A 108485-nucleotide genomic window follows, 5' to 3' on the forward strand; every position below is an offset into this window, starting at 1 on the left:
AGGCTCCCCCCGGGTTCGATCTGTGCAATTTGCCCCTTCTCCCTGTCACGTGCCCGATCTGCACTTGTCTGTTCGAGTTGCCTCAATCCTGTGCTATCAGGGAGATCAGGGGAAATGGATCGAATACTCTTCTGTTTACCCAGCAATTAATTAGTAATAATTATCATCTCCATGATTACTCTTCTCCCACACATCCGATTTAAAGGGTCCCGGGCAGTTGCTGTGAGTCAGTCAGTTGGTAGAACAGAGGGTGCAGTCTGTCCCCCTCCCTCACTCACTCACACAGGGGGAAGGGCAGGGGCTTCTGATAAACACTCACAGGTGCCTAATCCCCCCATTTACCTTTCGGATTTCCTTCTCGCCTGACTCTCTGTCTCTCCTCTACCCGGGCTGGATTCAGCACACAAGCAGTTAATGTGAATATGTCAACGTTAAGTGGAGTCGCCTCCCTGTTACTTTAACTGTCACTGGATCGCATTGCAACTCCCGATCAGCCGCATCGCACGGACGCAGCCGCACAGACATCAATTCCTCCGGCTCATGTAGAACGATTTTCAGCTTTAGCCTCGATGCCACGGCCGTTTGGACCATAAAGTCGTTTTTTTTAAGGACCAGTGGATCATTTATCCTCCTTATAAAGGGGCACGGGAAAGGTAAGGACCCTCGTTTTCTACACTTGCTCTATTTTATTTATTTTATAAAGTGTTTTAGATCATCGGTAGTTGCTCAACTGCTTTTCACATCATCCACAGACATTCGTTGTACAGAAAATAACAGCGAGAAGGATATTGGGCAGCCAATATTATTACTGTCATCGCAAATTGGTCTAAGGACCGATATCGGCAGCTTTATATGCCCGTGTATGGCCACCTTTAGTGGGTACAATTGTCTAAGTAAAGGTGACAGGGATAAGGCCACGGGTGGGAGCAGGACACGGCTGTTCATGTGATTGTGTGTAATTACTATAAAATCCCCGGCCTGATCATCCCTTTAGACTAATCGGCTTTGTTCGGCCGAATCTCTCCAGTCTCGCAGCGTGCCCGACCTGTACAAACGCTACAACTAATCTGCTCCGGGATTATCCTCTGGGAAGACTTTAAAAGGCAGAATAGCTGGATTTGCTAAGGAACTAAAACCTCTCACAAATGGGATTAGAACAAAAAAAAAAGGAAATGCATACTCAAAACAACACTTGACTTTAGTACCGGCTTTGACACAAGTCTCCCACAATTTGTACAGCACGAGAATTTCCTTTTAATATAAACCAGAATTTCCTTGTATTCCCTTGTTATAAACGATTAGAAACGAAAAGAGAATGTCCTGTGCAATACAAAGGACACTGGGATACCATGTGTGTAAAGGGAGTGCAAGTAAGACAAATGGAATATGTGTTGTTATAAATAATGTCCTTTGTCGGGGGAATTGTAAGGAGGTAAAATGAGGCCTCGTGGGATATTAGAACCCAAGTCTCCCTGACATAAACGAGGCTGTCACGCGTGAAAAGGACGTGGCGTGTGAATAGGGGGCAGGTTGGATTGAAGGCAAAAAGATGGAGTATACTTAGAGTATACTTAGTGTTAGTAAAGGAAGTTTCGGATTATGCTGGGCGCCTAAACGGTAGAAAAGTGGGGTCAAAGGGCTGGATTATGTTGGCCTTCCTCTGGGTTAAGGAATTAAGGTTAAAACTCTGGATAAAATCTGGGTTCTTACAAATGCAGGACAGTTGCTCACCTGAGGATACAGGTGGTCTCATATCTAAATGTACTGCCCTTCAAATCAGAGGTTTATCCATATAAAGCCTCCATTAGGTATAACAGTTTTCATCCCGATCTGTACCAAGTTTAGCTATGCAATAAAATAATCAGAATTGTCAGAATACAATTCCTAGAGGCCACTCACTGGAAAGATATATATATATATATATATATATATATATATATATATATATATATATATATATATAAATATAATACACAAAAGCCATGAATATCCTGTAAATTATATCCTTATAAACGGTGAGTAGTGATGTCATCAGTTATAAACGGTGAGTAGTGATGTCATTTCTGTCACATGACTCACTAAAATTTGTGTATTATAATAAATAAAGTACCCCCAGTTGTAAAATATGAGGATATTAGAAGTTACCTCGGAGTTCCATGACCTGTATAAAAACACTCGGCCTTCGGCCTCGTGTTTTTATATGGTCATGAAACTCCTCTGTGACTTATAATATCCTTATATTTTACAAGAGGGGGTACTTTATTCACTATATATATATATATATATATATATATATATATATATATATATATATATATATATATATATATATATATATATATATATATATATATATATATATATTTTTTTTCATAAAGTCCCTTGAGTGCAACAGCTTTCTTTTTACAATTTTATCTGTTGGCACCAGGGCATTATCTCCATTTGAGGTGTGTGCAGCAGCCCTACAATCTGTACATAGACAGACAGACAGACAGACAGATGGATAGATAGATAGAGACTGTTCAGCGCGGTACTGGTACCTTGGACAGTTCCTGGCATTTCCCTCTGCTCCCAGTTACAGACACCTGGTTATTTCCCTCATACATTCTATACATTTCATTTCATGTCCATGTCTGCTTGAACCTGCCAATTACAGGCTAATAAATACAGGTTTAAAGTCGTGCTAACGAGAAAACAAATATTACTTTTCCAGAAGGAATGTTCCACCTAACATGGTATTCCTTTATCCAGCGGAAAATAATACTCTGAGCGCAAGAAAACTTACCCTTTAAAGTACATCAGTGCTAAGATATGAAACAGCCGCTATTTTTTTTACATTAAAAGTATATGAATAATTAAAATAATGGAGTTGTTTACATTGCTCCAAATTCATACCTAACAAAAAATTAAAAGAAAAATGTATATTTATTCTTCTATGGAGTGCGTACTTTATATACATATATAAAAGTGTCGAAATAATAAAGGGTAATTAAAGGGAAAAAAAGCCTACGGAATAGAATCATTTAACGGTTCGGCGCCTGTAAAACATTGTTTTATTAGTAAATATCTATGATTTCTAATGCTAGTTAAGTAGATCCTGAAATGAATTCTCTTCTTGCATTGAGATCAAACACTCCCAGTTATTTACCCTATTTAACTTTAACTCAACATTTAAACAATTGTCCTGATGGACAGAAGCAAAGAGCTGACAATCTACAGAAGAAAGGCTCCTGGGCAGAAGGAAAGGGACACCGGGATCAGATTTAAAGTGGACAAATTAATTCTAGAATTATGGAAGGAGAAATTGTGATTGGTTTCCAGGTCATACAAAAATGAATAAAGAAAAAAGGAAATAACAATAGTTTGTCTCCCTTTTGTCCAGGGATTAGGGGTATGAAGAAAGTGTCCAATTGACAAAGAATTTGCCCCCAGAACTGCAGTTTAAATACCTCGTAAACGGGGCAAAATGAAACCCCAGCGATGAAATCATTGGAATAATTACGGATTGTGTAGATATCAACCGGCTGTTACTGAACAGCTAAAACATTAGACTTCTGTATAATACAGAGTCGGTCCCACCGGCAACCGGTTTCGTTTGGGCTCTAAAATAAGAAGCAGCCCCTCTCCACGGGGGTTTTATTCCTGCAAATGTTCAATATACAAAATGATTAGAGACCACACGAATTACTTGCCCTTTGCGCTTTTATTTCATTTCCTTCGGTGGGTTCTTTGCAGACAATTGCGCCTGATTTGAGGGTTTGATGAAAGTAGCAGGGACAGTATTAATAGTAATTACTAATATTATGTCGAGTTTCCTATTTCCCACCGGCCCAGATGATAACACAACTATATACACGATGTATTGATATCGGCACATTCCTCTAGACAATCAGTTTTATCAGACAATCACATCCAGTTTCAGGCCGATGAAACAAGTGTTTATGGGAGATACATACGATACGGTATCTGTGAGCTCCATGAGGTTTATTGACTGGCAGGGGATTGTGGGAGATGTAGTTCAGACTGATACGGGTTATACTGGAGTATTTTGTTTATTCTCAGCCGATTGTCTCCCCTTCTTGTCTCCCACCCCAGGAGCCAGCATGGAGGGGATCAGCACCGAGAGAGACCCCAGCTCGCCCCCCAGCTCCAAGCAGCAGAGTCCCCAGGAGAATCCGCCCTTCTCCGGCTCCCTGAAGCCTAACCAGGTGGGAGAGACGAGCCTATACGGGGTGCCCATCGTGTCGCTGGTGATAGACGGACAGGAGCGCCTGTGTCTGGCCCAGATCTCTAACACTCTGCTCAAGAGCTACAGCTACAACGAGATCCACAACCGGCGGGTGGCCCTGGGCATCACGTGTGTGCAGTGCACTCCTGTCCAGCTGGAGATCTTGCGCAGGGCCGGGGCAATGCCCATCTCCTCCCGCCGCTGCGGAATGATCACCAAACGGGAGGCCGAGCGGCTCTGCAAGTCTTTCCTGGGGGAGCACCGGCCGCCCAAACTGCCCGAAAACTTCGCTTTCGATGTGATGCACGAGTGCGCCTGGGGCAGCCGAGGAAGCTTCATCCCCGCCCGATACAACAGCTCCCGGGCCAAGTGCATCAAGTGCGCCTACTGCGGCCTCTACTTCTCCCCCAACAAGTTCATCTTCCACTCACACCGCACCCCCGACTCCAAGTACACTCAGCCCGACGCCGCCAACTTCAACAGCTGGAGGCGGCACCTTCAGCTCAACGACACGAGCCCGTCAGATGACTTGTCCCACTCGTGGGAGGACGTGAAAGCCATGTTCAACGGGGGCACCCGCAAGAGAGCCTTCCCCTCCCCCTCCAGCTCTTCTTCCGCGAGGCAACGCCTGGAACTGGCCCCGCCGCCCCCTCCTCCTCCGGCCAAGACACTGCGCGGGGCTTCCGCGGAGGAGGAGCCTGGAGCAGTCGCGGCCAGAAGTTTCCCGTTGATCCCGGTGCCCAGTAAGGGCTTCTCAGGGGTGTTGCACAAAATGGCTCCGCCGCTTTTCCCTCCTCCCCCCTACGGGTTCCCGACCTTCGGCCTGTGCGCCAAGAAAGATGATGGGAGGCTCGGGGATGCGGCCAAAGCAGCGGGGCTGCCGGGGGTCTTCTGGCCGACTGCTCCCGCCTCCAAGGACTCCGTGTACCCGCCCTTCCCGGTGTTCTGGCCGGCGGCTGCCGGGGCCCTACCTGTTCCTCCATACGCGGGTCTGACGCAACAACAGCAGCTCCCAGGCAAGTCGGCCGTAGTGAGAGAACCGGAGGAGGCCGAGCCCAGCGGGGAAAGTGCGGAGGAACCGACCCGGGAGGAGGAGAGGTCGGGGGATGAGGGACGGCAGCCAGGGGAGCCGATCACCCCGAGGAAGCTGCGCTACATCTCCGCCTTCAGGCCGGTGGTAAAGGCCGCGGAGAGTCTGGCCAAGTTGTACGGAAGCCGAGAGTTGTATCACGGGGCAGCGAGACCCACAGGCTACAGTTCCCCCGACCTGCTCAGTGACACCTCCAGCTACAGATCAGCCTCTCCCAGCCCCGACACCGCCGACGAGCCCGACGTAGACGTGGAGTCCGGACGCTTCCCCGAAGAGGAGAACGGGCAGCCGGCAAATTTGGCCCCTGGGGCCCCGTCCAGCATCTCTTCCCCGGGATCAGAACGGAGAGAGCAAAGCCCCGGGGGAAGCCCAGCCAGTGTGGCCGGGTACGAGGTAAGAGACCTGGGGGAGGGTTGGGAGTGTATAGATGGGTCACACCAAGTGTATTTTATAATCAGGGACAAATAACTGATACTCCCACACATTTTATTTGGAAATAGGTATAAACATAATTTCATGTAGGGAATTCTATATGGTCTCAGATCCTTCCACTATAGATTCACTAAGAACTTGCATTTAAATCCCATAGGATTGTATGAGCTTTCTTCTGTTTATTTACTGATATTCCACTTCATTCCATAAAAGTCCAGCCAATCAATGGATATTGAAGGAATCAAACCTTTCCCAGCTGCCCCATCCCGCCAACACCATCTGAAAGTCAATCTTAATTCCTTTATGATCTTCTTATAGAAGTCACAGAGTTCCTGGATCATTCACTGTAATAAAATAACAATAAAACACCTGTCTTTGGAGTTTAAAGGGGACGTAAAGCCAAAATTACAATTAAATGTTGCCTAATGAAAGCAAATATCACTGGAAGCAGCTCTTCAATATACAGTCATTATCAATTGCTGATGGTTTTCAAGTTATTTGCAAGTGAACGCACAATCTTTTTCTCTTCCCTGGCGGTTCCGACTCGAGAACAATGTAGCAGAAGCCAGCCGAATAACATACATGCCTGGCTTGGGGGCACAGTGGCCTTCTGCTACATTGCTTCAAAATTCAGAGACGGGAGTAGAGAAAGGGACATGCAAACATTTTGTAATGAGTGTTGGGAAGCTGCTTTAAATAACATTTTCGTTCATTTGTCATAATTTACTTTATAGTTATTTATTTTTGGTTTACATCCCCTTTGCCTGTTGCCCCCTGTTTTCATACAAGCGATGACTGTGGGGATTCAGATTTCTGTTGCGGGAACCCTTTATTTTCTATTCGTTAGTGGTATCCAGTACATGACCCGTGAGCTCCCAACTAGAAGATTATACATATATATAGCACACAAGACATGAATAGTCTATACAGTATATTCTTATATATATGGTGCATCCTGTGTAATGATGTTAGTAGTTCTAATCCAGGCTTATTGATGTCACTCTTGTCACATGACTCACTGAACCATGTATTCTAAAAAACCAAAACAATGTACCCTTTAATGCAAAATATGAGGATATTAGAAGTCACCTTGGAAGTTCCATAATTTGTGGATAATTCAGCCTACAGCCTTTTGGCTTTTTTATGGCCATGGAAAGTCCTCAGTCACTTGTAATGTTTTACAGTAGAGGTATGCTCTTTCCTATACAGGTATGGGATCCGTTATCCGGAAATCCGTTATCCAGAAATCTCCAAATTATGGAAAGGATGTCTCCCATAGACTTCAATTATTCTAAATAATCCACATTTTTTAAATTGATTGCCTTTTTCTCTGTAATAATAAAACAGTAGCTTGTACTTAACCCAAACTAAGATATAATTAATCCTGATTGGAAGCAGAACCAGCTTATTGGGGTTATTTAATGTTTAATTTATTTTCTAATATATTTAAGATAAGAAGATCCAAATAAGAGAAAGAGACATTATCCGGAAAACCCCAGGTCCCGAGCATTCTGCATAATAGGTCCCATACTGGTATTATTTGGGGGCCATTATAACAGATACTGTATCTACATTATTTATGTCATTTTGTCTCATTATATTAACTCTTCTTTTCACAAGAATTGATACTGATTGAACATGGAATGAGTTGTGAGGCAGGTGGAAGTCCTATTTTTGGTTCCTGTCAGTTTGATCCCATTGGTTCTAAGTAGGGATGTGCTGAATCCAGGATTTGGTTGGGATGGGTCAGCAGAAACAGTCTGGACCTTAGTGTTGAGCCGAACCAAATCCAATACCTGACAGTGACAGTTTTTGTTTTTCTCGGATGACACAATATTTTTAAACACGCAGTCTCTGCTGCCAGGGGTAGTGGGACTGGGATTCAGAAAGGGAATTAAACCATTTTTTCATCATTCTTGCAATTTGGAGGTTTTGGTGCAGATTATCAAAGTGTGAGATTAGAGCTCACCACTGAAAACTCCACTTTCTGTTCATTCCTTTGGGAGTTTTCGAAACGCATTGGCAAACCCTAAGCTTCACCCACTGATAAATGCGCTTCTACAAATCCCATAGGAATGAATACAAAGTGGGTGAGTTTTAAGTAGTGACCTCTAATGTCACACATTGATAAGTCTGCCCCTTAGTGCTGGTTGTGTGGGGAAATTCATGAAAGATATAATTTGAAAATAGTTCCACCCAATGGAAGTGCTGGTGGGTGTGAAACTGTGCCCTTATTGACCAGCAGAAGCATGTTTGTTTTATATTTCATACAGCTGTTATACATTATATTTCATACAGCTGTTATACATTATATTTCATACAGCTGTTATACACAGTTACATTTGTTGCTTGACTGAGCCGCGGTCCAACCATTGGGAACTTACCTCTATTTTCCTTTCTAGGCCTTATACTCATGAACATTTTTATACAGTATGTGAGTGCATTCACCCAGAAAGACCAGAACTGAAGCATAACTAGTCCCACTGGGGGAGTATCCTAGTGTAATATTAAATGGGAGTGTGATGCAGTTGTGTGAAAATCCTACTAAGAATGAGAATGTCCTTTACCTAACATTGCTGGTCAAATACACATTACAAATTATTTTAAAGGGAGAGAGCTGCTCATTATTGTAGGTGTTGTCTTCCCTGCTGGTATCTGGAGGCAGTTTTAGAGGAGGAAAAATCTTGCTAGTCTTATCAGAGGTTTAAGCATCTGTAGAGTGCCCCTCTCCTGCCAACTTAAGGTGGCCGTATAGTGAAACATCCGCTCGTTTGGAGTTATCCAAATGATCAGATCTTGCCCTGATATGCCCTACTCCAGATGGGTGATATTGGTTCACGGTGACAGGTGAATAGACCTTGATCTGCCAATCAAGTTGTATTGGTTGGCTGCTGTAGACTAATATAAGGTGGAAACTAATGGCCTATGTGTGGCAAGTTTAACTAGTATAGATGATCACAGAGATGAACATCATGCAGATATAGAGAAAGCGCTTACCTGAACACAGCATCTTTATTTGTGTCTGGGATGTTGAATACAGTAGTGCAAATAAATGCAGATTTACCCTAAAATGTGAAAGCGCTCTGGGCTTTGCTAGTACAGGTATGGGACCTGTTATTCAGAATGCTTGGAACCTGGGGTTTTCCAGATAATAGATCTCATGTAAACATTAAATAAACCCAATAGGCTGATTTTGCTTCCAATAAGGATTAATTATATCTTAATTTGGATCAAGTACAAGGTACTGTTTTATTATTACATAGATATAGGAGATAATTTAAAAAAAATTGGATTCTTTGGATAAAATGGAGTTTATAGGAGATGACCTTTCCATAATTCGGATCTTTCTGGATAACTGATCCATGCCTGAAGTCACATTACTGAATCTACTTCCCAGCTGTCAAATCATCATCCCCATTTTACTTTGTTTGTAATAGGGCAGCAGTCTTAAAGGAAACCCAAATCCTATGTGGGCAGTATACTGTTAAGAACACTGCAGTAGGGCTCAGCTATGATTAAAGACAGGGCAAGTCTCCAACTGGAGCTCCATGGGTTGGATATGGCCAACAGGCTGCTGAATAGCTCGAGTTGTCATTGTGTTATCATCTGGCTCCTGAACACTTTCTATAGTGAATAATTGTCCCACTATATGGAAACAATTGAATGGCACTGCTCTAGACAGTCTTAGCTCTACAATGCTTACTGCACTCACTTATATGTCTTTATTGATTTGTACCTCTTCATTGGACTTGTCTAATGCCGTCCCCACTCGTGATGTTATGCCAGTGCATGGCCGGTATTTGTATCCGGGAAAATGGGATCTATTCCTTTACTTGCATAGGGCTCTTTTATCTTTGAAGAGATACAGAATTTCTCTGCCTCCATCAGGGCTCATATTGTGTTGGGGTTTATTTGTCTTTCTAAGCGTGGGTAGATTAACCTATCAAACATTGGCAGTGATTTCCCTGGATTTTGCAGGGACTCTGCTGCCTTTGAAAGCAGAACATTTAGAGAGTCCGGGCAGTGGCCTATGGGGAGATTTGTCGCCTGCAATTAATTATACACAACTGGGGCAACAAATCTCCCAAAAACGTGTCTCCATTGGAACTAACTGAAATCGCTGGCGGTAAAACCAACATATTGCGAAGTTGCCCGAAGTTTCCTCCAGAGGCAACTTTGGTTGATTTAGTGATATTTTGGTTTTACTGACCACAATTTCAGTTCTTTCCAACAGAGATGCATTTTTCGGGAGTCCCACAGCCCCTGCTCACAGTCGTGCCTTAATAATCGCGGACGACAAGTCTCCCCATCGGCCACTGCCATTAGAGCAAAGTCTGCAGCTGCTGCAGAACCTCTTTGGCTGAAGAGCCTTCACTTTCTTATAGAAAAACATTCTTCCCAATGCACACAATCTTTTTATATTTGGAGTCCTGTGCAAGAAGTCATTTATATTATTATATCATTAGAAGTCGCACTTAGTGCAGATGGCTCCATATCTCTGTTTATATCTGTCATTTCTAAACTTGTAGAATGCCTTTAGCCAGGCAGAATCCACACACGTGTCTGGACTTGGGCGTATAAAAAGAGGAGACAGCAGTAACTCCATTTAATCAGGGAGATAATAATCTAGTTCTTCAATTTTTATGACCTTATTTCGTTCTGTGCTAAGTGGCAAAGAGCAGTAAATGGAATTATAAATTTAGGACTGGATCATGGTCTTGACATGGAGTTGCTTGGTCTCTTGGATTAAATGACACATGCAGCTAATAGTGCTTGGCGCTTGCAGGTATTTGCTTGAGTAGCTAAAATATGTTATTCCAAGTGATTGCTGAATGAATTGTATATGTTAAAGGGGTCCTGCACCCCCATGAAGAAAATATAATTATACGCAACTATTCAATATACATTGTTATAATTTCCATTGGTTTTAAAGTTGTTTGTTAATGCAATTGCTACTGAAAGCAATGTTAATTTATCCCATTACACTGGGTCTGACTCCTGAAACAGTTTAGGAGCAGTTGGGTTTCCAGGTCTTTTACACTATATTTTAGGAGTCCGAACCAGGAGTGCAGAGAATGTAAACAGTCGGATTCTATTTTGATTAGCAACATAACTTTGAAACCATTGACAATTCCTAGTGAATGTGTGTTGGAAAGTTGCTTTAAATTACATTTTCTTTCCTTGTGCAAAAAAGTGTTTGCATGGGGACCATGAGGCGCAACACAAGACTGCAGTATTTTAGCGGCCGGTCAGCAGGTTTAGGGCCAGGTGTTGGTCTTAGCATCTTCTCACTGAAACAATCAGGCCAGGTCCCCATAATACAGAATCGGTGTGAGTATGGAAGCCGAGCGAGGGTTTGAATGATATCATTTTAAACATGATTTCCTTGTTTACAAAGGATGACAGAACTTAAATATTCCCTGCTGTTTCCAAGGGATAATGTCAAATAAATCTGTTTAATTGAAGAGCATATAATTACAGGTAATAGCATTTACTTTAGTAATAAACCGCCAGCCCCCCCTTCATTTAAACCTTCTTTGTGTTCTCCCTTTTTCTCTCCCTATGTTTGGAACACCTGTAAGGCTTTCTCCATGCACATTTACATTTGCTTAATTACCCCGTCCTTTCATGCTCCAAGGCTGCGGCATACAGGGGGCTGCCCTTTGAAGAGATTGCTCATAATTGCAGTCATTTTCATCAATAATTATGTCGAATGAAACGCTTGTCCTTTTTAAGATCAGAAATGATTGCCCAGATCTTAAGGAAAGGATACGCTAATCATCTCACAAATAGATATCTTGGGAAGATCCATAACCATGCAGTGGATCTCTTTGGGGAAAATACTGTATGATATCATGTTTCCTCTGCTGCTCAGAAAAGGCTTCCCTTCTCAGATATAAACATTATTCTTGATTATGTTTTATTCAATGGGAACCCCCACCATTTATTTAGTATAACCATGACAATTTGCTGCGGGTGAAGGGCCACACTGTATCATCATGTACCTGACTGCTTATAAACTTGTTGTATCTTATGGAGCCTTTTACCTGGAACCTTAGAGCAATTGTTGCTATTCATTTCATGTGTTATCGGAAAGTAAATCAATTTTGCTATGTAAATGGCAACGTTTCGGGCCTCACAGGGCCCTTTATCAAGCCTATCAGCTTGATAAAGGGCCCTGTGAGACCAGAAACGTTGCCATTTTTGTCTACTTGAATTGGAGCCAATAAATTTCACATAGTAAAATTGATTTACTTTGCCAGTGTGCTGCAGTTTTTTGGACTTTGTATATCATTTTCAAAAGTAGTTAGATTAGCCTGCATGCACAGTGCAGGAGAAACCCTTTCTTCGGACATGTGATTACGTTCGTTCCACCTTTAGCAGTTAGAATAAAGTTCCACAGTTTCATGACTTTGGTGTGACTGTGGGAACTCCATCTGACTTAGAACCTTGTGCAATTGGATCTAAAATCCCTTGCAAGTTCAGTAGAGGTCAGACAACAAGAGTATCTTGCTAACAGAAATTACATAAATGTAGGCTTTTCAACTACAATTAAATGGGAAAGATATTTGTGTATGAGGCCTAGGTAACTAGTGATCATGTGATCATGTTCATACAGTCTGCATCAAGGCTATCCAACTTAAGGCTTGAAGCATAGCTACATACCTCATGGAGATATCCATTGCCCCAAAGAGCTTAGTTCAACATTAAAATTGTATTACGCTGCCCTTGAACACATGGTATAATGGATAACTGACCCAGTGTTGGGAAAAGTTGGAAATCGCTGACCTCCATTTAGGTATTAGATAACGTGTTCCTGTATGTAAGCGAGATGGATTGGTAGATCCATATAACTTGCCACTGTATCCCACAGGTTTATGCAAAGCAGATGACAGACCTTCCTCACCTCATGAAGGGCAACAACTCACACCAAGGCGTCTCCTCTTCATATCTGTGCAACATGGATCCAAATGGTAAGAAATGAGATTGGAGCTGGCGCCTGGCTGGGGAGAGCTGCCCTCTCATTATCTTTACATCCGCAGGGAAGCCACTCAGTTATGGAAGAACTTTTATCAACCCTCACAGACACCCCTTTCTCTCCGTAACATCTTATTGTGACTTCTAACTGTTAATTCCTGACCAGTATCATATGGAGCCTGGTCAACTGGCGACTATTTGTTACTTCTCTCTGTGTTAATGCGAGGAGTATTATTCTTTGGGGATATTAATGCGTTAACGATGTGGACATGGGTTCTTATTAACAGTATGCTCATTAAATTATCCTGCAAGGTCACAGTTTCTTTCTCTGGCACGAAAATTAATCACATGGTGATAAGATTCCAGCGCCTGTTAACTCATAGGGTCCATGCTGTGTAATGTTTACATATAACTTAATATTTATCGGCTCAACTTCAACAATGCCTTAGAGGCCAGTTGCCCCCGTCTAACTGTATGTGTATCAGGTGCAAGTTCTGTGCTTCCTTAGAGTTAAAAACTGGTTTATTACTTTTTAAGAGCAAGACTCAGAGGACAGTCATTCAACTGCTGAGGAATTGGACAGCAGGAAAGCATTCCAAGACCAAAGGAGTCATTTATCCCACACAAGCCCCTTACACACTGACAGAGGTAGGTGCTATCTCTGGCCCTATGTAGTATATCATTTTAATGTTTCCACCATCGTGTATGTTTAGCAGATAGAGAATGTTCCTCTCCCACTTGTCTAATAAATGGACAGTTTGTATTCTGCTTCCAGATCCTATAAAATGTGCGCATTACCCCCATCCTCCTGCTTAATGCTCCCATTAATAATACATATTTGGCACTGCTTATTCAGAATCGATAGTAGGAGATTTAAATCAGCAGTAAAAAGGCTTGTCCCCTCAAGCTTTCACCAGATAAATATTTAAATAACCGACTCAATTGTTTAAAGAATGTTCTCTGAATGGAAATGTATCTTTCTGTATTTTTTTTTTTCCATCCCGGAGTTCTTTTTTTAATAATAAAGGTGATACCCTGGGTCCAGATTTGTATATTTCTTGTTTTCTGCATGTGACTGATTGCAAGCATTCTGCATTTTATCTTAAGTAACTGATTGCAAACATTCTGCATTTTATCTTAATTAAAATAATGCACTTACATCTCCTGAATATTATAGTATTCTGCAGCAATTCTACTGGTGCACAGGTATTAGTAAAACCCAATGTACACCATATTGTAGGTTTACAGATACAGATACTTTTCTGCTGTTTTAGACTATTAAGGCAGTGTGGAGGACAAAAGGTGGGGTTCCTTCTTTAAGTTGGCTGGTAGAAAGTAGGTGTAATAAAATAGATGCTACGTTCTAAAAATTCCTGGTACGTTCTAGATCAGAGAATACATTTATAGCCATCTCCCAGCATTTTCAACTAGTCACTGAGTACTCGTGTGAGCTGCAATGCCAACATATTGAATACCTTCCGTAGATGTTTTCGCTTATTCTATCAGTAATTTAAATGGTGGCCTTGGTGTTCAATTAAATAAAAAAAGTAGTACAACTAACTGATTTGAAATCTCTTGAATAGCTTTTGCAATGAGTGTTCCTCCCTTTCTGACATAGGTGGAAATACAACCAATCAACCATTGACTTTGATTGCTTTAAAGCAGATAGAATAGTGTAATCAGACTAGTTGCTGTGCAAGGTTGCAGTCACCTTATTTGACACTAGTGCACCTGCAATAAGGTACCAGTGTAATTCAATGCTGACCTGCTTATAGTCACTGGGAAGATGGGTTTTCTTAAAATTTACCTTTTAGTATGATGTCGACAGTAATATTTTGAGATATCCTCGTCTTTTTTTGTGCATTTTGCATGATTTCTGCGTTCTCCAGTTTGGACTCTCACACCTTATCTGGTAGCTGGGGTCCAATTTACTTTAGCAACCAGGCAGTAGTGTAATTGAGAGACTGGGAGATAAATAGCAGCCTGAATAGAAAAACAAGGAATAAAAAGTACAAACACAGTAAAACTGTAGCCTTACAGAGCATTGGGTTTTGGCTGCCGGGGTCAATGGCCCCATCTGAAAGCTGGAATGAGGAAGAAGGTGAAGGCAAATAATTCAAAAACTATATAAAATAATAATGAAGCCCAAAAAAAAAGTTGCTAAGAATAGGGCATTTTATAATATACTAAAACGTTAACTACCCCTTTAACTCCTTTTATAGTTTGATGTTGAACTGGGTCCAACATCTGCATTACTTGCAGGATAAAGTGAGACATCCCTATGTTATACCTTACACAGGATATAGCTAGGTCTTTCCATAGCTTCTTTGGTGCCCCATATAGAATCCAGCTATATGAGAAACAGAGGAGACTTACCTAGTTCCAGTCATAGCTCCTACACTGTACAGCACAGTTCTTGCCTATGCATAGGGGAATACAGAACATTAAATTGCATACAGAGCCCCTCTCTTTTAGTAAATTAAAGGTGCATTTTGCAGATGAAGCAGATACAGTTGTTTTACTAATGGTGCCACCATGTTCTCAGTATATCTCAGACTATTTTAACGTGACTTAGCTGGCATTGTACACAAAAAGGAATGAATATCAGGATAATATAGAGTCAGTTCTGTAAAACAATACAAACCTCTGTGCAGCAGAGCCTGTAACTGTACCCAAAAGATATTTGATATAGTTTTTTTTCATGTTCTTATTTTCTTATTGTGTTTCGTGTTAGCAACGTTTTCAGTGATTTAAAGCCATTTCACTAGCATTTTTGGATAATGGAGAAGTCATTGTGTTGTAAGGCTGGTATAGTGCCACAAGTAAAGGGAATGTGCCTTCCTTTGGAGTAATACATAGTCTCACTGTACATGCTGTTCGCTCGCAGGAGAGGAAGACAGTCCGATCGATGTCACTGGGACCCAGTTTGTAGAGAAAGACATTGAGAACATGGCAAAAGGTGGGTGGCATTTTCATCTTACACATCTCATATGTGGCTATACCTTCAGGCCAACTTTAAGCATAATGTATGCAGCGGCATACTATTTACTATTATGCAATGTGTACATATCAATACGCAGTGTGTGTTATATCTGCACCTATGGTGTTTGTGTGTTCTCCCTATATGTGCATTTATATATATATATATATATATATATATATATATATATATATATATATATATATATATATATATATATATATATATATATATATATATATACATATATATACATACACACACACACACAAACACACACACTATGTTATTTAACTTGTTACTGATAAAATGAGAGATTAGCTGCACATCCCAGTGCTGTGTATCTTTCATAAGAAGGGTGTTTAACTTTACAAAGGCTGAAAGGCTTTGTACTCCTTATTTCTTGCCTCAGTGAGCTCTCTATTAATTCTCCCATTCCCTCTTGTCAGAGGCTTCTCAAGCAGTCAGAAAACATTTTGGTTGTTATACCAGTAATATATTGCAGCTTTTGCTGTACAGGTACCAAGCACTGAAGGCCTTTGTCCCAGAAACATTTACTCCACTATAATACAGGATAAACAAAACCTGTTTTTGAAGAAGTCTGTGCATATAGAAACCTTGACATTCTTAAAATGGAATTATGTCCATGGCATGTTATTAAGTTCGTACTTCTAGAGTCAAAGAGAGAACTGTTTGTAGACCGCAAATGCTCCATGTCAAATTATATAGCCCAGTATATTTACATTTTTTATGCAAATCTTGTTTTAGACTTTCAATATGCTGTGCTCCTTAAATTTATGTCTCATTTATTTAATATCGAATCTTCGTTTTAATAGCGCTTTTTGAAACTGCGATTAAACACTAATTCTCTAAAATCAGTAATGCTATGAAAGTTATTAAAAGATCCGAATATAAAAAGTACGATAAATAGGCCCTGGCATTTCAAGTACACAGAGGCCCAAACAGCCCGCCACCAGCCCAATTAATAGTGATTGATTATGACATCTTACAGTAGCCCCTCTGGCATTTGCCAAAAACCACAGTTTGCCAGTCCAGGCCTGATAGGGATTAATGTTTCCCCATTTCAAAATATAAAGTCACTGAGTAGTTCTCTGTCCTTCCCAAGGCTACATGTCTCATGTTATTATACTGGTCATGGACCTCTGAGCTGACTCCAAACAGCCGCACATTATACAACAGGGGGTATTTTTTTTGTAAATTATGCACAAGTTTTAGTGAAGCATGTTTTTAATAAGCACAATTTCTGATATATTTCATAGGTAAATTATGGTTTTTGTTTATTACAATGATATATTTTACTAATGATTCAGCCTCCTTGTACCCAGCTGTACCAATTCATATCCTCCAGCTCTTAAAAAAGCTGCAATCTGTTTATATATAAAATGCCCATGGTTGGAGCTCATCCACTATGGACAGTAAAGGCAAGTCTTATGCATGATAGCACCATTGTTTTTCAAAGCAACCCCCAACTTCGTGTTTTAGGGCTGCATTCCTTTAACCCATGCACCTTGACACAGCACTTCCTTACACCAGAAAACCTTTTTCCTGTAATCCAATACCCCCTACAATTCTAAATTAGGGTATCGAAATTCCCTTCAAAGTTCTCTAAAGGTTTATACAGAATATGGGCATTATTAGCTTCAAGCCACCATGATCCTAAGTCTTTCCCTTTTGGCATTGCTGCTATCACCCTGGATGTCAATAACAAGAATGTTTGAAGGCACATACTATTGCATGCCTAACATATATGCAGAATTGTATTTATGTATTTGTGAATGAGCTGGCATATTGGCTTTCTATGCAGGATCTTCTTCTACAGTCAACATGAGCACAAACAACACATAATAATGAGAACCTGTTCAGCTGCAGTCTATAAATAATCCCTTTACTGAGGCATAGCTTTCATTTATTTATTTAAATGGATACCAACACGTGCCACCACATACTACGTGCCACACTCCAGCAACCCTTCTCTGGCATCAGCCCTAAAGGCCCCCATACACGGGCAGATATAAGCTGCTGATAGATTATGTTGGCAGTTTATTGCCAAGTTTATGGGGCCCTCCAACCGGCCTCCCCGATCAATATCTGGCCAAAACTCGTTTGTTGATACGGTCCTCGATCCGACTGCACATCCCTCGGGTTCACGATCAGATCAGCTAAATTTCGCCCATCTGGGCATATTGGGGAGATATCAAGTGGGTGGATCTCCATATTTATGGCTAGCTTAAGTCTGTTACATCCTATCCAGCTGGGGGGGGGGGTAAAGTAAAGGTCTGATAGCAGTGTCAACATTACTTACTTAACATGAGAAGAAGAAGCAACCCTGCACACAAGCTATCCCCTCATACTTTAATGTCTGCTGTTGATATCATACTAACAAACCTCCTTTCACATGATATATTTTATATGTCATGCACTACCTGATGTAGAGAAGGGTCCAAAAGTATCCATTCTGCTAGTTGTGGGATATAACAGTCCACCTGCTGACCGTTTAATAACAGATTTATGGCTGATATATAATAGACACTAAGGGGCAGATTTATCAAAGGTCGAGGTGAATTTTGGAATTGAAAAATTTCGAATTTCAAGCTATTTTTGTGTACTTCGACTAGGGAATAGTCCAAATCCGATTAGAATTTGCAGAAAATTCTCTGTCTCTTTAAAAATTCAACTTTGACCATTCACCATCTAAAACCTGCCGAATTGCAGTTTTTGCCTACGGGGGACCTCCTAGAACCTATTTAGAGTCTATTGGTGGACTATTTGTTTTGGGAAAAACTTTGATTCGAATTCGATCGAATGCTCTATTCCTTCAATTCAAACAATTCGAATTTGGACGAATACGGACCTATTTGATCGAAAACAGACCTATTTGGCCCAACAAAAAAAATTCAACTTAATTTTCGGTTGGTCTTTTTGAATTCGAATTTTCGAAGTTCGACCCTTGATAAATATGCCCCTAAGGCTGTAATGAACAGGATGGTCACAACTAGCATTCTTGTTTTATTTATTAACTTATAAGGAATATCATTGATTGCAAGCCATGCACTGTTATAGATGATAATTGTGCCCAAATGAAGTGCATTTATGTTGGGTGTTACATGGGATTCTCTCCCTCTGGGGTTTGTGAGGATCATAGACTGGTTGTGTGATATGTCCTATGGCAGGGGTCCCCAACCTTTTGAACCCGTGAGCAACATTCAGAAGTAAAAGGAGATTGGGAGCAACACAAGCATAAAAAAATGTTCTCAGGTGCCAAATAAGTGCTGTGATTGGCCATTTGGTAGCCCCTATGTGGATTGTCAACCTACATTGAGGCTCTGTTTGGCAGTGCACCTGGTTTTTATGCAACCAAAACTTGTCTCCAAGCCTGGAATTCAAAAATAAGCACCTGCTTTGAGGCCACTGGGAGCAACATCCAAGGGGTTGGAGAGCAACATGTTGCTCACGAGCTACTGGTTGGGGATCACTGTCCTATGGTATCCACTAGGGACATAGGGACCCTACAGCGAGGGTGAATCCTACAAAGCTGTCCCTCTTGATTCATGATGTGAGCACAGAGGGGAGGGTATGTGTGTTGATGTGTATATGTGTTGATACAGTATGTGGTGTGCTTACATTTCTAATGCATCCTTCTCCTATAGATGAGCTGCAGAAGCTGCTAGTGGAACAGATGGATTTGAGGAAAAAGCTGGAACGGGAATTTCAGAGTCTGAAAGGTATTAACAGCAATTCATACATCTATCAGATTCAGCTGGCTTAGACACAGCTATTATACAGTACAGATTTGTTTGTCTCAGTTAAAGGTTGGCTTATGCTGTTCTGAGCATGCCAGTGACCCAATACATGTGCAGATGGGGGTCAGAAGCACCCGGTTACCAGTCTTACACAATCAGTTGTGATGCAGTGACTTTAAGGAGAGAGACTGCCCACATAATTTTCTTAGGTGCAAACCCATATTCATCATGAGCAGAATTGGTCACATCTTTACAACTAAGGTTGGCACTGTTTTACGCATAGTCCTGTTCTTACAGTGCCAAACATTTAAGGGGTTATTTACTAAACTCCGAATGCAAAAATCACTAAAAATTTGTGATTTTTATAATATAAAATCAGACTTTTAAAAATCACCCAGACGATGGAAAAGTCCGAATCTGAAAATCCGGCATCTCAGACCTGTCGAGGTTGCATATAAGTCAATGGGAGAAGTCCCAATGATTTTTTGATGTGTGCTGGGTTTCGGGCAATACCCCAACGTTTTCGGGTGAAAATTGCGGAAAAAAATCGTGAAAATCGGATGAAAAAAGTCTGAAATTTGTGAAAAACTGTATTTTTTTCCACAAAGCAAAAGCTGAAGTCAGCTCATTGGGGTCAATTTATCAAAGAGTGAAGTTCCGCCACTAGAGTGAAATTCCGCAGCTCTCAATTCATTTCTATGGGATTTTGAAAGGCGTATTTATCAATGGGTGAAAGTGAAAGTTCACCCTTTGATGAATACGCCTATAAAATCCCATAGAAATGAATGGAGAGTGGCGGAACTTCCCTATTAACTTCACTCTTTGATATATATACCCGCAGTGTCAATCAGGTCCTATAGATGTGTTAACATCTATAGGACTGAATTACTGTTTGCATGGCAATAAAGACCATCCCATCTTTTATATTAGTGCAGTATGGCCACATGCACAGACAGACAGCAGCCAAAGTTCATTTATATCTATAAATGAACTTTGGCTGCTGTCTGTCTGTGCATGTGGCCATACTGCACTAATATAAAAGATGGGATGGTCTTTATTGCCATGCAAACAGTAATTCAGTCCTATAGATGTTAACACACTGCCTCTCGTGTAAACTTTAAATGCAGAAAATCAGACCATGCATACCTTGTGCTAATAACAGTCATGGATGCCCATGCTATGATGTTACAAGAGTTTCAACTTAACAGCACAAAGGTCAACAACTTGGTATATAGGTATGGGATCTTTTATATGGAAACCCGTTATTCAGAAAGTTCTGCATTACAGAAAGGCCGTCTGTCATAGACATAGACTGCATTTTATCCAAATAATCCAACTTTTTAAAAATGATTCCCCTTTTCTCTGTAATAATGAAACAATACCATGTACTTGATTTGAACTAAGATATACAGTAATTAATCCTTATTGGATTATTACTTTCTAGTAGACAAGGTATGAAGATCCAAATTACAGAAAGATCCATTATTCGGAAAACCCCAGGTCCCAAGCATTCTGGATACTGGTCCCCTACCTGTACCTATTATAATTCATATAGTTTTCTTTTCAATACAGCTTTGTGGGTTAACTTACATATTGTTATAAGCTGTTCTGTGCTTGCATAGAGCGGGTGTATGCTCTGTAACACATAGCAGCTCAAGGCACTAAATGAAAACCTTAAGGAATGATTCAAAACCAAACACAAGGAGTACAAGCGTCCCCTACCTGGGAATATCTCAGGCCTATTAGTAGATTAGCAGTGGAAAGGACAGAGGAGGTGCATGTTCATGCAATACAGTAATACTATACTTTACTCATTTACAGTACTAGGCTTGTTCAGAGATATGCCAATGTATGTGCCAACTGACAGCTGTTTCCTCAAGACAAAAGTGCTCTAAAATTGGACATTATTAATTAAATAGCCATTGCCTGTCGTATGACGGCCTTAAAGAGATACTGACACCAGAAATTAAACCTTTTTTGCATCAATCATAATATTGGCTTTGCATGCTACTTATAATTTTGCTATAAAGTATTGCCTGATGCTTTTATATTACCTGTCTGATGCCCCATGTTCCTGTATGAGGGGGCTGCTATATTTGTGCAGCAGGAGTCTGTTAGAATTAGAAACTTAAACTGACAGGCTGAGATGGGACAGTCAGGTTGGTAAAACAGTCAGGTTTAGAAACTTCAACTAATAATTACTTACAAAACAGACCTCTCAGTAAAAAAACAGTAAACATGACCTATATGTTACTTTTAATGTACATTCATATTTTAAAAAGTAGCTTTTAAGTGTCCATATCACTTTAAACACAATATGTACTTGTCATTTTTGTTGTTAATTAGAATGAATAGCCAATAGGAAAGTCTGAAGCAATTAACCGTATTTCACTGTGACATCACAAGATTGCCCCTAAAAATGAAAATGGGCGCTCCCTTTTCAAGTACCAGATTTTGACTCTGATCATTCACTGTAAGATCTTTGGGGTCCAGGTCACAAAGTGGAAATATGGCCTTGTGAGCATTGGAGCTTTTATAGCTGTCAGTCAGTCTCATATTCTATCATGGGGCAAATGTGCAACAGGGCAGTCACCTATATCAACCAGAGATTTAAAGCCTCATGTACGAGAGCAAGTTGTATAGATGAAGGTTGTGCACATAATGAGGCTCCTCTCACTTCTGCATAGTTGCACTGAGTGCCATTGCGTCTGTCTTAGTGTTTTATGATGAAATGTGCACAGATGTTTAGTTATTGTTTTGTTTTATTGCTCATGATCCTATTTAAATTCCATTCTGACTTCCTTCCTAACTGCTAGCTAGTTGCTAGGGTAGATTTGCCCAAGCAACCAAGAAGCAGGTAAAGTTTCAAGCATGAAAATTGCGGTACAAAAAAAACAAAAGAGCAAATAGAACAACAAAAAAGTCTAGATTAATTGCAAATTGTCTTACAATACTGCTATCTTAAAATTACATTTTAAGGGGAACTACCAATTTGCAATTGTGCTGTGGAATTGTGTGGACTCAAAAGACTTAAATGTATGGGAGTATAAATTCAGTTACTTAGCAGAGGCAGCAGAGCTGACTGTACAGTAACATAAGTAACATAACATAAGGTTAAATGGCTGCTCTCTGTTTTCTAGATAATTTTCAGGACCAGATGAAGAGGGAGCTGGCCTACCGTGAGGAGATGGTGCAACAACTGCAGATAGTCAGAGGTAAGAATCCCTTCCCTGTAAGGAAACCCGTCTCCTCCATGTTAAAGTGTTTACCAAAAAAAAAAACCCTCAATCACGTAGGTTTAAATGCAAGGTAATTTAACAATTATTTTTTCTTATTTAATATCCTCTGATTTGCCTGAAAACAGCAAACCAGCCTTGCTCAGGCCTTGCAGGCACTATTACCAAACAGTGATTGAACTCCTCCGCACACTAATTTGCATGGGTTTCTAAATTAAAAATCGAGGCGTAAAATTACCTGCGTGTTAATGCCTCGAATTGTGTTTAATTCTGCTCGTATCCATCTGCCTCCCAGCACAGAATCCCAGGCAGCCTCCCTACTGTAACTCACTTCTAACAAACTGCTCTTTATCCAGTAGCCGTAGAGCAAACACTTAACCCGAACTCTCCCGGCAACAATCACAATGAAGCCATGAACATAACCCTCCTCTTAAGGACCCTTTACATACGGGTGATACTTTCACGCAGCATGCCACAATGGCAGAGGGATAAACATGTAAAAGCCACCTTACATGTACATAATAAAGCATGCAATAAAATATTGTATAGCAACTGGGGACTGGTGTCTTGCCCTTACCCAGAAACGTTAAATAAAAGAAACATGTGGGGGTTCTAAAAAAAGCAGTTCATGCTTTTATACTTTTATTCTGTCTGTGACTGTCCATCTGCTTGTCTGCCTTCCTAAACACTTGTCTCATCCCAACTTTCTATATAACTATTTTATGCCTTGTCCTCTCTGGCAGGTAAGGAGTTTGCTGTTGGAAAAGAGTCTGTCATTGAGCACAATAAGCTAAAGTCTCCTTTCTCTCTCTCTCTCTCTCTCTCCCCAGACACTCTGTGTAATGAACTGGATCAGGAGAGGAAAGCACGCTACGCCATCCAGCAGAAATTAAAAGGTATTAGGAAACAAAGAAAATAAAGAGAAAGTATGTCACAGAGCAGGGGAGACAGAGGAGTGTGGGGTTTGTGTGCATGTCCATGTAAATATATATAGGAGAGAATAGATTATTACTCCATTTAATCATTACGTGTGTTTATTTCAGAGCTAGAACAGAGCATTAATCTGTGTGTTGGTATTATATAGATGATAAAGAACATTTCTTTCGATGTGTATGTATAGAGCTGATGCTCTCTGTATCTATGTAGAGAGGAAATACACTGAACTGTCCATGTTTAGAGCGTTCTAACACACAAGAGGCACGAGTAACCTCCAAAAATATCCTTGTTGAATGGTGCACATTTATGTTGTCACTTAGAATCATATGATTTAGTGAAACTTTTAGTAGGTTATGAAATACCTCTGTATCCTGATATTTTACAGCGCGCACGGGGGGGGGGGGTAGTACATTATTCCATATGCAGAGAGCACAGTTTACCAACATCATCCCCTATATATGTGGAGGTACTTGGCATTGTATGTACAGACAGGAAAATTAATTGCCTTCATTGCAGTAATTTATTTATTTTTTGAATCAGAAAAATCTCTGTGCAAATTCCTTCAATTTCACTGTTCTGTATAAGGTATGGTATATTTTACGGAGCAGAAACACATTACAGATATAGGTGTGGGAACCGTTATCCGGAAACCCATTATCCAGAAAGCTCCGAATTATGAAATGGCTTCCATAGACTTCATTCTATTATTTTTTAAAATGATTTCCGTTTACTCTGTAATAATAAAATAGTTCCTTGCACTTGATCCAAACTAAGATATAATTAATCCTTATAGGAAGCAAAACCAGCCTATTGGATTTAATGTTTAAATGATTTTCTAGTAGACTTGAAGTAGGAAAGGTCTGTTATTTAGAAAACCCCAGGTCCAGAGCACTCTGGATAACAGTCCCATACCTGTATTTTTAACCGTTTTTTCTGTGCTGGAAAAATTCCTTCTACAACAGGAAATAAATAGATTCTCCCTGCATGCAGTTTGCTCTGGCGAGTGAAGATTTAGCCAGGTGTTAGTGCTCAGTGCTGCTGCTAATCAGTGTTGGTACTGACACTCCATTAATAAATCGGACCAAAAGTAGCATAGATTGTAATTATAGTTGCAAATGTTTGTAACCTGTACAAACAGAGCAATAGGTGTTCATAACATGGTAGTTTCTTAAAGTTTACAGAGATTTAGGCTAGTATTAAAACAATCAACCTGAACACAAAAGGCCTCATTCATTGGCATAATTAGAGTGTGCTGGGCCCCCCTGCAAAAACATCTTTAGAGGCTCCCAGCACATTCCTATCACCAATTCTCACCCACTTCCCACCTGGACTCCAACCACTATACGCCCCATGCTGATGCGCTCTGCTTCCAATGCCGCCTATAGAGGAAGCTTCCTCTATAGCAGTGGTTCCCATCCAGTCGCTTGTGAGCAACATGTGGCTCTCCAACTCCTTGGATGTTGCTCCCCGTGGCCTCAAAGCAGATGCTTATTTTTGAATTTCAGGCTTGGAGGCAAGTTTTGGTTGCATAAAAACTAGGTGTACTGCCAAACAGAGGCCCCTGTAGACTGCCAATATTCATGGAGGCTACTACTCTGCACCCTGCAAATGCAATCAGAGCCTCCGGTCAAGGCATAGTGCTCCAGAACAGAGTTATTCAGATTTGCAAGTTAGGGTGTACCAATGGGCGTTCAGTAAAAAGGAGCCTCTCTATGCCCTTTGTGCAATGTCTGAAGCACATGGTGACAGGGGTCCTCCTTGCAAAAAACTCATGTTCAGTATTAGTGGTTAAGGAGAGCATAAGCTAGGGAATTTATGGTGGGTCTCTGTTCTCCTTCAGCAGTCCATAACGCTTTCCATCATTTCTCTTGTAAGATGCTGACACCAAGACCCTGCACAGGGAGCTGTTCCTTCAGAGCTCAACCCCTACCCCCTTGAGCTACATCTGGGCACCACGGAAGCTCATGTACCCTCCAGCACCATGAAGGGGAGATAAGCAGGAGCGCAGCACAAACCAAGCCATTTCCTGGATCTGTGGGAACAAGAGTGCACGCAGGACTGGCCGGGGAGAGACCCCCCTGGACTATCAGAGAACTTGTAGATTTTGTACAGGATTCATCAGGAGCCCTGAGCACTAAGGAATCTGAGCCAAGAGTGATCCAGAGATGAGATCAGCCCTGTATTATAAGGCATTGTGAATAACGGACACATATTATATATATAATATAAATATATACATATATATATATATTTAAAGACAATTCTTGCAAAAAAAAAAACAACAAAAAAGTCCAATGTATTGTTTTACTATTTAATTCTCCTGTATGTCTCCACATAAGCCCATCGGTAGCAGAGACTGTTTCCCCTCTGTTACTGGCGGCATAGTAACTGGGGGCTACGTGCAATGGGTAACAATGTACTGTGATTCTTATTAAAACAGTATTTTTTTAAGTTATTTGAATTATTTTCTATATTTGTTTGATTTTACCATATTTTGTATTTTGGACAATGTAATAACAGCACTTTAAGGAGAAATCCGCCAACTTGTGTACAAAACAAAAACTCGATTTGTTCTGAGGGAAAAAAAAAATCTGTATAAGTGAAATTTGTTCTTAAATAAATGAATCTTGCTGAATATGGTCCCTCTCTGCTCTAGATGGCTCATGGGAAGTCCTTATCCTAGTGCTTTAGAACTCTTTGGCAAGCCAATCCGCTTTTCTCTCCCTCTTGGTTATCATTTGCCGATTTTTTTTTCTGTTTTCTTTCTCCATTTAAATTTAAAGGTATACTATCAGTAAGCAGCCACTAATTGCCAAATTGAGTGAAAGCATCTGATTGGTTGCTATGGTTTACTAGACATGGTGCAAATTTTCTGACTTTTACTGTTTATCCTGAATTGCTTACATTGCCTTTCTAATGGTGCCCATACATGGAGAGATCCGCTCGTTTGGCGATGTCGCCAAACGAGCGGATCTCCCTCCGATATTCCCACCTTGAGGTGGGCAATATCGGCTGATCCGATCGTGGGCCCTAGGGCCCAACGATCGGATCCTAACGATGCCCAAACGGGCATTGCGGGACCGCATCAACGAATAGATGCGGCCGCGATCCGACGGGATTTTCTGTCCCATCCGATCGAGATCTGGCCGACTTTCGGCCAGATCTCGATCGGTGAAGCCCGTCGTGGGGCCCCATACACGGGCCAATAAGCTGCCGACACGGTCTGTCGGCAGCTTTTATCGGCCCGTGTATGGCCACCTGATAACCTCCATCACTATTACTAAGACTAATAGTCTCACATGGTGCAGCCTTGGCTTCTCTTCTGTCTGCAGATGGAGAAAAACCAATGTGTTCCCCTCCGCTATGTCTCTGCACTGATTGGCATGGTGTCGATCTGCGTACAGATGAAAAAATGCATAGTTTTGTGTATTTGCACCAATATACACTCCAGTGTGTCTGCACACAGGACAACAACATGCCTGTCAGTGCAGTTGTTTACCTTTAAATTAACTTTTAGTATGATGTAGAGACTGATATTCTGAGACCATGCAATGATTTGAATAAAAGAATGAAATATGAATAGTTGAGGGTCCACTTAGAAAAATTTGTACAGTAGAACCCCTATTTTGTGTTTTTTCAGGGGACCAGAAAAAAAATGATGTAAAATCCAGGAAAATGTAAAATCAGGGAAATGTATTATGCATAATATATAGATGGGACCACAAAACAACAATGTAAAACGAGGGAAAACTTAAAATCAGGGGATGTAAAATTGGGGTTCTACTGTAATAAAAAGTGACAAAAATATATTTGTAGCGTACCGGGCATTTCCTTTTTAGATGGGGTTGGCAATTAATTCAGAAACAATAAAAAATAAATATTAAAGATCAAATGAAAAGTTGCTTAGAATGAGCTATTCTCTAACATACTAAAAGTTAACTTAAAGGTGAACCACCCCTTTAACTGCTTGCAAAGTTCCTAAGGGAGTGGCAATGTTGCAGTGATGTTATGGATGAGTTTCAAATAGGATCCCAGACCACTGTAGCCTAAATGGCCTTTTATAAAATGGGGCACTTGGGGCCCACTGGATACCTGAAGGGACCCTCCATATAATTAGTATATACTAGTCTGGGCGCACCTATCCCACCTTATGAAAGAAGCAGCCAGTCCATAACATAATGCATCATACAGACTCTTGACTTCTTCTTTTCAAATATATATATATATATATATATATATATATATATATATATATATATATATATATATATATATATATATATATATATATATATATATATATATATATATATATATATATATTCCTCCATGAAGCCAGCACTCTTGATACATAGATTCAACCGCCTGGGTGCAGTATCAACAGTTTCAATCTGTAAGTGCACAAATAAGATCCGCACTCACAGGATTTATAAAAATTATAGAAAATTTATTGCAAGAGTCTAACGTTTCGGCCTCCTCCGAGGCCTTTTTCAAAGGAACAAATACATAAACACAAATGCTTTAAATACCTAGATTTGGCGGGAAAAATTTGGCCAATTAAAGATGACGTATCCACCCCATCATTAAAGCATGACTAATGTACATATCCCAGACTAAATAATCATTGTCACAAAAAACTAAACACAAAAGACAAAAGTAAATAACATTTACAATATAACCATACCCACTCTCAAATACAATTTAAAAACAAGTTAAAACCAAATATTTAGTAACATTATGTTTCAGTTCCCAATTTATTGCCATAGTTATTAACATAGTTGCTAAATGTTACAAAATATATATCAAAGTTTGAATAAGGGTGGAAGGTCTATCCAGGGGCTCTCTCTACATATATATATTCGTTATTGCTATTCTAATAACCGGAACTGGATGACATCTCAGTGGTTCTGTGGAAAAACATTCAGTGACCGTCATATTAACCCTCTCTCTACCACATAATAACATTATAACCCAATGTCTCGCCCACCATCGATCATTTGCTGTCAGGTTCCAGGCTTGGAGGCAAGTTTTGGTTGTATAAAAACCAGATGTACTGATAAACAGAGCCTCAATGTAGGTTGACAATCCACATAGGGGCTACCAAATGGCCAATCGCAGCCCTTATTTGGCACCCAGGAATATTTTTCATACTAGTGTTGCTCCCCAACTCCTTTTACTTCTGAATGTTGCTCACGGGTTCTAAAGGTTGGGGATCCCTGTCCTAGCCTATTACAGTCCTTGTCCTCCCCTAGCAGGCCAGTTTTACACTGGATTCGGCTTGTCACAGACAATATTGTTTTGATGATTAGCTGAAGATTTCCATTACATTTACAATAAAGCAGTTAAATATTCAGCAATGGCAATTTCTTGAAACTACATCTGTTATACCAGTAGCTTTTAGCATATTGGTCATAGTCATAGTCGATGCACAGCAGTGCACAAAAGCATGGAGATGCCTCAGCTGAGGACAAGCGCATGGAAGCTCTGAACATGTGTATAAATATATTTATACAGAAAAGGAGAACTCTATATAAGTCTTATGTGTGAAATTAAGGAAATTGCTTATTCCAAAAGATTGTAATTGTCCTTTAAATGTATGCAGGGTGTACCTAGACAAGAATAATTAGACAACAGATTGTCCAGTGCTGTGTTCCACAGTGCTATTATATGCAGGCCTCAGTGCTACTTTCATACTGGGATTTCCAAACACCGAAGGGATGTATGCATTCAAATAAAAGTGGTTAATAAGCAGCCTGAGGGCAAACAAATTAGGATTCATGCACTACTCCATTAATAGTAGTCCGTTCTCATACCTAATGTTATTTTCCACATCATTAAGACGGGAAGGCCTGGTTATTTCAGCTACCAGCATTTGTGCAGCTGTGCAGCTCAATGACTTGGGGTTAGGGACACTAAGGGACAATAATATTCCAAGTCAGGTTATCAGCTGTTCTATTGAGCGCCATAAGCAAAAGCCTGAAATCCCCCCCCCCACACACACACACAGTGAGATGCCACAAACATAAAGTGCAAAACAGGAAGATATAAGCATCTGCTTCCAATATCTGCAAACCCCCCACAATTCTGAAATTGAAATGGAAAATATAAACATTTTTATTTTCACACCCACCCAAAAAATAAAAATGAAAACCTGACTTTGAATTCCTTTACTGGCTTCAGATTTTCAGTGGTGAGGTCTGAGTTGTAATACTTTCTTGTACATGTATGGGATCCGCTATCTGGAAACCCATCATCCAGACAGCTCCGAATTACGGAATGATCAGCTCCCATAGACCCCATTTTATACAAATAATCCAAATTTTGAAAAATGTTTTCCCCTTTTCCCTGTAATAATAAAACAGTAGCTTGTACTTGATCCCAACTAAGATATAATTAATCCTTATTTGAAGCAAAACCAGCCTATTGGATTTAATTAATGTTTACACGATTATCTAGTAGAAATAAGGTAGGAAGATACAAATTACGGAAAGATCTGTAATCCAGAAAACCTCTGGTCCCAGCATTCTGGGTAACAGGTCCCATACCTGTATATGGTTTATGAGAATTATAATACTTATAATGACATTTTAGTCAAAATATACAAAACTGATCCAGGGACTGGTCCAATTACCCTCTTGGAGTCAACAAGGAATTTTTGCCCACTCGGAGGCAAATTGGAGAAGCTTTTTGCCTCCCTCCATATCTGTCTCTGTCCATCGATCCATCTATCTATCATCTATCTACAGTATCTAGTTAAATGTGTAACTAGTACTTAAATAATAAAGTACACACATGATGAACCTATATAAGATATTGGGTGGTAGGAGGGCCACAACGGCATACAAGTATATTATAAGGGTGGGCACAAGGAGTCAGAATAGTAAATATTCCAGCTTTTATTAAATGCACTTTTAGTATGATGTAGAGGGTGATATTCGGAAGACAATTTGCAATTATTGTTTTTCATTTTTATTATTTGTGGTTTTTGATTTATTTAGCTTTTTATTCAGCAGCTCTCCAGTTTGCAAATTTGACAATGTGGTTGGTAGGGTCCAAATCATCCTAGCAACCATGCATTCATTTCAATAAGAAACTGGAATATGAATTGGAGAGGCCGGAGCAGAAAGATGAGTAATAAAAAGTAGCAATAACAATAAGTTTGTAGCCTTACAGAGTATTTGGTTTTAGATGGCAATCAGCAATCCTCATTTGAAAGCTGGATAGAGTCAGAAGAAGAAGGCAAATAATTCAAAGACTATAGAGAAGAAATAAAGAAGGCCAATTGAAACTTAAAAATTTCCATGGGAAGCTATGCCCTGATAAATATATCAACAAGCATAGTGGTTTGCAGTAACCCTGCCCCCTTATGGGCAGCTCAGATGTAGTTGCTGAATCATCACTGTGAATCTATGGGCCAGAATATACTAGAACAGTTACAAGCCGCTGGAAGGATTCAAGCAATTTAATGCGGTTTAAAGCCAGTCCGCCATACAGACTGACTGGCTGCTTGCCATTTTGGAAAACTGACTGGGCTAGTGGCATAACTAGATGATACTGGGCCCACAGCAATTAAATTAGGGCCCTCAACATATTCAGAGGTTTACCTGTTTTATCAATATATGTTGAAATTGTTCATTAACTAGGGCTTCATGGGGCCCCCTGTACCTCCTGGGCCCCCCTGCAACCATAGGGTCTGCTTCCTCTGTAGTTATACCCCTGGACTGGACCTTTAGCAGGGTGTAAGCAGGGCCAGATTTACAAAGCGCTCGCCCCTAGGCTTGCTGCCATTCGTCGACCCTTTCCCCTCTCCTTAGAGATTGGTGCACAGGGCTGGGCCAAGGGGTAGGCAGAGTAGGCACGTGCCTAAGGCGCAAAGTTCCGGTCCCCTCTCTTTGCCGACTCCTGCTTTTTTTTCTTCTTTTTGCGCTCCTGCGCATGCACACTTTCTTGCCAATTCACGCATGTTCTTACCAATTCACGCATGCGCACTTGCGCTAAGCCGGCGACGCATCGGACAGCCTTGCCTAGGGCGCCTGGGCGGTGTGGTCCGGCCCTGTTGATGCACTGGAAATTTAAAAAAATTATTGTAACTCCAGCACATCCCCACTGTTTTTGAACCAATGTGGGTATGGTTGGGCAGCATGCCGCCCCCTAAAATCCTGCCACCCTAGGCCCGGGCCTTGGTGGCCTTTCCACAAATCCAGGCCTGGTGTAAGGAGGTGAAATATGTTTTGTACAAAGTTAAGTGTACTTTAACACTTTGGTCAGTAGGTGGCAGCAACCCATAAAGTTAAGCAATGGATAGGCTTCCCTACAAGTTTCTTGTGAAGATGGGTTCCGAGGGAAGAAGGACCTCTTTGGTCTGGTAACATATGAATGGACATCTGCCAGGAATAGCACAAGCTAGTGACGGGGTGGTATGAGCAAAACTCACCTCAGGGGTAAGAGATAATTTGGCAAAACAGCTTTTGCAGCTCTGGCTTCAAAGTAAAAGTAGTTGGGTTACTGACTCCATGGTGAAGCCATAGATAGGGTTGCAGCACATAGGACTTCAGTGTGTAATAAGTGTTTACAGGAGGAATAGCATCCTCTGGTGCGGTCACCTTAATAACATTGTCAGCTCTCCATTGTTTGTAGAGCGCGTGAGTCAATGTTGTGAGTGGATGAGAGAAGCAGGAGAGCATTGCTGACAGTAAGTGGACAAGAGTAAGGTCACGAATGCTGAAGGTGTTCATGACTGGGGAGCAGAGCTGCAATAAATGTCCAAGTCTGACAAGAAGAAGGAAAGTGTGTGTGTGTTGGGGGGGGAGGTAAATGTTATGTACCCCCACTGATTGTAATAACTTAACTGATACCCTGGGTCAATACTCCTTTTTGCAGAAAAATGCAAAGGCTTGGGTATATTCGCAACAAGCACCACAGAGTGGCCCTCTTCTAACGCTTCTTTCTTCATGGGGAGCAGAGAATGAGATCTAACAATAAGCTGTGTTTCACTCTACTGCATGCCGCAGGCATTAAAGAAAGAAGATGGGGAAAAGGAGGATCGCTCTAAGGTGCTTGCTGAGAACAACACTGGGGCAGTGCACTTTTCTGCTAATAGAAGCATCTTCCTGGGTTATTAGTTAAGTGATTGCTAACATTTGGCTGCCACTAGTGAATTAGACTTTCCTTCTCCTTTAATGTGGAGGTTTCTCAAAAATAGTTTACTGCCTTAAAAGGAGCAAAACTAAGGATCACTACAGGGCTAAGGGTTAATTCCCTATGTATGAGGCCAGGCCCGGACTGGCAATCTGTGAGTTCTGGAGGGGCTGCTGTAAATTGCCATAGATGGTCAATATTTATTGGGCTGGTGGGCGGCTGCTTGGGCCTCTGTGTACTTGGAATGCCAGGACCTATTGTGAATCCCAGTCCGGACCTGCATGAGGCCTCCCTAATAACAAGCCTTCCTGCATATGGTGTTCTCCATCCAACAAATACCCCTCGTTTCATGTCACTGCACCGGAGATTGAAGGGAGTAGGGTCCAGGGTCAGACTGGGCTGGTGGGACAGCAGGAAAAAACCCTTGTGGGCCCTGCCAACCAAGACCCAATCCCTCTCTCCGATCATGGCAAAAGTAAGTAGAAGGTGCATGAGCTATGTGGTGGGGGGTAAGGGGCTGTCTGTGGGTGAGCAGGTGGTTGGCATGGGCCCCAGACGGGGTGTGGGGGCCCCTGGCGTAGCAGCCCTGATGGGCCTTGTACACACCAGTCCAACCCTGGTAGGATCACAAGAACAGCGCATTCCCTGACACCTTTAACTAAATAATAAAAACAACCGATTCTCACACTCTTCCTAATCTGAAAGGGACAAGATAATCGTGATCCCAACAAAAGGCACTTTATTTTTCATGCAAGTTCAAAACTAATTGCAAAGTGGTTACCATTGTTAACTACAATGAACTTAGGTCACTTACACTCTTGATTTGACGTCAAAGCAGAATTGACAGCCATGGGCCAAAATAACCCACTAACCACTATCCGCTAAAGCTCTCACCCTCCTCAAACACTTCCAGTTTAGGAAACTTTGGGATCTAGTTATCGCCAGGCCAACTTATATCCGATCGTTTGTCAGATACAAAGGTAAAATCTGCACATCTATGGTCAGCTTTAGACTGCTGCTCTAATGAAGGCACTGATCATCCAAGATCAAACAAGTTCTTGTACAGTTGTTTAGACATCAAATTATCTAACAATCTGATACTGACCCCTAGTGGTTTTGCTATGCAGCTGTACCAAAGCCCTACAGGACTACACTGATTCAGTATCAGCAAGTCTGGTGACAACAACCATTCTGTTACAAAGCTATCATTTTATACATCTACATCAGTTGTGAATGTTATGTATATATTTAGATAGCACTATACATTTTTACAGTACAGTAATATCATAGATAATGGGCAGTGAACATTACAGTAGATACCTATAAATATACAGTGCTGCAAAACTTATTTTCTAATTCTTTTTATTACATTTGTTATAGGCAAGCAGAACATTTGACAAGATACATATGCATGTTTTCAAGGAGAAGGGCTACAAAACTTATGGGCCGCATGTTGGAGAAATAGGAGTCAGTAGGTCCATGCCCTTTGGAAACTGGTTAAGGAACTAGTTGGATCTGAAGGTATAGGTACTAATTTATATTTATATTTAGAGTTATAAATGACAGATTCTGTAAAGTGAAGCTGAAAGCTAAATGGGTAGTACCGGGGCAAGCTACAAATAAATGGTATGTCTTCATTTTAGCAAAAGTGCCCTTCCAATCCTACTTTCAGCATATAATGGTGGTCCTCGTATTAATAGAACTTTCCATGGCCTATTTTATGGCCTGGGTTTGTTTGAATGAAGATGCAGGTGTCAGTGATATTCAGTCGCTGGATAAAGGGTTACGTCTTGTACATTCTTGGCAATGACCACTCTCAAGTCAATATCACTGTTGGGACACTTAGCAATGAGGCACCTGAAGAGTGCTAAAGTATACGATACTCAATGTATAATCTGGGGGCAGAAACTATGTGAAAGACACTGTTGGTTCCCACTTTGCAGCTTTTCCTGGGCTCTTACTTTTTGGAGGTCAAATATGTTTATAGAAAATCCTCTTTAATTACGTTTCAGAAACATAGTATCTTTTTCTGGCTGTTCAGTTCAGGAGATCAAAGAGAAACTTAGGACATTTCGAGTCCTTTTCAATAAAATAATTTTTAAATAATTATAAGTCCTGAGAGTCCTAGAGACTATTTGTAGACTCTGCATCCAGGCATATCCATCATCTGTATCTTGAATGCCGGCAACCTGTGGAACTATCCAGGCATGAGCTGAATTTTTACCGGTGTGCACCACATATGGAACTGTATATATATCAAGATTTATTGAAAAAAATCAGACGTTTCAAACAATAAAAAATATATATTGATTTTTTCATAAGTATTCCCGTTGAGTGCGTTACTATGTTACTTTACCTTATCTACCAGCAACCGGGCAAGTTGCTAAACAAATTTAGGGTCTGCTCCTCCATGTTTTTTATATATATATAAATATATATATATAGTGAATAAAGTACCCCCTTTTGTAAAATATAGGGATATTATAAGTTACCGAGGAGTTTCATGACCATATAAAAACACGAGGCCGAAGGCCGAGTGTTTTTATACAGGTCATGGAACTCCGAGGTAACTTCTAATATCCTCATATTTTACAACTGGGGGTTCTTTATTTATTATAATACACAAATTTCAATGAGTCATGTGACAGAAATTACATCAGAACTCACCGTTTATAACTGATGACATCAGAACTCACCGTTTATAAGGATATAATTTACAGGATATTCATGGCTTTTGTGTATTATATAGTATATATATATATATATATTATATATATGCATATATTTTTACATGTTATAACCTTTTAGCACTTAGGGTATTATACATTTTGTCTTTCAGATTGCATCTGGTATGAAATCTAGCCACACTAAAGAAAATGTTCACTAATTGATTATTTCGTCCACCTGCATTGTGGGTGTGTTTGGTGGTGGTTGTTAGCTGGGTGAGTCTTTAAAAACCTTTCACTTGTGTAAGTTTGTATCTTGATAAAGGCTCCATGCGAGGGCCGAAAAATTGATGTAATAAAAGCTTTATCTTTTTGAAGAAAATCCTGGTGTGCTTCAGATTTTTCTGCCTTAGGATATTTGATTTCTGAACTGCACCCAGGTATGTAACTTTTGAAGTGTGTGCTAAAGCCTTTCACAGTATATATATATATATATATATATATATATATATATATATATATATATATATATATATATATATATATATATAAACATGGAGGAGCACACCCTAAATTTGTTAAGCAACTTGCCCGGTATATATATATACTGTATATGCACACACATTTCTGAGTTAAAGCTGCATTATCCTTTGGGGTGGGAGTTGCTGCCTAGTCAGTATATTATCAGTGTGCAGAAACAACTACTAGGCCTTGCTTATCTGCATTCTTCAGCCACAGACCCTTTCAGGTCAGATTCAGGCCAGGCTTAAGAAGTTTATAGAGGCAATCTTATCCAGTGTTCAGGGGCGATACTACCCAATTTGCCTTCGGGGGGGGGGGGGGGGGGTCCACGTCGCTAGTGCAGAGAACGCAATTGCGCTCTCTGCATTAGAAGAGCCGAATTTCCGGGTTGAAACTGGAAATTCTTTTGCCGCCCCTGGCAACCTGGGGGGCATAACTAGATGTTACTGCCTCCCGGTAACTTCAATTTAGGGCCCTAAATTGAACTATTTTACAAAGACACAATGAAATTGCTCATTAATTAGGGCCCTTTACACTCCTGCCCCCCCCCTCTGCAACCTCAGGGTCTGCTTCATGGGCATAACTACAGAGGAAGCAGACCCTGTGGCTGGAGGTGGGCCCAGGAGGTATAGGGAGCCACATGAGGTACGAATGAATGAGCAATATCAACATCTATCGATAAAACAGGACAACTTCTGGATATGTTGGGGCCCTAAAATTAATTTGCTGTGGGACCCAGTAACATCTAGTTACGTTAGGGAGTTTTCGCATCAATGCCATTATGCAAGAATATTTACAGGGTTTCTCTGCTGTTAGTTTTCACTGTATGCTCTAAATTAGTCTAACTAGCAAACAATCTTTTGGTTCATCTGCCTAGGCCTCTATATAATGTGATGGTATTAACTGCTCACCTCTACAGACCCACTCATCAGCTTTTATTTGTTGTTGAACACACCCTTCTTTGGTGGATTATTTTACCCACAGTCACTGCTTGTGTTTCACTGCAGATCACCCATTTCACTACCCATAGTCTTTCCTTAAACTTCCTCCTTGTTTTATGACTCTTTATATTTCCTGGGCCAGATTCAGCCTGTTCATATTTTAAGTGTTTTGTTTAAGAACCATCCTCACGAGAACCAAGGCAATTCATCCCTCCCCCCAAAAATACTTCTTAATTAGACTCAACTTGGAAGGTGGAACTGGAATATGCTTAGTGTAGTTTATTTGTAATGCACTGATAATTTCTGCTGTGCTGCACAAGGAAGTGGAACAAGAACAAGCAATGCAACAAACAGTAACTCCCAAAGGAGTAAAGTATAGGTTTCCCATGCGGATACATTAAGCTTTTTTTAGGGGAACAGAAAATCATTTTAACTAACTGAAAAAAGAACGTATTCCCTTTGCAATATTAGCCCATTTTCATATGACACACTTGGCCCTATTTATGCAAAGCTCAGTGGTTTTTCATTTTGCACCCTGGCCCATATGTTGCTCCTTTATTGTAAGTGCAATTGCGGTGCCTTTCCCATACATACAGTTCTGCCTGCCTTCAGCAACACTCTTTTTATGAGGGGCAGTCTGTGAGTTTGCAAGAGACAAGGGAGCACCAGTTGGAGTAAGGTATTACAATACCCTATACTTACCATCTGCCTACTGCATTTATGTTGAGCTGGATTTTTAATCTAACGTAAATTACAATGAATGTAAGTACATGGTGCTGTCACTCTTGCACATGCTCCTGGAGAAATGGTAAATGATCCTGACTGTTTATTTTCACCCAGTGTGTTTATTAACTAATCTTGGGTATTTATGACCTAGACTAGAGTCTTTGGATCTCCACATAATGAAATATTAGAGCTAGCTTGATATAAATATCATTTACCATCCCAGTTTGGACTTTCTTAACCATTTTAGTGGTTACTTTAGGTGTGGGCAACAGACATGTCAGCTCTTCCATATTTGTCAGCAGTCTGTCCCTCGCTGTCAGTAATCTGCACTTGAAACCTAACTTTCCCACTCCACTGATATGCATAGAAATTTCACCCAAAGTCCAAGATTACTCTAGATCAGAGGTCCCCAACCCTTTTTCTACCCATAAGCCACATTCAAAAAGTTGGAGAGCAACATAAGCAGGCAAAATTTTCCTGGGAATGCCAAATACGGGCTGAAATTAGCTATTGATAGCCCCTATGTGTACTATCAGCCTACAGGAGGCTCTGTTTTGTAGTACACATGGTTTTTATACAACTAAAACTTGCCATCTAGCCAGGTATTCTAAAAGAAGCACCTGCTTTGAGGTCACTGGGAGCAACATCCAAGGAGTCAAAGAGCAACATGTTGATCATGAGCCACTGGTTGAGAATCACTGCTTTAGATCAGGGGTCCCCAACTGCCGGGCCACAGGCAGTCCTGAACTGAGCCTCCGAACAATTAACATGGCATGCGAATTGATGCCGACCACTTCCACATTATGGTTACAAACCCAGTATATTACCAATATTGCAATAGTAAAGGAGCCCTCTTTTGTTCTATGGATAGCTGAAACCACCAGAAGGAATCCTTAACAGATAATATGATCATTATATTAATATTTGGCAATTTTATAAAACAAATATTTTTAGCATTATTTGCAATACCTTCTGTTATGGTTGGTTATAATTTGTATTTGGACCATCAGAACATTTAGAGAGTATGTAAAAGCAGCTGCAGGACAGTCCTTTTCTCAGATAAGTCTGGCATGGGGAAGTGCCATATATGTTTGTAGCTAGAGCGATAGAGAGATCCCTGTGGGTGCAGGTCATACTCTTTTAAGGAAAAGCAGAGTAGCAATGCAATACATGTATTCTCTAGCATTTCCCAATAAACATCACTAAACTCTCATTAAAATGCACTTTACAAAACTTAATGTGTGATTTAAAATGACACAACATATTAAGTGCTTAATATCCTAGAAATGAGAGAGCTATCACACAGGCTGTGAATTAATTGACTTGATTAGGACTGGTTGCCAGAGGAAAGGAGCATGTTTGGAGGCATTAGCAGTCCAATCAGGAGGTGCCGTCATTGAGGTAGAGGGGAAATTCCAAGTACAGTTATTTATGATATAATAATATACCATGTCAAAGGAAGAAACTATTTCACTCTGAATATAGGATAAACACAGGTCCGGACTGAGAATTAAAATAGGCCCTGGCATTTCAGGTACACAGAGGCCCAATCAGACCACACAGAGGCCCAAAAAGCCCCCACCAGCCTACTAAATAGTGACTTTCTATGGGACCTTATAGCAGCCCCTCTGGCATTTGCCAGAACCCACAGATTGCCAGTCAGGGCCTGGATAAACATGATAGAGAGTACAGGCATGGGATATATCATCCAGGAACCTATTATCTAGAAAGCTCTGAAATACAGGAATGGTTTTTTTCATACGGATTTTTAAAAAAAGTTCTTATTGTTTGAGGTTATTTTGCTTTCACTGTAATAATACAGTCTATGAAACAGTGCTTTAAAATATATGCTGGGTGGCAGGGCTGATCCTATCAAATGTGGGGCCCAATTGGGACCATGTTGGCGGGGCCCCTAGACAAAGTGTTGCTGGCTACTGACACACCAGGTATCGGCTGGGCCGATTCAGCTTGGGAGCAGGCTTGGTTAGATTGGGGGCAGGCAGGGCCTATCAAGGTTGGAGGAAAGCTGGGCCTATGAGAATTGGGGCAGGCTAGACCTATGGAGTTGGGGGATAAGCTGGCTTATCAGAGTTGGGGGTGGGCTGGACCTATGGATTTGGGGATGGGCTGGACTCTCAAAGTTGGGGGCAGTCCAGGCAGCATCATGTGCTGAAGGAAATATTATCTGTGCTGCCCTGTGGTGCGGGGCCCCCAGAGGTGCGGGGCCCTATTGGGCCCAATTGGTCCAATAGGCCGGCCCTGCTGGGTGGTACTTAAAGAATTAATGTTATTTTCCAAAAATGAGCATGTGACCCAAACAAAGGGAAAGTGAAAGTCATTTACTTTATGCTAACCTCATGTGATGTTGTCTCCCACTTCGCCATTCTGCCATCTCTGCCTCATTAACTATTACCCTTTTCTGTAAACATTGTACTTTTAGTTTTCCATTCTGTTACAAACCATACAGTGCTATTTAACTTTACGGGTATGGGATCCGTTATCAGAAAAAACCATTAACCAGAAGTTCTGAGTTACGGAAAGGCTGTCTCTTATAGACTCCATTTTAATCAAATAATTCAGATTTTTAAAAAGGATTTCCTTTTTCTCTGTAATAATAAAAAAAACAAGACCTTGTACTTGATCCCAACTAAGATATAATTAATCCTTATTTGAAGGAAAACAATCTTATAGGTTTTAAATGATTCAAATTACATAAATTCACAATATCCATCAAGCAGAAAACTCCAGGTCCCAAGCATTCTGGATAACAGGTATAACAATTAACCATAATTAACAGTATTATCGCAACATAATAACAGCAAGGTTAAGGTTTAAATGTAACATTGGGTGAATGTGGAGTGACAAGTGGCATTTCGGGAGGACCGATGATTTTAGAACCCTTGCAAGGCAGAGTTGGAAAAAAAAACCTTTTGATACATTTATTTATGAATATATATATATATAAATAAAACACAATGAAATGCAGCTCATCCCTTACCTTATTGGGTGCACGTGGTCAGGCTTGTTATACAAATTACACAATTTACCACAGCACTCCTACATATAGCCTCCTGGGAAAACCTGTTTCGCACAACTGAACTGTAACTCTAATAAAAAGACACTTTTAGTTACAAAGTTTGTACAAAGCATGCATAAGCTGACCAGCACAGTCAAGGCAGTGTCCATGCATCAATCCTATCTAAGTGAAAAAAGTATTATCTTTGGGAGGAGACAGACCATACCTGCTTTTCACCATTCAGTGGGGGTTGGGAGAGCAGGCATTTGAAGGAGAGTGGCACCTCCCCATAATATATAAAAAAAACCTTATTGGGTGCATGTGGTCAAGTTTGATATACAAATTACACAATTTACCACAGCACTCCAACATGGGAAAACCTGTTTTGCACAACTGAACAGTAACTCTAATAAAAAAAAAATATAGTAATAATATATATATATATGTTATGTATAATTCTGTCATGTATAATTCTGTTAGATATAGTTTTTTCTGTTATTTTATAAAATATATAAGATTGGATCATTTTCCAATCAATACATTTGCTGGGACAAGACTAGAAAAGGGGACAACACTGCTTGCAGGCTCTTGTTAGAGTTCAATAACGAGGCAGGCTTTCAGGAGTGTGAAGGAGTTAATTAGTTCAGTAAGACCTGCTAAATATAAGGTTGTGCTGATACACAGCAATAACCATAATACGCAAACCCTAAAGATGTAATATCTATAACTGGCAAATTGGTGGGTTTATGTGGAATATGATCTGGGGAAAAACAGTATAAACCAATTCTACTTTGGATTATTATTTTAGAGAGGGTTGGAGATGAGAAGAGACTCCCAGAAGAGAAAACTGGAAGGAACATGAAGGCCTCAGAATACTTTAAAATCAGGACCACATAAGATAATACTGTAGGTCAGGCAACTGAGAAAATTTTTCCATTGAAGCCTAAAGGAATTTAAAAACTCTTTTTTGAAGGAAACGTATGTTTACTTGTGAATTTTGAGGGTTCCAAGAGAGTACCCTTCCTTCAACCAGGATAAGTAGATACACAATATGAAATTAATTAATAATAATATTACAGGAAAAAAAGGGGGTGGCGCCTTGAAGTTTGACCCCTTTTGTGCTCCGTGCTTATGGTTGGTGTGCCGTAAGTCATAGTGACAACTGGCACTATTATTTTGGCACTGTGACACCTAACTGCTATTTTTATTTTTTTGACCCCAGCCTGTTGGGTAATAGGTGTTCTCAGCCCTGATCTAGGGAAATGATGTATGGCCACTGAACCCGGCCCCACCAAGGGTGCAAAAGTTGTTGGGACTTCCATGGAGGTCCACTATTGTTTCCCTACCCTTGGAAGCCTTTTGGTTGGAGGGTGCCCCTAGTCTTGCAGTGAAAGGGGGACTGAAGACCCTCTAAGTCTTTTGGTCTGGGGGGTTGTGGGTTAAAGAGCTCCTTCTTAGCTTCAGTGACTTTGAGGGGATGAAGACTCAAATTTCTGCAGGCCTTTTGGCTGGGTACCTTTCCCTTCCCTAGACGAGACTACCTGCACCATTAAAGGAGAATTCAACCCCTTCAACTAATAAAAAACCCTACCCTCCAGGTGGTGACACCTGTAAATGCCCCTAAGCCTGTAATTATCCCTTGTTATAGAGTCAGCGCAGCAGAGCTCCTGGGCGCCATCTTCCAGCGCTTTGGTAATCTTTGGGTGTTCTTCCAGCGCTTCAGAAATTTTAGGCACTTGGCGCATGGGCAATTATCATGGAATGGAAGATTACTCCTTCTGTGCATGCGCCGAAACGGTGCGTACTTACCAAAGATTGCTGGAGCATTGAAGATGGCGTCCGTGAGCTCAGCGGTGCTGACTCTGCAACGAGGGGTAATTACAGGCTTAGGGACATTTGCAGGTGTTAACACTTTTGCAGTTTGGATGGATTGAAGCATTTTTGTGTGTCCTTCAATAAAATGTATGATTACCACACCCATTGTAAGACCCATTGTAAGATGGAGAAACGCTAGATCCTCTGGCCACAGTGCTATGCAGCTGACCATTTGTACCCCAGGATTTGTACCCTTGGGGTGCCTGAAGATTATGGTGACTACTAGAACACTGTGAACTGAATGGCACTAGCACACTTTATGACAACACTTTACTTTTCTGGCAAGGGTCCAGAGAAAAAGTACCCTGTTCCAATTTCATCATCGTCATTTATTTATATAGCACTGACAAGCTACGCAGTGGTTAACCTTGGTTATAACAAACAGGGAATAAATGGTGGATAACAAACAAGGGTTTACAGAGTACAATAGGATTAGAGGGCCCTACAAATTGAGTTTACAAACTAAAAGTTTGAGACAATTGAGACATTAGGATTTTAGAAACAATTTTGTGATTTATGATACAGCAATGATTGATTAATTAAAGTACATTGAATAAGCTTCTTTAAACAGGTGGGTCTTTAAGGAGCGTTTGAAAGTTTGGAAAGAAGGAGAAAGTCTGACAGCTCAAGGCAGCTCAAACGTGATACTGAAGTCCAAACAACTGAATAAGTTTTCCAAGCGAAGTAGTACAGAGCGAGAACACCAGGGGGCCCAGAACAGAGCCTTAAAGGAACTCCAACAGAGAGAGGAAATGTAGTAGAAGTAGAGTTAGAGAAGGCAACTATAAAGGAACGTTCAGACAGATACGATGTAAACCATGAAAGAGCAGTGTCACATATATCAGCGTGAGTATAGAATGTCTAGGAGGAGTGTGTGGTCAACTGTGTCAAAGGCTGCAGAGAGATCTATAAGGATTAGTATGGAATAGTGACCTTTAGACTTTGCCAGTAGAAGATCATTGGTTACTTTGGTGAGTGCAGTTTCAGTTGAGTGTAATGGGCAGAAGCCAGATTGCAGGGGGTCGATCAGTGGCGCTCCGCCTCAGGCGGCAGCACCAGATACGTTTCCAGGGGCAGCAAAAAGCTGCTCCTGGTACTTTTAAGAGCAGAAGTTCCGGTTTTGAAACTGGAAATTCGGCTTTACTAGTGCGTGAGAGCGCAGTTGCGCTCTCCGCACTAGTGTTCCTGCCTCGGATGCCTCTCCTCCCAGCTGGGGAGGGGAGGCAGAATTTAAGGAGCTGCCTCAGGCGGCTCTTTCATCTGAATCGGAGCTGGGGTCGATAAGGGAGTTGTGAGTGAGATGCTGGATCAGGCCTTTGTAAACAAGCCTTTCTAGTAATTTGGATGCAAATGGAAGAAGGAAAACCAGACAATAGATAGCGGGAGAGCTGGGATCAAAGGAAGGTTTTTGAGGATAGGAGTGATTAGTGCTTGTTTGTATAAGGATGTAAAAGTACCAGTAGAGAGTGAAAGATTAAATAGGTGGGTAAGTGCAGGAGAGAGTGTATCAGAGATTGGATAAAGGAGAGAGGGTATGGGGTCAAGGAAGCAGGTTGTGGGTTTTGAGTAGGGTTGCCACCTGGCCGGTATTTTACCGGCCTGGTCGGTAAAAATAATGGTTGATCCCAATGTTATTAATAGGGAAAAAAGATAAATATATAGGAAGCCTGGTATTTTTTTCCAGAAAAGGTGGCAACAATAGTTTTGAGCAGGCTAGAAGTTTGCTAACTTCATCTAGTGTTGTAGGGGTGAAGGAGTGCAAAGTGGATATGAGTGGACTGCACGTTAGTCTGAGATTGTTGTCAGACAGTATGCTCAGCCTAATGAGATAGATTTTTTCATTAAAGAAATAAGTAAGATCTTGGGCAGTTATATTAATGGGTGCAGGGGGACATAGGAGTGAGTTTAATGTGGCAAACAGTCGCTGCCTTTTAGAGGACAGAGTGGAGATTAAAGAAGAGAAGTACTGTTCTTTAGTTATTGATAGAGCTCGATTCCAATCTGTTTTTTTTTAAAGACAAGATACTCTAGTCACTGGGGGTACCAATTTATTAGTGTTTGTAAATGTATCTCTCCTTTCTGAATCCAGCTGATAGCTTAGGGACACACAAAGACACTTCTTTTATTATCAGTTTACTAAATTTTAGTCCACACCTGTCACCTGCTCTTTATTTTGATGTTTTTTTCATATATATAGATGCAATCTGACTCTTTTTGGGTCTACACACAGATCATGGGGGAGATGTTTGGCCATCAAGCTCCTTCACCACCTGAAAACCTGGCTCTGCCAGGGGCACATTAGTGTTTCCATTAGTGACCTTCTCAGAGGTCTGTTTTTTTCTGCCATCCTTGGAAGCCTTCTGGCTGGGGGGAGGTTGATAAAGGAAGGGGCGGGGGATGGTCGAGGAAAAAATACCCAGCCTAGTCTTTAGTTGAAGGTGGGTCTACTTCTTTTCATTGCGGGTCTTATGGCTAATTCCTCTCACCAGAAGTAAAGTTGACTGGGCTCCTGGCAGAAGTACTCCCATGTGGTGTGATGCACCAGTTCATGTATGTTTGTACAAATGGTGTAAGCAAATATGTCTCTTTTTCACTTAATGCAGCCATTTGTGAAGGAATATGTGTATACTAGCGCAACCCTTTATGCTCTCTCTATATTTATTTATATTTTATATATGGACAAACAATCCCTGTTTTGTTTAAAGGGTAAGGAATTTTTCAGTAGCAGTATGCACAAAATGTCTCTGTCTTAAATATATTGATAATGGGTTGAGTGCAGAGGACCTCTTGTATTTGTCTATATGTAAATATATATATTCTTAACACACGATAAAAACCATGAACCTTTTTTCCTGGCCACATAATTGACAATTGTCTACTTCCCTTATTCCATCAGTAAATATTATTAGACATAACTGCGCACATCTCATCTTCACAAAATGAAAAGTCAATTTTTATTAAATCAACCAGATATTCGTTTTTCAGCAGGGAATAGGGACAGATAATGTGCATGTGTTTCTGGAAACAGATGAAAATGGAACAGACAGAGACAATGGCCTGAGCTGTAGGACAGAACCCCCTCCGGCTCTAGACCAGGGTCCCAGCTGTGAGGGGCCAGCGTTGGTGTTACCTAGATGGGCTAGTGCTGTGTGCAGGGATCAGTTACTATAGCAACCTGCCTGCAGAGGTCATGTGTCCTGTGCTACATACACAACACACACACTGATGCGGCTGATAAATAACGTGCTTGAAGGTTCACATTGTGACAGCACAGTAAAACATAAAGAAAACATGGTGCCATGGTTGTTTGTACAGCTACACTGTTTTACCCTCCATTTTTAAATATATATATATATGTATAGCGAAACCTATTTTCTGTCAGATTATGAGAATCCGTGCGTATATTTACAAAATTTTATATCAGCTTTAAAATCAGATTTTCTAAATACTACAAGATGCCTTTATCCACTTAAAAATAAAAGTTGAATTCCAGGGCGAAGCATTGGAAATAAATATATCATATATTAATGATATAATATGCAATATTTTCCAGATAAGGGATCTTTCTGTAATCTGGACCTCCGTGCCTTAATTGGAGTAACAATTCATTTCAGCATTAATTAAACTAAATCGAATTATTTTGCTTCCAATAGGGATGATTTATCTCTTAAATTGGGATCAAGTAAAAGTTGCTGTTTTATTATTACAGAGAAAAAGGAAATGATTTCTGAATGATTTGATTAAAATGTAGTCTATGGGAGAGAGCCATCCTGTAATTTGAATCTTCATAATGGGTTTCCAGATTATGGAAATACTGTATAATGTAATATAATGTCCAAGCATTTCTCTGGTACCCCCAGTGACTAGAATCTCTTGCCTTTAAAAAAAAATTGGCACTATTTGCACAGATTTTTCCCTACCCACAGGAATCCCTTTCACTGGGTGCATGCTTAACATAGTAATACCTGGAAGCTAATTGTAGTGTGTAGTTCTGGTCAAGTTCTGTCTGAAACCAGCAGTTATATTCAATTCCTTTAAACTAAATGGAAGGTACAAGCTAACAAGCAGGTAATAAACCCCTGTGCCATAGGCCAAAATGCTTATCAGGGCCAAGCCTTAGTTAAGATCATGGATATCTACCCCACACAGGCTCCAGCTTTCATAGGCGTGTCTCTCTGACAGCAATATATATACATTTTCATTCTAATTTTTGCTGAATTGTGAAATATGTCATTCTGGATTATTACTTAGTGTGTATTGTAGGTTGAAAAGCAATTTATCTGATGGCTGTGATTCCATATACCCTACTGTGACACTTATACTGTATCATTTAATGAAAGCAGAGTACGATCAGCCTGGACCAACATCTAGATGACCAAGACCAGTTTGGATACTTGTGATACTGCCTTTAAAGAAGGAAGAATTATTTTGCTTGTACAGGTATAGGATCCCTTCTCCGGAAACCCGATATCCAGAAAGCTCCGAATTACGGAATGGCTGACAATTTTATCCAAATAATCCAAATTTTTAAAAATGATTTCCTTTTTCTCTGTAATAATAAAACAGTAGCTTGTACTTGATCCCAACTAAGATATAATTAATCCATATTGAAAGCAAAACCAGCCTTTTGGGTTTATTTATTGTTTAAATGAATTTCTAGTAGATTTAAGGCATAAAGACCCAAATTACAGAAAGATCCATTATCTGGAAAACCCCAGGTCCCGAGCATTCTGGATAACAGGTCCCATACCTGTACTGTACTACTTTGCCAGAACTAGAAAACAAACCCTGAAGGATTCACAGGATTCGCCAATGAGAAAAAAGCAACCCAGTTTGGCTTTGTTACACAGGAAAAGTTACAAATATCCAACAACATAATCTGAATCAAGGGAGATGAGCAGAATGTATTCAATAGGGACACAACCTTCTGCAGCAAGTTACCTATGTGCCTTTAAACTGGGTTCTCAGGGAGCCTAGTGCAAGGACTTGCCACAAACTTCCTGGATATCATTGTTCAGTATCGATGCACAAGAGATCCCTGCAACCCTGTGGTTACATTTATAATGCTGCCTTCTGTTTATATTTTTTATACCTGGAATGGTCTATTTCCTATGACGGACGAATGGCTAGTATCAGGGGGTCTATATCTATTATTTGAAACCCCAATCCTCTGTTACGAACGCCAGGCAAGACAGGGATGGACTATAAGGGCAAATGGTCAACTGTGGACATTGGTCACTCATATAATTTATAGTAGGCCATACAAATAAATGATCTCCACTCTTTTATTTAGATTCCAGAGTGTCAGCATGTCTCTTATGTCCTTTTGCAAAAGTGTTGCTCAATAGCTGGCTTTACCACAATGGCTATGTTTAGCCAACAGATGTTTACGAGGCTGTGGACAGTTGGAACCAGAAAACTCTTGCACATCTTACAGGAATGTATAAATATATATGCCAGTAAGTCTCCTCACCAGACCATATATGGTATTTCCATGTACCCCTTGTCACAATTACCGTAAATGCCTTCTGAAAGCTATATAACGCTTGGACCAAGAGGTGTGTCTTTGGTAAGTCCTTGGCTGACATTCTGTGTGTTACTCCAACAGTTTAGCAAGAAGAAAATGGGCACTCAGAGCTCAATGCATGCGGGCAAAGCCCTGCGTGTTTATTGCAACGTTACGTTTCGGGGGTGTGCCCCTTCACGAAGGGGCACGCCCCCGAAACGTAACGTTGCAATAAACACGCAGGGCATCGCCCACATGCATTGAGCTCTGAGTGCCGGTTTTCTTCTTGCTAACGTGTTTCATTAAAGGTTGTCGATCCCTTTCAATTGTGCACCGGGCCAGCTTATACCGGAGAGGCCAGGGAGTGCTGGTGGGTTTTGGAACTTGGACTCCAACAGTTTACCCAGACAAAACTGTTATGTTGTATTCTGTGTGAATAAATTGCCTGACTATTACTAAAGGTTTTCCTTTACTTTTGTTTTACACAAGGTCAAAATGGCACTACTAAAAATACCATCACTTCCCCATATTTGATACTGTGTTACACAGAGTGGGCTAAAATTCTAGGGGCAATTAACTGGAAAGGTCCGTGACCATGAGGTCTACAGGTAAATGTCATAACACCACCCAACCAACAGAGGAATTTAAGTCTTAAGGTGGCCATACATGGATAGATCCGCTCGTTTGTCGCCAAACGAGCGGATCTCCCTTGAGGTGGGCAATATCGGGCTGATCCGATCGTGGGCCCTAGGGCCCAACGATCGGATCCTAGCGAACGCAAACAGGCGGTCGGATCGCGGGACCGCATCAACAAACAGATTCGGCATTGATCCGACGGGATTTTTAATCCCATCCGATCGAGATCTGGCCGACTTTCGGCCAGATCTCGATCGGGGAAGCCCGTCGGGGGCCCCCATACACGGGCCAATAAGCTGCCGACTCGGTCTGTCGGCAGCTTTTATCGGCCCATGTATGGCCACCTTTACTCAACGATTATGCCATTTCTCCCAAGAGCTAGTGCATCAAGGCATCCACAAAAACTCAGGGGTCCTTGCTAACTGCCTGCTTACAAATATCGTGTACTAGTGGGGTAGGGAGAAATATTACTATGGTTATACTCCCAATCTCCACAAGCAGGCGAGTGCTTGATCCCCACATACCTTTAAAGAGGTGGATAGACTTGCCAACAAGTATATGAAAAGCCATTTGCATTTGTGACAGGGATGCCTTGTTTTACTAGTCTCCAGTGACCCAGCCTACACACCAGGACTATGCATTAGAATTGCATACCTGCATCCCATCAAACATTGTTTTTCATTCTTGGGTCCCCAGATGTTGCAGAACAACAACTACAAGCATGCCTTGATTCTATTTGCAAGGATTATGAGAGTCCTAGCCTTGCAAAATCTGGGTTCAGCAATTTTAAGAAACAATGACCTAAAAAGTACACTCTCCAATAAATGATCTTTCCAATAAAACCAATACCACACATACAGGCTTTTGGCGGCTATAAACCATTGCAACATACTGTATATAGATTGCCAGATATCTCTCTGGCTTTGCATTGGTGGAGTTTAAAAAGCTTGGCAATTACACAACAGCAGTTTTACTGACTAAATGGGAAGAATCAGGGTGGAAGATGTGTTAAAAGGGTTCTAAACCCAAAAAATTAATTGACATAAACTTGCTCAGAGTTCTTCTCTGAGGGTTTTACAATCATTTTCTATTTTGACTGTTTTTAAGAAATTTGCATTATTAGACTTCTAATATTAGGATTTTGGCTCAACTGAGTCAGCAGTGCTAGGGTTAACTAGCAGTATAAAACTGCTTAAAAGTTGTAATATAAAAACTACTACAACAGACTAAATATAAATGACTAAAGTGCTCAGAGAAGCACCCATAGTAAGTTCATATCTGTTCATTTTTTGAGCTTAGATCCATACAGGAGGAATAATAGGCCTTGTAAACTCGTGTGTTCCTGTAGGGAATGCATGAACAATACTTGTGAAAAAGGGTCAATGAAGGAGAGGAAGAAAGGAAAAACATATTGCAAACCATTTTATAGAAATCTACCGTTGCCATAACAAGATTAGGAACTCTGCCATGTAACATGAGCATTACAAACAATTAGCGGTTTGCAATAGGGATAGCTCAAAACTTTCAGTCCTCTTCCTTCTGCCAATCTCTATACAGTCCCTCTGTTGTATCAACAGCAGTTTATCCAATAATGATCTGCTACTGGCAAAGGGTACAACAAAAAAGGGTAAATAATAGAAAATAATATATATAGTCAAAATGAAATAGTTTGGGAACCCCTCTTAATTCTTTGGAGTTTTGTTTATCATTGTCAATATATAACATGCCTTATGGAAACAGTAGTATTTCAGCAGTGACATAAAGTTTACTGGTTAACAGAAAATATGCAATATGCATCATAACAAAATTAGACAGGTGCATAAATTTGGGCACCCCAACAGAGATATTACATCAATACTTAGTTGAGCCTCCTTTTGCAAATGTAGGAGCCTCTAGATGCCTCCTATAGTCTTTGAGGAGTGTCTGGATTCTGGATGGCCATTTGTCCATACAAAATCTCTCCAGTTCAGTTAAATTTGATGGCTGCCGAGCATGGACAGCCTGCTTCAAATCATCCCATAGATTTTCTATGAAATTCAAGTCGGGGGACTGTGACAGCCATTCCAGAATATTTTACTTCTCCCTCTGCATAAATGCCTTTGTAGATTTTGAAGTGCGTTTAGGGTCCGAATATCCAACCCCTGCGTAACGTCAACTTTGTGACTGATGCTTGGACTTTATCCTGAAGAATTTGTTGATATTGGGTTGAATTCATTCGACCCTCGACTTTAACAAGGGCCCCATTCTCTGAACTAGTCACACAGCCCCACAACATGATGGAACCTCCACCAGTAGGTAGCAGGTGTTCTTGAAATGCAGTGTTCTTCTTCAGCCACGCAAAGCGTTTTTTGTTATGAGCAAATAACAAAATTTTTGTCTCATCAGTCCAAAGCACTTTGTTCCAAAATGACTGTGGCTTCTCTAAATGAGCTTTTGCATACAACAAGTGACTCTCTGTTTGTGGTGTGAGTGCAGAAAGGGTTTCCTTCTCATCACCCTGTCATACAGATGTTCTTTGTGCACATTGTGCTGAATTGTAGAGTGATGTACAGATACACCATCTGCAGCAAGATCTTCTTGCAGGTCTTTGGAGGTCATATTGGGGTTGTCTGTAACCATTCTCACAATCCATTTTTTTTGGCCTATCAGACCTGGATTTTACAGCACCTGTGCCTGTGGTCTTCCATTTCCTGATTACATTCCTTACAGTTGAAACTGACAGTTTAAACCTCTGAGATAGCTTTTTGTAACCTTACCCTAAACCATTATATTAAACAATCTTTGTTTTCAGATCTTTTGAGAGAGTTGCTTTTAGGATCCCATGCTATCAGAGGAGAGTCAAACAGAAGCACAACTTGCAATTGGCCACCTTAACTTCTGTACTGTACATTTTCTCATGATTGGACACCTGCCTATGAAGTTCAAGGCTTACCAGGCTAATCCAACCAATTTGGTGTGGCCAGTAATCAGTATTGAGCAGTTACATGCATTCAAATTAGCAAAATTACAAGGGTACCCACATTTTTCACATTTGATTTAATCTCATGCAACTGAATACTGCTTCACTTAAAATCTTTGTCCAGAAAACACCCCAGTTCTTAGATGTTCCTGGAAAATGAAATACATACCCGTTATCTTTTTTGTTGAAAGTGGAGTAAATTATTATGCAGACTAAGAGGGGTTCCCAAACTTTTTCACATGACTGTAGTATAGTATTTATGTTTAAACGTAATTACCACTTGTGCTACTTAAAGTGAATTGTGTCACCAGGCCTTTGGGTTTATTTGTCCTTTAAACACACAGACCATGAACATTGGTGTATAAGGATTAGTTAAAATTTTGTCTCCACAACATGCCTTTTCACCAATTTGTACTGCAAGAGTGCCTAGTCACAGACTATTACTTTCCGCCAGTGCCTTTTCAAAGATTAGCCTTGCATACTGTAAACTTCAAATCTCATGGAAATAATTGTGCTAAAAAATAATTTCTTCACAGTTGGACGCTGGGCAGTAAAATGTTTTGCTAGCCGTGATTCGGTAGCCGACAATCCCCTCACTCGTGTCCCTGCTTCAGCTGCTCCTGGGCCTGAGTTCTTGCCTGACGCGTTTTGCTGCCAATCAGCTTCCTCAGGAGTGGTTCCAAGTTGTCTCTAATGCTGAGCAGCAATGATGGCTTACTGGAGTTTCTCTGCCTACTGAGGTGATACCCATCAACCTACATTCTCCGAGAGGGTACTAATGTGAAAGAATTGTGAGGAATGGTGGCCACAATTTTCAAATACAAGGCCAGCCTTCAAGGAGTTAAAATTAGACAGAATATATCTATCTCCCTCCCACAGGCTCCAGCTTGTCTCTTTGAGAGTAAGTATTTCTGGGAGGATGGGCTATAGCAGTGATCCCCAACCAGTAGCTCGCGAGCAACATGTTGCTCCCCAACCCCTTGGATGTTGCTCTCAGTGGCATCAAAGCAGGTTCTTATTTTTTAATTCCTGGCTTGGAAGCAAGTTTTGGTTGCATGAAAACCAGATGTACTGCCAACCAGAACCTCATGTAGGCTGCCAGTCCACATAGGGGCTACAAATAGCCAATCACAGCCCTTATTTGGCAGCACCCAGGAACATTTTTCATGCTTGTGTTGCTCCCCAGCACTTTTTACATCTGAATGCTGCTCACGGGTGAAAAAGGTTGGGGACCCCTGGGCTATAGGAAGGGATATGAAAGAGGCATCCAGACTGGCAATGTGGATTCTGCTGTTAGATGCCATATTAGACAATCACTATGCATTGGGCTGGTGGGGGGCCTGTTTGGGGTTCTCTGTACTTGAAAATGTCAGGGACTATTTTAAATCCCAGTCCAGACCTGGCACTAGGGTTTCCACTGTTCCCTGCGCTTAAAGGACCAGTAACATAAAAAACATTTTTTTAAAAATTCATTAGTATACATAGAAAAAAAAAAACACCAAGACAAATGAAACTTTAAAATCACAAAGCCTTTATTAAGAAATAACTTACCGAAACTCTGCTTCCGCTCCTCTTCAGAAAAGGCGATGATGCGACGTGAATCGCTTAATTTCTACGCCCTGGCTATCTCCTATAAGGAAGGCAGGGAGGAGAATTTGAGCGTGGCACAATGGATCGCGTGATCGCTGTCTGAAAAGGACCGCAAGTAGAGTTTCGGTAATTATTTCTTAATAAAGACTTTGCGATTTTAAAGTTCAATTTGTCTTGGTGGTTTTTTTTCGATGTATATAAACTAATTTTTAAAAAACATTTTTTGAGGTGACTGGTCCTTTAACTTTGGGCGGGGGCAGGCCGATGATGTATCAAGGGTGGGCAGTGACATGTCGGGGGCGAGTTGATGACATCTGGGGTTGGTTGCCGCGTCAATGTCAGGGAATCCTGCCAAGTTTTCTTAATTTGGAAGTTTTCAACCGGCCAGTCCTTCCAAAAACCGGCCAGTCTGGGTCTAAACTGGACAGGGACAACCCTACCTGGCACCTGGACTGACTTTGTATGTGAGATGGTCCATGAGAGACAAGGGGGCAAATTTACTTACCTCCGAATTTGCGCCAGCGTTGCCTTCGCCGCACTTCGGCAGGCGTAGATTTGCCAGGGCTGCGCAAATTCACAAAGATCCGAAGTTGTGCACAAGTTACCGATCGTTTGCGAAGTTGCGCTAGCGATGTTACGATCAGCAGTTCGAAGTTGCGATCCGAAATTTGCATACAGCGGCAAATAGAAGTTTGAATGGACGTGTTTGCTGCAGCAAATAAATAACACTACACAAGCCCAGGGAAACTTAATACAATTATATAGAGATGTTCTAATGACCTACCCATGCCCATAGTATAGTTTAGGTGCCATATGTTATCAAATGTAGGGGGGAAGGTGGGCACCCTAAAAAAAAATTCGATCTATTTCGGCCTATCACCCTTTAAAAAGTAAAAAAATGCCAGCGGAAAACGGGACTGGAAATTTTTCAACTTTTTTTTTTATCAAACTCCTATAAACACTATTGCACTTCGCCTGGTCTGACCTGGTGAAGTAAACTCTGGCGATAGAGCTATCGTTCAGGAAAAAAAAACTTAGTAAATTTGCGTAGTTTCGCCACTTCGCCAGGCGTAAGGGTGCGCAGTTGCACTAGTCTATCTACTTCGCTAGCGAATTTTCGCCAGGGACACTGTTAGTAAATTGGCGAAGTGGCAAAATGAAGTCACGCTGGCGAATTTTCGCTAGCGCTAGCCACTTTGCCCTTTAGTAAATTTGCCCCAAGGACTTCTGTACTGCAGCTCCTGCAGTGCCCCTACTACAAACTATTAGTTGGGGACTTATTTGGAGAATATATAGGGCTTAATAAATAATTATTGAATAAAATATGAGGATATGAGGGCTGTGTGTATGGATGCTGGGTTTTCATTTGGAGGGGTTGAACTTGATGGACTTTGTGTTTTCAACCCGACTTAAATATGTAACTATCAGTCCCTGCCTCAGTGGAATTTACAGGCTAAGATCCCTAGAGTTTTATCTGAAGTCCACATGCCTTTGGAAACGACTCATTTTGGAATGTCCCTATAGAGCGCTACTTGAGCCTAATACACTCATGAGCCTCCCCCATCCCACTTTGCTCAACCCCTAATTGCAGACCCTCTCCTGTACAGTTCGCAGTTCATTCCATTGGCGCCTTTATTCGAATCCTGCGTCGTGACGTCACGAGTCGCGTCCGAGCCACGTCGCGGCGGGTTCATTACGCCTGCGCGCAAAGCAGCAAGATGGCGGACAGTGCGGAACTGAAGGTAAAGCGCAGCTGGAATTGCGGGACCGGGATTCCGGTCTCCGCTATGTATTGACAATTGTGAGATCGGCTGTGTTGAAGCGAATGATCGAGGGAACTCGCAGAAGCGGCTCCCGGAGGTAGAGGGAGTTATGTTGTATGTGGAAGGCAGAGGGGGCCCTTGTTATTGTTGGTGTTGCCCGGGTGGAGGGGGCTGGTGTGGGCATGTTGGCTGCTGGGGGGCATGAGGGCGAGTGTCCTGATATACGCGCGGTGCGAGGGGAAAGTAATCAGTCGGGACACGGAGTACCGCTGTGTGAGTTCTCCCTGGGGATGAAGTGAGTGAGGAAGAAGATGCTGATAGTTGGTACTCAGTCTCATTATTGGGCGATGTGCTGCGACTCCTGTTGCTGTTGGAACAATCCATCACCCCTGACAACCGGCTGTCACTGGATTCTTTCAAGAAAGGAACTTTATTCACCGCGCGTGGAAGTTTTACTCCTTACTTTATTGGTTTATTCTGCTTCGCTCGGGGATTTGCTGAGCACAACCTACTTGTATCTCCCGATCCCCTGTCCGATCAGTCTAACGTGATGACGGCAGTGGGTACGAATGCTGCCGGAGTTGCCAAGCAACCGTTTAGGATACTAATAATGGATTCCCCTGTTGTTGTGCTTCTGTAACAATGTGGTGCTTCTGTAACAAGCGGCATTTGCATTCGGGATTCTAAATACAGAAATGTTTGGCTTGGTGTTCCCTTTAAAGTGTCACACGTGGACATGCTTGTTGTGAGAATGACATGATATATTGATATCCAGGCTGTGAGCTGCTTTTCCTTATACAATTGCTTGTGATGTGGGACTTGTTCTACGCCTTCTCATCCCCTGTCACCATGCTGAGGCATCCTCTATTGCCTGCTCCCCTCCCCCACTCGCCTTCCCCTCCCCCACCCTTCCTCTGCATGGCCCTGTCTCCCTCTCCAGACTTCATGTTTCTGTGCTGATAGTAAGTGATGGTAGTTTGTGTGCCTGGTGGGCTTGTATCCTCTCTAGATCTGATTGGGGGGTTTACTCCATGTTTACTCCATGTTTCCTCTTTATGCATCTGGCTACAGCTTGTCTTGAACTCTCTGCTGTTCCTCTTTTCTTAACTGCTATTCCTCTTTTATTAACAGGCAGCACGTGTTCTGTTTTTTATTCTAATAAACACAGACGTGCTATGCCATATATGCATTACATGCAAGCCTCTGTCTGTTGTTAAACTGCTACTCTCACTGCTGTTTGGGAATTGTGTCTGTCTAAGGCAAGTAGCTGTCATTTTAGGGACTGCTGTAAGTGCTATGCATTCGTATTATTGTACTATGGGAAGTGCTTGGGTGAAGCCTTTTGTGTTCTGTCCCGTTTACTTTGTAATTTTTATTTTTGGGAATTTTTAGATTGCAAACAATGTATCCGTCAGTAATTTTATGTTTGACGTGTGAGCCCTTTCTAGACTGCGTTGTTGCATGTAGAGTCACATAATGAGCCAATCGTTGGCCCTATGGGCTGACGACTAAACTGGGCAAGTATATGAGCTGCTTTTAAAGCCTAATAGGCGGTAGAAGGGCAAAGGGAAAGGTTTATTTATACAGAATGCAATTCAGTGGACTGTTGATTTGTTTTATTTGTGTTCATGGGGATCAGGGAGTAGAATACGAGGAGTTTAATTTATAGAGTTTGACGTTAACGCAAAAATATTACATTAAACTTGCATTAAAAATGCTATAGGCTGCCCTTTTAAATGTATGGGAAGCGTTATGCTCACTGCAGGCTCTTCTCTGCAATTGAGTCTGTCCTGTTTTTCTGTTAAATTGGTGAGCATTGTATTTGTATCCTGCCATTTGAGGATTCTTTGATATTTTGCCTGACCAAAGCAATCTGATCACACTTCATTAATCTCTATAAATGTGGATGATAAGCTTGCATAAAAGCGGGTAGGTCCTAATAGCAATTATGCCTCTAAAAAAACAACATGACTAATATATACCGGAGCTTATTAAAAATCAGACCTCTATATATAGATGAATATGTACAGGAGGCCTTGTGTATTATCCTAAGCCTTGTTAATGCCTTGTGCATAGTTGAGAAATGAGTTACAATGAGGAAATAAAGCATGGATCGACTGAGTAGTCTCTGTTGCTCTGCTTTGTAATTATATGTTGGTAGTAATTTTGCATGCCAATATGTTGATTCTATATTTATGACTGTACTGTATGTTCAGACATTATCAAATTATAAATAGCTTCCTCTACCTTTCCTATTAGGTGAACTGTAGTTGGTTGCTGATGAGAAATCTAAGTAAATTATACCAGATTAGTTTTAATCTCAATACACCTAAACCAGTTTTTTTACATAATTTCAGACATTATTTTTTTAATTATTCAGACTACGGAGAAATCCGGTAGATTTACAACCTTTTTCTGTGTACAGAGTAGTGTGTTGAATGCAAACCCACACTTAACACATTTAGGGGCAGATTTATCAAAGGTCGAGGTGAAGTTTCGAATTGAAAAACTTTGAATTTTGAGCTATTTTTTGTGTACTTCAAATAGGGAAATGTCCAACTTCAATTTGCTTTTGAAAAAACGTTGAAATTCGAAGGTCGAATTTTTTTTGAAGTACTGTCTCTTTAAAACTTCGACTTCGATCATTCGCCACCTAAAAGCTGCCGAAGTGTTGTTTTAGCCTATGGGGGACATCCTAGAACCTGTATGGAGGCAATTGGGGGAGTTTGGGAGATCAAAGGTCGAAGTTAAAAAAACTTCGAATCAAAGTACGATCGTACGTTTCGAAGAAGCCCAATTCGGCCCACTTAGACCCCAAAAAACTTCGACCTACATTCGGTTGGTCTTTTTGAATTCGAAGTTCAAAGTTTTTTTTTTTTTTTAACTTCGACCTTTGATAAATCTGCCCCTAAATATGCTCTATATTTATTGGAAGTTGGCCAATATGTAGTGGGGTCTCTAGTTATTTCATGAGGTGGATTGGTGGGAAATCTATTTGCCATAGTAAGGTTACTCTGATTAATGATAGAATTGGCAAATCCTTCAGTTACATGAAGATGATGTTGACTGTATGGCAAAAACTTTTCACCACTTGCGCCCCCCCCCCCCCCTTACATTTTCTGCTAGTGCTTATTTGGCTGAAGCAGAGTTTTAAAGTTGTGAAGGCAAAATGTTTATACACATTTAAGGATTTCATTTGTTGGAACCCAAGCTGTTTGTAATGGTCCTTTTGTATTTATCTTTAAAGGGGAACTAAATGCTTGGGGGGGGGGAAAAACATTAAATCTGCAGCATGGGTTCCCCTGAGCATTTTTTTCAGTTTAGTTACATTTTCTTTAACAAAATAAAACATTTATTGAATTGCATTGAGCTCTGGACTTCAGAAGTGGTCCAACCCCAGCAAAATATGTTTCTGCCTAGTGTTTTGATGGCAAAAGTATTTTTAACAGCAGAAATTTCAGTGAAGAAATACTGCTGGTAATCTTTTCTCTATTTATATGTGCTTTCCTGTTACCTTGATTGTGTATAATATATCATTTATTGGCATGTGCGTTTTGCTAGTTTTGTGTATACAAGTATTGCTGGCTACATATTTGAAACCTAATTCTGTAGCTTTCACTCCCACTCAGGAATGTGTATGTATTATCCTGCAAATTATCATGCAGTTTATGCTTTAAGTAATCATTGAATATGCTGTATGAAAAGAGCAAAAATTAAACACACACACATTTTTTTTATTTTTAAATTGGGCCAAATGGTTGCATCGCTACATAACTGAAAGGGGCAGATTTATTAAGGATTAAATAGTCAATTTTAATTAAATTTTTTTTGGTGTCAAAATTCACACATTCAAATTTTAATACCCCAATCCCAATGTAAATTTGAATGTGAGATTTATCACATGTTGATCATGGAAACGCTTCTAATTCGAATATTCGACACTTAAAACCTGCTGAGTTCATTTACAAGTCAATGACAGAGGTCTATTGAACCATTTGAATATGTTAATTGCCTTCCTAAATCGATCTTTTTTCAGAGGGAAAACCCAATACGAATTAGATTCAAGTTTTCGGATTGTGACTATTTGATCCAATATGAGACGTTTGATTTTTTTCTTAAATAACCTCCCATTCGAGTTGTGAGTATATTCAAATTTATTAGAATAAAAAATAAAATTCACATAAATTCGACTTTTGATAAATCTGCCCATAACTGTTTTGGTGGCTCACTGGGTAGCACTTCTGACATGCAGCTCTGATTTGGGCACTGTCTGCAAAGTGTTTTGAATGTTCTTTATTGCTTTTTCTCTGGGTACTCTGCTTTCCTCCCACAATAACATAAAAACAGGTAAATTACCTCCTGATGAAATTGATCTATTGTATCTATGTTTCTAATATAGTTAGTTAGCCAAAAATGTAATGTATAAAGACTGGATGTCTAACATAACAGAACACTACTTCCTGCTTTTCAACTCTGTTGGTTTTCACTGACTGTTTACCATGGTTACCAGGCAGTAGCCAATCAGAGACTTATAGGGGGGGGGCACATGGGTCATATCTGTTGCTTTTGAATCTGAGCTGAATGCTGAGGATCAATTGCAAACTCACTGAACAGTTATGTACCATGTGCCCCCCCCCCCTTCAAGTCACTGACTAGCTCAGAGTTATAGAGCTGAAAAGCAGGAAGTAGTGTTCTGGCTGTTATGTTACACATCCAGTCACTCCAGCCTTTATACATTACATTTTTGGCTAACTAACTATATTAGAAACATTTCTTGTTTTGCACAGCCTATCTATTTACACCATTTTTATTTTCACGCTGAACTATTTCTTTAAGGTTTCTCCTTGTGTAGGATATCTGTACTTCAACTGGAAAGTTAGGGCTTTCAACACTTTTTCCAGTTCAGTTATATTAACTAATGTAGCAAATTGTAACCGTTCAGATTCTGCACCTGGGTTACTGAGCTGCCAGACTCAAACTAGTGATGTGCAGGAATAAGAGCTCAACCCGGACCCACCCGCAACCGGAGGTGCGAGTTCGGCCTGAAACCGCCCGACCCGCGGATATTGGGCTGCCAGCACATCACTAACTGAAACCCCAAAGACAGGAATTTTAAACTTCAATTTTGAAACAGATGCTTTGTACACAGATTGTACAGGACTGACAACACTAATGTCTGATTCACAGAAACAGTCCAGGCTGTGATTAAGTTGCGAGAGATGTATATGCCTTTGCAAGCAATTAATCTAACAGTGATAACATTTCATGTGTGGGTAATATCTTTCTGGGCCATGCCAAAAACAAAATATGTTCAATTAAAATTTTCATTTCCAGAGAATTCCAGTCTCTGGATTCTGGCTGTTTTTAAAGCAGAATAGTGGATATAGTTCATTTTAAAGATTGTAGGTTATTACCCTTCATACGGCAGCCACATATTATGTGGTTCATGCTCTGATCTCACTACCACATGCACAGTAAGGTTGTTTTTGTCATGAGCCAGTCTGCCTGTATGTTTTTGGACTCGGGAAGGAAACATGCAAAGGCATATGATTATAGTATATGTGTCGGTTCTCTGCATGAAAATGCATTTTGAGCCGGAGAATCCTAGAATCATAGTACACTCAAGTTTACATTTTTTTCCCGTTATTTAGACAATAGAACACCTCGTGCCACACGCCTTAAAGGGATTTTGACTACCACATTGCATGATCCATGACCGTAAAAACTCCATTCACTGCCTGAACTTGCTTTTCTTTCATTTACTATGGCATTCCCCTTTTGAAAGTGCCAGTTTCTGCTATATGTATAATTTTTCTGGAAATGAAAATGGAATCTGAACCCTAATTTGCATATGCAAATTAGGGAAGGGACAAGTGGGGGAAAAACTTTTTTTTTTACTTGTTTTGTGATGTAATTTCCCTTTCTGCTCCTAATTAGCATATGGAAATTAGGATTCTGGCCAAAACAGTGTTTCCCTTGTAAATGCAAGAAAATTCCTTTGTAAAATTGCTGCATATACAGTGTTTTACATACAGCAATCTTTATTCTTCCAGATCAAAAACAATTTTTGTTCACTTTCTCACCCGGGTGAGGAGATTTCCTGCGGTGCCCTGTCTCTGTGCCCAAAAACCTTTAAATAAGTGTTAATATGATATAATGGTAAATACAGAAAATGTAGGTCACCAATCCAAAGAGCGTGCCATCTGTCCAAAGTTTTACATTTGCTCTGTCAATTCCACTTTCTGTTCAAAATATAAATTACAATTAACTATTCATAATTTTTATGCCTTGAAGTAATGTCAGTTGTTTGTTTTTCTTTATATCTAACAGTCAGTTGTTGTTTTTTTTCCTCTTCCTTTTATAGCAAATGGTTATGAGTCTTCGAGTATCTGAGCTGCAAGTGCTTTTGGGATACGCTGGGCGCAACAAACACGGTCGTAAACACGAACTGTTGACCAAAGCTCTTCACTTGCTTAAGACTGGGTGCAGCCCCGCTGTGCAAATGAAAATCAAGGAATTGTATCGGAGGCGGTTCCCTTTGAAAATTTTGACTCCTGCTGACTTCTCTTTGCCCAGTGTGCACTCAAGCTCTATGCCAGTCAACCTGTCACCATCCTCCATTCCTCAGCTCTCCTATGATGGTCATCCAGCTTCTTCTCCATTACTACCAGTCACTCTCCTCCCCAAACATGAACTGGATCTCCCACACCTCACATCAAATCTCCACCCTGTCCATCCGGATGTCAAACTTCAAAAACTTCCTTTCTATGACCTTCTGGATGAACTTATCAAACCCACAAGTTTAGGTAAGTTGATATTTTAGCTTTTTGCTAGTTATTATTTATATAAGATTTTTGTTACAGAATTGTATGTAGGCTGTCCATTCTGAAGCTCTGTTTAAAGGTGTATTTCACTTATAACTTTAATATGTCATACATTGCCCTATTGTTAGCAGCTCTTCAGTTAGACTTTATTTTGTATAGATTTTTTTAATTAACTGCCTTCCACTTAGATGAGGGTCAATGAAAACTTTTGCTCTGTGAGACTACAATTTACACATAAAAACCTTTTCTAAAAATGAGCACAATAAATAGGACTGTAATTATAATGTACTGCATTGGTAAAACCGTTGTGTTTGCTTCAGAAACACTACTATTGTTTATATAACTGCTGTGTAGCAATGGCGGAAATTGAAACAAGGCTATATGCACACAGGCAGATTTGGTGATATTAGTCACCCGACGTCAAATCTCCTCTTCTTCAGAGCGACTAATCTCCCCGAAAGGACTCCCCTGGCATTCGGAGTGATTCATTTTCCTCGTGAGGCAACTTCGGGTGACTTCGGAAAACGAAGCGCTACGAGTGCCACCCCGCAGGTGATTTACATTTTAGCCGACGGGGAGGCAGTTCAGGGAGATTAGTCGCCCCGAAAAAGAGGAGATTTGTCGCCGGGCTACTAATCGCCTGGAATCTGCCTGTGTGCCCTGACTCTTAAGCTTCAACTGGGTTGTTTAATTTGCCTTGATAAAATGCAATTTCTCAATTGTCCTGCTAATTAATCCTCTTTAGGCAGTTGCACATGGGGTGATTTTAGGCGTTTGTAACTTCATGGCCTGGTGCTCGTAATCACCCCTTCTTTCACAGCAATGGCAATCGCCTGAAAGTACCTTATGGTTACTTGAAAACACAGATTGACTAGCAATTAATTTTAAACTCTCATAAATTTGAAATTCGACCAATCAAAATTTATTATGAAATTCAAATTTTTTAAACTCTGACAAATTAAATCGAACCGAAGACTCATATCAAATCAAACACTTGTTCATGTAGTTTATGTATTGCTTTTAGCACAACGGGAGGAACCATACATATTCTTAATTTGATGCTGTAGACTTCGAAACTGTTAAAGCTTTTTAAAAAAAGAGATATATTAACATTCAGTATTTTCTTTTCTTTAATCTGATTGATGCTTCTCCTTAACTGCCATCAATTCAGTTAAAGCCCATTTTCTTCCTGCCCTCTGACTTCCTTCCTTGCTGGGTGTGGTAATTACTGACACTTTGGCTTTAGGTGGCCAAAGATGATCAGGCAGTTTTTGACCATACTGCCTAAACATTTGGGCACAAATAGCCAGTTGTGTGGCCATTCTGACTCTTAATATTTAGGCTATGGACACAGGCTGTTGTTAGCCTGTGTATTTTTGGTTTTTTGTTTGTTTGTTTTTTTGTTTTTTGTCAAAAATCAATTTTTTGTGTTAAAAAATAACTTTTATAATACTCATTTCTTTATACTGATTTGTTATACCCCAACCCTGGAAATAGCTTGAATCAGAAAATACACCATCTAAAACCTGTCTAGGTCAGTTGCAGAGGTCCCTTGAACTATTTGAAATTGTTAGAGGGTCTTGCCCAAAAACTCTATCAATTGATAAGTGATTTTATTAATCCTAATTTTCCGGTTGTTAACCCTAAACTTGCTGATTCACGTTTTTTTCTTAAATTATAAACCATTCGAGTTGAGTTCATTCGAGGTATAAAAAAACTCTAAAATTCGACCTTTGATAAATAACCCCCTTATTGGTATTGCTAATTCTCATTATTAATCTTTCTATTCAGGCCCTCTCCTATTCAAATAAATTCATGGTTGCTAGGGTAATTTGGACCCTAGCAACCAGTTTGCTGAAATTGCAAACTGAAGAGCTGCTGAATAAAAAAGCTGAATAACTCAAAAACCGCAAATAATGGAAAATTTAAAGTCAATTGCAAATTCTCTCAGAATATGAGAGAATTTGCCAAAGGCACAGGGACAAACAGAGAAATATATAGGGTAATATTGTTTAGTAAATGAACACCCTGTATGGTGCTTTATGAGGTTTACTAAGTACACCACATGTGTATTAAACCCCTTCCAAATACGTCACCACCAGAGAAGAGGAAATGGGCTTGACTTCCCTTAATATAATCCTCTTTTTTTGCAGTACTCCCAAACGTTTTCTTTTATAGCTTGCACATAGTATTATTATCCCGAAAATACATCTTCTCCTCTGGTGTTGGCTGTTGAGTGATATGCAGCAGCAATAGTGTAAAATAAGTTTTTATTCCTTATAAATAAGATTTTGGTGTACATGGTATCCATAACTAAAAGAAATCCTCCAAGCCACTCTTAAAGGCATTAACAGAATCAGCCATCACAACATCACCCGGCAGTGCATTCCACAACCTCACGTTCCTGACTGTGAAGAACCCCCTACGTTGCTTCAAATGAAAGTTCTTTTCTTTTAGTCTAAAGGGGTGGCCTCTGGTACGGTGATCCACTTTATGGGTAAAAAGGTCCCCTGCTATTTGTCTATAATGTCCTCTAATGTACTTGTTAAGTGTAATCATGTCCTCTTGCCAGCGCCTTTTTTCCAGAGAAAATAACCCCAACCTTAACGGTCTCCCCTCATAATCTAAGTCAGGGGTCCCCCAACCTTTTTTACCCGTGAGCCACATTCAAATGTAAAAAGAGTTGGGGAGCAACACAAGCAACACAAGTCCCTTGTGGTGCCAAATAAGGGCTACTATTGGCTATTTGGTAGCCTCTATGTGAACTGGCAGCCTACAGGAGACTCTATTTGGCACTATACTTAGTTTTTATGCAATTAAAACTTGCTTCCAATCCTGGAATTTAAAAATAAGCACTTGATTTGAGGACACTGGGAGCAACATCCAAGTGGTTGGAGAGCAACATGTTGCTCACAAGCTACTGGTTGGGGATCACTGATCTAAGTCTTCCATCCCACTAACCAGTTATGTTGCACGTCTCTGCACTCTCTCCAGCTCATTTATATCCCTCTTAAGGACTGGAGTCCAAAAATGCACTGTATACTCCAGATGAGGCCTTACCAGGGACCTTTAAAGGCATAATTATGTTTTCATCCCTTGAGTTAATGCCCTTTTTATGCAAAACAGAACTTTATTTGCTTTAGTAGCCACAGAATGACACTGCCCAGAATTAGACAACTTGTTATCTACAAAAAACCCCAAGATCCTTCTCATTTAAGAAAACTCCCAACACACTGCCATTTAGTGTATAACTTGCATTTATATTATTTTTGCCAAAGTGCATAACCTTGCATTTATCAACATTGAACCTCATTTTCCAGTTTGCTGCCCAGTTTTCCAATTTAGACAAATCATTCTGCAAAGTGGTAGCATCCTGCATGGAACCTATAGTTCTGCACAATTCAGTATCAGTAATGCCCACCTCCAGGTCATTAATAAACAAGTTGAAAAGCAAGGGACCTAGTACTGAGCCCTGTGGTACTCCACTAACAACACTGGTTCAATTAGAAAATGTTCCATTTACCACCACTCTTTGTAGTCTATCTTTTAGCCAGTTCTCTATCCAGGCACAAATACTCTGTTCCAGGCCAACATTCCTTAATTTAACCAGTAACCTTTTGTGTGGCACTGTATCAAATGCTTTAGCAAAGTCTAAGTAAATCACATTCACTGCCATCCCAGAATCGAGGTCCCTGCTTACCTTCTCATAAAAAGCAATTAAGTTAGTCTGGCAAACCCCAATCCAGCAAATCTGGCTCTATCAACAACTCCTTCTACCCGGTGGACCAGCAAGATGACTGGGAGGAAGCAATAGAGCATGTATACACTGGCCTAATCTCCCTGAAAGATAAACTAATACAGTATAAAATTATACTCCATTTATATGTAACCCCCACACGAATCCCTTTGGACTCCTGCCCCAGGTGTCGCCAACTGGCTGCAGATTTCTTCCATTTAATGTGGGAATGCCAACACATTTTGAACTTTTGGACACAAGTCGTAAACTATCTAGCAGATAACCTTGACTTCCCGAGGGTAATTACTCCAAATATTTGCCTTCTAGGGGTCTTAGAAGAGATAATTCCAGCCAAATATGCTTGAATTTGTTTCCGCATCCTACTCTCTCTCTTTGCAAAAAAAAAAAAAACTGTAGCCCTCCACTGGATGGGTAACCTCCCACCCTCTCTTAGAGCTTGGATACAATTGGTTAATAGTGTAGTACCTCTTTATAAACTCACCTACGAAGCTAGGGGAGCAACAACTAAATTCGATAAAATTTGGGGCTCATGGAATGACATTGACACGAATCCCCTGTAGTGAGTCTCAGTTGAGTCCACCCCTTCCTGCTTAGTCTGTGGAGGCTTAGCTCGCCTTAATATTCTTGAGGGGTTTAACCTAGCCCTTAAGCTATAACGTATAACTGTGTTTGGGAGTGTCCATCTCTACCTTTTAGTAACTTTATTGTATTATGCTTGGTGACAACTTGTGCCTTATATCCACTTTTTCGACCTTGTATGGATAAGTCTGCGTATTTACTTATCTGTTTGTATGTATGATTGATGTGTGTTAAAAAAGGAAATAAAACTTACCTTTAAAAAAATAAATAAAAAAGTTAGTCTGGCAAGATCTATTACGCATAAAACCATGCTGGCACAAACTCATAGCATTATGATTTGCTATGAAGTCCAGTATCTTATCCTTTATTAACCCTTCGAAAAGCTTTCCTACCACTGACGTCAGACTAACTGGCCTATAGTTTTGTGGCCGAGAACGCAATCCCTTTTTTGAATAGCGGCACCACATTAGGTATTCGCCAGTCTCTCGGCACTCTACCAGACCTCAAAGAATCCTAAAAAAACAGGTTTGGCAATCACAGAGCTAAGTTCACTAAGTACCCTGGGATGAATACCATCTGGCCCTGGACCTTTATTTATCTTAACATGTTCTATATATAATGGAAGCTGTCAGTATTGGAGAGAAAGTGGTTCATAAGGCTCATGTTCTAATAATAATATTCTTTTTGTCTTTGCAGCATCTGATAACAGTCAGCGCTTTCAAGAAACTTGCTTTGCATTTGCATTAACACCGCAACAAGTACAGCAGATAAGTAGCTCAATGTAAGTTGTTTTCACACTCTATATTGAATAACAAACTCTTGCACTAATAGCAGTGGATACTTTGTATTGTAGTTCATGTTTTGATATTTGTAGATAGTGAAAGGTTTCCTTTTTTTTTTTATTCGCTGGTACAACATTGAAGTTGAGCCACACAGGACTGTTATCTCTTATATTCATTCTTTTGTTTTTTCTTCTCTCCAGGGATATCTCTGGGACAAAATGTGACTTCACAGTACAAGTGCAGCTCAGGTATTTTTTGTGAAGAGTCTGTGTTTCCACTTTCCATTCTATGCCAATTTTTTGTAGTCCACTACTGTGTGGCAGCAGTCTTAGGTAGAAAAGCCAGGTATTCCATGCTATATTAAAGGGGAACTATCGCAAAAATGAAAATGTAATATTCGTTTCAGCATACTGAAATTTCTCTGAAATACTGACACTATCTAAATACAATTAGTTAAAAATGATGTACCGTTTCTGAAATAATCAAGTTTATCTTCTATCCCTCACTAAGCATCTGTTTCTCCTCATTCTGTCTTCAATTAGGAGTTAGGTGTCAGATGAATGATCCAATATATCTTCTAGGGGGCTCCTTTTGCCTGGAAGATGTATTCGAGCTCACGCTATTAAAATCACCAGACATCATGTCTCTCTACATGCAGAATTTCTGCAAAAGGCAGTTATTTTGTTAGAGGTTTTTACTGGAATCAGTTATTTGTGAGTGAGCTCTAATACATCTGGTAGGAAAGGGAGCCCCCCCCCTCCTTTAAGATATATTGGTTCATTAATCTGACTGCTGCATGAAGACAGAATGAAGAGAAACAGATGATGAGAGAGTAATAGTGAAGATAAACTTTATTATTTCAGAAACCATGCAGAATTTTTAATTGATTGTATTTAGAAAGTTTCTTGCTTCAATACATGGAAGCTTATATTAAATTTTCATTTTCACAATAGTTCCCCTTTAATATTATCCACATCATATTAACATTATAGTAACATTTACATTATAACCACAAAGCTTTCTCTTAGCCCATGAAAAGGATGTCTGTTGTTCTCTTTTTAATTTGGTGGGTTAGTCATGGTGTATCAATGTTACTACTCTGTTGCCTGAGCCTTAGGGTAAACTCTTCTTTATTTTTTAGGTTCTGTCTCTCTGAGACTAGCTGCCCCCAAGAAGATCATTTTCCACCCAACCTGTGTGTAAAGGTGAATGGAAAACCATGTAACCTTCCAGTAAGTAATTCAGTTTGCATTTCCTTTCGTTGTCTTGTCCTTTTCCAAGACAAAGACTTATATTGCTGTTCTCTTGTTTACAGGGGTATCTTCCACCAACTAAAAATGGGGTTGAACCAAAGCGACCTAGTCGACCAATCAATATTACCTCACTTGTACGACTTTCCACAACTGTTCCAAACACAATTGTGGTGTCATGGACTGCAGAAATTGCAAGGGTAAGACTTCTTCAACAACATATAATAACAAATAAATAGAATGTAATAGCTGTGTTTTGGACAAGTCAGGCACTGATTTACTAACCAGACACCCCTAGGCCTGCTGCACCTCCATCCCCTTTCTTTCCTCTGCTTGTGCGCATCTTACCGGTCCTGCACTAGAGACATGCAGAAGATTTTCAAAGTGCTCCAATGCTCATATCTAATTTGGATGCAGCTGGGCGGTATGAATCAATCCAAATGAAATGCTCCGTGACCTCTGTCAAAGATAAATATTCTCACCAAATATAATATGATTTCATAAGAGAAAGCAGTGACCTGTTCAATTTTACATATGTATTGATATTCTAACACTATACTTATTTACATGTGCTACTTTTAATTGGAGGTTTAAGAGCAAACATAAATCTGTTAACTGTTTTCATTTTATACACGGGGAGGCCCATTTATCAAAGGTCGAGTTTCATATGAATTTTTTTTTAATTTGAAAAAACTCACAATTCGACTGGGAGGTTTTTTTTTTTTTTTTTTTTTTTTAAAAATTAGAATGACTAATATTCGATCGAATGCTTCCGACCTGAAAATTCTAATCGTATTCGATTCATACAAAATACAGTTTTTCTCTGAAAGAAAAAACTTGAATGTCAGGAAGGCTATTAACATCTCCAAATGTCTTAGCGGACCTCTGCCATTGAATTGTTCATGAACTCAGCAGGTTTAGGTGGCGAATTTTCAAATTAAGACTGTTTCCATGGTTGAGTTTTGATAAATATCACATTAGAATTTACATTGAATAGGGGGATTAAAATTCAAATGTGAGAATTTTGAAACTCAAAAATTTTATTTGCTATTTGACCCTTGATAACTCTGCCCCCACAGTGTTGTGTAACTTTCTGTCACTTACTGAATTTTTTCCATGTTTAGCATTTTTCTTTGGCTGTTTATCTGGTGAAGCAACTTTCATCGGCCATCTTGCTCCAGAGACTGCGAGCAAAAGGAATCCGCAACCCTGATCATTCCAGGGCACTAAGTAAGACATAACCTTTTGTCTTTGTTTCTGGTCTTCATATTTTCCTCATTGTTCCCTGATATATTATTAAATGGAATGTCATCTAGGTTCTTCCCTTTACTGTTCAATTTTCTGCAGTCCTGTGACTAGGAAATAATACTAAAAAGAACATTTTTATTAATGTACATTAAAGCTTCCTCAAACCATATTCATACCCTTCAGAGAGGCTTGGGAACAATATATTGTTTACTTCCCAAAAATACCAAACTACTAAAGGCATTCTACAAAAACAATGTTGCGACAGGTAGCCCTTATAAATATTTAATACAGGGATTTTTTTTCTCCTCTGCTACAGAGTAAGGCATCAGCCCAGCTGCTTGGTCAGTGAGGCCATGCTCACACTTGGAGCAATGGTTTTTGTGACTCAAATTTACAGGAACATCAGCCATGAATTTTATTTTGCTGGAAGTATCTTTCTTGAGTGGTGACAGAATGTTTTCAGTATTACAAGGCCACTCTGCCATACAGTTGACTTGCTAGTGGTTACCATAATGCCAGGCAAGAGGCTTGACTATTGATCTTTGTCCGTAGCCTAACCCAGACAGATGTGTTAGCATCAAGTTTAAATACCAAGGATCCTTAAATTTATGCTAGGTGAAGCGTTTACTGAACCAAGGGGCACAAGACTCTCGTAAATACAAAGTGTACAAAATTCTACCTCCTTGCATCCTACCCAAGGTTTTATAAATAAAGCTACAACTAAAAAGAACACATTGCCAGACAATATTATCTTGACCATAATGACTTTATACTGTCTGAAATGACACCCGATGTGAGGTCCAAATTAATGGTCTAAAAATGAAGCATTAATAGAATATATTAAGGCTTCAAAAACGTTTATAACCCCTTATTATGATATCTCAAGCCCCCTGGTTCCTTGTACAAGTTTTGTTTTCTGTTGATCATCGTGGTTAAACTTTTTTGCCCAAAATCAAATTACCTGTATAATTGCTCCAGAGATTTTGTTTAACATGATTTATTTTTATTTTCCTTAGTTAAAGAGAAGCTCACAGCTGATCCAGACAGTGAAATTGCCACAACCAGTTTACGTGTCTCCCTCCTGTGTCCGGTAAAAGCCTCTGTTTGATTACTTTCCCTAAACCAGGAGTGCCCGTACTTTACTAATACTAAATATAATATTGATTTATGAGAGAATTTATATTCCTATATTTAACAAACAACCATTTCTTTTGTAACCTCAACATGATAAATATGTGAATGAAAAAGATGAATAGTAGGGTGATTTAGACAAGCTGTTTGTTGGCAGTGTCTTGAGATCTACTGATTACCAGCTAAAGGTCTACTGGTAGATCCACATCCATCTTTTGGGCACCCTTGCCCTAAACAATATGAAATTGTTTATTGTAAGAAATTGCCTGTTGTGACCAGCAGTGTTCGCTGCATCCTTATGTTCTAACACTTCTGTAAATCATTTCTGCTCTGCAATGCACAAAACAAAAACTGTGGTACCATGTTAGCCAGTAGCAAAAATGACAAATAAGAAAACAAACAGATACAAAAAGTATTGTAGAAATTACCTATATTGGCTAACAATAAAAATACATTGCAAACTTTCAGCGCACCAAGGCCCCTTCGTCAGGCAAAATACTAATGAAAGCTAGAAAGGCACAGCATATATACTGTTAGTGAAAGGTATTCATGGGCAAGAAATTAGGAAGTTACAGATAGATAGAGATCAATTGTAGAGATAATATAATGAATTATGGTGGGTTGTAAATAGCCCAGGGGTCTGGATTCAGTCCGGTCACATAGTGTGACATGAAACCTGACCCTAAATTAAGGCCCTGTCTTAATCTTTTAAATAACTCCATACATTTGAATTCATGAATCTTCCTTTCCCGTTCAGGTCTTAATTCTAAAAGGGAAATTTAAAACTGAACACACTATGTGACCGGACTGAATCCAGACTCCTGGACTATTTACAACCCACCCTAATTTATTGTATTATCTCTACAATTGATCTGTAACTTCCTAATTTATTGCCTATGAATACCTTTCACTGATCTAACAGTATAAATGCTGTGCCTTTCTAGCTTTCATTCGTATTTTGCCTGACGAAGGGGCCTCGGTGCTCCGAAAGCTTGTATTTTTATTGTTAGCCAATATAGGTATCACTTTTACAATACATTTTGTATTTGTTTGTTTTTTTTTATTTATTTCTGCTCTGCAATGAAACATAGTCCATAAAAATATATCTTTATATATTTGTATTTCTGTTTTAATGATTAACGGAAAACCTACATGTCAAAGAAAATTACATGTCACTGCTTTTCCGTTACAGCTTGGCAAGATGCGACTGACCATCCCCTGCAGGTCTCTTACATGCTCACACCTTCAGTGCTTTGATGCCACACTCTACATTCAGATGAATGAGAAGAAGCCCACTTGGGTGTGTCCTGTTTGTGACAAGAAAGCTCCATATGAGCATTTAATCATAGATGGGTAAGTGCAAGCTGGAGAAACTGCAATCAGGTGCAGTAATGTTATGGCAACACTAGTGGTCTCTCTGCTATCTAGATGTCTTCTATTAGTAGATTAAAGTTGTAAATAAAATCATAACTTGAGAGGTAAAATTGATTTAAGGTGGAGTATAAGTCGCTATTTGAGTGCAGGTTTTCCTAAATGCACCCAGTGATGTAACTAGAGTCCTGCATGCCATGGTGCATGGTTTGCAACGAGGCCACCCTCTGGACGGCACCCCTCTACCGGTTTGCATGTGCAGCTTTACAAATATATTCCTCCTTACCTTCATCCCGCCCCTTTAGTACTGCAGTGTCTTCTAAGGGTGTGCGGGCCTGAGTTTAATTATACCCACTGCATCCCAAGTAATTACACTTCAGTGTTACAATGTTCTTCTCAGAGACATCACATCTTCTTAGTATCTGTATCTTGAGTTTGTTTTTGTTTTTTAGTCTCTTTATGGAGATATTGAAGTGCTGCACAGACTGTGATGAAATACAGTTTAAGGAAGATGGATCCTGGTCACCAATGCGATCAAAGAAGGAAGTACAGGAGGTCACAACATCTTATAATGGAGTAGACAGTAAGTTTACTATGTAGTAAATGACTGCTCCTATTCTTCATTGTGAATATTTTAGTTTGTTAGTTACCACCCATTGGAAGTAAAATACAAAGTAATTGAAGGCGTGAACTAGTCTGGAATGTGGTATTTATGTCCTGGCCATTTGTATCATAGTTTCAGAAGTTTTCAGATTTGGTGTATTAACCATATATACTGCTGGCTTTGAAGATGTATGCTTTCTGCCATTTTGGAGCACAGAACTAATAGTAACTGAAGATGCTACCTTCTAACAACGGTATTTATTATTGCAGATGGCTGCATCAGCAGCTCAGTTGAGCACCAGGTGCCCTCGAACCATCACTCCTCCAACAAAAACAAGAAGGTGGAAGTAATAGACCTGACGATAGACAGCTCTTCAGATGAGGAGGAAGAAGAACCCTGTCCCAAGAGGAGTTGCCCATCCATTACTCCTGCATCCCCTCTCAGCAATAAAAGGTAAGAACATAATGTTTTATAGATCTCTTACATGTTTTACATCTTCTAAATTATGTAGGACTTCACCATTAATATATATATATATAGATATATATAGATATATAGATATATAGATATATAGATATATAGATATATAGATATATAGATATATAGATATATAGATATATAGATATATAGATATATAGATATATAGATATATAGATATATAGATATATATATATATATATATATATATATATATATATATATATATATATATAATATAATATAATATAATATAATATAATTTTTTTATTTTGCACAGTCTATCTATTTACCCAGTTTTTATTTTTATACTGAAAAATTCCTTTAACCCCCCCAAATGGTTAACTAGCCGGAGTTTTATCTGGCGTGTCTGTATTAGTCTGGGATGTATAATGACCATATACTACCTAGAGAAATTTTTAGGTCCCCTTTTAATACCTTTAATTCCATAATCTGAAAGTACTTTGTATATATGAAAATCAGCGTATGAATGCTGTCCTGGGCACCTGTGGATCCAGTCATCGCCTTGGGTGCCAAACAGCCTGGTTTGTGTAAGTTGGAAAATATTACCACCTGGTGACAGTATCATACATGTGTAAAATCAGTGTGTGGCCAGGTTAAATCTGCCAAAACTATTTTGCATCCACTATTGTAAAGCTATAAAGTTTGGGGTTTTTTTTAGGTTGCCTTTCTAGCTTCACAGACTCCTTTGTAATATATTATTTTTCAATCTATTGCAGTATGTTGAATCTGCAGCACCAGGCTTCTCCGATCTCTCGAACTCCTAGCCTGCCACCTGTTGACTCCACATACATCAATGCACCTTTACTTCAGGACTATCGGCATCCCTTCCACATGGCACACATGCCTTATGACTTACAAGGTATAGATGACTTACAAGATATAGTGCTGCAATAGACTCGTTTGTTCTGTCTCCAGAGACCATGGTCATTTAATGTCAGTAGTTATCTGCATAGAATTTGCTTAATTAAAATCTTGGGTATTCTTGCCCCCTCTTCTTTTGCCTCTAATTTTATTCCCCTATTCTAAGACCTTACAATGTACAATGTTCTCTTTTCTAGGCTTGGATTTCTTTCCTTTCCTGTCTGGAGAAAACCAGGTGAGATGCTTTGTCTTTATGCTGTGTTATCGTAATCTACATGTAGCCCTGCTGCAGAATTTAGAGTAGGTAGTTTCCTTTAAAAGGAGTTCTTTATCCTTAAAGGGGAACTATAGTGAAAATTTAATATTCCCTTCAGCATACTGAAATAAGAAACTTTCTAAATACAATCACTTAAAAATTCTGTACTGTTTTTGATAATCAAGTTTGTCTTCACTATTCCTCTCTCAGCATCTGTTTCTCCTCATTCTGTCTTCGTGCAGCAGTTGGGTGTCAGATATTCATTGACAGATCCAATATATATTAAAGGGGGGCTCCTTTTGCCTAGAAGATGTATTAGAGCTCACTCTATTAAAATCATCAGAAATCCTGTCTCTTTACATGCAGAATTTTTACAAAAGGCAATTATTTTGTTAGACTTTGTTTGTACTGGAATCCGTTATTTGAGTGAGCTCTAATACATCTGCTAGGAAAGGGAGCCCTCCCTATAAGATATATTGGATCTAACTGTCAATGAATATCTGACACCCAACTGCTGCATGAAGCATTTTCATGCAGCAGTTGGGTGTTTTCATTTTCGCGATAGTTCCCCTTTAAATGAACTTTTAGTGCAGTGAAGACGGCACATTGAAAGTATGTTGCAATTGGTCTTCATAATTAGTCTATAAAATACCAAAAGTTTGTTTATAGGTAAACATCTGATTTAAAGGAACACTCCCTTCATAGTTGAATATTTTCCCACTTGTTTCTAGGAAGGTGTGGCTAGCTTAGGTTGCAGTTCCATATTTTCCCATGTTTTATCAGTTTATACAAAAAAAATTCTATAAAACTATGCACAGTTAATACTTAGTACTAAGCACCAACCTGCATATGCATTTGAGATTTGAGAGGGCTATATCACATTACTAATTAAACTGGTTTGCTGTAGACCACTTGAAGCTGACAGGCATTTGGGGCCATGCTTTCTTCAACAGTTTCATTTTAATTGGTGCAACAATCTTGTGTTTCTGGTTCTGTTCTCATGCAGCTTTACTGAAAAAGCAGGGGACACTTCTGGCCCTCCTGCGGCTGCAGACCTGATGTGGGGTTTCCTGTGCTTACCTGCAATAACTTTCAGAAATAGCTGTCATTGTAATAAGAGCTGCTAATTGAGAAACATAGTTTTTTTTTTAACAAAGGATTTAAATCTGTTTAATTCAGCTTGGACATGGACATTGTATCTCGTATTACAGCTAAATCTGTTTGTATTTTAGCCACAGTGTTTATGCAGTTACATTATGGTTCAGTATTCACTATTGTTGCTAATTGTTCTTCTTTTCCTCCAGCATTACAACACATCACTGTTGGCGGCGGCTGCTGCTGCAGCATCAGAAGAGCCAGATTTGCTTCATTCTTCCCGTTTCTTCCCCTACACCTCTTCCCAGCTTTTCTTGGACCAGTTAAACGCAAGTGCAAGCTCTTCTTTGCCAGCAACTAATGGGAGTAACAGTGGCAGTAACAGCAGTTTGGTATCGTCGAACAGCCTTCGTGAGTCCCACAATGCCCCCAGCCGTGGGCCAGCAGACAGCTCCTCACTTTATGGCATCATACCAGATGTTATCTCCTTGGACTGATTGACAGATGCAGGACCCCTACCACCTGATTTCTTTATTTTATTATTTTTTTTAAGGGAAATGCTAAAAATACAAAAAAAGCTAAAGACATGTACAGAGAACAGAACTATATTTTCAGTTTTAATTTTGTATATAAACGGAAGACTATACTCATCTGATAAAACTGAAACCTGGCCCCGCCTCTTACTCACTCTCCCCCCTCTCCATTTTTAATTTTTCAACCTAATCCCAGAGATTGACTCTTGTTCTAGAGATTTCTCTGACTTTTTTTTTTGTTTTTATTTTATTTTTTTAAATACTAAAGCTCCCCAGCATTGCTCATCCCACTGCACTCTACAGCAGCCACCATATTGGTATGGCCTGAGCTGCCTCTACCACTTCTAGAAATCCAAACTCAAGGATTGTTAAGTGAAAACCGGCTCATTAAAATCTGCACTTCTTTATGGCAATCCAGGTGAGCTCTGGGGCACCACAGATACTTTGACATTGGCTTCTCCTTTAACCCAACAATGACTGAGTTTGGAGCTCAAAAATACTTCGCTGCCAAATGGACATTTAAGAATAAAGCACTTCAGTCTGCAATCAGCACTAAATAAATGTCAGATTGTATCTGTTAATTTGGCCTGGGCTGAACTAAAAGTGGATTTCATTCATTGGTACCCTGACACAGACACTTGAGTGACAATAAGATGGTTGTCCCCTTCCTGTTTGGTGCCATCTTTCTCCTCTGTCTTTTGCTGTCCAATCTAGGAGAGATTTTAGTTCCAGCTACACCTCCTAAAGTCCTTTCAGCATTTAGCAAGCTAGCAGTTTGGTGCCAATCAAACCTCCCTTTCAGGCATTGTTACTCTTTCTTTGAAAGTTGACAAAATGTCAATGTTATTTAAAACGCCATCATGTCTGTCTAGCTATTTGTGCTTGCTCTGTGCCTCAAGGGAGACATGAACGCACTCCAGTGTGTAATGCTTCTGTGCATCCCTACTGCAATGAAAATAATTATTTATTCACCTCTGAATATGCATTGGATAAACACAGAGTGCAATGACGGCATCATTGCTTTTTAAAAAAAAATGATCTAGCAGTCCTAATGCCAGTTCTTTTCATTGAAATATTGCATAGGGCCTATTTTCACATGATGTTCATTATTCCCTCACAAGAGAGTAGAGGTATAATTAAAAGACACTTTAAGCAAGATGCATAGTGTGGCCAAAGGGTGTGTTAATCTACAGTAAAGGAGAGGATGTCATCATTATGTCAGGATCTGTAATAGTAACCCCCCCCCCTCCCACAAAAACCTCAGCTTTGCATGTGGGAGTTGGGATTAACTGGGTCAGGGTTAATATATTTCCCCCCTTACAGACATTCCTGAGAATTAAAGGGAAATGTTTCTATGAAAGGTTTAGACCAGTGATCCCCACCCTGTGGCTTGTGAGCAACACGTTCTCCCAGTGGCCTCAAAGAAGATGCTTATTTTTGAATTCCTGGCTTGGAGGCACCTTTGGTTGCATAAAACCATGTGTACTACTAAATTGAGCCTCCTGTAGGCTGTGAGCTGCAATCACAGACCATATGTGGCACTACCAGGAAATGTTTGCATGCTTGTGTTGCTCTCAAATTTTTTTTAAATTTGAAAGTGGCTCACTGGTTCAAATGGTTGGGGACCCCTGGTTTAGACCTATGGCACTTAGGGTTTCATTTGGTTTACACACTGGAAAGTTTCCATGCAGCTATTGTCTGGTCTGTGCCGTTTTATACTACGGAAGAGGGAAGGGTCCATTTTGGGCACTTTTTCTATGGAAAAATTCCAGAAATCTGATCCCCATGTGTATTAGAGACCTTAGGTTCTATTTGGGTGAACTTAGAACATCAGATAGAAGGTTATTGCATACTGTGTCCACATACCTGCTCTTCATATGTGCGTGTGCACCTGACCCCATCAGTCCAAAAAGCTCTGTGAGGCTACAATTTGTTTTTACTGCTCAACAAAAGTATCTTTCTATTCAGGCCCTTCCCTATGCATATTCCAGGCTCTCATTCACACCACTGCTTGGTTGCTAGGGTAAGTTGCACCCTAGAAACCAGATAGCTACTGTAACACCAAATTGGAGAGCTGCTAATCAAAAACCTAAATAATTTAATAGCCACCTGCAGACTGTCTAATTTTCACTATTTCATACTAAAGTTAATAGGAAGATGAGTACCTTGTTAAGACCTAGCATCAAATAGCAGTTCAATTCAGAGGCTCATAGTTGCAGGACAAATATGCTATGAAAATTAACTCCAAAATAAATTTTAGGGTGGGCACGGACTGAGGATGTGCTAGGACTGTTGTGCTTTTACCAGTCAGAATGAAAAATATCCAAATTATCCATATCCTTGTGCCAGATAGCTCCTGGGTCAGGGTTGTGGGTATCATGGCAGAGAGTGCAGTGGGATGGTTTACATGCTGTCTAGCTCAACTAGAAGGATTGTGCGTGACTTCATTTATTACTTTAAGCTAAGTTTGCCAGTGTTGGGGACAAGGGTGCTGCTTATTCATTAGGCCCATAAGCAGCCGAGTGGGCAGGAGTTGATGTAAATATTACAAATCAGATCTTATTGCTGGTTTCTGTGGACTGAATTTGTAACTCATTGCCTTAACAATGTTTCCATATGGCATGCCAGACCAGCTGAAAGGCTTTTAAACCTGTATAGTAGGCCAATGTCAGTTTGTATAAAGTATCAAGTGAAAATATTTATTACTTGCATTGGACAGAAATTGTTTACCTATTGAATGTTATCTGTTTCTGTAGAAGTCTTTAGATGTAATAAAAAAGCATTCTAATGTCTTGTCACTTTAGCTTGTATGGTGCAGTGGATCGGCTCCATGGTACAGTCCTCTGCTGCATCTGCTCTTTATTTACAGCTCCAGAATGATGAGTCCCCAGCCAGCAGGCACATGGAGCACAAGGCAAGACTAAAAGATTAAAGAGACACACACACACTAATATACCGGGAGCTTTAGCCACCATTAAATGGGTGCTTCACCTTCTTTTAGAAGGTTATAGAATGGCTAATTTTGAGCAACTTCTCAATTGGCTTTCTTTTTTTCATGAATTTCAAATTATTTGCTTTCTTCTTCTGACTTTCTAGCTTTCAAATGGGGGTCACTGAACCCCATCTGAAACAAATGCTCTGTAAGCACATTTGTTATTGCTACTTTGTTTTGCTCATCTTTCTATTCAGGCCTCTCCTATTCAGATTTAATACATAGTTGCTTTGGTAATTTAGACTGCTGAAATTGCAAAATGGAGAGCTGGTGAATAAAAAGCGAAATAACGCAAAAACCACAAATAATAACAAATGAAAACCGACTGCAAATTGTCTCAGAATATCCCTTTCTACATCATACTAAAGGTTAATTTAAAGGTGAACAACCCCCTTTACTTGTTGCCCACAGAACTCCTGATAGGCTCATCCCATTGTCATTCATGCCCCATCATCTTTCTGGTAGGTGACCACTGAATGCAGCTTTAAATAGTTTAATGGTAGCCTTATGGTGCAACTCCTTGTCCCAGCAATCAAATGGACAGATTTCATAAAAGGGGTCTTCTTTCCACCTCTACATTTTAATTTATCTCTATTTAAAAGATGCCTCAGGGGCAGATTTACTTATGGTCAAATATCGAGGGTTAATTAACCCTCGATATTCGACTGCCGAATGTAAATCTTTCGACTTCGATTATCTAAGTTGAAGGATTAACCGCAAATAGTTCAATCGAATGAAAAATCGTTCGATTCGAAGGATTTTAATCCATCGATCAAACTATTTTCCTTCGATCCCAAATTGCATAGAAAGCCTATGGCAACCTTCCCCATAGGCTAACATTGATGCTCGGTAGGTTTTAGGTGGCAAAGTTTTTTTTTAAAGAGACAGTACTTCGATTATTGAATGGTCGAATATTTGAACCATTTTTAGTTCGAGTCGTGGTCGAAATAGACAAAAAATTCATTAGAAATTCCAATTTTTTTTTTTATTCTATTCCTTCTCTCGAGCTAAGTAAATGGGTCCCTCAGAGTTTTTCTTGAATTGCACAAGATTCCCATAGACTTTAAAGTGGAGATTAACTTTTAGTATGTTCTAGAAGGGCTAATTCTAAGCAACTTCTATTGCCCTTCATTTTTTTTTATAATTTTTGAATTATTTTGAGCCTCCTTATGACTCTTTCCAGCTTTCAAATAGGGGTCACTGACCCAATCCAGCTGCTGAATAAAAAGCGAAATAACCGAAAATCCAAAATAAAAACCTTTAAAAATAAATAACCCAAAACCCACAAATGAAAACAAAATGAAAACCAATTGCAATTATCTCCGAATATCACTCTCTATGTAATACTAAAGTATAAACAACCCCTTTAAAGGAACGGCAACTAGATAGTCAACAATTCTAGAGTTCTAGAAAGATTCCCATTCACAGGCTATTGTGCCCCTTTTTTTTTCCAAAAAGAATTAAACGTTTTCTGCTCTTCTCAATCTGCCTCAATTTTCCTAGAACAAAGAGCATTTTTGTCTCAACATTTGATGAATCAGCCCTATAGTGTAGAATCGGATTTATACTGGTAACATGGAAGCATGCAAAGAGCATGAAGCAGGACACACGTCTTTCCTACAGTGGAAGGAATATGGGTGTGCTTTTTGTTTTCTTTTTGCTACATCAATATACTTACGCCTAAAACCTTTTCCCACCATTACCCAGGGCTGGGAGTTTACTGTGGGACTAATGCACTAAGCTCTGGTTTATATTGACGGCTTATGTAGCACTCAGTATTTAGTGGCTTGGTGGTACTTTCCTGCACAGATTATGCTTATATTATATATTGGATTAAATTAAAGACAGCATTGTGCTTTTTCAGCCAATTTCTTTATTATAAGTCAAATGTTGGACACTCCATTCCATCTTCCCATTCACTATAAGATCTATCCAGTAGACAAGACTGGAGACCATGTGGGTATAACACAGTTATATGGGATGTAGTTTTACATTTGGCTGCAGGGAGTAATGGGTTCATTATGATGGTTTATTTAGCCACTTTCTTCATTATAGTGTCTTGGTACCACTTCCAAGACTCCATGGCTTAAAGAGGTGGTTCACCTTTATGTTAACTTTTAGTATGTTATAGAAATGGCTGTTTCTAAGCAACTTTTCAATTGGCCTTCATTATGCCCTATACGTCTTCAAATGTATTGTGATTACTAGTCTTTATTACTCATCTCTCTACTCAGGTCACTCCTGTTCATATTCCAGACTCTTATTCAAATCCATGCATGATTGCTAGGGTAAATTGGACCCTAGCAACCAGATTACTGAAATTGCAAGATGGAGAGCTGCTGAATAAAAAGCTAAATAATGCAAAAACCAAAATAGAAAAAAAAACAATCGCAAACTATCTCAGAATATCACTCTCTACATCATACTAAAAGTTTTTTTAAAGGGGTAGTTCACTTTTCAGATAACTTTTAGTATGATGTAGAGAGGGATATTATGAGACAATTTGCAAATGGTTTTCATTTTTTTTATTTAGCTCTTCAAATTGCATTTTAAGCAATCTGGTAGCTAGGGTCCAAATTAACATAGCAACCAGGCATTGATTTAAATAAGAGACTGGAATATGAATAGGAGAGGCCTGGAATGAAAGATGAGTAATAAAAATGAACAATAACAATACATTTGTAGCCTTACAGAGCATTTGTTTTTTTTTAGAAGGGGGTCAGCGACGCGCGTTTGAAAGCTGCAAAGAGTCAGAAGAAAAAGGCAAATAATTATAAAACTGCAAAAAATAAATAATGAACGGGAATTGAAAAGTTGCTTAGAATTAGCCATTCTATAACATACTAAAAGTTACCTTAAAGTTGAACAACTCCTTTAAGCAAAGTCTGCTCACCTTATAGTAAATAATTCCAAGCATGATCTGTCTGATTAGTGATGGCAGTAGACGGTTTATTTGCAACAGCTGGAAAATGGTGGCAAGTATGATAGCAAGGTTCTGCATGTAAGGAGGTATTATTTAATAAAGGGTTGAGACGGGTGGAGTCTTGGGTAGCGGAGGAAGCTGAGCTTGCAAGTCGACATCCACACAGCGAGTTGAGCGCAGCTTTCACCACTAAATATAAAAAGTGGTCCCGAATACTTTCTGGATCTTCAGCTCTGTTGCAGTTCAGTAGTCAGGCATAGGGACTGTGGCCGCTCTTACGAATTCTTCATATTTCACCGTTCCATTTGGTCCGACTTTAACACCTTTTAGGAGATCATCAACTGGGAAAAGACATGTTAATGCTTTCAATTGAGAACAGAGAAAACGTTATATCATTTGTACCAGGTGTCTGCAAGTTTGGGTATATGGATGTATTTGTGCTATTTAAACAATTAAACTGTTTGCATTGTGTGAGTTAAAACCACTCATTTTTGGTTTTAAGGCAGTGCAATATGAATAGCTTGATGAATGTCAATACCTTCTGTATTCAGGTATTCAGGCTCTCAGTGCATGTCTTACATTGTGAAAGGCTCTATATCCCTTCCTACCCTATCCAGGTTGGTTTCTCTTCTTCTCACTTTTGTAGCAGCCTTAATCTGAGCAATGAATGTGCCAGACAAACGACTGCTGCTCCTTGATTTACTGTGTGTCACATGGTTACTATCCTGCAGACAGGATCACGGGTGGGCTGCGTTGCACAGAGCTTTTTGCAGTAAAAGAGTTGAATTTATGGTTAATCGATGGAAATTATGAGCCTAAACATACCATTGGTATGCCCCTGGTTCTGCATCTTGGGACACCATGTGACGAGGCTTAGCACAGGTATGAAACCCATGTACATACATACAATTAAATATAAGCAAGACTTGCCACAACCATTCTACTACAGGTATCTCCTTCCCAAGCACAACTTTTCCTTTATGGAACTGGATATTGTATACAGTCAGTTGAAATGTACATATAGTAATGCAGCATTTGATACGGGTCAAGCATATTGTCTGAGCTGCCAGTGTTACACCTTGCAAGCTATTGGCCTACAGACACCAACATGCCTTCTGCAAAGGCTGTTGCTGAGATGATACCATACATGGTAGACCTTTTCAGCTGCCAGACTCAGGTACCTTCTTTGGGTGTGAGCTTCTCCCCCATCTGAGTGAGTTTGGCTCTGAGTTCTGTCACTGGGATGACTCCTTTCTTCTGCTTGTCCGACATTAACATGGCCACCATGATCTCATTCTCTGGGTCCTCCTGCTTCTGCTGCCAGTACATGATTGTTAAGAAGGTGGAAAAATCCACCCCATCCTTGCCTGTAAGAAATTGACAAGTAAAATAGCAATATTATACCATCCACTATGAAACTCTTGATATATAACATTTACACCCTGCCGTCCAGCCAATGTACCGAGACAGTGGCAGAATTTTCCATCACTACAGATTAATTTCCTTGCTAAATGCTCATTAGTCACAGACATGAGAGGAGGCTGAAATTGACTAGTAAAGCCATGCTTTAATGCAGGGGGTAGAAAAGAAGGGATTTTAACACATTTTTAAAGGGGAAAATGCCCAGTGACTTGACGGGACAAGCTACCCTTCCTCAGGAACAGCCATTACAGAAAAGGAAAACATTTCTAAACTGGTGAATTTGGCTCCTTCTGGGAGGGGTGATCCTGGCTATTCTGTCTCATGTGCACCACTATCTAGCTGCCCAGACCCCTAATAACAGTGTGGAGGTTTCAGAGAATCTGAGGGTATACACTCTCTGTCCATGTGGGCATGTCAGTCACGCAGTGCACCTAATTGGCCAGTGTATGGTCACCTTTACAAGATACAAAGCACAGCAGGATTTTCAGATAGGCCTACCTTGAACCCAGTCAGAGCTAAGGGGCAGAAGGGAGGCCAGTCTGTTCTGCCTCAAGCTTAAAGCATCACAGCATATCAGATTGCCCTTTGCTCAGTGGCCTTTTCCAGTTTTCAATGGCCATTTACCTCAAACCCATTTTAAAGGTGTAGTTCACCTTTAACTTTTAGTATGTTATAGAATTGCCAATTTGAGCAAATTTTCAATTGGTCTTCATTATTCTCTTTTTATAGGTTTTTAACTGTTTGCCTTTTTCTCCTGACTCTTTCCGGCTTTTCAAAGGGGGTCACTGACCCCCATCGAAAAACAAATGCTCTGTAATCAATGCATGGTTGCTAAGGTAATTTAGACTCTAGCAACTAGATTGTTGAAACTGCAAACTGGAGAGCTGCTGAACAAAAAGCTAAATAACGTTCAGTATAAAAATAAAAACTGGGTAAATAGATAGGCTGTGCAAAATAAAAAATGTTTCCAATATAGTTATTATAAAATGCATAAAGGCTGGAGTGACTGGATGTCTAACATAATAGCCAGAACACTACTTGCTGCTTTTCAGCTCTCTTGGTTTCCACTGATTGGTTACCAGGCAGTAACCAATCAGTGACTTGAGGGGAGGTTACATGGGTCATAACTATTTGCTTATGAATCTGAGCTGAATGCTGAGGATCAATTACAAACTCACTGAACAGTTATGTCCCATGTGGCCCCCCTTCAAGTCGCTGACTAACTCAGAGTTAGAGAACTGAAAAGCAGGAAGTAGTGTTCTGTTCTGTTAGACATCCAGTCACTCCAGTCTTTATACCTTACATCTTTGGCTAACTTAAGATACATTTTTTTATTTTTTGCACATACTATTTACCCAGTATTTATTTTTACACTGAACTGTTTCTTTGAAAACCAATTACAAATTGTCTTAGAATAACCCTCTCTCCATTAAACTAAAAGTTAACTAAAAGGTGAATAACCCCTTTATCACAATCATTGCTTAATTATTTACATCTTTTTTTATGATCCAGCCCTCCATATAAATAAATTCTGCCTTTAAAGAGGTGGTTCACCTTTAAATTATCTTTTAGTATGTTATAGAATGGCTAATTCTAAACATCTATTCAATTGGCCTTCATTTTATATTTCTTATAGTTTTTGAATTATTTGCCTTTTTCTTCGGATTCTTTCAAGCCTTCAGATGGGGGTCACTGACCCCATCTAAAAAACAAATGCTTTGTAAGGCTACAAATTTACTGTTATTGCTTTATATTACTCATCTTTCTATTCGGGCCTTCTACTATTTAAATATCAGTCTCACATCCAAATCAATGAATGGTTGCTAGGATAATTTGGACCCTAGCAACCATATTGCTGAAACTGCAAACTGGAAAGCTGCTGAATAAAAAGTTAAATAACTCAAAAACCATAAATAATAAAAAATGAAAACCAATTGCAAATTGTCTCGGAATATCAATCTCTACATCCAGGTCCAGACTGAAAATTAAAAAAGGCCCTGGCATTTCAGGTACACAATCAGCCCACATAGAGGCCCAAACAGCCCCCACCAGCCCACTAAATACTGACTTTCTATGGGACCTTATAGCAGCCCCTCTGGCATTTGCCAGAACCCACAGATTGCCAGTCCGGGCCTGTCTACATCATACTAAAAGGCCAATGGCTTGCAAAACTAGTTGTGGTAATCAAGGTTGAAAAAACAAACACCTTCCAACAAAATAAATCCTTATAAACTTATAGTTGATCAGTAATCTCACTGACTAAAATAGGCCTCCAGCTCTCTTATGCACCTTAAATGTTTCTGGAACCCCCAAATTGTTGCACCAAGGTATTTACATTTCTCCCCCTTATTCATACCGATTTTGTGGACCTGCAGGTGTCGTGCAACTTCTCCAGGTGTGGGACAGGTTCCCAGGCATCTCATGACGGTCAGGAGGTCCCCGGCTGGCAGTTTCCCTTTGCCTTTCTTATCATAGAGAGAAAAACATTCCTTGTACTCTGTGCCGAAGAAAAGAGACAAGAAGAGGCAGTGAGGGACTTGCAAAATTGCATGCCAAAATAAATATAAATAAGTCCTTAGGTTTAAAGGAAGATATTACTAGAAAATAAATAAGTATACCAATACCTTTAAATACAACTTTTTTTTTAAAAGCAACATAGTATATATGATCCTGCGGTCTCTGCTTTCTGCACCTATTCTGCAACTGCAGCCAACATGAAAGTAGCTTTAGAAAATAGTTGCCCTATCTGATGTAACTTGTATCCAATGCTAGCTGTGTCAGATAGGGCCTCACTGCTCTGCGTGGTGGTTCTGCTCTGCATGGTGGACTATACAGTCCTACATAGTGTACTGGGCTACGATTGCCACCAAGGTAAAATCAGTTACTCTATAATGGCACTGAATATGTACTGGTTTCATTGCCAAAGTCAGTTTATACAGTGGATATAGATTTATGTACTATATATCTCCTGCTATAACTAGGTACCAGATTATTGATGCATCTGGCACATCTGCCTTGAATTATATGTAACACCAATCTGTTCAGGTATTACTGATTGAAAAACGGTTTAATACCTAAATTAAATGGCAAAATGGACCATAAAAGTCTATATATATATTTCTTCATGTTCATGCCATTGCTGGGTGATGCTTAATTCTCAGGTTCTGATTGGTTATTAGACTCCCTTCTTAGGCATATGCGCATACACAGGAACTGTAGGGACACTAAGGGGCAGAATTGAAAATCAGATTTTTCTAATTTCGAGCTAATTTTAGTGTACTCCAACTAGGGAATAGTCCAAATTCGATTTGAAAAAAAAAAAACAATGTAAAATTTGAATATCAAAATTTATCATGTACCGTCTCTTTAAAAATTCGACTTCGACATCTAAAACCTGTCGAATTGCTGTTTTAGCCTATGGGGAACCTCCTAGAAACTATTTGGAGTCATTTAAGTTTTTTTTTTTAAAATACTTTGAATCAAATTCCATCAAATACAGCCTATTCACTCACAGTTAAAAAAAAAATTTGATAATTTTGGGTTGGTCTTTTTTTAATCGCATTCCGAGATGATGGGAGTTTAAAAAAAAACTCCCATCACCTCAAAATTCGACCCTTGATAAATCTGCCCCATAGTACAGGTGTGAGATCCGTTATCCAGAAACCACTTATCCAGAAAACTCCAAATTAAGGAAAGGCTGTCTTCCATTGACTCCATTTTATTTAAATATTCCAAATTTTAATTTCTTTATTCTCTATAATAGTAAAACAGTACCATGTACTATATCTGTGCACAGATGTTTATACTTTAACAGAATTTCAGGGATGCTATTACCTATCCCATAATGACACCTATTTATAAAATAGCACTTTAACTGATCTGGTAAATCCGGTGGTCATAAAAGGTACTGAAACCAATAAAGGCACAATGTGATTTTCACAGATTTTTAAAAAATAAAAGCTAGAGTTAGTTTTGCTTATTTATATGCATTTTAATAGAATCAGGGTTATGCCACTAGGTGGATCATGCAGTGCAAACAGCAGCCATAATATTCTGCTAAAATCCAGGGGAAATGACATTGCTGCAGAAAAAACAGAAACCTGCACTCTCAGCATTAGTATCGCATGACTCTACATATACCACAAAGTGTGATCTGAGGGATTCTATGGCAGGAGAATGATGAGACAGGCCAATCTATTGAGTCTATAGACAGCTGGACAGCTTCCAAGGCCAGTCCATTCTATTCAAGCAAGAAAAATCATTACAATGCATTATATATGGGTGGGGCCCAAAAACAGTGTAAGTAAAATGAAAGTTTTATCTTAGACACATGGCAGACCCCTAGGTTTAATCACGTGAAACAGTTGTAAAACATATACAAGATGAAAAATACTATAAAGTGAGAACAAATACTCTTTAAAGGGCATGTAAAGTCTAAAATAGAATAAGGCTAGAAATGCTGTATTTTGTATACTAAATATAAACATGAACTTACTGCACCACAAGCCTAATCAAACAAATAATTTATGCTTTCAAAGTTGGCTACAGGGAGTCACCATCTTCTAACTTTGTTAAACATCTTTGCAAGACTTAGACTGTGCACATGCTCAGTGCGGTCTGTGCTGCTTAGGGATCGTCATAAACAAAGCTGCTTTGAGTTCTGCATGGCTGGGAAGTAAGGCGGGGGCTCCCCCTGCTGTTCATAAGTATGATTGTTTCCCTGCTCAGCAGTTAGGGACCGTCTGACAATTCCTATCCACAGCAGTAAATGAAGGAAGAATTTCACTGCATACAGTCAGGTTTCTTATAAAAACGGTACACATTTTTCAATTAAAGTATATTGGAGATAGGTTTCTTTTTCATTAAAGAAAGTAAAAATGGATTTTATTTTTTTCCTTTACATGCCCTTTAAGTGTCTGCCAGATACAGGAGATCACATTTAAGTAATTGTAGTGGCAATTAAAACTGGCGACATGTTATATTGCCCACAAATATAACCCTCCCTTATTGTCTGTGGCCTACAGAGGGGACTTGTATTCTTCCCACATTTCGCTCCTACCCAATATATTTAACTCACTCTGAATTTCATCCTGAGCCAGGAACTTGGCCTGTGAAGAGAGAAAGAGACATTTTTTTTCGGACACAAGCAACTGTCATTTTCTGTACAGCGAGGACTGAAACCTGGTGGCAGATTTATTGTATATCCAATTGGGAAATGTAGGATTCCCAGCTGTTCCATCTAGTTCCAGGCCATTCTGCTCTGCCAGTTGCATGTGGGGAGAATAGACAGAATAAATGATCAAATTCTAAAGCATTGGTAATATTTTGCAGAGGGGCCGTTGGTACTTATATATTTTGCTGGCCGTTGGTACTCATTAAAATTAACCAGCATTTGATAAATTGCCCACCTTAAGTGTGATGCACAACTGATGCTTCAGTCACAAGTACATTACAGGGCTTTATGTAATCTGTACTCCCTTCAACCATAAATACCCTCGAAAAAATCAGAATATTTCCCTAAACACACAAGGAAGCTTCTGAGCAGCTGCAGATTTTTTTTGAGTGAATACGTCAATCATTAGAAATACAGAACACGGACATTGAACTAGCTACATGGGATGGGGAAGGAACACTCCCTGTGGCCCTTTACTTGTATTCAGTGGATGGATATTTGATCGAAGTGGCCTATTTCAGGTGCTGGTTTGTACATGTAGTCCCTTATACACATGGCAGCTGCACACTTCAGCCCCATCTCTTCCTTATTAGAACCCAGAAGTGGTTTCTGTGCTGCTGTAAGTTACTCACCATCTTGTTCTTGTGAGCTTCTGTTTCCTGATTTCCGCAAGAGCCAAAGTCCACACAGTAATAACACTGAGAAGCAAATATACTGCTGTTATGGCACCTCGGGATTGGATTCTAGCTCCCTATCCCAGGTGCAGGAGCAGCAGTTTCCGATTACCGTCCTTTAACTGCTGTTATCTTACACCTTCCTGCCCATCAAATATTTATGGTGTAAAGGTAATTGAGCCTCCCTGCTGTTCCAAGGACAGGAGTCAAGCTGAATCCTTTCTTGTAGTGCATTTAATTCTTTACCTCTGTACGATGTAGCACTGCCTAAATGATGCATGCATTGTTACGAACACTGGCATGGAGCGGCTGCTCTTTTCCTTTAAACACACCATTGAAGAGACAGAGATGCTAAAAGTCAAATAGTTTTTTTATGAAAAAAAAAACATTTCAAAGAGAATGTGTACAATTACTAGTGCCTTTGTATATCTATACATGGACAGATGTTTCTTAATGCAAGTGGGAGGGAAGAATTATCAGGAAAAACAGACCCTTAGGCATAGCTGATTGGCTGCTTCCAGGGTTTGGTAGGCAGCACAATAAAGCAGAAAATAATTTAAATAAAATTTGAATTCTTAATGAAGTACATTGATATACAGAGACACATTTTTATAAAATGGCATATATTTTATCTCTTTGATTGCCATACAATAAGACATTAATTGGTCTCTGATTATCTCAGACCCACAGATTCATTTTAATTGACTTTCATCTCAGGAGTTTAGGTATTTCTCCCCAAACCAGCCTTCAAGTTGAGGCACCAGAGGTGGGTCAGCCCCTCAGTTTGAGAAGCACTGCCGTAAAAACAAAACAACAGATTTCAGATCCATAGCAACAGTGACACAGAGCTCTAATTTAAAGATACCTTAAATCTTACCCATAGAGCATGACAGATCTACTGTCTCTTAATACTATAATTATTAGGAGCTGCAGCTGCATCAGGGGCTGCTGCGTGGCTCGTAGTGCTGGAATGTGAAGGTAGCCACGACCCCAGGAGAGCTTGTATAGCATCCAGGGCAGAGGTGGGGGGCCATGTGATAAATGGGAGCCCTGGTAAATTGTGCACAAGCCCAGGCGTCTTTCCTTAAACTGCTGCTTTAAGACAGAAAGGAAGGAAACACAGCAGTGATAGGGAACTAACTACACTACAAGTTAACTACAAGTTAATTGCTTCTTCCATAGAACTTTTCTACTAAACATCACACTCAAACAGAAGCAGTTTATTCTGAGGAGTCCCTTCACTACTGATCTACTCTGTAAAGCTAATTTAAGGCCTGGGGGTAGTCCCGTTGTCATGGAAAATACTATGTGCCCCTTTAAAAATGCCCGCCTTCCACTAGTCACATACATGTGTTTATGGCAAGTCTCAGATATCACTCTATGCGCAAACTTTTTATGAAGGGAACACAAATTCTGCTCATTACACATAAAGAAAGGAGGCCTAATCTGCATAAAAGTAGGGGCTTTGACTTACTGTAGTAGATTTGCCTATTGCTAAAGCCCATAAAACTAGACAAAGCTATATATATATATATATATATATATATATATATATATATATATATATATATATATATATATATATATAAAAATAAAAAAAAAGATGTCAAATATACATAAAATAAATGCTAATCTGTAGCAGACGTATTGAGCACAAATAAAATATGTAGTGTACAGCTGCTGCTCAACTGTCCCCCCAACACAGAAATGGTAGCTCCTAGTCAGCTCCGTCCTCCAGTCCCCTTTGCAAAGGGTTAGGGAATTTAGTGCAAGCTATTGATATGCAGGGTGTAGAAGGCCCAGGGCTCCGGGATATAGATGACCCCTGGGTATTTCTTGCGCAGAATCTGGTCATTCCACAGCCAGACTATCCAGGCAGCAATAAAGATGAGAGTGGCAGAGAAGGAGAAGAGAAGGAAGAGGCCATTGCTGTCCAGGTGTAGGCCCTTGCGCCTCTGGTGCATGATAATCGCCAACATTGCAAAGAATGTAAAAATGAAGATAATGAAAATCTGCCCTTCAGTCACAAGGTACCTGCAAAGGTATGAATACAGGAGTCTGTCAGAATTAACAGGTGTATCCCCTAATAAACACATATCCTACTGCAGCCTAATACAATTCGGGGATAGGTTCACAGCTGGAGGACTGAGAAACTGGCACTTTTTTAACCAGCTTCCCCAAAATGACCAGGTACGCCATTAATCTAAGAATATCACATGAATCCCTTGGTACATTATGGTTATGCACACAAAGCCCCTTTACTTGTGAGAAAACACAAAAAGAGAGATTTTCTTCATCTTTCAGCTGCAATTAGTAGGTGAGTGACTAACCAGTAATAGAGACTGCTTGGAGCAAGCAGAGCCCAGGCCGACAGCGGCATCCTGCTCTCCGCTCTTATTTTGGAGAAACAGCCAGTGAAATAGATGAACAAGATGAGGAAGAACGGAATATACCTGTGCCAGAACAGAACAGATGTACTGTGTTATTCAACAGCCCTGCTGACTGATAGACAAATCCCACAAATCATTGAAATATATTTTGTAGATGGACATATCATGAGTATGTTTTAATTATTTGTATTTCTAATTGGCTTCTTACTAGTCTAAAATCTATAAAGCCGATTGGTTGGGAGGCTATATTTCAATAAGTTTTGTTTTATTTATGTCAATTACAATAATAAAAATATCAGGACGAATAGCAAAGTGAGGTTAATGTCCCCTTCAAATGGGTTGTTCACCTTTTAATTAACTTTTAGTATGATATAATAAAGAGTGATTCGCAATTGGTTTTCATTCGGCCGGGATTCTGCCTTTTTCAGCAGGATTCGGATTCGACTAAATCCTTGTGTCTGGCCGAATCAAAAATTGAATTAGAATATGTAAATTAGGGGTGGGAAGGGAAATTACTTGACATTTTATTCAGCAGCTCTCCAGTTTGCAATTTCAGCAATTTGATTGCTAATTAGCCTAGCAACCATGCATTGATATTAATGAGATAATGGAACATGAATAGGAGAGGGCCTGAATAGAAAGATGAGTAATTAAAAGTAGCAATAACAATACATTTGTAGATTTACAGAGCATTTATTTTTAGATGGGGTCAGTGATCCCCATTTGAAAGCAGGAAACAGAAGACGGAGGTACTGTAAATCATTCAAATATTATAAAAAAGAAAAAATGAAGACCAATTGAAAAAAATTAGCCATTCTATAACATACTAAAAGTTCCAGTAAGAGTACACCTGCAATAAACTTCCAACCGTGCATCCAAGAGACATGGCACATGCTGGCTACTTTTCTCCATTGACACTAATATAAGAGTGCCACTACAGTCCATAGCTAATTGGTCCTTGGCTGAGCGATATGGCAGACCCGCAGATAATTTACTGTATGTGTAAATGTAAAATAATCAGAGGTGACATTTAGCGTACACTATAACTACACTGCATGTAGCCTGTGATGATGGAGAACACCAAGATTATATTGTTATACAGCTGATATAAATATTATGAAACAGTTGGATTTCACAAGCCCAAGGTCAGATAAACTGTTTGTGACTCCCTCACTCCCGGGAATCTGATATCCCAGCACAGGCATCTCAATATCACGACAGATGTCAGGTGCATCCTTACCACATGGAGTGTCCCAGATATTCATCGTAGTAATACAATAACTCAAAGGAGTCGACCTGTTAGTCAGAGGAGAGAGAAATATATCCATCCTGTTAGGTCTATTATCATGTTACAATTTATCCAGCAATTAAATCTATGACATGCACAGGCTCATTTACAAGTGCAAGCACAATGCTCTAAATGCAAAAATGCACACAAATCAACAATTTTACCTGCATCCTGTCTTTTCTCCCCAGTTCACTAGGCAACAAGTTAAGTTAATTGCATGTAGGTGCAACACGCTAAGGGAACATCAGAAGTAGCATCTCTGCGAGTCAGATGTTAGTTCTGTGGGCCCTGTATTTGCACCTCGTGTACACAGTTCATTAAAACAGGCTGAATCAATGCATTGGCACAGACATGAGAGGCATTTATTGATGCCCAGACCAATGTTTATGATGATTAAACATGCACAAAGGTGAGATTTTGCTCTTGCACTCATAAATGAGCCTTGCAGAGTGTTACATAAATGATATACCCAGACCCCAGCTCCTATGTACATTTAGAGAACTTTCCTTTGTTTATCCAGAGACAATCCTAATCTGGGGATACATCCACCCTCTGTGCCCATTGATAATGTATGGTACACTAAATTACATATGTCCCACAGCCTAAAGAAATACCAGCTCAGTTGTGTGTATATTGGGTGGCCAGCTTCAATGAGGACACACCCATCCTCCCACATTCAAATCTACTTAGAAGCCCCAGCTACAGCATCCACCCGAGGAAATGAAACACCCTTTTACTGTATTCACTCCAAAGTACCAGCCCCACCTGCATCTTCATTGAGGTATCATCCATTCCAAACCCGGCAAAAATTCTAAAGAACCAACCTTCTTCTCCCGCATTTATACCCACATCCACAATTAGGGTACCACCTACATCCCATGTCCAAAGTGCATTTCGACACAAAGGCACCACACAAGACCTTCAGCATTCACACAGGGGATACGCCCTCCAAATGCATCCAAACAAGGGACCAACCAACTTCAAGAAAGAACTGCCCACCTCTGGTATCCATCCATAATGTCTGACTGCCCACCTCTGTCCATACTGATAAACCCCATGCCACGTACACAAATACAGAGGTGCTGCTGACATCCTGCTTTCATATCAAAGAACATGTATCTTTATTAAAAACAAAGCCACTGCCTTTATAAGCATTGCAGATACTATGCAGGTACCAATGGAACTAATGGATATGCCTCTTCTAGATATATATATCTAGGGAGTTTTACTTTGAAAGCAGCTAGTAAGTTGCAGGTAAAACGTATTCGTCCCTTTTATAAAATGTATAATTAAACCATAGAATTCTTAATGAATCAGATGAAAATTGAGCATAGGACTGGCCAGATATGGGATGACTTTGACGTAGTTGGCCAGCTTAAATATATTGCAATATATGGACAAACAATCCCTGTTTTGTTTAAAGGGTAAGGCATTTTTCAGTAGCAGTGTGCACAAAATGTCTTTGTCTTAAATATATTGATAATGGGTTGAGTGCAGAGGAATCTTGTATTTGTCTATATGTATTTTGTGGTCACACCCTCATTGCACCCCCGCCTAATGATTTTAAAAACTAGTGGTGAGCACAACTTTCCCTTGCTTGCTCTTTATATATATATATATATATATATATATATATATATATATATATATATATATATATATATATATATATATATATATATATATATATATATATATATATATATATATATATATATATATATATATATACTGAGAAACCAGCACTCTGTATACCATTTCTGCTCCATCTCACCAGGGTTGGTGGCGTTAGGTTCTGCATGATTGGATTATCCCGCACAGAGAGATGAAGTTGATATCCACTGAATATTAGCCTGTGATTGACTGAGTCTCCCACCAGGTGGATACTTGCTCCCATTACAAATGTTATAATGCTCACATAGATCACAGAGTTTGGAAGTGTTTTCGGAGACCTTTCTATAAGCTGCAAGAAAAGGACCTCTGTTTAATGAAATACAAGAACTTTACACAAAACCACCATATGACACGACTACTGCAATTCCTGCATTTAGTTACCATACCTTGAGGAGTAGAAGTGGTGTTATTATATTATAAGCCATGTGGAAATAATCTCCTGCGCTGGGTTTATTAAGTGGAAACCAGTCAAGTGGTAGGATGATCTGTAAAGAAAAGCAGACAAGGTGTGTGAAGCATATTGTGTGTGTGCCTAATGTAGAAGTAAGAATTAAAACAACGGTTATGTTTACACACACATTATATGTATATATCATCAAGCACCATACAGTATACCCAGACCAAAGTGATTGCCAACTGGATTAGACTAAATTGCCCACACTATTCATTTCCTGGACCTCATGAAGCCATTTCCAGTGCTGTATTTCATTAGTGCCTCACAGCACCTCTGGGGGACCAATTAATGTTTGAATAAAGCATTTCCTTTACAGAAATACTCTCCTTTTAACGTAAAATAGAACTATGTGTTTTGCCGAGTTGGGATGTAACCCTGTTAGTATGTAATTAACTTTGGCAGATAGCATAGGCTGTATCCGTGTGAAAGCTGCATAGAGGCTCTGGTTTCCTGACAAGATAAGGTATCCAAAAAGATCCACTCATGCACCAAGCAAGTGCAACCTCTAGATGCTATACTAACTTTCCATTAACACACTCTACAGAAGGTTTCCCTAACTCTTCCTCTGCACTAGAAAACATTTAATACTCTTTATAACTGTACTTTTAAGACAATTAGCACGATGATGCACTTATGTTTGATTAGAATATACATCTGATGCAAAGAGTTTATACAGTCACAGAGCAGTGTCCATGGAACAGAGCAGTAAGTGCACACAGCAGCTCTAAATGGAACACGGACATACACTTTTATGGCCACTTGTATGGTATTTGTCAGTTTGGATAACTGATGTGGTCACCTACAGAATAGAGGGTCGGAGAGTTTCCACAGTTAAGAAGCAGGTCCAAGATAACTAGTACCAAATACCCCTACCTAATAATGAATAATCATCTCACTCTACCAGCCAGGCATAGGTTTGGATAGCAGATTTGAGGATAAATAAGAAAGGGTCTGAATAGAGAGATAAAAAAACACAATTTTACATTGAAAGAAAAAAAAATATTAGACTCTTGAGTTGCCTATGTGATTGTCAGCGGAGATTCCTACCTGAGAATCTGACTAAGTATGAATTCTCAATGACACTGATAGGTGTTGGCAAGTCACAGGTCTCCAGAAAAGTTGCCTGAACTGGCCACTGAGGTGGTGGGCCAACATCATAACAGGGACCTGTGCAAATCCATCAAGACAGGACTGCATCAACGAGCAGTTGCGGTCCATGGGTGATTGTTCTAACCTGACTCATAGCTATCTGGCTGATTCAGATATTGGCAGAGCAGGCTGCTTCCAAAATATGACCTTGAGTAAACAATTATTCTAAAAGTCATAGCAGGATAGTGCAGGGCCATTTGATACACTGTTGAAACGTTTCCACAATATTTTGTCATTAAATATTTATAAAGTGTCATCATATTCACCAGCGCTGTACAATATACGTAAATTGTAGAAAGGTGTGTGTCTTTGTGGGACAGATCTACTAAAAATAACACATTTCTTCATTCACTTTATTCACTCACCATTACAATGGGCCGCCCAAAATCCAGAAGCCAATTCTGCAGAGTGAAATAGAACCAGAGGTCCAGGTGGAAGCGAGAACTCCTGGAGCCATCATCTGACTGAGCAGAGCTGAACCTTAGAGAAATTAAGGGAAACTAAGCTAGAATGGACATTTTTTCATGGGTGATGGAAAGGAATACATGAATTGATCTTACAATGTAACTGCAATGTTTTTTAAAGTAATGACAATATAACGTACTGTTGCCCTGCACTGGTAAAACTGGTTTGTTTGCGTTATTAAAGTTCATATAAAAAAACTGCTGTGTAGCCATGGAGACTAATTAAGCACAGGATATAACAGATACGTTCTGAAGAATCCCATTGTATACTACAAAGTTTATCTGTTATCTGCTATGTAACATGTGCCTTTTCTTCTTTTTCACCTTTGAATGGCTACCCCCATGGCTACACAACAGCTTGTTTATATAAACTATTGTTGAGTTTTTGCAATAAACATGTCAGTTATACTAATGCAGCACAATAGTACATTATATTTCCATTAACTTTCGTAATACTGCCCATCCAATTTTTTTTTCTGCCAGACACAGTGCAGTAAATGTGTCTAGAGCAGTCAATTTGCTTGCACATACACAGTCAGCATTCTAAATGATGTCTCTAGATATCTCAGTGGCCCTTTTTGAACCCCAGCAGGCCCTTGAAACAAGTCCAGAAGAGGTAGCAATATTGCACTGTACAAAACAGGTGTACGAGGATAAACATACATTAGTTATATAGAATAAGAACTGTAGAAGTGCAAAGGGGTTATCACACTCCTACAGTTGCTATATTAAACAAAGGTTATGAGCTGATGGAGGGCAGAGAGCTGGATCCAACCGCAAACACATGGGAAGAACAATGCAGTCTCACAGTAAAAACACAGAGAGAATGTGCCCAATAACTATGTGATAAGGTGCTGAGGAATTGGGGTTGCACCCAAAACTTTGAGACAGAGAGGAATGTTTCCAATAATTAAGAAACTGCACCTTACAACTACAACAGGAGCTACACCCAATAACCAAGGAATGTGGAAAGGAATAAACACTGGAGGTGGGCTACACCCAAAAACTATGGAACAGGGGCTGCACCCAAAAACTATGGAACGGGGGCTGCACCCAAAAAATATGGAATGGGGGCTGCACCCAAAAAATATGGAATGGGGGCTGCACCCAAAAACTATAGAATGGGGGCTGCACCCAAAAACTATGGAATGGGGGCTGCACCCGAAAACTATGGAATAGGGGCTGCACCCAAAAACTATGGAATAGGGGCTGCACCCAAAAACTATAGAATAGGGGCTGCACCCAAAAACTATAGAATAGGGGCTGCACCCAAAAACTATAGAATATGGGCTGCACCCAAAATCAATGGAATAGGGGCTGCACCCAAAAAACTATGGGACAGGACATGGATATACTAGAAGGGATGGAGGGGGACAACGAGTCCAGAACAAGGAATTGTCGCTGGGAGGAGATATATACATTACTAATGGATACAGAGCGCACATCCCGCGCCAGAAGGTGAGCGGAGACCCCAGTAACATAGTAACATAGTAAGTAAGGTTGAAAAAAGACACATGTCCATCGAGTTCAACCTTTTTTTTTTTTATTAACTACCTATCTGCCAGTTGATCCAGAGGAAGGCAAAAAACCCATCTGAAGCCTCTCCAATTTGCCTCAGAGGGGGAAAAATTCCTTTGTGACTCCAAAATGGCAATCGGACTAGTCCCTGGATCAACTTGGACTATGAGCTATCTCCCATAACCCTGTATTCCCTTACTTGCTAAAAAGCTATCCAACCCCTTCTTAAAACTATCTAATGTATCAGCCTGTACAACTGATTCAGGGAGAGAATTCCACATCTTCACAGCTCTCACTGTAAAAAACCCCTTCCGAATATTTAGGCGGAACCTCTATTCTTCTAATCGGAATGGGTGACCTCGTGTCAGCTGGAAAGACCTACTGGTAAATAAAGCATTAGAGAGATTATTATATGATCCCCTTATATATTTATACATAGTCATCATATCACCCCTTAAGCGCCTCTTCTCCAGCGTGAACATCCCCAATTTGGCCAGTCTTTCCTCATAGCTAAGATTTTCAATACCTTTTACCAGCTTAGTTGCCCTTCTCTGTACCCTCTCTAATACAATAATGTCCTGTTTGAGTGATGGAGACCAAAATTGTACGGCATATTCTAGATGGGGCCTTACAAGTGCTCTATACAGTGGAAGAATGACCCCCTCCTCCTATGAATCTATGCCCCTTTTAATACAGCTCAAGACCTTATTTGCCCTTGATGCTGCCGACTGGCATTGCTTGCTACAGCCAAGTTTATCATCTACAAAGACTCCAAGGTCCTTTTCCATAATGGATTTGCCTAGTGCAGTCCCATTAAGGGTATAAGTGGCTTGGATATTTTTACATCCCAGGTGCATGACTTTACATTTTTATCAACATTGAATCTCATTTGCCACTTAGCTGCCCAGATTGCCAGTTTGTCAAGATCATGTTGCAAGGATGCCACATCCTGGATTTAATTAATTGGGCTGGATAATTTTGTGTCATCTGCAAACACTGATACATTACTTACAACACCCTCCCCTAAGTCATTAATGAACAAGTTAAATAAAAGTGGACCCAATACTGAGCCCTGGGGGACCCCACTAAGAACCTTACTCCAAGTAGAGAATGTCCCATTAACAACCACACTCTGTAGTCAGTTTCCTATCCACGTGCAAACGACTTCATTAAGCCCAACAGACCTTAGTTTAGAAAGCAGTCAAACGCTTTGGCAAAATCCAAATAGATCACATCTACTGCCCCCCCCATTGTCCAGAATCTTACTTACCACATCATAAAATGCAATCAAATTTGTCTGACATGACCTATCCTTCATAAAGCCATGCTGATTGTTGCTCATAATGCCATTCATTAGGACAAAATTTTGAATGTGATCCCTTAACAAGCCTTCAAATAATTTGCCTACTACAGATGTCAAGATTACTGGCCTATAATTGCCAGGCTGAGATCGTAATCCCTTTTTAAATATTGGAATAACATCAGCTTTTCTCCAATCCATAGGCACCATACCAGATGAGAAAATCAGAAATAAAGACTGGTCTAAAACTGAACTAAGCTCTCTTAGAACCCGGGGGTGTATGCCATCAGGCCCTGGAGCCTTGTTTACATTAATTTGTATTAAATCTTTTTGAATCATATCACGAGTCAGCCACTGACTAGATTGAGCTGAACCATTCGTGCAGTTATAAAGTGAGCCTGTGAACCCAGACTCCTCTATTGTATACACTGAAGAAAAGAACTGATTTAACACATTTGCCTTATCTGTATCTGTTACAACCATACTGGTACCATTATTTAATGGAGCAACACCCTCAATCTGCATCTTTTTACTATTAATATATTTAAAAAACCTTTTAGGGTTAGTTTTCACCTCCACCGCAATTAACTCTTCATTTCTTTTCTTAGCCTTCCGGATTGCTGATTTACAACATTTATTACAGTGTTTATATTCATTAAATGCAGCTTCTGTCCCTACAGATTTGTAGTTTTTAAATGCCTTTCTCTTCTTTCCCATTAACTTCTTTACTTCTGTATTAAGCCACACAGGATGATTCTTAGAGCTTCTACGTTTAGTCCTTAAGGGAATAAATTGAGAACAGTAATGATTTAATATCATTTTAAAGGACAACCATTTCTGTTCTGTGTTTTTAGCTGAAAACCTAATGCCCCAATCAATGCTCTGTAGGGCAGCCCTCAAGGCACTAAAATTAGCTTTGGCAAAATTCATGGTTTTTGTTGCCCCAGTATATTTTTGTTTTTTGCACCAGACATTAAAAGATATAACATTATGGTCACTATTACCCAGGGGTTCAATGACTTGCACATTGCTATAAGTTCTGGGTCATTTGAGATCACTAAATCAAGAATAGCATTTTTTCTGGTAGGCTCCTCAACAACCTGTGCTAAAAAATTGTCGTGCAATAAGTTTATGAACTTGTTCCCATTAACTGATCTAGCAGTACCGTTGCTCCAGTCAATATCTGGGTAATTAAAATCCCCCATTATCATTACTTTAACTAAACTAGCAGCCTTTTCTATTTGCATTAGGAGCTTTGTCTCTTCCTCCTCACTTACATTAGGGGGTCTATAGCATACGCCTACAATTAATTTGCTGGATTCTTTACAATTGGTGAAGAACTCCACCCATACGACTTCTGCCCCCTTATTTTCTAACATAACCTCCTCCTTTATATGAGCTTTTAAATCCTGCCTAACATACAGACATACCCCTCCTCCTTTTCTATTGCCTCTGTCCCTCCGAAACAAAGTATAGCCACTGATATTTACTGCCCAGTCATGCGACTCATTCAGCCATGTTTCGGCCACACCAATCACATCATATTTTCCTTCCAACACCAGCAGCTCCAGTTCTCCCATTTTCAGTGACACTCAGAACATAGTTCCTTGTCTAACTTTTCTGGACAAATAGCAGCTGCCCGTGTGAAAGGAGGGAACCCCAGGCCGTGATTAACGAGTGGAGCCCAGACAGTGCATACCTTCCTGCGTACCCCGAGGTCGCCTGGTGTCGCCTCCGCACCGAACTCTGCATCCTTCCCAACCCGCTGCCTCCGATCTCTCTGGGCTGATGCTGAGCAGCGCGTGCCTGTCTTCCAGCTGTCAATTTGATTGGCCAGCAGTCTGCACTCATGGGCCAATTACACAGCAGAAGGGGCGGGCGAGGCACATAAACCAGCGCTCGTTAACATGAAGTTTCAGGGCTCGCTTTGAAATGCAGCTGTTCATAATCGATCAGTGTTGTTGGGACGCGCACTTGGCTACCATATGGGGGAAACTAGTTGGAAATCGAAATGGGGACAAACGACATCAGGACAATCAATAATCCGTACCGCGGAACTATAGTACAGCTGACATGTTTCCAGGGGGGAATAACTTTAGGGACCGGAAGTGGGGAGCCGAGGACCTTTTGCAGCTGCCCAGGTATGGCCCTGGACGGGCTGGCCGGGTACGTGTATAAGGCGGCGGCTGAGGGCCGGGTACTTACTCTGGCTGCCTTGTTACTCCATCGTACCGAACCTGAGATCCGAACCGTGCTCTCCACTGTCACCCAGCACGGCGGCCAGAGATCCACTCCGCTCATCATCGCCGCCCGTAACGGACACAGCAAGGTGGTGCGCCTGCTCCTGGAACATTACAAGGTGGATGTGCAGCAAACTGGCACTGTGCGCTTCGACGGGTGAGTAGGGAGAGGGGAGCATCTTCATGAAGGGGCAGAGGTTACACATAGCACCTGGGCTGGTGGGAAAGTGAAAGCAGGAAGCTTCAGTAACAAAACTAAAGTTTCTATAAACACGCTGCTGTGTAGCCATGGGGGCAGCCATTCAAGCACAGGATACACAGTAGATAATGGATAAGTTCTGAAGAATCACTACATTGTTTATCTGTTATCTGCTGTGTATCCTGTGCATTTTCTCCTTTTCCAGCTTGAATGGCTGCCCCATGGCTACACAGCAGCTGGTTTATATAAACTATGTACAGTTCCTGAAGCAAACACACCAGTTTTACCAGTGCAGCACATCAGTACATTATCTTTTCATGATTTTAAAACACTCATTTCTTTATCAGTAACCCACCTGTGTATATATTTAAATAATACACAAGCCATGAATATCTTGTAAATTATATCCTTATAAAGGTGAGTTCTGATGTCATCAGTCATAAACGGTGAGTTCTGATGTCATTTCTGTCATATTACTCACTGAAGCTTGTGTATTATAATAAAGAAAGTACCCCCTGTTGCAAAATATGAGGATATTAGAAGTAACCTCGGAGTTCCATGACCTGTATAAAAACACTCTGCCTCGTGTTTTTATATGGTCATGAAACTCCTCGGTAACTTATAATATCCTTATATTTTACAAGAGGGGGTACTTTATTCACTATATAATGAACAAAAGCCATGAATATCCTGTAAATTATATCCTTTATAAACGGTGAGTACTGATGTCATTTCTGTCACATGACTCACTGAAACTTGTGTATTATAATAAATAAAAGTACCCCCTGTTGCAAAATATGAGGATATTAGAAATTATCTTTGAGTTCCATGACCTGTATAAAAACCTCTCGGCCTCGTGTTTTTATATGGTCATGAAACTCCTCGGTAACTTCTAATATCCTTATAATTTACAACAGGGTGTACTTTATTCACTACATAATGAACTTCATAACACTCTACAGGGTAAGATTGAGACTTTTTAGGGTCTTCCTTTAGAAAGACTGTATATCCACCCCTTGTTCAACAGTTGTTCAATGACTAATGCTTGTGCATACTTTCTCCCTATTTCATCAAGGAATGTCCATGTTTTCTGTTATTTCTGTATAAAGAGCTTTCTTGTAATTGTAACTAGGGAAATCAGGGACGTTTTATAAAGAGTTTTGCCTCATTATTTATTTTCTTTTTAATAAACCTTCTGGGTAAGGTGTTTAGAAAAATAAATATAACTATGATCTGTCATATTGCAAAAAGATAATATCAACTCCGCTCAGTCTCACTTTGTGCAAGAGAAAAATGTTATGAGTTGCTGATCTGCCCACTTTTAATATCATCACTAATACAGGTCGGTTATGAACATTATCATGGAAACTTCTGCCTGTTTTTGACCCTAAGGTAACAGCAGCCGCCCAGCTAAGCACCATGAATAGTCTTGTTTTCCATTATTGTAAAGGTAGACAAACAATGGGTGTACCCACTATTTTCACTGTTTGTGATATAACTACAGGTTGAGGAATGTGGATGTGCCGAGAGTATCTTACTTTTTAGGACATTTAAGTTTAGAGTCTATGCATCTAACACATTTTATCTATTCCTTTGTATTATTCATTGCTTTGTTCCTCAGTGTTCTTTCATGGCTATTCAGATTTATTTTTCCATTCCTTCTGTAGATATATCATTGATGGAGCTACTGCCCTGTGGTGTGCTGCTGGAGCCGGGCACTATGAAGTGGTAAAGTTGCTTGTGAGCCATGAGGCAAATGTGAACCACACAACTGTCACAAATTCCACCCCTCTGAGAGCTGCGTGCTTTGATGGAAGACTAGACATTGTCCGCTTTCTTGTGGAGAACAATGCAAACATTAGCATCGCCAATAAGTACGACAATACGTGCCTGATGATTGCTGCTTACAAGGGCCACTCTGATGTAGTGCATTACCTTCTGAGGCAACATGCTGACCCGAATGCCAGAGCTCACTGTGGAGCAACTGCGCTGCACTTTGCAGCAGAAGCTGGACACTTAGATATTGTGCGGGAGCTGGTTAAGTGGAAAGCAGCTATGGTTGTTAATGGACACGGGATGACTCCTCTTAAGGTAGCTGCTGAGAGCTGTAAGGCAGACGTGGTAGAACTGCTTCTTGCACATTCAGACTGTGATGCCAAGAGCCGTATAGAGGCATTGGAGCTTTTGGGAGCCTCTTTTGCCAATGATCGGGAGAATTACAACATCACCAAGACCTATCAGTATTTGTACTTAGCAATGCTGGAGAGATTTCGGGACCCCTCAAACATTCTTCACAAAGAGGTCCTCCCTCCAATTGAGGCCTATGGAATGAGAACAGAATGTCGAAATCCACAGGAGTTAGGCGCTATCCTCCATAACACAGATGATCTCCATTTGGAGGGCTTGATTGTTCGCGAGCGCATCCTCGGCTCTGACAACATTGATGTGTCGCACCCAATAATATACCGGGGGGCGGTGTATGCCGATAACATGCAATTTGAACAGTGTATCAAGTTGTGGCTGCATGCGTTGCAGCTGCGTCAGAAAGGAAATCGCAATACACACAAAGACTTGCTGAGGTTTGCGCAAGTGTTCTCTCAGATGATTCACCTTAATGAGCCAGTGAAATCTCGGGATGTGGAACGTGTGCTGGAATGTAGCGTTCTCGAAATAGAACGTGGTATAGCTCGTATCCAGAATCCCCAAGAGCCCGATGCCCATTCTACACTGGAAAACCATGAATGTAATCTCTACACTTTTCTTTACCTTGTTTGCATATCCACAAAAACTTGTTGCTCAGAGGAGGAGCAGCCTTGCATAAATAAGCAAATCTACCGCCTTGTACACCTGGATCCTCGAACAAGGGAAGGAGGCAGTCTGCTGCATTTGGCAGTTGATTCCGGCACGCCTGTAGATGACTTCCACACTAATGACGTCTGCAGTTTCCCAAGTGCCCCAGTGGCAAAGCTCCTTATTGACTGTGGAGCGAACGTTAATGCCGTGGACCAGATGGGTAACAGCCCACTCCATGTTATAGTACAATACAACCGTCCTATCAGTGATTTTCTTACCCTGCATGCCATTATCATCAGTCTTGTAGAGGCAGGGGCTCACACTGACATGACCAACAAGGAGAAAAAGACTCCTTTGGACAGAAGCACCACAGGGGTGTCAGAAATTCTACTTAAAACTCAAATGAAGCTTAGTCTGAAGTGCCTAGCAGCCCGGGCTGTGCGACTTCACAACATTAAATATCAAAATCAGATCCCGAGGACTCTTGAAGAGTTTGTGGAATTTCATTAAACCTTTGTTTGGATGAACTTCATTTATATTCCTACAAACATTCTTTGGTTACACACCATTCCTTAGGGCCCACCTGTATCTTCTTGGGGCAAAGCCAAAACAGCCACCACTTATATCATCTAATTTTCTTAATTGTTCCATCGCTCTGAAGAATGCTGCAGTCTCATGTTTTATTCTGATTCTCTTCCATGATGTTGCAGCTGCTTTAATTACTGATCAGGTTTTAAAGAGAATAAGATAAGGTGCTGAATCCCCACTTCAGGTTTTTTTTTTTTTTTCTGTTAAGGGAGAATTGGTTTTTGAATTTTTAATGGCTGAAGCCTGCTGAGACTTTCTTCCACATGGAAGTCTCCAAAAAAAAACTTCTGCAGGGTCCTTTGATGACTGCAGCCTAATGTCTGAATGTCACCTGAGACACTTGAGGGGATTTGGCAGGCTGTTTTCCCCTAGTTACCCATCGTTTACCTCTGAGGGATAGCTGAACGGTGTCCATAGCATGTGGCTGGCAAGTGCTGGAAATTGGCCAGCCTGAGTGGCTGTGGGCATTGGGTAACAAGAATTGGGTGCAAGTTGTTTACATTGCTTTTGTCCAGGCAAACTGACAATATACCAGCTTGATCACTGCACTCACTGTAGCAGGCTAACACAAGCACATTTCATCAGTTTCCCTTTAGGCTTTGGCCATATAGGCTTTCTTAACCATGCAAAATGTAATAAATCATAGGTTACATTTGTCTTCGGCAGCCTCTGGGAGCTCACCAGGCAGCTGAATGAGGCTCAGAAAGTGCCTATATAGATTTGCTTCCCTGTGTCTGAGCCAAATGAACCCAGTAATGCTGAACTGTGCACGGCACACCAAAAGTGGGGACTGAAAGTCTTCACAAAGGGCAGTTTCTGGTATCCCAGTCCGCTACGATGGTTGAGATCGCCGAGGCTTCATAAGACTGACTGTAGGTTTGTTTGTACAAGCTTTTAAATTAAGAAGGTCTATAGATCACTGTCAATAGGCATCAGTCAGGGACGTGTATTTGGTGTGTAATCAATTTTTCCAAAAAAAATGTTTTTTTTGTTCATGGCTGAAGTGCAGATTCTTGATTAAGATAATGAAAAGATAAATGGTTTTATTTGATTCTAAGTCAATGTGACAATATTAAAGGCCGGTTAATACCAAAGAAAACCTGTAGCCTCTGCATAAGGTTTCTGTACAGTTTGCTATGTTTACCAGCCCTGTGGAGCTAATGTTCTTGCCTCCATTTGTGACCAAGTGCCTTGGGGGTGCTTTCCTTTTTCCAATCCCTCCCTTATTTTGGTTAATATGAACATGTGCAATTTGAAGCCCAGCAGTGGCACCTGATCTATACAATTAAAGAAATACACTAACAAATAAAAGGTAAGCAGGAGGGAGATCACAGCTAAGTTGGCTAAGGCTGGTGCACATGGTAAATTGTACAGTGGCCCTATGTAAACAAATTTAAGGGCAAAACTTCATAGGGATTTAGCTGTGTTTTGTTTGTGGTTTGATATGAACTTTATGAAGATCAGGGATTGACTATGTACTAAGTATTGAGGGGGGGAGCTTAAAGGGATACGGGGAGTGATTTTAAGGTGCAGCATTTCCATTCCCAGGAAGAAGTACTTTGGAAATACACTTTGTTTTTTCTTTAAAGGTTGTGCCATACCTAGGTATTAGATCCTGCCAATTGCACTGCTGTACTACTTAATTATGGAAAAACCAGTCTGTGTTCCTTTAATGTCTATTAATATGATATCCTAATATCTCCTAAAACCTAACTAACTAGGGTAACTCTCCCGTATGGATAGCGAGTGGCTTCATGCATTATGTCCTGACCAATCTAATATTTGCACAATTGATTTTTTTTTCTTTATAAAAATAACAGGTTTTGCTAACCTTTTGTATGATTTGTGCTCCGAGTGGAATTTCATTTGTCACGGTCACTCCTGATTAGAAAAAATATGAAATCTCACTCCCCCTTAACTCTCTCTTCTTAAAGGAAAAGTATGCCCACAAGTTTATTCTATACCCTTAAAGGATTTGTAACACCAAAAAGTGAAAATGCATACATATCTATATTGTGCCTGTCTGTTACCAACGAGGAAACACCTTTAGCAACCACAGCATTATAATGTACAAGACTATTTCATCCTTTATGTGCCATGAAGGACATTTGGCCTGTTGGTCAGCACCTCGGTACTAAACCATTGGATGCTAAAACCTGCTTTTTGTCTATGCAAGATGGACTCCAGCTCCCATCTCCTCTGACTGCTGCAAAGGAACTTTTTCATGTACACTGAATTGGAGTTTCTGAAGCAAACACACAGGGTTTTTACAAGGGCAGGTTAAGAGTATTTTATGTTTCAGTGGGAGAAACCCTTTTTTATTTTTTGGTGTTACTGGCCCTTTAGGCACACAAAGGCAAACGCGATATGTCTACTCTATGCATATGTATCAATTTGAATATGAAAAAAATAAATGGGACAGATATTTTTTATTTTTTTGTTATTGTTTTTACTGAATCAAGTCTGCCTGAGTGCAGGGGATTGAATAAAACTAAGTGACTCAGAGATTCTCCACTGCAAACAGTAAGCTTTGTGGTGCTCCCAACCACTGTCATCTCTTCTAATTCTAAAGAATGGGGAAAGGCTGATTACAGTCCCAGGTTCTCCCTTCTGGCCATAGTCTGTCTATGGGAGACAGGGAAGGGAGTTTTAACCACCACCCCAGTCAGATTATTCCCAAAACTTTTACCCCCAAATATAATTAAAGGCACTAAGTTTGCCCAGGAACAGTAACCCATAGCAACCAATAAGCTTTTAAACAGGTCACCAGTAAATGCTACTTGCTGATTGGTTGCTATGGGTTACTACCCCTGGGCAATCTTAAGATGGCCATAGACGCAAAGATAAAGTCATACAAATCTTTGTTGCTTCCGATTTTCGGATTGTGTGGATCGTCCTGACATTTTTCGTGCAAACGACACGATCGGTCGTTTAGTTGATCAGACAGGTAAGAAGATTTCTGACGGCTAACGTTAATATCTTTGCATGTATTGCCTATCTGACTGCGCAACTGTCACTATTATTTGTCAGACATAACTTTCATACGATTGCTGTCTGTCACTTAATGGCCAGAACATCGTCTGATTAGTTCTTTGTACTACTTCATTTAATCTGAATGGTTAGTGGTAGGTCAGGAGATTGCAACAAACCATTGTGCGATGGATATAAGGATATATCTGCACGTCTATGGCCAGCTTTATTACATACGCCCCTTAGTGCTATAGATCACCAGGAGATATAATACTCTTCAGTTCTGTAACACACAGCAACAATTAAAGAGGTTGTTCGCCTTTTAAGTTCATTTTTAGTATAATGTAGAGTGTGATATTCGGAGACAATTTGCAATTGGTTTTCATTTTTTATTATTTGTGGTTTTTGAATTATTTCACTTTTTATTCAGCAGCTCTCTGGTTTGCAATGTCAGCAATCTGGTTGCTAGGGTCCAAATTACCCTAGCAACCATGCATTGATTT

At 40.0% G+C, this 108485-nt stretch overlaps 5 protein-coding genes across 11 annotated transcripts; 3 read left to right on the forward strand and 2 right to left on the reverse strand.

Annotated features, from left to right (window-relative positions):
• The first annotated feature begins 216 nt into the window (after nucleotides 1-216).
• On the forward strand, nucleotides 217-26276 carry skor1.L (SKI family transcriptional corepressor 1 L homeolog). 2 transcript variants are annotated; one of them, XM_018253318.2, is made up of 9 exons: nucleotides 217-653; nucleotides 4096-5711; nucleotides 12625-12724; nucleotides 13266-13376; nucleotides 15616-15687; nucleotides 19377-19451; nucleotides 22610-22684; nucleotides 23536-23601; nucleotides 25517-26276. In XM_018253318.2, exons 2-9 carry the CDS (start codon nucleotides 4104-4106, stop codon nucleotides 25624-25626), a joined length of 2217 nt encoding a protein of 738 aa, XP_018108807.1. In that variant the 5' UTR covers nucleotides 217-653; nucleotides 4096-4103; the 3' UTR covers nucleotides 25627-26276. The 2 variants fall into 2 exon arrangements, with proteins under 2 accessions (XP_018108807.1, XP_018108806.1); XM_018253317.2 differs by lacking the exon at nucleotides 217-653 and having other exon boundaries at nucleotides 3008-5711.
• A 28643-nt stretch (nucleotides 26277-54919) lies between these two features.
• pias1.L (protein inhibitor of activated STAT 1 L homeolog) lies at nucleotides 54920-78561 on the forward strand. 4 transcript variants are annotated; one of them, NM_001085692.1, is given in 14 exon segments: nucleotides 54920-54958; nucleotides 61344-61785; nucleotides 66836-66920; nucleotides 67122-67169; nucleotides 68063-68153; nucleotides 68237-68371; nucleotides 69296-69401; nucleotides 70436-70509; nucleotides 71743-71903; nucleotides 72374-72504; nucleotides 72795-72978; nucleotides 73743-73885; nucleotides 74085-74122; nucleotides 75448-78561. In NM_001085692.1, coding segments are annotated over 14 exon segments (1950 nt in total). In that variant the 5' UTR covers nucleotides 54920-54934; the 3' UTR covers nucleotides 75736-78561.
• A 3130-nt stretch (nucleotides 78562-81691) lies between these two features.
• Nucleotides 81692-89190, reverse strand: calml4.L (calmodulin like 4 L homeolog). 2 transcript variants are annotated; one of them, XM_018253319.2, is made up of 5 exons: nucleotides 88914-89190; nucleotides 88186-88216; nucleotides 85465-85605; nucleotides 82868-83053; nucleotides 81692-82027 (listed from the first exon to the last, which is right to left on the reverse strand). In XM_018253319.2, the coding sequence occupies exons 1-5, from the start codon at nucleotides 88914-88916 to the stop codon at nucleotides 81930-81932; spliced, it is 459 nt and encodes a 152-aa protein (XP_018108808.1). In that variant the 5' UTR covers nucleotides 88917-89190; the 3' UTR covers nucleotides 81692-81929. The 2 variants fall into 2 exon arrangements, with proteins under 2 accessions (XP_018108808.1, XP_041442841.1); XM_041586907.1 differs by lacking the exon at nucleotides 88186-88216.
• A 117-nt stretch (nucleotides 89191-89307) lies between these two features.
• cln6.L (CLN6, transmembrane ER protein L homeolog) lies at nucleotides 89308-101043 on the reverse strand. 2 transcript variants are annotated; one of them, XM_018253320.2, is made up of 7 exons: nucleotides 100892-101043; nucleotides 96276-96390; nucleotides 94694-94792; nucleotides 94408-94596; nucleotides 92586-92641; nucleotides 91286-91408; nucleotides 89308-90989 (listed from the first exon to the last, which is right to left on the reverse strand). In XM_018253320.2, exons 1-7 carry the CDS (start codon nucleotides 101041-101043, stop codon nucleotides 90719-90721), a joined length of 1005 nt encoding a protein of 334 aa, XP_018108809.1. In that variant the 3' UTR covers nucleotides 89308-90718. The 2 variants fall into 2 exon arrangements, with proteins under 2 accessions (XP_018108809.1, XP_041442840.1); XM_041586906.1 differs by lacking the exon at nucleotides 94408-94596.
• An 83-nt stretch (nucleotides 101044-101126) lies between these two features.
• Nucleotides 101127-107442, forward strand: fem1b.L (fem-1 homolog B L homeolog). The gene is given in 2 exon segments (NM_001092216.1): nucleotides 101127-101589; nucleotides 103299-107442. Coding segments are annotated over 2 exon segments (1890 nt in total). The 5' UTR covers nucleotides 101127-101335; the 3' UTR covers nucleotides 104935-107442.
• The last annotated feature ends 1043 nt before the right edge of the window (nucleotides 107443-108485 follow it).

This window comes from Xenopus laevis, chromosome 3L (genome assembly GCF_017654675.1).
Source record: "Xenopus laevis strain J_2021 chromosome 3L, Xenopus_laevis_v10.1, whole genome shotgun sequence".
NCBI classification, from domain to species: Eukaryota; Metazoa; Chordata; class Amphibia; order Anura; family Pipidae; genus Xenopus; species Xenopus laevis.

What these genes read in the sequence shown, in the direction of transcription:
- pias1.L (XM_018250597.2), top strand. Translation starts at nt 61,347, where the DNA reads ATGGTTATGAGTCTTCGAGTATCTGAGCTGCAAGTGCTTTTGGGATAC. An exon ending in TATCAAACCCACAAGTTTAG is followed by an intron (nt 61,786 to 66,835) that starts GTAAGTTGATAT and finishes TTGTCTTTGCAG; the next exon opens with CATCTGATAACAGTCAGCGC. An exon ending in TGATCATTCCAGGGCACTAA is followed by an intron (nt 69,402 to 70,435) that starts GTAAGACATAAC and finishes TATTTTCCTTAG; the next exon opens with TTAAAGAGAAGCTCACAGCT.
- calml4.L (XM_018253319.2), bottom strand. An exon ending in GGCTCAGGATGAAATTCAGA is followed by an intron (nt 85,606 to 88,185) that starts GTGAGTTAAATA and finishes TCTTCGGCACAG; the next exon opens with AGTACAAGGAATGTTTTTCT. An exon ending in CCTGCAGGTCCACAAAATCG is followed by an intron (nt 83,054 to 85,464) that starts GTATGAATAAGG and finishes AATTTCTTACAG; the next exon opens with GCAAGGATGGGGTGGATTTT.
- cln6.L (XM_018253320.2), bottom strand. Translation starts at nt 101,043, where the DNA reads ATGAGTGCAGACTGCTGGCCAATCAAATTGACAGCTGGAAGACAGGCA. An exon ending in ACCTCGGGGTACGCAGGAAG is followed by an intron (nt 96,391 to 100,891) that starts GTATGCACTGTC and finishes AATTTCTCTAAG; the next exon opens with GTTCAGCTCTGCTCAGTCAG. An exon ending in TATCTGGGACACTCCATGTG is followed by an intron (nt 91,409 to 92,585) that starts GTAAGGATGCAC and finishes GTTCTGGCACAG; the next exon opens with GTATATTCCGTTCTTCCTCA.
- skor1.L (XM_018253317.2), top strand. Translation starts at nt 3,927, where the DNA reads ATGAAACAAGTGTTTATGGGAGATACATACGATACGGTATCTGTGAGC. An exon ending in CATTGAGAACATGGCAAAAG is followed by an intron (nt 15,688 to 19,376) that starts GTGGGTGGCATT and finishes CTTCTCCTATAG; the next exon opens with ATGAGCTGCAGAAGCTGCTA. An exon ending in CATCCAGCAGAAATTAAAAG is followed by an intron (nt 23,602 to 25,516) that starts GTATTAGGAAAC and finishes TTCTCTTGTAAG; the next exon opens with ATGCTGACACCAAGACCCTG.